Genomic DNA, 144179 nt, shown 5'->3' with positions numbered 1-144179 from the left:
TGTTCTCGCCCTCTAGCTATCCCAATGTCGTCCGTACCTCAACCTCGATGTCTCTCACTGTAAGATGAACTATTGCACCATAGATTGATGCACTGGGTTGTAAACAAATAAACCTGATAAGCTCTATTAGCTCGTATGAGTAAACCATAAACTAATACAACACTAACATATACCACAATTTAGGATGTCACCACTAAAAACAACTTAACAATAAGCAACATAACTTCAAAACAATGCAATAGAGGAGAGTTAACGCTCTTCTTTTCATTCTTGTATCCATGGGTTCGCTAACACTAAGTCCTCCCCCATGCAATACCACATACTCAATGCACTTGTATGAGTTCACCAATACTAAATCATCCCTCATGACGCACCCAACACAGTAGAGCTATACTAATCATTTCCACTAATCCAGTCAAATTCTATAACTGGTTCAACACCACAACGACACGGGTCCAAAACCCGACTCACACTCCACACAAATTCATCTACTTCTCTTAAGATGAACCTATCCATCAACAAATACTTCACCAATGATAGTTAACCAATATAATAACAATCTCAATTAAACTCTCATCAATGTTATGTAAACATATCACCATATAGTATAACAACTATATATGCATATTATTATTACCATTGAATACACGTATAGAATAAGGTATAATATATTAATGACATATAAACATATCACGATATAGCATAGCCACTTATGTAAGCATATTGCTATTACCATTAATATACCTATATACGTAACTATATTATATCAACCACTTTAATGACTAACTTAAAATTTCCACAATATTATCATATACTCTAATCACGATATATGATAATCATACTTGTAAAATCAACATTACCATTAAATTTACGTATGCAAATCAACCATATTATACCAAACAAAACCAAGTGACCCTCACAACAAAAAGATATGCACATGTCATATCCGTAAACCAATTTATCGGAAGTTACATTTTATTCCCTTCCGCCACAATAACAACCATTCTCATCAAACCAATTTACCAAGATGTGAATGCCGAAAGATGTTTACATATTTGAAATCACCTAATTTTTGTCACTAATCGTGTGTGGTCGCAACAAGGAAACCCATTTGGCAAAGCCCCGGTCAATAAGATTTTATTATGTCAAAATGCTTCTTTTTTGGTTGACTGTAGATACGGATGGTCAAACCATGTTCAAAACGGACGAAATTTTTACAGTGTCCCTAAATATATATATCGATCACATCTATCGGTATCGATCGACATATTTCGAAATTAGAATTTATTTGTGACTTTTATTTCAAGAATGTGTTCTAATAATTATTTTATTGTTCCAAACCCTTAAATAAAAATATTATGTTTTTTTTCTAATACATGCCCACAAGGCCCGGTCCGGCCCGTAAAAGTCCTCAAGGCCTGTTTTAGGTGGGTGGCTTAGATCTTCATATTTGTGAAAATACTCGGCCCATCACTTATTTAAAATTTATTAAAACCTGGCCCGGCCCGGGCCCGCCACTCATGGGTCGGGCGCCGTTGACGAGCTCTATCACATTTACCATTAAACATACATAGATAAATCATTATATTATGTTAATAACCAAAATTTGACAATAACAACGTGAGATTTACTGACATCTTATTCCCGCTGCGTCTTCTACTACACCAAGTGAGGCTCACTCTCTTGCTTCTTCCACACCTAAGTGACAAAACATAGCCTTCACTTAGTATAAACAACCAATGTAAAATTATCTTAACCCAGAACTCACAAACTAACCTAAGGAGCTTGGTGCCCTCTCACTTTTAGCACCAATACCCATAATAATAGCTATCGTACGTCATAAGGTCTCGATAATGGGATCTCACCCCAAATTACAACCCCTTCATGCTCTACTCACAACAACCTATTTCGAACTCACCAATAAATAAAACACTTACTAGCATCAAATAGTACAACAATACAAGGTACTAATCTACTCCTGGACACCCTTCCACGCGCCGTCCTAGGCGGCTGCGCATGGGCCCCACACTTTGAGACTCAAACTCAATAAAATTCTCTGATTCCAATACAAGAATTGCATATCAGAAGGAGGAGGTTATTTTCGTACCTGTAATAGGCTCCAACTCAGCGGAAAATGATCAGAATTGCCACCGCAAGAATGCGAAGTGGCAGTTGAAGATCAGAGGTGTAGTAGGGGGAGGAGGGAAGGCCAGTGACGGTGTCCTTGTGACCTAGTCTCGCCGGCGACAGAGAATACAGCAACGATGGAAATCTGCATAATCTTCCATGCTCTGGTGCAGCTATGATGCGGCGCGGGCTGGTGTGCCACCACCACAGATTGATGCGGCCCGACCGTGCGGTTCCAAATAGACCGGCGGCGATGAACGAGGCGGTCGGAGGAAAAACATATCTGAGGCGATTTTGGGATAAGGTGAACAGTCACTCGATCGATTTGGGTTTTCTGATTTTTATGAAATTGGATTTGCAAAATATCCCTTTTATACTCTTTCTAAAATCGGAAACTAAACTTCCGCTGCTAACGACTTCCACATACGATGTCCAATTTAAGCATGTTTCATGTCTACGAACTCATATAGACAAGTTCTACTATTTTCGTGAACAAAGTTTTCAGAGATGAGTGACGGATTAAAAATAAACTCTTAAACCCTTGAAAACTTAAATGTTTTTTAGCTTTTCAATTCCGAAATCACTTCCATTTCGCAAGGACAACTAATGAGAAAGCGTAGAATGTGAATTTACTCAAATCACCATTTTAATAATTTCAGAGAAATTACAAGAAAAATGAAGCGAAAATCTGGGTTATTACATGTCTTTTACCCTGAGACTGATCAGTTGAGGTTGTATCTCTGGGATATAACAAATACTCTTTACAGAGATTTTCTCCATCATTAATATCTTCAGCTTTTCACACAGACTTTTGTTCCCATCCTCCTGGTTTAATTTTGTCATAGGCCATAGACGGGTTGATTCGGTTTTTCCATAGGACAATGAATTGGTAACCTGGTCCGTCATGTAGAGGTCCAACAGTTCGATCTTCACTTTTGTATCTATCCCAAAGACTATGATTCATATCTCCTACGTCTAGCATTTCATCTTCATCTCTATCTTCTCTTCTTAATATTGTCATCTCTCTTGTAAGGGTGTTGGATAAAAAATTCTTGTTACCTGCAATCATTTCAACATCATGCTTATATTGAGATAAAAACATTTGTCATCTCAATACTCTTCCTTTATCTGCTACATCAGTCATTTTGTAGTTTTTTAAAATTTTAACTCTCTTATTGTGAGTTCTAACTACAAATTTGTTTCCTAAAAATGCATCATTTCTTCTTGGAACTAGTTTTTGGTGAGAGTAAAGCAGTGAGGCTACTAACTTGGGGAATAAAGTCTCTGCGAAATTGACAACACCCGAAAACCTTTGCAAAGATTTTACATTAGGGATTTGATCTAGGAATTGGCTGATCTTCTTGACAATGTGTTCTTGGAGATGAATCTCTCCATCTTTAACATGAATGCCTAAGAATTCGATTTGTCCTTAGACCACATGTATCTTCTTTCGTCCTGAAATGATTCTTTTTTGAATAATGAGCTTGCACACCTGCTCCAAATGCTTGAGATGTTCATTCATAGTTCTTGAGAAGACTGAGATGTCATCTATACAAACTATGCAGAAATCTGAATTGGGCTTGAAGATGTTGTCCATCTTCTTTTGAAAAATTGACGGAGCTTGCTGAAGACCAAACGACATAACTAGCCATTTGTAATATCCTTGTGGTGTTCCAAAAGCTGTTAAGGCTATGGAATTTGGGTGCATTTTAACTTGCCAAAATCCCGATTTTGCGTCAAACTTGGAAATGTTTTTAGCTCATTTGAGTCGATTTATGAGGACTCTCACTTGAACTATCTGATAACCATCTTTAACGGTTTTCTTGTTAACGTCCTTGTAGTCAATTACCATTCTAGCCTTTGATCTTACCTTTTCTGCATATTTTCTTACTAGGAAAGTTGAAACATGATGTAGACTATTTAAAGGTCTGATTAACCTTTTCTCAAGTAGTTCCTGAATCTGATTTTCTACTTTTTTCTTATCTTCTTCCATGTAATGAAGGATGACCTTGACATGGCAGATGACATTAGCATCGTGCATTTTGAGCTAACAATATACCGGGTCTCTGTCCAAGTATAGTTGAGGGTCTTCAATAATTACTGGTCTTAGCAAATTCTCTATTTCTACAATGGTCGACATCTTTTTATGCTCAGCTTTGTTAGCATACACATTCAAGTTATGCTCTCTGATATATTCCTCTTCTTCATCTGGGCTTTCTTGATCTAATGAATCTGAATCAGATCCATCAAAGGCATATTCTTCCCCTGACTCAGAGTTTTCTGATTCTATATCTCGCATTATTTCAATGTGATCATTCAAATGATCTTTTAGCAGCAAAATGGGTTATAAAATTGGCTTGTAATCACCACTTTTCGTTGATGATCTCTGATATTGTTCCGTAAATCCTTTTCCAGTGACACTCACTGCTTTTGTAAGGCGAGATTCCCAGAAGAACTTACGGCTTCTCAAATATAATCATTTGTGGATTTTGAATCACGGTTTGTTGGAGAAGGAAATCGTTTCCTATCAATACTTTAGCTCCTTTACTTACACATTGCCAAATGCCTTGCATGTAAAGTTTTCTCCGCCTAGGGATATTAACATTGCGAGTCATAGTATCCATGATTATCTCATGTTCTCCTATAACAACTCCAGTGATCGATATTGGAGCTTTTCCCAATATTCAGCGGGGATGGCATATCATTTTGCAAGAGTATACCCTGAGCCACTGTCGACAAATGCATACAAGTGGTATTTCTTGTATTTGGGAAACTTCAATCCTATGGTAATGTAGTTGCATAATCTTCTAGTCTGAACTTGCTTAATTTGTTCTTCTTTTATTTGTGCAACCTGCAACTCCATGAAATAATTGACTATTTCAATGATAGGATTCTGATGAGATGATCTATTGTACCTCCGACAATATTAACAGACTCTATTAATTCCTTTTTCTGACTTAATGAAGTTACCAACCTCATCTTTTTTAAGTCTTTTTCAAATCTGACCTTTTTCAACTCATATTCTTGTTAATTGAATCATATAACTCTTTTATATTCCTGTTCTACAAGAATATGGGTTTCGTTTTCTTCTGTTCTACGTCTTAATTCTGCTATGAAGCATTCTAGATGATACGTTTCTCTTCTATCTTTATAAATAATTGAAACTAACTCATTTTCTCCACATTTATAGAAGTCACATGTGAATTTTCTTGGATTTGGGCAGAAACTACTTATAATATCAATATTATCCTTTTTCCAATTAAGAAGTTGCAACACAAATATAGGACGTTGTCCTATATCGTTGTTTCCATGTTTCTGGTAATTTCCAGTAGTAGGTCATCACCAGATCTTTATTATCTTTGTCTCCAATAGGGTAGTAGTAATTTTTGAATTCCTTGTATTCTTCAAAATACCTCATGTTACAGATATTGAGTTTTTGAATATTTTTCTTGGCTCTTTCCTTTGACTGCTCGCTATGTCCCATAACATCTCTGCAAAATTGTGCGTAAATAGGACATGCAAAATCTAGAAGATTGTTGGTTTGAGCTAATTTAGCTGCCCAATCAGACCATTGAGTGCTCCTATCAAAGGACTAATACTACTTATGGACTATTAGGTCAGGATCGACTCGTAATAGGCATAAGCTTCATGATATTCATATTTTGACAAAACTAGAGCTTTGGTTAGCCTTAAGCTAGCCGCCTAATTATATATGGCTTTAAATTCATCTACGACTTGATTGGGTCTAGATATACTCATTTTTCAGATACCGACTGTCCCCATTTGGGTTCAGGAAGAATGAACTTTTGAGAACCCTTTTCTCTTGGTTTTCCTATAGGAACTAATCCTTTGGAAAATTTGATTCTATTTTCTCTGATGATCTTCGTGGGGTAGTTTGTGATATTCTGAACTACAGTATTTCCTTGAGGAGTGTCTATTCTCATGTTACAGGGTTCACCAGACTCTGTCTTTACATCTTGATAAGAAAGAATCTTTCTTTTGGGTTTTATTTAGCCTGAGGAATCTTTTTCATGATTTCTTCTAATTCTTCCACTAACTCATAAGTCTCTGCTCGTGCATATAGTCTCTTTAGTCCTTCATACCTAAGCATATTCGTAGGTCTCTTTGTATCTTCTTCCTCAAATGATTTTTCGAGGAATGTAGATGACTTGGTTCCCGAAGTACTTCCATATTCATCACATGAAAATGACTGTCTATGGAACTGTAGGCTTATGTTTCCTCCCATGTCTTCATAGCTTGAAGCATTAATATTCTATACTTGCTTAACTGGAGGTGTCAGATTTCATTCTCGTGGAAATGCCAGTTCATTCCATTTTGTGACATGCTTCTGCTCTGTATGATTTCTTGGATTTGTGAGGATGAATTTAGTGATCCCGGGATTGTTAAGAAACTTAGTATTCGGGGCTACATTCGAGCTCATAAGCTTATAATAGATTTTGTAATCTATGGCAAGCTCCATCATTCCTCTTTTCATAGAAATTCCATCTGTCTTGATTCTCAACCGAAGACAGTGTGGTGCATATCTAAGGTGAGTGGTGAAGTTTGGAAAAACATTGAAATATGCTACTTGAATCGCATAGGGAGGCTTCCATTGTTCCTAACAGATTTTTCTTGAAGTTTGTTATCATGTCATCTTGCAGGACACATAGGATAGAGCAGTCTATCCCATCTCTGGCTAGGAGTTTTATTCATACTTGTACTGCTCCAATATGCATGTATGAATAACTCTTTTGAACTGCTTCACCAACTTCCTTATGAGTTATCAGCCTGATATCTATTTATCCACCTGTTGTCGGGACAGTTAGTTCAGGAATCTTTAATTTGTGAGAATTTAAAAGGAAATAACCTTTTTTATAGATCTTATTGAGTCTGAATTTAGAAACGGATTCTTCCTGTAGGCTTGATTCTATCTCATTATATTCAAATTCTTGAGCATTGACGAGTTGTACATGAATTGTGCTTCTTTTGCTGAATACTCTACTTAACATTTTCATGTTCATTTTTTCAGTGGAACTGGAGGATTTTCAAATAAGAAGCTTAGGTTCACTAAACTTAAGCTTGTTTTCTTCTTTTGGAGAAGATGATATGATTAGTTTACTAGCTAGTTGTTCCTTATCGATTTATTCTGTATTAGTTTCAACTTTATCTTTTCTACACTTTTTTTTGTAGATGTGAGAGTTTAAGGTTTAGCCTTTTGAATTGTCCTTCAAGTTCCATACATATCTTATGGAGATAAGTAATATTATAATTCTGCTGGTGAATAACAACTTTTAAATTTTTAATAAGAGCTTTTGAAGTAAGGAGATAAAAACTTTTAGCTTCTTTATCCCTTTCCTTGATAATTACCTCAACCTGTGGTTCATCCTATTCGGATGATTAGAGCTTCTAAATGTTATTTTAGGGTTTTTTGAGTTTTTCTTAGTTTGAACCTTGCTCTTGAATATTGTTGGCAAGAGTTTCTGTTTGGACTAATTTCTTTTCAATATCTTGTAGATATTGTTTTTCTATGAGGTAATCAAGTTTTATTTTCAAGCCTTCCAATTGAATTTATCACTTCAAGTTGGTTGACCTTGAGATGAAATCTCTCAAGTTGTTCAAGCAGCTTTTCTGCAGTCTTGTTCCTGAATAGATGATTTACGAATTTTACCAAACTTGGCCGTGATGGGTCAAGTTTCTTGACTCCTATTTCTCGTTGAAGATGAGAAACTTCGTCGTAGGGTGTATTTAGTACTTTACACACGTACTCTATCATGTATTGGTCTTCTTAAATATGCCTTGAATGAAAACACTTTTGCCACCTATCAGAATCTTTTGTAATACAAAATGATTGATAGTTTTGAAGTTTGGATTCCCTCTTATTAGTTAACAGGAGCTAACTTTGTGGCATAAGCCTTTTCGCCTATCTGCTCTTGAGTAGGCTCTGATACTAGCTAGAGCGGTTATAACTGATGCTCAAAATGTTTAGGGGTTTCTAATCTTCTTTGAAAACTTCTTTGAGGACTTTGATATTTTCTCTAGTATCGTAGATTATACGTTGGACTCTATAGATAATATCTCAATAATTTTTTTGTTTTTCAAGGAAGGTTATCTATGTATTTTATTAGTTTTTTTTATATTTTTCTTTTTCTTCTTAGAGCTATTTTAAAGAATTTTTTTAAAAGCTAAAAGTTCAAGTCTAGAAGCAATTAAGTTTACAATAATGAATAAAAAATGAACTGTTTACCTTCGAGCATATGAAGAATTTATATGTTTGTAATAAGTTAAATACACAAATTCAGAATTCAAGACCCACCATGCTTCGTCAATTTTTTGGGATTTTACCTAAATAATACTTAAGGTAAAATACATAGGTGAATAGTGTAAATAGTGGACGCTCTATTGTATGGAATGCTCTATTATAGACGAATCCGGTTATTTAAGGCTTTAAGCTAGTTATATAGATTTTTGTTGAATGCAATTGAATTCACTTACGGGCCCAATGGGCTACCTCTTTTTCTTTCCCTTTCTTTTTTCTTTTTTTTTTTTTGTAATTTTTTTTTGTTTTTTTGTTTTAAATAATGATGTTAAAATTTGAGAAGTTCTTGCGAGGGAACCCCACCACGTGGCGGTGGGGGTGTCCAGTAAGGGACTTAACAGGGGGTGTTTTGTGTGTGATGGTCATTTACGTGGGGGCAAAATCAGAATAATGATATAATTTTCAGACATTTGATTTTTTTTCCTCCATAGCCACCTGGTGGGACTGTCCCATCTAAGAATTTTTTTTCTTCAAATTTATATAGTTTAAATCTAAAAATAGCAAAATACATAAATTATTTGGTACCGAACCAAATCAATCAATAATCATTCAATAGCCAAAGTCATTGTTTCCAAAATAATTTCCTTTCCTACAAATAATTTTCATGGATCTGAATGCAGTGTCGACATGGTTTGGATATGCTAGCTGTAAGGACTTGATTCTTTGGATGGCAGCTGGGGCACAATGCCGACAATGGGACAAGCCAGAACCAGTGGCTAAGGGTGAAGGAAGCCAAAGCCAACAAGGCTTAGATCTTTGGGCTTGGAGCATACCGGAACTCAGCTTTTGGGCTCTGCCCCAGGTTCACTTTTTATTATTTTTTTAATGATTCCTTACCTTATTATGGTATGGAAATGTGGGCTCTATTAGGTCTTATTATTTAGCCCGTGGATCTGAAAAGCCCGCGGAGGCCCGTAACTCCGATGGGCTTTTACCCGGCCTGATTCATGAGAAAGCTCGTCAAAACCCGCTTCCGTAGGTAGAGAGCCGAGCTTAGATTAGAGGTGTGAAACCTGGCCCGTGGGCCCACAAAAAAGCCCACAAGGCCCGGTCCGTAAAAGTCCGCCAAATAATAAAATATTATACATACATATTTTATTAGATTTAGAATAAAACTATCGCATTATGAAGCAACTATATGAAGGCAACTTCGTGGGATCAATCGACACCAGTCGATATGATCGGTATATATATTTAGTGACACTGTAAAAATTTCATCAAATTCAGACCTTGTTTAACTGTTGAAATTTCCAGTAAACCGAAAACAACCCTAATATGTCATGAAGAAAGACTCATTACCAAAATGCGAACACTGAAAACCGTTTGCATATCTAAAATCACCTAATTTTTGCCACCTATTGTGTGCAGTCGCACCAAGGAAACCCATTTAGCAAAGCCCTGGTCAATGAGGATTTTAATATGTCAAAACGCCTCTTTTTTGGTTGACCGGAGGTACGGACGGTCAAACAATATCCAAAACGGACGAAATTTTTACCGGTTCCCTAAATATATATATACTGATCACATCTGCTGGTGTCGATCGACCATATTTCGAACTAGTGTTATCGATCGCCAAAGTGTCCACTAATGTATCATAACCTTTATATTAGGTTTATAATAAAACTATCCCATTATGAAGCGACTATATGAATGAAACTTCTCGGGGTCGATCGACACTAGCCGATGTGATCGGTATATATATTTAGTGACCCTATAAAAATTTCATCTAATTCGTACCTCGTTTGACCGTCGGAATTTCCGGCAAACCGAAAACACCACTAATATGTCCTAAGAGAGGACTCATTACAAAGATGCGAACGCCGAAAGCCGTTTGCATATCTGAAATCATCTAATTTTTGTTTATCTATCATGCACGGTCACACAGAGGAAACCTATTTAGCAAAGCCCCGGTCAATGGGGTTTCAATATCAAAACGCCTCTTTTTTTATTGACCTTAGGTACCAAAGGTCAAACCATGTCCAAAACGGACGAAACTTTTATGAGGTCCCTAAATATATATACCAATTACATCTACTGGTGTCGATCAACCATATTTCGAACTAGAGTTGGTGATCACCTAAGTGTCAACTAATGTATTATAACCTTTATATTAGGTTTAGAATAAAACTATCGCATTATGAAGCGACTATATGAAGGAAACTTCTCGGGATCAATCGACACTAGCCGATGTGATCGGTATATATATTTAGTGACCCTATAAAAATTTCATCCAATTCGGACCTCGTTTGACTGTCGGAATTTTCGGTAAATCAAAACACTAATATGCCCTAAGGGATGACCTATTACAAATACAAATACCGAAAGCCGTTTGCATATCTGAAATCACCTAATTTTTGTTATTTAGCGCGGTTGCACTGAAGAAATCTATTTAGCAAAGCCCCGGTCAATTGTGTTTCAATATGTCAAAACACCTATTTTTTACCAACGGTCAAACCATGTCCAAAACGGACGAAATGTTTATGGGTTCCCTAAATATATATACTGATCACATCTACTGGTGTCGATCGATCATATTTCGAACTGGAGTTGTCGATGGCCGAAGTGTCCACTAATGTATCATAACTTTTATATTAGGTTTATAATAAAACTATCACATTATGAAGCGACTATATGAAGGAAACTTCTCGTACTCGATCGACACTATCAAATATGATCAGTATATATATTTAGTGACCATTTTAAAATTTCATCCAATTTGGACCTCGTTTGACCGTCGGAATATCCGGTAAATCAAAAACAACACTAATATGCCCTAAGGGGGGGACCCATTACCAAGATGCGAATGCGGAAAGCTGTTTACATATTTGATATCATCTAATTTTTGTCACTGATCGTGCGTGGACCAGCCTCAGGCTCTGCCCTGTAGTTGCACTCAATGTGCTATGTATGCTGTAATGAGGCAACGAATTCCTTATTTTGTCAAATGGTCGCAACCTCTTAGTAGCAAGATGAAACTTGAACATAACTGGAAAACAAATAGACATAGTAAATTATGGCTCGCTATGAGCATTGTCTTTCCGTTATGTCGCCATATTTTATATAAAGCAAATAGAGTAATCAATGATCCTCTCTTTGCTGAATGATTTTTGCTAGAATGCATTAGTTATGCAAGGTCTCTTGAAATTGTCTTAGGTTTGTTTTACATTATGAGGTTTAAGTTTAATGTCTCCCCTTGTATTATGTAGTTTCATTAAGAGTAATGGCCAGCATGATGAGGGTTGCTTTTGGGCTTTCATCTTCAAAAAAAAAACCATATAATTTTCATTCACATGAATTTGGTCATTGACAAGGCATTCGTTGTTTTCTCATACAAATTCTATCACTTTTTCATTTCATATTTTTGCTCAATGTTACTTTCCTTCGAGTCCCCCGTTTGATTAATAGCACTTGAGACACAACCCAAATAGTCAACCACGAAGTAAAATACTCGCGCGTTGGAGAGGAGTTTCGTTTTGTGGTCTCATCAAACTAATGATGAACTCGAACAATCTAATGAAGAATGCTGAATGAAGACCCTTTAGGCTTTAGTCATAGAATTTCACCAAGTTCCACAAATTATAACTCAAAAATTAAACAATACCAGCACATAATTTAAGGGCCAGATAATTGTGTTCAAAACCCAACATGCAAATAGATTAACAAGAAAGTTCAGCATCAGTTTTGAGTAAACTCTTTCATACATTCTCTCAGTTACGATAGAAAAGAAAAAGTTAGATATAACATATTCAAGAAACTGCCCTGCAGATCGAGTATCCCCCCTCGATCAAAATAAAAAACTGATTCCAATAGATTCATATACAAAACCTTGTGGGTCTTGGCCTGAAATTTCTCCGTCGTTGAAGATTCTGGCTGGAAGGCCTGATGATCTGCATGAGGAAAGCCTTGAGAAGGTCGGTTTTGGAGCTCGACTTGGTCATCATCTTCATGGACTGATTGGCATGGACTATACGACTCGATTTTCGACCTAAGGCTCTATGAAAGCTGCATCTGAATGAGCCAGGATGCGTAGTGGGAGAGCAGAGACATGTACGAGAAGGAGGAGAAGAGGAAGAGCTTTGGTTTGCCATTGTTGTGTGTGTCCGCTCGATCAGTACGTTGTGGTTTTTTTAAGTGTGTCACTGCTTCGCTATTAAGCTAACTCACTATTAATTGGCAAAGGAATATGATGCATGCAAACGCCTTTACACATATTCAATAGAGTTTTGTAGGTGATAAATATTCTTTAAGTTAAAAAATGACGAAGAACATATAACTGTAGTAAAATCATCTAAAATGATAGTTGAATAACCAGCATCCTCCTATAGAATTTTACCCTAAATCCTATAAGTAGAGTAGAAACCAGCAAGCATCCTCCCAGTCATTTTCGATCGATGTGTATGTTGTCAAGCACAAAATGCACAAAAAGGAGAAGAAATTAGGCAAGTCGATCGTTTCCTGTACGTGATGACTAGAGATCAAAAGCAAAATAAAGCATGAATGTCGATAAATAAATTGAACAAAAGGTATGCTCTAGAACACTTTTGCGATGGTGATGAGTCATAGCATGTTTGTTTTCTGGTGTACTTTTCTCAGATTGGAGTTGTTCATTGTGGTCTCTTTAATTTGTCACTTACATAAGCACAAGGCCAACCGAACCAATTCTGTGAATCAAATTCCCTGCATATCTTCTCTAACTTATAATAAGCAAAAAACATGAAAAAAAACCGGCTTGCAATTGTGTGACTACTTGGAAGGTTGAAGTGCAAGCATCTTTTGTAAACAGAGAATATTTTACGGTCGCAGGTACCTGCGTGTTCGGGCTGAATATCAGTAACACTTCACTAACACCTTGAAATTTAATTTAACACAGATTAATTGCTATTGAACTTCATGTAGCTCTTTATACGTATTTCTTGTTCTACGTACAAAAATTTCTTTAAAGGGGAACCGAAATACAGGGCCGGCCCTAAGATTTACGGGCTCGAAGCGACGAGAAAAATTGGCGCCCCTTGTTACAAAAAAAAATTTGAAACAATATAATTTTTGAAACAAGAAAACATAGCAATAAAACTTTCAATAATAATAAAATGCTATGTTTGAAACAAAAATATAACAGTTACAAATATCAGTACATTTTTATTCAAAAATTACACTTCTTGCTTGAACCTTCTTTAGTGCCTCCCTACTCTGAATCTCTCTTCTTTTTTTAGACCCAGAAGGATACTTCCTGATTGAAGCCATATAGCACCCTGCAAAATATAACAAAATTGTTGTCATAATCTGATAAAACCATAGAAAACAGATAATAATGTTCAATTTGTATCATAAACATGACCTCGCCACCATGTTTTTCATTCCAAAAACTAGGAAGTACATACAATATAAATTTCTTGACGGCCATAAAGCACAATATGGTATACAAAAGAAGAGATGCAATATGAATAACATGGAAAGGCTACCATAACTAACAACTACACTATGTAAACAAAACAGCCAATTAAAACTAAGTTTCATCAAGCCAAGCACGCAATAATCTCCTGCAAATTCGTTTTCCTTAAAATCCATTCAATCATTTAGAGTTCTAGACATTTCTACATCCTATATGAATCAAAGATTGGCGAATTCTTTTCCATTCACCGGAAGATTGCTTCGGAAAAAACCAAATGAGCAAGAAATCCAAACACTGATGGAATCTATCAATCTAATATCTAAGCTCAGATCTGTATCGAAAAGCACACATACATATTCAACTTTACCAAACACCACAGATTCCCAATCTTTTTTCATACTTTCTCCAAACAAAAGAATATACAAAATTGAAAAGAATTGAAAAGGGAGACCAGTAACGTATCGGAGAGAGATTGGCCAAAGGGCCGGCGGTGTTGAAAATCTTCGAGAAGTCCCGGAGCTGTGATGACAATTTTTTTTTACAGAGGAGAGAATCAGAGACAGAGAGGAAGAGAGAAAGTCAGAAAAACTGAAAAGGATAGAAGAACGTGACATCCTTCTTTCACGACCCAGTTTTTTTTTTACTATGTATATATGATTAATTTTGGGGGCCCTTAAAATTGGGGGCCCAAAGCAAGTGCTTTAGTGGCTTTAGCCCAAGGCCGGGCCTGCTGAAATAGTTTCAATGATGCAAATCATACCAGGTTATAAAGAGATAATTAGCAGTACTCGGGTACAAACACTACTCAATTTGCTGAAGACTGAGAAAATCAAAAAGAAAAATGCTGAACTAAAATCCCAAAGGAAAGTGAAACAAAAAAATGAAATCTAAAACTACACCTTAAGAATGAAATCTGACCTTAAAGAATCTGTTTTGACGAGCTTGAGTCCACTGACCTAGCTTGTGCATGCAGCTCTCAACTAGTCAATTTAGTAAGAGTTAATTTCGCCATCAGTACCCAAACTATTGTGGCAAGGTCAATGTAGTACCCCAACTCTGAGTTGTACCAATGTAGTACCCAAACTTGTAATTCGCTATCAACGAAGGGTCCGAGCCCAATTTCCGTTACGGCTTCGTTATCTCGGTCACGTGTCCCGCACGTGACCACAAAAAAAATTTCAACATGGGTACTCAAACTCTTGTGGCAAGATCAATGTAGTACCCCAACTTTGAGTTGTACCAATGTAGTATCCAAACTCGTTTTTCTCTATCAATGAGGGGTCTGAAGCCAATTTCTATCACAACTCCATCTTCTGGGTCACGTGTCATAACTTCTTGTATTTTCTCCTTTTCTTCTTATTCTCATTCACTCTCAGAAATTTCACACTATATTTATGAGCTCAGATTTCGAGGTAAAGCAACACTATGGGTTGTGTTTCTTCCAAACTCTTCAATCACGATGACGACCTCTACCAGCTTGGCAGCTCCGCCTTGAGCCACAACATCATCTCCCTCACATCCTCCACCTATGACCTTCTCTCCCTCCTACCTACGACATTTGAGACATGTAAAGCGGTGCGGACGGCGTTCGAGAATCTCAGAGTGAAGGTCTGTGATCATGACGTGTCAATGGATCAGGGGTTCCAAGGAGAGGTGAAGGAGCTCGAAGATGGTGTTGATACTGAAAGAGGAGGCGGTGGGGATGAGAGGAGGTGGAGCTCCTCGATGCCACATTGTGGTGGTGAGTAGTCCAGAGCATAATGAGAATGAGTTGGTGTTTTGCCCAATTTGTAAGTTCTTTCTTAATTCTATATATTTACTCTAAGAGTTTCTTATTTAGGACTTTAGAACCCACATAGAGTTATTTAGGTAAATACCATTTTTATTTTGATTCATAAGACGAAACTGTGACGTAAATTGGCCTCAGACCCCTCATTGATAGCGAACACCGAGTTTGGGTACTACATTGGTACAACTCAGAGTTTAGGTATTATGTTGACCTTGCCACAAGAGTTTGGGTACCGCTGTTGAATTTTTTGTGTGGTCACGTGCAGGACACGTGACCGAGATAACGGAACCGTAACAGAAATTGGGCTCAGACCCTTCGTTGATAGCGAATTACAAGTTTGGGTACTACATTGGTACAACTCAGAGTTGGGGTACTACATTGACCTTGCCACAATAGTTTGGGTACCGATGGTGAACTTTTTTCATTTAGTAATAGCTTAAGAGTTAAAAGTAGTGCAAGCCTTACCCAGCGAGGCCCCATGGGAGAGAGGCTGTAACTCCGCATGCACACCTTTATCAGACTTGAGTTCAATCAGACGTATGTGTCACTGTCAGTGGCGGACTGAGATAGGAGGATATTCACCTGGTGACTTTTCTACTACAGTGTACTATATCATGTGATTGTTACCATTATAGACTTACCATAACATTCACGCCCCCAATAGCCCCATATTTACTAATATATATACAATTTATTTCACTATTAGTACCTGAATTTTGGTGTTAAGGTCAATGTAGTACTTAGACTCACAAAACTATCAATGTGATATCCAGACTCTTATTTTGCTATCAACGACGTACTTCCGTCAATTTTTTTTACGGCTCCGTTAAAAAAGTAACGTGACACACCTTGTCGGAATAAAAAATGTCATCTTTTTCACCATCAGTACCTGAACTCTAGTGGCAGGGTCAATGTGATACCCAAACTCACAAAACTATAAATGTGATACCCAGACTCTTATTTTGCTATCAACGACATATTTCCGTCAAATTTCTTTGACGATTTTGTTAAAAAAGTGACGTGGCACACCTGGTGGGAATAAAAAATTCTCTTTTTTAATTAACCACTAACTTAAATTAATTCTTTTCTTTTTATCCTTTTATTTCTTTATTTCTCTTTCATCTCCTCATTCTATTTCACCCCCAATTTCCCACTTGCATTAATCTCTCCGGTGACTTCCTCTCTCTTCCAAACGTCACCGTTTTGGCCTCGAATCACAATCTGGTTTCTCATGACCGAAATGATGACGTCACTCGACGGCGCTTCGCGAGAGCCCAGTGCTCTCCTGAATCTCGAAGAACCATCAACCAAGACTCGGTATTTCGCAAACCATCAACCAAGGTATTTTTCATTTCCTTCAAATCAAATCTCCGGCCAAGATAGCCGACGTTATGATCCAATTGTAGAACACGAGAAACAACGGGTACTTGAAAAGGCATGGTCTTCTCCATAAGGCACTCTCCTGATCTTCTCCTGCATTCAAAAATTACCAAAAATTGTTGGGCTCTCGCGGAGCGCCGTTGAGTGATAACATCGGTCATGGGAAACTATATTGTGATTCGAAGCCAAAACGGTGACGTTTGGAAGGGAGAGGAAGTCACCGGAGATATTAATGCAGGTGGGGAATTGGGGGTGAAATAAAGAGAGTGAAATAGAATGAGGAGATCAAAGAGAAATAAAGAAAAGAATTAATTTAGGTCGGTGGTTAATTAAAGAGGGACTTTTTTATTCCCACTAGGTGACCTATGTCACTTCTTTAACAGAGTCATCAAAGAAATTTGACGAAAGCACATCGTTGATAGCAAAATAAGAATCTGGGTATCACATTGATAGTTTTGTGAGTTTGGGTACCACATTGATCTTGCCACTAGAGTTCAGGTACTGATAGTGAAAAAAAAAGTGCATTTTTATTCCCACAAGGTGTGCCATGTCACTTTTTTAACGGATTCATCAAAGAAATTTGACGGAAGTACGTCGTTGATAGCAAAATAAGAGTATGGGTATCTCATTGATAGTTTTGTGAGTCTGGGTACCACACTGACCTTGCCACCAGAATTCAGGTATTGATGATGAATTTATTTCATATATATATATATAAAAGTAGATTGTATTAGCCCAAGAGACCAAGACGTGTAAGTCTTTAAGACTAACTAATTTTTTTTTGGACCATGTGCTATTTCTTTTGGCATGTGTTATTAAATTACAAATGAATAAAAAACTTTAATAAAAAAGTAGAGTTTAAGAGGTTTAATTGTTTGATCATATTTTTTTACTAAGTTTTTCGATATATAATATATTATAACTATTTACTTGATAAATATTATTGAAATGATATTGAATATTTCAAAGAAATAATAATTGTCTCTAATTTTAATGTTTACGTTCTTGGGTCTGCCATTGGTCACTGTGCCAGGTCTTCCTCCAAGATAAGCAGCAGTGACTTAGGCTTCCCTATTTTGAGTTAACCAGCTTAGGTGTCGCCGGACTTAAGCTTGTTTCTCCAACCGTAGGGCGACCTTTGTTCTTAGGTTCCTTTCAAGCCGAGGGAATGGAAATCTAAGCAATCCCTCACTTTTATAAACATCGTGACACAATAGAAAATTATGTGATGTTATTATGTGATGTAATGGACGGATCTCAACTATGGGGATACATTTTCAGCTTTGGGTCCTCTACTTACTTGACTAGATCCAATTGTTAAACCCCAATGTAACTTGATAGTTGACAAAGTAAAAGCCACTAAAGCATAATCAGGTTGTGTGAGAGCATGAAATACATTCTCCTCCCCACTACGACATAAGTTTATCACTACAATATGAATTGAGAGCTAAAGAAGCAACACTTATATATTCAAAAACTTGGAGATACGGAGGGTCATCTAATGATGCATAGGAGTCACCAAATGAAGCATGGGAGGTGATCACCGAACGATCATTGGTAACAACGGTAATGAGTGTCAATCCAATTTAATTTAGTTAAGTCTGCTTAGATCGATATTGAATTTGGCGTCAAAGTGTCTTTTTGTTTTGCAGGTACCTCTCCTCTAAACTCTATCATGATAGTTGTGTCTAGGGTTTCTCAAAAATCAAAGGAGTGAGATTCTTGTTGGATGATCTCACTCTTGAAAATTTTATCCTCCAACATCAAGCATAATGCAATGGCGTCAAATTTTGTTATTTAATTAATTTATATAATTTTTTAAAGATAGTTTTCTGAAAAATTGCTTCGAATTCGCGAACACAATCACCAAATTACAATATCATAGTTGAGGGTTCTTTAGAAACATAAAGGCCACTTTGAAGATTACGGTCTCCTGACTCTCTTCATAACAAGATTAGGCCTAAATCGTGCTCAAGTGATTTAGATCTCCGAAACAAAACAAGATGGGATCAACACCAGACCAATGCTATTCATATATGATAAATTATTGAAAAGGGTTATTTGAAAGTAGAAATGATAAAAAAACAATATTCTTGTATTATCATTTACAACTAATAAATGGGACTTTATTAAAGTGTGTACGTGATAAAATAGGCCTTTTTTTAGAAATGATAAAAATGAGTTATTTACATTTTTTTCTCTGACCTTGATACCCTTTTTCCTAAAAAAAAAAAATCTCTCTTGAAGAAGTCCACTCCCTCCACCGCTCGGCCGCGGTGATGCGGTCCGCGTCGTTCACTGCAGGCGCTCAGATCTCCTAGTTGGAGCCGGTCTTCATGTCAATATGACAAGATCTCATCGTTAGTGCTCGGTGGATCTCGTTGACGGCAACGGCTCGACCTCGGCCTTGGCGAAGGAGCCTTTTGAGGTAATAGTATTACGTTCTGAATTTCGATTATAAAGAATTATGGATACAGAAGTCTACTACCAATCAATTGTCATTTTGTGGAGGCTAGCTAGCTGGGTTGGATGACATCGTTCTTATACGCAGCTCCTAGCTCAATATGAGTATATGATTGTTATCTCTTCTTCTTCTTTTTGCTTGTGGTGGTGATCGATCAGCTTGGGGATGCAGTGGTTCTTTAAACAAGGTTAGAGAAGGACGGATTAGCCCGTGAGAATTGAAAGGATTATGATGAATAATAGGATGACTGCTTGTTTATGATTAGCCTCCTAGTTAGATTCCAGGTTTTTCAAAGCACATACGAGATCGTAATGCAAATATCAAATTATGAGTTATGACTAAGATGTGTTTGAAATATTGGAAGTCTGCAATGCTTGGATCTTCTTCATGCTTGCTATACAATGTAAAAAGAAGTCATTAACAAACCAAATCCAATGCTTTTGAACTTGATGTGCTTGTTGGGTGCAAAAGGTTTTTGATATGTACTTTAAAATGGGTAAAGTGGTGAATGCCCGAAAGGTGTTTGATAGAATGCGCATGAGAAAATCTGTTTCATGGGCTACCACGGTAACTATGTACTATCATTATAATTCCACTTGCAACTCACGTAACTATCATCGTAACTATCATTATATATTAGTACAATACGAGTTATCATTGCATGATAGTTACAAAATTGATAGGTTAAAAATGTGTACAAACGAGCAAGGTTCTTGTTGAGGTTATAAGTCTGGTTATTCATGAATCATGATTCTTCCGGTTACACGACTAGTATATGATACCACATTACTTTGCCAATTTACATGATTAGTTTCAAGTCATTTGCAAGACTGCCGGTTACATATAGCGAATTACACTACTAGTTACATGATGGTTACATAATGAATTATGAACTAGTAACAAGCTGCCGTGTTTATGGTCAAATTAGTAGTAATTTGCAACATAACTACTGGCAAGCTAACTAATTGAATTGATATAGCCAATAACTTCAATTTTCAGTTACATTAACAATCATACTGCCAGTTACATTAGCAATCACAGTGACGTACGAGCTAGTTATATGGCTAGTTACAAATTAGTTACGCATATAGGCACGTGGCTAGTTATGTGACCATTTACACGGTCAGACTCATATTGTTTTGATGCTTTGGCACACTACAAATATCTAGTTACATAATCAGTTACTACAGTAGTTACATGTTCAGTTACATAAGTTGTTACTTGAGTAGTGACATGATCAATAACAGAAAGTCAAGTTGCATCATTAACCAATTACTTTATTAACTCCACGACTAGTTATATGAGTAGTTAACAAATAATTGAGTAGTTACATTGCCAATTAACGAAATATGTTACTTGAGTAGTTTCTTGAAAACTTATTGCTCAGGTAACTGCTTAAGTAACTGTCACCTGATCAAAATGAGTTATTAGTTTAGCAGTTAAACTTTGTATGGATATGGAGACAATTGGATATACATTTATTTAATGCCAATAGTTCTTTCTCGCCAAGCTTGATGATTCCAATGACTTGATGATTCCAATGATAAAGTTTACAATCTAATTCATGTATATGTTTAATGCTTGTGGCTCTCTCTCGATTAAAAATCGATCATATTTGGTGGAGAAAAGTAGAAGATAGAAATACGGTGAATATTAATAGTTAAACAAAAATTACATTGATGATTACAAATAAAGTTATATAGACAGTTACAAGTCTAGTTATATGGCTAGTTATATGATTAGTTACTTACATAGCTACATGATCATTTACATGTTGTGTAGCGACACACTGTGTATAATAAGTTATGACTGGTAACTTTGGTTGTTACATGAATAGTTACATGAGTAGTTACTTCATCAGTTAACGGAGTAGTGAAGTTACATCATTGACCTACTGCTTGATTAGTTATAGGGCAGTTAGCTGAATAGTTACCTAATCATTGAGTCGTTATATAACTAGTTACCTAAGTACAAGATAGTTAATTAGGTTCATTTTACATAGTATCAGAGTAGTTACAGGGTTAGTTATATATTTAGTTACTTGGTCAATTCATGGCCTAATGATATGGTTGAGGCACACTATTGTTGTGGGGCTTGAGTAATTAGAAGACTACTTATACCCTACAAATAATTAGTTACATGAGTAATAATCTTACATTTACAAGACCAGCTAAATACGTGCGTAGTACCTAATGACTTAAGTAGTTACACAAAAAGTTACTCGTTGGAGTGGTCTAGTTACATTAGTAGTTACTTGACCAGTTGGGTAGTTACATGGTCAGTTAAATGATTAATTGTCATATAACTTATATGTAGTTCGCAAACTAGCCACTTTAAGTAATAGTACGATCAAGAACCTAAAAACATATACATGTAACTAGTGGGTAATTGTTAAAATTATTTATACTTTGAGTATGGTTTTTTTCAAGGACATCACGTCAAAATAGTTTGCCTGGGCATAATGTAGACGTTTCCTCCACTTTGTTGTATCTCCCAATATATCACACCTACACAAAAGCAATATCTATACAGTTACCTAATAGCAACTTAATAAAAACAAAATAACCAATATGTAAGGCTGGGCACGGTCCTAAACCGGCCATTTTTTTTCACAGGACTGGGACCGAACCGAATAGTTATATTTTGGTCAGGTTTTTTGTCTTAAAATTCAAGGACCGGTTAGAGTCAGGTTTTTTCTTAAGGACTGGTTAGGGACCAGACTTGCAAGAACCAGGACCAGACTGGCAGAAACCGGCTGGAAAAAAGAATTTTATCCTTTTAGGGTTATTTTTTCACTATAATCTCCTACACCCAATTTTAAAATAAGCTTGTACAACTAAAGTATAATCAAATTAGATATAAACACGTATATGTTCAGGATTTCGGTTTTTTTTAACCTCAAAATCAATGGGACCAAAGACCGGACATGCCAAGTCAAGAACCGGACTGAACCGCTAAAATGGTTAAAAATAGCAACAAAGACCGAACCGGCCGAGTCAGATCAGTTTGACCGATTTTATTTCGGTCCTCGGGTTTTATGCCCACCCTTACCAATATGGTTACATATACATTTACCAATACAGTTACTAAGACAAATACTCAATACCAACAAAGTTATTAACACAACTACAAATAGTCGGTTACATGACCAGTTACCTGCATAGTTACACGGTTGGTTATAAACTGCACGAGAAGTTAGATAAACAGTTACTTGATTGCATAACTAGTTGCATGTATGGTGATAGGAGCACTTTGTGCTACGTTCTTAATATGTTTTTACCTCTATTTGTACTTTGCTTAACCCTTATTGTTGTAATATCGAGTCATTGAGTCACAATAGGAGTCTAGGACGGTTATGGATGTGTATTTGTGCTTAAACGAGCTAAAAACGAAGAATTGCTCTAGAGTCCTAGTTTGAGTAGGAATCCTTATAGGACTAGGAAACCTAGTTGAATTAGGAGTCTTCATCTTTCTACGTTTTGGTTGCATTGACGATATCTTGAGAGTCATGTTTGCATTAGGAATCCTTGTTAGACTAGGAAACGTACCACTTTGGAAAGTCCTACTTGAACTCAAACTCTTATTACGAAACTTTCCTAAATGAACTTTCTTGTTCTAGTAACTTACTTATTCTAGTAAGTTTCCTTTTTGCAAATAAGAAACTTTCCTAATCTAGCTAAGCTCATCTATTACATGTGTCTTTTTAAGACAACAATTGTCTAGATTAAGACATAAGTTTCGAAATAGATTATCTCTTCTTATTAATTTCGGTTTTTATTTTTCAGATTTGAAGAGATAATTCAAGGAAGAAAGAAGACCAATGTCGTGAATACCATTCATGATTTTAAAGGGATTAATTTCGGATTTTGATGAGATAATACAAAGCTTGAGGAAAAGAAGGAAGTTGTGTGCAACAAGGAAGCTTTGTTGCCGTCCAAATTCATCAAGGAAGAGAAGATGCCGTGCCTTACCCTTTCGGCCTTGGAGAAGAAATTCTTGCAATGCTTATTAAATCAGCCCATGAGAAGGAGAGTCCAGCCCATGCTAACCCTAGAGAAACAAGGACATAAGAGCTTGTTCTACAAAGAAAAGAAGGGCAGCCATTAGATCTAATTAAAGAGAAAAGATCCTAGCCGTGCATACATGGATCAGCCCATCAAAAACCGTAGCAGCCCCTCCTCTCCTCCTTCCTCTATATAAGGCATGGCCTCCCCTCATAAAAAAGCATGACCATTCTCTCATAAACACAGACGAAATTCTGCCAAAATCCATCCAGGAAATTCAAGCCAAAAACCTTCATCCTTCATCCTTCACCACAAAACCGTGCTCATCTTCCTCCTCTTCCAAATCGAATTCATTCTTGCCGAATCCTAGAAGGTTTCTAAAGTGTGATTCATCCATGGCTTGTAATTTATCTTTTGGTTTTCTGAAATTTTCGAATTCATTGAATGATTTATTGGATGTGATTTTCGGTTTCATATATATAGAATATAATTTCAAACTTCTTCGGTTTTATGTTTTGATTGTATGAACTCTTGAGATTTGTATGTTTGCCGTGTATAATGACTTAGGGCAGTAGGTTTCCGAATTGTTTTTAGATTTTATTTCAATTTATTCCTTGAACTTGTACATCTAAATCAATGCTTGAGGAAGCCAAGGCCATGGTTCCCATAGGGTTGCGATTTCATTCACCAAAGTGTTCATTGATTGAATATGCGCTTCGTGTTTCAATTATTGATACTTGTTTAGGGTTGTGATAGTTCTAGGAATTTGCATGCTTAATCAAGATGAGTGACGCCGTGCTTGCTTACATGTCTCCAATTCGACTTAATGTGCTTATGTGCTACTTTGTTGTTTAACTAGTACGCTTCGTTATGTTGAACTCTCTTTAGCATATGTTTAGGATTGAACGCTTCGTTGATTCTAAATAACTAAGAAGTCCTAACGATTAGATGAACCGCTTCGGACTCTAATTAGAATTAGAATTGAAATGGACTTAGAAATAATCGAAATAATTTGCTGCCTATATGTTGTTCTATACGTGTGATACATGTTTCTTGAGTGAAATTCGTGTTTTGGTTATGTGATGAATGATTGATCAATTGTATATAAGTAATTTAGGATTTATTTTTAGTAGTTTTAGAATCCAAATCAAATCCCCCAATAACACGATAAGTGTTGAGGCCCGTTTGATTCCCCGGACTGAACGATCCCTGCTTATTCTATACTAACGATGATGTTTTTCAGGGTATTTTATAGACGTTCTAACAAAACGTTCTATCATTTTGGCACCGTTGCCGGGGAATTGATTAATTCTCAATGCTTTGAAGTGTTAATTTTGTGTTATATTGTGAATTGTATTATTGTATTTTAGTTAATATGCTTCTATGAACAGTAATCGTAAATAGTGATAGAGTTTGTGATAGAGTTTGTGTTGTTATTTGTTATATTGTTATAGTAGTATGCATATAGGATACTTGTTACACTTAGTTATATTTTTAAGGAAGCTAAATGTTTATTTATGCTTAGTTTATTGTAAATTATAAGGTGAACGGAATATGTAAAGTCTATTTTGTTAATATTAGCCTTAACCCTCCATTTGTACTTTGCAAAAGTCACTTGTGGTTGAGGACGGCTTTTATTAACACTTTGGGGCCAGTCTAACACACAAAGTTATTCCGAGCTGAGTAAGGGGCTTGCTATTTTCATTACTCTGGTTCAAGGTTTACAAAATTGGATCTCAGAGGCCCATAGACTGACATACATCTCGGTGATGGAGTCGATTGGGAAAGCATCCTTTCGAGGTTGTGGCCCCCGTGGTGTCCAACAAATGAGTCATGCCTTGTGACTATGTCTGATTCTAGCTATCCAGCCTTCTGAAACAAAGGAATGAGTTTGTGTCTAGACGACGTACTTAGGCCGCACGTCCACCTTGCTTTATAACTTACAAAATAACTTTGTATAAATAAGTATATATAACTTCAAAAGAAAATAATATTCTAATTTTTAAGGTATATCGGATAAAGCAAGACCCTTACCTTAAGCTGTTTTAGTCCATTGCACAGTTATCTCCTCTGCTCCACGTACCTTAAAAGTTAGGAATGTGTGTGAATAAAATCAATTAGACTTAGTATTACTCATACACTTGTAGATTTCGAAAAAAAGAAAAAAAATTGTCTTTAAGTTTAACTATATTTGTATTCAATTGCTAACATTTCTTTTATTTCATCTTATACTTAATCGCTAACATTTTGTGTGTCTTTGTATACCTTAGTTGCCAGATAGGGATTTTAAGAAAGAGTTGGAGAATTCTATTGTTAACAGTTGATTGAAGCTCTCAATGACTTGGGAAGGACGACAAGTGTTGCAAGAAGCAGAGTTCCACCACACTCTAACTTTTGATTCATGATTTGCAATTAATTTAACTCATTTTAACTTTAGCTTAATCATTAACACTATACTAACTTATTCTTTGAGTTTTGATGTTCACTCTTCTAATGTTCTTTTTCTTATGCGATACAGTTTAAGAGTGGAGTGAACATGATTGAGTTTTGATAGTCAAAGAGGCACAAATTTGGAGGTGTACAACTCCAAGTGGCGCCGCCTACAACTTAAAAGGAAGTGCAGAGTCTAGGCTAAAGGACTATAAAAGTTAAGCGTTGCATGGGAGGCAACCCATTTCAACCGTATCTGTGGAGGAGTCGTCTACGAGAGTTTGCATTTTCTAATCCCTTCACTCTTATGGTTGAATTGTATATGTGTTGATGTGTAATCTTAGTCTATACTTATGAATTACATTCTGATTATTGAGCTTACATTGAGGACAATGTAATTTTCTAAGTGTGGGGTAGGGTTGCATGATCATTGTTTGCTGATTTTTGCTTTGATTTCATGATATAAACGAAAAAAGAAAGAAAAAAAATCAAAAAAAACTATTTGTGCACTTAGTTGTTAAATGAGGTTTTCCTTTTGTTATTCACAAAGTGCTTTCATTTGTTGAAATATGCAAACTATTTGATGCTTTATTATCCTTTCTCTTGCATATATTTGTGTGTGAATTATAACCATGAATCTGAGTGAAAAGAAGAGAGTATGCCTTGTGAGGAGGATTGAATTGACTAAACATGTTATGTGCCTATTGTCTCATTTCTTACTTATTCATACTATGAAGCATGTTTATGAAACTTGGAATTTATGTGCTTACATGGAAATGCTTAAACTTGAAAGCTATGTATTTTGAGATTCTGAGACAATCATTTAGGGGCAATAGTGTTTTGTGTAGTTTTGTTTTGTTTTGCCAAGGGACTAGCAAAAGCTAAGTGTGAGGTAGTTGATAGGAGCACTTTGTGCTACGTTCTTAATATGTTTTTACCTCCATTTGTACTTTGCTTAACCCTTATTGTTGTAATATCGAGTCATTGAGTCACAATAGGAGTCTAGGACGGTTATGGATATGTATTTGTGCTTAAACGAGCTAAAAACGAAGAATTGCTCTAGAGTCCTAGTTTGAGTAGGAATCCTTATAGGACTAGGAAACCTAGTTGAATTAGGAGTCTTCATCTTTCTACGTTTTGGTCGCATTGACGATATCTTGAGAGTCATGTTTGCATTAGGAATCCTTGTTAGACTAGGAAACGTACCACTTTGGAAAGTCCTACTTGAACTTAAACTCTTATTACGAAACTTTCCTAAATGAACTTTCTTGTTCTAGTAACTTACTTATTCTAGTAAGTTTCCTTTTTGCAAATAAGAAACTTTCCTAATCTAGCTAAGCTCATCTATTACATGTGTCTTTTTAAGACAACAATTGTCTAGATTAAGACATAAGTTTCGAAATAGATTATCTCTTCTTATTAATTTCGGTTTTTATTTTTCAGATTTGAAGAGATAATTCAAGGAAGAAAGAAGACCAATGTCGTGAATACCATTCATGATTTTAAAGGGATTAATTTCGGATTTTGATGAGATAATACAAAGCTTGAGGAAAAGAAGGAAGTTGTGTGCAACAAGGAAGCTTTGTTGCCGTCCAAATTCATCAAGGAAGAGAAGATGCCGTGCCTTACCCTTTCGGCCTTGGAGAAGAAATTCTTGCAATGCTTATTAAATCAGCCCATGAGAAGGAGAGTCCAGCCCATGCTAACCCTAGAGAAACAAGGACATAAGAGCTTGTTCTACAAGGAAAAGAAGGGCAGCCATTAGATCCAATTAAAGAGAAAAGATCCTAGCCGTGCATACATGGATCAGCCCATCAAAAGTCGTAGCAGCCCCTCCTCTCCTCCTTCCTCTATATAAGGCATGGCCTCCCCTCATAAAAAAGCATGACCATTCTCTCATAAACACAGCCGAAATTCTGCCAAAATCCATCCAGGAAATTCAAGCCAAAAACCTTCATCCTTCACCACAAAACCGTGCTCATCTTCCTCCTCTTCCAAATCGAATTCATTCTTGCCGAATCCTAGAAGGTTTCTAAAGTGTGATTCATCCATGGTTTGTAATTTATCTTTTGGTTTTCTGAAATTTTCGAATTCATTGAATGATTTATTGGATGTGATTTTCGGTTTCATATATATAGAATATAATTTCAGACTTCTTCGGTTTTATGTTTTGATTGTATGAACTCTTGAGATTTGTATGTTTGCCGTGTATAATGACTTAGGGCAGTAGGTTTCCGAATTGTTTTTAGATTTTATTTCAATTTATTCCTTGAACTTGTACATCTAAATCAATGCTTGAGGAAGCCAATGTCATGGTTCTCATAGGGTTGCGATTTCATTCACCAAAGTGTTCATTGATTGAATATGCGCTTCGTGTTTCAATTATTGATACTTGTTTAGGGTTGTGATAGTTCTAGGAATTTGCATGCTTAATCAAGATGAGTGACGCCATGCTTGCTTACATGTCTCCAATTCGACTTAATGTGCTTATGTGCTACTTTGTTGTTTAACTAGTACGCTTCGTTATGTTGAACTCTCTTTAGCATATGTTTAGGATTGAACGTTTCGTTGATTCTAAATAACTAAGAAGTCCTAACGATTAGATGAACCGCTTCGGGCTCTAATTAGAATTAGAATTGAAATGGACTTAGAAATAATCGAAATAATTTGCTGCCTATATGTTGTTCTATACGTGTGATACATGTGTCTTGAGTAGAATTCATGTTTTGGTTATGTGATGAATGGTTGATCAATTGTATATAAGTAATTTAGGATTTATTTTAAGTAGTAGTTATAGAATCCAAATTAAATCCCCCAATAACATGATAAGTGTTGAGGCCCTTTTGATTCCCCGGACTGAACGATGATGTTTTTCAGGGTATTTTATAAACGTTCTAACAAAACGCTCTATCATATAGTTACTTGACCAAAAGTAGACAATTACATGTCCGGCCACATAAATAATATACAAACTAAGCTCATAAAAATGCAAAATCAACTAGGTAATAAGAGAAAATCAACTCTCATTGTCATATTACAACACCACCGACACTAATAACATACCAAAATAAGAGAGATTTTATATAGCCACAACCTGATTGATGACTTTTATCAAACATCTTATATGCATTACTTTTTTACATTAAAATTAAGCAATAACAATTGAATAAGGCCAGTAATAAATGAGCTATGGTTGAATTGCAACAATCATAGCATTATATCTATTCAAATTCATAACTAAACAATCAAATTTAAGGTAAATAAACTTTGCATCGACCCGAAGAAGCTTCGTTTCTTGCAAAACCCGACCCAAAATGATGATGACTACAAGTTTAATTAAGCAATGAGAGAGAGAGAGAGAGAGAGAGAGAGAGAGAGGGCAAAAAACCTTATGGAGGTGATTAGATATGAAGGAGAGGAGCTTGGAGACCCAACTGGTTGAGCACATTGGTGAACCACGACTCAACCTTGTGGACATCACTGTCTCTGACATGGTTTTGTTGAAGAAGCGGAATTGACGAAGCCTTGATGACGATAGATCTAACGGCGACGTCATTGAGGTGTGGTCAAACTCCTCCACCATGTCGTCAAGATCTTTGTAAGTGATGAAAGAGGATGTGGCGGATTAGAGAGAGAGAGAGAGAGAGATGATGATGATATGAACTTAATCAGGTAATTAGAAGTGCATGAGAGAGAAATGATGACATGCCATAATTTGTAACTGATTTTAAGTTGAGGGATAATTTTGGAACATTTGTATTATGATGCCCTAAATTATCATCAGACTAGACATGATGCCCTTATTATCATAATAGGTCTTCAAAAGACCCTTTTTATCAAAAGCCCTAATAAATATTGGAACCAGCTAGTTCTGAGTCACTTCTAATTTTACAATAAAAAAGAAAAAAAAGAATGAATGCTAAAATAAATCAATACATTGCAGATGGGTGGTTTAAGGAATTAGTTTAGTGTTCAACCCTAGTTTCATACTTGGCGTTATGCGATTCTTTTGGAAGCAACACAAAAGAGAATTGAACTGCAAGACATGCATCCCACAAGTCATAGTTGTTTCAGGGACGACGGAGTCTACTTGTATCAGTTGTATGAATGTATATAGCTTACAGAAGGATCTGAACGACCTGGATCGATCAGTTTTAAATTCAAAAGGATAAATATCTTTCATTTGCGCAAGTGGTACCGTTTTGATATCTTAAATATGATATATATGACGATTCTGAGCTCTGCTTAATTCTTTGCCAGTTCTCTGTGTTGTGCGGAAGCGGCCAACAATCTCACACACACGGGTCCAATAATGTCGATACTCTCCCCACTTTAGCCACCCGGTGGAGTTCAGGTATGAGGTTTTCCACAAAAGGCATCGATATTAGTGTGTGTGGTATTAATCCTTATAACCCAATGATGACTCTTCATTTTTTTCAATGTGGGATTCCAAATAGCTCAAATCTAAGCCAATCAATTTTCAACAATCTCCACCTTGGCATGATTCGAGTCATCACTAATTGTCTCACGATCCGAATAGCTCTACCTCGACCACAAGCATCAATCCAAGTTCAAATCTTGTGACCCCAATTCAAATGAGAGCTCCACCAAATTCGATCGTATGAGACACCAAGTCCCAAACGTAACTTGGGCTCTGATACCAATTGTTGTGCGGAAGCAGCCAACAGTCTCACACACACGGGTCTAATAATGCCGATACTCCCCCCACTTTAGCCACCCGGTAGAGTTCAGGTATGGGGTTTTCCACAAAAGGCCTCGACATTAGTGTGTGTGGAATCAATCCTTATAACCCAATGATGACTCTTCATCTTTTCCAATGTGGGATTCCAAATGGCTCAAATCTAAGCCAATCAATTTCTAACAATCTCCACCTTGGCGTGATTTGAGTCATCACTAATTGTCTCACGATCCGAATAGCTCTACCTCGACCACAAGCATCAATCTAAGTTCAAATCTTGTGACCCCAATTCAAATGAAAGCTCCACCAAATTCGATCGTATGAGATACCAAGTCTCAAAAGTAACTTGGCTCTGATACCAATTGTTGTGCGGGAAGCCACCAACAATCCCACACACACGGGTCCAATAATGCCGATACTCTCCCCACTTTAGCCATCCGATAGAGTTCAGGTATGAAGTTTTCCACAAAAGGCCTCGACATTAATGTTTGTGGAATCAATCTTTATAACCCAATGATGACTCTTCATCTTTTCCAATGTGTGATTCTAAATGACTCAATTTTCAACACTCTGTTAGCTGGTTTCTAGCTTCTTATGCATTATATATATTGTTCGATCTTGTGTTGGTACACTAGTTTATTTCTCAATTGCATGCAAATCCAGCACACTTGTAATTAATCAAATCAAGGTACACGTGTACCAGCAAGGAGTACAGATTTCAAATTTGTCTACACTACTTACACCAAATTATCAGTACAATCCAAAGCAGCCTTTGCTTTAGTATATATGAAGAATCTCACGAATATCTGAACAACTTGTAATTTACATATATTTTCTATTATCATATACATTATATCAAAGCAGTGGGTAGAATATACTAATAATTTATGTGCCCATGTTCTTCTCTTCTCAACTTGATAATTAGTTTTAATTTCTTGAATTTTCAATGAACTTAAACCTGATGTTTTTGTCATAGTCAGTGATCTAGGATGAAGTTGATGTCCGGGCTAATTTTTACGAAAAAAAAAGAAATTATAAGATAGGGTATTTATGATATATAATTCTTATATATAGAGTGTATAATTTAAAGTTGAAGCCAATAAACATTGGAAAGTGTCAAGCATTTGAAGCCTAAGATAGCAGGTAACAACTTATTTTAGTTAATCAGAGATACAACCTAATTCTAAATAAAAAATAACAATAAAATTATTACTAGACTTTAACAGTCAAGATAAACTTGACTAAATGCCAAATATAGTTTAACAACTGGACTCTTACAAACAAAATAAGTTTAAGTAAATGTCATTATGCCATAGTTATTTAGACGAGAGGGGACTGGAAAAGAAAAAAAAACAAAATCAACTACTATTTGGGGGTGGGGGGAATTGAAAACCACCACCTTGGGGATAAGCACCACATTCCAAACCACTACACTAACATTGCAATTATGTCAGTTATGTAGTTAATTTAGTACAAAAATGTTGCAAGGGCTTAAGCCCATTCATGACCAAACTAGATCTGCCACCGGTCATAGTTGGCTATGTGCCCAAGGCATGGCCCTCTATTTATTATAGGGCCAATTTGGCACCGAGGTGATTTTTCTGAATCTATATTTGCAGATTCTGTTAGCAACTGTTTTTAAAAATTTTATTTTACAACTTTTATAATCTACTTAAAAGTTGTATTGGAGTTTGTAAACTTAGGAAATAAGCTGATTCACCAAACACTCTAACCAACTTAAATTAAGAAATAAGCCCTTAATCTATAAAAAAAAATGCAGGGCCAAACTCAGCCGTATATAGTTGGTGAATATCATTGTTGTGTGTTTTTTGTACCGATTGCATACAATGATACAAATGAAGACCAAATATTTGCTCACTGATTAATAAGGAAGTACTGATGGGACCAAGATTGTGCTCTTAATTTACTGACTACTATTTATGTATAAATGGGACCAAAATTTGAAATTCGGCGAATCATCGATCAGTTCCAGTAATGTTAGAGAAACATTTGACTTGGGAACCAACATTTTAAGTTTGTTGATGGTATTAAGTTCGAATTATCATAAACAAACAACAGCCAAGAACTCGAAGAAAATCAAGATGAAATGGAAGCTCAATCCGTCAATGAATCATATTTCATAAGCCACACGATGTACACAGTCAAGTTTTGATGCCCTTTGTCATCATTACGATCACTAGTTTAACTGGATGCAAAGGACATGGATATATATATATATATATATATATATATATATAGTCTCTATCAAGAGTGAAGCTTCATTCTTCACTCTGAAATTACAGACTGAAGCTCTAATTTTGGCATACTTTTCGGTCAACTTTTTTCACCATAAGCGATTCAATATTTAAGTATATTATTCAAGATCATCTCTACAAAATTTCATCCAATTTGACAATGATTTGAGCTTTCAAAATTGAGATTTACACGAACGGTTCACGTTGAACAGTTTTAATTCATTCATTGATCTGATCTAATTTCAATACCTTAACGATGTCCGAATTATATAAAATTTTGTAGAGATTATCTTCAATAGCATACCTAAATATTGAATTGTTTATGGTGAAAAAAGTTGACCGAAAAGTGTGTCAAAATTGGAACTTCACTCTGTAATCTCAGAGTGAAACTTTACTCTGAATAGAGACTGATAATATATATATATATATATATATATATATATATATAACCTACAATCCTATGTCATGCATTCTAAATGGTATGCACAAATTGTAGGTTATTGATAAATGGTTTGCTATAAGGCAGCTAATCCTCTGCCCCAGTTTTCTATTCCCTTGCCTATACCCTGATCAATTATTGACGCGTGTTATGTCACCTAAGCAATTTAACTGCTATATGCGCCTCCTGGCTAGCTTGTTATGAAAAAAAGAAAACACACTTTGAAACATCTCAATCCTCAAATCAAATTAATCTAATCTCATATGGAATTCTGATTAATCAAATTAAGCAATCTAACTGCTAAATGACGCCTCCATCACCAAAAAAAACTTTGAAGCCCTAGTGAGTTTTCGATTTTCCTCATAGTAAAAGAGTCATGAAAGTACAATCATGTGATTATATATTTCCAAATTGTCTTTCCCTAATCCTTTAGGTTATTTGGAGTTCGCTTGAAATCAAGCATGTTCCTTAGTTTTGTCCTCCTCCTTCATGAAAACCCAGATCATTCTTAAAGAGAAAAAGAAAAACAGAGGAAGATTGAAGACCCAGACCAATAGGTTTAGCAAGAATTAGATAGTGATGTAATCGAAAAAAAGAATTAGATGGTGAAGTATTTATGCCTGCGAGTTGATTGATCTAGAAGCTAGATATCACAATCATTTTATCTGTTGCCAGCATCACAATTCTGATCCATAATTCAAACGATGCCTACATGGAAGAATAAGGCCATAGAGAAAGGGTTTATCTAAATTCTAACCACGGAAAATGGAAGAGTAGAATTTTGCATCTTGTCAGATTAATTAAGAGTTAGACCCATCTCCATCGTTGACATACTGGAAAATTAGGTGGGATCTATGTAGCACGGACATGCCCTTAGAGTGTTGTATCGTGTGTCTGACACGGACACGCTCAGACACACGAACTGGAATTAGACACGGCTCAGATACGTAAGGGACACGAGCGTGTCCACATTGGACACGGAGCTTGAGGACACTAGTCTGGTGAAATCTTGATTCCAAGCTTCGATCATCGATGCAGATCTTCGAAGAGGAGAAGAATCACCGAATCACTTGGTTCTGCAGTAGGAAACCAAAGCGAGACTAAATCTTGAAGATCCCAAAGCAAGACCAAACCGAAGATCGAAGAAGATAACCGACTTAAATCGCCAAAGATCGAAGAAGATCGAATTCATACACAGCTCCAAACTACATGAATAAGCTGCCAAACAAATTTGAAAAGAAACAAAATTTGTAATCAAAATCTCATTAGTCACTACCCAACGAAAGCAAAAACCAAAGCGTAAAGGTCAAAACTGTAGTACCTCTTTTGTGAAGCCATGAATATGCATCAATGCCCACCTGCAATATTAGACCGAGAGTTTGGAATTTGATGTCGGAGTACGGCGATGAAGAAAAGCAGTGAAATAGGAATTGGGTTAGGCTCCGATTTAGAAAATTGAGAAAGAAATCTAATAAGGAACAAAAGATTGAAGCTGGGCTTACCAAAAACAGAAATAACACAGCCTAGTGGTGGTTTCGTAGTTTGGGTCAACCGGTCGGCGGCGGTGCTCGGCCAAGGAGCTGTGTTGGTCTTCGGTGGGAAGGAAGAAGAGAGAATGAGGTGTTGCAGAAGAGAAGAAGAAAAATGAGGGAGAGAGGATGAGTTGAGTCAGTTGGCTAAGTTAAAAGGTATGAGAATTGGGCTCGGGTCTTGGGCTCAAGTTTTTTGGGTAGGAGAAATGAGTTTGGGCTTTTTCTTTAAAGTCTAAGAACAACACCCAAAATTAAATATTAATTTTATTTAAATAATATTTAATTAACGTTTCTAAAACGTGTCCGTTTCTAACAAAAATTTCATTTAACGTATCCGCGTATTATGTTGTGTCTAATACGGATACTAATGTCCGTGTCCGTGCTACCTAAAGTGGGATCATGAAACAGCCCGGAGAGACGAGAACTTTGATAAAGAAGATTGATGAAACACAGGATTTTTTTTTTTGGAATAGACACAATCATTTCTTTGAATGATAATTTGTCTTAGGTGGCATAACACATGTCAAAAATTAATTAGGGTATAGGGAGAGGAATAGAAAAACTGGGATAGAGAATCAGTTGCCCATGTATAAGAGAGAAAGAATCGAACAATTAAGAACCTATAATTTGATCATTGCAATCCCCCACCCCCCTGAAGATAAAAAATAATAATAGCGAAAGTAATTAAGAAAGTAAACCAAACCAAGCTTTTCTATCCCCAGCACAAAATTTTAAGAAGGGCCAATGAGCAAGATGACAACGAAAATAATGAGGCTAACACTATGTAGTGGTCGTGTTGATATGAAATATGCGACTGCAGGAGTATACCGAGCAAAATGATTGCAATGTCATCAAGAGCAAGAGCAAAATGGCAGCGAGCAACGCCAGAATCGGCCAGGAACCAAACACATAAGTCTTCATAGACTTCCTCAACTTCACCTTCCATCTCCCATTGTAATACTTGTTGGCATCTTCGATTGCCTTATCCAAGAATGGAACTTTAGTCAATCTAATGGACTTGCTCATGCCATTGTACAGGTTTGCCACTTCTTTATCACTCTTCAAACGGTTCAGGATGATGCCTTTCTCTCTAAGCAACTTGGCGTCCTCCTCGGTGTCTATGATCCCATTCATCAACTCGGTGTAGCGAGTAAAAACCAATGGCCCCGATGCAGTTGATGCTTCGTAGGCCACCAAGTTTCTCAAGATCACTTCTGTGTTTCCATCTAAGCTAGTAGTTGGGAGGTAAAATGAGTAAGTCTTAGCTTCAAAAGAGATGCTCGAAATGCTACTTGCGGGCATGAACTTGACACCAGATTTTGATAGATCAGAGACAGATGGAATGGTGATCTCCTCGATCAACGGTGGTTTACTAATGCCATTGCTCGAATTTTCCTCGTCGGGTTTCACTGCTTCTTTGTCTTCGGAGGATAATAAGGACTCAAGAGGTTGTTTCAATATAGCAAATCCAGGAAGGCTAGACAGGATAGTCCAAGGCAGTTTGAATAACACTTTGACAGGTCCAGATATCAGAATTTTCTTTAGAAGACGTATCGGACCTTTGTTCAACTTCGATAGCAACTTCCAGACCTCCGTTAGAAATTCTTTGACGAAATTCGGGTTATTTGATGATTTTCCGTTGAGTGGTGTGGCCTTGCTATCTTCTTCTTCTTCTGCTTTGATTTCCGACGGTCCGGCCTCTAACTTGGGGGTGATCATTTGGTACAAAAAATCTAACAAATGACAGCAACTGGAGAGTTGAATCTTTGGCATGTCTTCATCTTTCATCTTGAACGGGGAGAGCTCTTTGCACAACCCCATGAGCATGGAAAGAAGAAGCATATCGTCACTGCATTCCAACGTGGGGAACTGAAATTCCATCACTTTCCTCAACACAAACATTGGAATTTGATTCTCAAGCATCACTAAATCCCTAAGGATTGTATGATGAGCTGACTTCCTTCCGGCATAATCAACCAAATGCGCCATCCTTGAAGAAACTCTCATCAGAGTCTTCCCTTCTTGCACCGCATAGACTTGAAGGATTTCCAGAAAAAACGAAGCATCAATGGCCATCATCCACCCCAAAGTCTCGCCGTTAAACTCCAAGTACTTATGGTAACAAGCACGAATCCTCGGTTCGAACCTCGCCAGTTGGTCAGCAAGGTGGTGGAACTTGAGGGTATGGACTTGATTTTGGGTTTTCTTCGCCGCAGCCACTTTGTACCTCTCCATCTCATACAGCTCCGGACGCCAATAATGGTAAGGACCGATCGCAACCAGTTGAGGGGTGTAGGATTCCGGATCAGTAGCCAAGAGGGATTTGGGGACGTTGAAAATGGAGACAGGTATATCAATATCATCCTCGAGCTCATCCTCTAGGGTTTTTCTGATTTGGATAACCCATTGAAGCTCGTTGAAGTTGGAACTCGTTTTGGAAGAGAATGTTGGTTGGAGAGAAGACATGTTTAGGCTTGGGATGAACTATCTTGGATCGGTTGCTGATGAGCATTGAGGTGTGAGGACGTTTAATCAAGTGGATAGTCCATATATAAATACTGTGATTAATGACTTTAATCGAGTGCAAGACCTATTAAACTAATGGGATGCGTTTTCCTCATGGCTTAAATTTTCTTTTGTATGAAAACTGCATTTCACGTGGCTCATTACCCACTCCGACATTTGTTATCACCAAAAGACGTGATGATCGAGAATACATGAGTGTGTTTTGTTCAACCGGTACAATCCAAAGATGATAATTTGATTTATTTCGTTGTTTGCTTTATAAGTTACGTTTTGCTAAGAGGAGTCTGTGGATGAAAGCTCCATGCAACAATGTATTTTCCATGAGGTAATTAGGTCAACGACTAAGGTTGAGGAATTCAAAAACGACAGTTAAAAGAACCTACCTAATTACTTTGGGTGGCCGGCCATTTACTTCTCTCTCTTTTTTTAAGGTTAATTGCTTAATTTTCAGAAAACAACTTTCTACTCATTTTTATAAGTTTGCACGCAGTAAGTATACATGGAAATTTTAATCAATACTTTTGCAGTTGAGACATCATAGATGTGATCAACGCTCTTAGTCAAACTGAGATGTCATGATACCTATAAATTCATTTTTGGATCAGGGGTTAATCTGACCTTATTTCGTCTCACTTATTTTTCTAAATTCACAAATTGTTCAGAATAAGCAATAGCCAAGTATATAAGCATAAACAAAATAGAAGTCTTTGATCTCATCACGAAATGGTGCAAAGCAAAACAGAAGTTGGCAAAAAGGAAAGCCAAAGTTAAAATAAACTTAAAAAAAAGGAAAAGCCAATGTAACAAAAATGAAATATGTCAGTGACAATGTGACATATCATAGAAGCCCTCTTACTTATTTCTAAACTAAGAAAGACACTGTTCTTATCACATATTGTCTTCAAGCTATCACTCCATCTAACATCATGTTTCTCCTAAATAAAGATTTAAGAGCATTCCCACTACTCTCACACATCATGTTTTAAAAAGCTAACTACTTTATTACTAATGCCTTCGCTAATTAATTGGGTTTATATGTCGGGTTCTAGGAATGACAATATTACCCATCGGGTAGGGTATTCACGGGTATTCGACCCTAATTGAGCTGTGTAATGAGTAAAAATGAGGAACGGGTATAGAGATCCCCTATATTCGAAATATGGAATCGGGTAACGGGCGGAGATGGTATTTTGATCTTCATCCCCATCCCCACCCACTAAGAATAAAATATAAATTATATGTTTCAATATTAATTAATTAATTAATATTTATGTAAATAAAAACTTTTTTTATAGTTATTCTTTTATTTTGAACTAGACTTATATTGGTTTAAGTTTGATTAATGTAAAAAAAGAAGAAGCTAATTTCATCATGATATTTAATTTTCATTTTAGATTTTTACGTTTTTCTATACTTCATATGAATTTTTATATAATATAACAAAATATCATTAACGGGTATTAGGGCGGGTATGTGAAACGGATCCCCAACGGGTATGAGGATGAGGAATACCCATTACTTTTTAACGGAGATTGGGACGGTATGGGGATGTAATTGAAATTTGGTATGTGCATGGTATTTCGATCCCCTGACCCTACCCTGCCCATTGCCATCCATATCGGGTTCATTTCCACTTGTTATATTTTGACACGTGAATTTATTACACTAAAATTATAATTTTATATATTTTTATTATTTGTGAAATGACCATCATGTGTAATAATAATTTTGAACTGTGATTTCAGATTTACAGTTTAGGGTTTAGGGTTAAGATATTAGAATGTAGGTTTTAGGGTATTAGAGGATATGATGTAGGGTTTTATAAAGAAATTCAAAATAATCTTTAATAAAATAGCTTCTATATGATTTTTTTTTCTAAATCTTATGTGTCAACTTATAATTGAAATGAAGTACCACTGCATATTGCCACGTAATTCTCCTGAAAAATTATTCGGTTTCTAGAGTCTTAATTTTTGACGTTGTAAACCTTTTTCAATGTACCTTTTTCCATAGAGAATAAAAGAACGGCAATTAACAGAAGATAGGGCTCCATGTTCAAAACAAAAGGTCTGTGACATTATCCACGATTCACGAACAGTATTTTCTAATTAGGGTCCAAAAGCAATTTTTGACTACCATCTATTCATGACATGCTTCATATTGAAGGGTATGATTTATTACAGACAAAAACGACTGATAATTCCTGTTTAATTACTTGTTCAACCTGGGAGATATATGTGCCTGCAATGGATTCTTCATCACCCAGGTAGCCTCTTGCTTCTCTGTCAAATCAACACCAACTCCATCCACAGCTTCCCACTCGTACTTCCAAATCAAATTTGCCACCAAATACTCCAAAAGAATCAAGGACAGACTCCACCCCGGACATATCCTCCTCCCAGCCCCGAACGGGATCATCTTAATCTCTTTACTCCCTGTAATGTCGCACTGCACATTATCTCCATCACTCATAAACCTCTCAGGCTTAAATTCCAGGGCTTCATCCCAAACATTCGGGTCCCTTCCCATTTCTGCAACCATGAAATTCACCATACAGTTCTTTTGCAGCAGATAACGTCCATCCAGAACAATATCCTCACGAACTGAATGTGGAACCAAAAAGTGGCCTGGTGGGTGAAGCCTTAGAGCCTCCGTCACCACCGCTTTCAAGTAGTGCATCTTCGGAAGATCCTCCTCTTTCACCTCTTCGTTGCCAACCCCCACAACCCGTTTAATCTCTTCAACAAGCCTCTTCTGAACACATGGATACTTCACTACATTCGCCATAGTCCACTGCAATGTTACTGACATGGTGTCCGTGCCAGAGTTCACAATCTCCGAGCATTGATCCACTAGTTCTCCATCATTGAAGGCTCTGTTCTCTCGGGGGTCTTCCAAATCCATTAACGTATCAACATAAGGTATCATGGAACCATCGTTTTTCTTATCTACCGTTTCTTGTTTAACCTGTTAAATGGGAGATGATCGATAGTAGACTTAGCGACAGATACATTAATTTCTTTATACATTAAGTGTACGTAGCTAGCTAGTCATATACACAATACATATATATATATAAACATATATGAATGGTGCACAAAATTAATTGTAAACTTTGCCGTCTATGCATTTCATGCTTATATATCATCACTAGCTACAAAACAGTATATGGCTATATGCAGTTGTACGCAATCAATTAATGAACAATTGACACAAGTGAAAATGACAAATATGCAAAACAAACGATATAAACTAGCTTTGACTCCTTTGAGGTAGAAAATTGGATGCAATATATTGCGTTGTATTCAAATGAACAATTGACACAAGTGAAATGAAAAATATGCAAAACAAACTATATAAACTAGCTTTGAGGTAGAAAATTAGATGCAATATATTGCGTTGCAATCAAATGAACATTTGACACAAGTGAAAATGACAAATATGGAAAATAAACGATATAAACCTAGCTTTGAGGTAGAAAATTAGATCAAGTTCAGTTTTATGCTTAAAGCTTGACCTTGCATACTTCGTCTTTTTAAAGAGCATTTATACATAGTAGAAAAATAATTCGAATAAAAAAATAGAAACATAATATATTGGAAAATCTTTGAGCCAATGCATGAAAGGCAGCTAGCTAGAGTTAGGGGTCACTACGCCAGATCCACTCTTGAGTGACGACATCTGACGACATTGGACAACGTCCGTCGCCCAAAACACTTTAAGCGACAGATAACTTAGTTCGTCACTTAAGGAAGCTCTGGAGCGACGGACAGTGAACACTGCCGTCGCTTAAACTCTCTAGAGACGAACATTGATTTATTCCGTCGCTTTAACGTTTTTAAATCTATTTAGGCAGTTGGCCTTAAAGACAAACAGAAACTGGATCTGAAATTGAAAAATGATGCTGCAGCTGCGATTTTGAAGAGATTTGGGAGAAAATTTGAAGTAAGTGGTGTAAACCTTCTTCTAGCTCTCTTCCCATTGATTTGTGAGGTTAGCATGAACTCTATATCATTTCTTCATCTTTTTTTACCATATTTTGTGTTTATTTGAGCATGAATTTAGTGTTTTATAGTTTAGTTTTAATGTACTCATGCAATTGGAGGTTTATTGTAGAGTTTAGTGTTAGGATATTACCCAATTTTAGACCTTGAATTTGGTGTTTTAGAGCTTGAATTAGGATTTTAGAGCTTGAATTTGGTTCATTTTAGAGCTTCAATTTAGTGTTTAAGAGTTTAGTATTAATTTACTCAATTTATGATAAAATCAGTACTTTATTCATCACTTGATTTTGGTTTTGTCCAAGTTATATGTATAGATTAATTTAGTGCATAATAGTTTTTGCATATAGACTTAGTGAATGTGAAAATCAAATATATGCTTTATTCATGAATTTTTTTATTTTAATTTATTTACTAAGTATGTGTTTATTATCCTGTTGAATGTGTGTAAGAGTGAACTCTTGCAATAATTCACCGGTTGCTTTTAACTTAGAATTCCCGTTCGAGAATCACTTGTACGGCATTTGATTCTTGAATTGTCCCATTTTTGGACAGTTTGGGAGAACGTGACTTTGTTGAGCGACCTTGCACTTCATGTGATTTCATTTTTAGTTTTGGATATTGATTTCGACAGGATCTCCCTATATTGTTCCTCAAGTGCAAACTAGGTTTAGATATTTGTGCACTTGGGGAACTGTAGGGAGATGCTGCTGAAATTTTTCCAAAACCAAAATTGAAACTCATGAAAGCAAGAAGCTTAACAAAGGAAGTGTTCTCCTAAATGGGATAGGACCCTAACCGAAGGCATAAGGCGAAGAAGAGCAATAAGAATAAGTATATTACATGCATGTATTGTATATTTTTACTAACTTAATGAACATTTACTATTTCAGTTATGACAGATATTCCAGACAAGAGTTGGATGCAATACCATAGAAGTGATAACAGATACCTTGATGGGATATATCTTTTTGTGAACTGGGCTCGTAAGAACAATAATGGGAATGTCTACTACCGTTGCCCGTGCGTAGATTGTTGTAACCACAAAACGGTGACAGAACACAACTTGTATGCACACTTGTCTTGTAGGGGTATAATGAGCACTTATACAGTATGAGACCATCACGGTGAAGTTTCAAATGAAGCAAGCATGAGTGAGCTTCGAAGGCGATACATTCAGCAAAGGGCATCTTCTAGTGGTGATGTCGGTCCTTCCATGAACCCAATCACAGAGCTTATTCATGATTCTTTCCCGTATTACCCCGGATATGATCCTCATGCAGTAGATGACCCGACTACTGATGGTGAGCCTACGTTTAGTGATGTTGTAGATGATGATTATGAAAAGTATGATAGGCTTTTACAGGAAGCCCAGACCCCATTGTATGATGGCAGCACTGAGACAGTTTTGAGTGCCGTCTTAAAAGCAATGCAATTGAAAGTAGATAATGGATTGTCTGACAAAAGTATTAACGACATATGTACTTATATCAAAGACTTGCTTCCTCCTGGACACATTTTTCCCCTTAATATGCAAAGGATTAAAAAGATCTTGAAAGATATCGGTTTGGGTTATGAAACAATTGATGCATGTGAGTATAATTGTGTGTTGTTTTACAAAGATAACAAAAGTCTTCATTATTGTCCTAAATGCCTAACTCCAAGATGGATGCCACATGAAGAAGGTAGGAAGAACACTAAAATTGCCCGGAAAGTGATCCGTTACTTCCCTCTGACCAAAAGGTTGAAGCGTTTGTACATGTCACCGCACACTGCAAAGGCAATGAGGTGGCATGGAGAGAGGCGTGTAGATGATGATGACTCTCTCAAACACCCGGCAGATGGAGAGGCATGGCAACATTTTGATAGATCATTTCCTGGTTTTGCCCACGACACTCGAAATGTGCGTCTTGGACTTGCAACAGACGGTTTCAATCCTTTTGGAACAATGGGAACCTTGCATAGCACGTGGCCTGTTGTTGTGATACCGTATAATTTGCCTCCATCAATGTGTATGAAGAAGGAATTTAATATGCTGGCTTTGTTGATTCCAGGTCCTAAGTCTCCAGGAAAATGTCTTAGTGTGTTTATGGAGCCATTGATCGACGAGCTCATAACATTATTCACGCATGGAGTCCATACTTTTGATCGGTATGACGGATCCACTTTTATGATGAAAGCAGCAGTTTTGTGGACAATCAGTGACTTTCCAGGTTTAGGAATGTTGGCAGGCTCATGTACCCATGGGTATAAGGCGTGTCCTATTTGTTTGGATGATGTTTGCTCAGAACACATATGTGGGAGGATGGTATATGAGGGTCACCGCAGATCTTACTGCAATGGTCTGATTTCCACCAGGGCCCCCATTCAAAGGAAAACTGCAGCTTGTTGTCGAGGGACATCGGCAGTTGTGTCTGGTCCAATGTGCCGATGAAGAAGCATTCATATTTTCATCTGGACGATGTAGACAGGGCTGTAGTGCCTCATTTTCTGGAGGTAAGTGATTTTTCCCCAATCGTGTTTTTATTCTGTGTTTTGATCCAAAAAATCAGCCAGTACTAATGTTACAAAATTTGTTTTTGTAGACAAACTATGAATTACCGAAAGACGAATTACAAATGTTGGAGTGGATTGACACTGAGGCGGGAGCAATATTCAAAGATTGGAAGTATGACTGCCAGAAACACTTCTTGGCTAACAAAGAGCACTATTTGGACAAGGGACCTGATGTTGTTCCTCTTGAGTTTTTGCAACGGCCAGAGCAGTGGCAGTGGTTGGTAAAAGAGTGGCAAAGGCCAGCATATGTTGTAAGTCATCTCACCTTATTGCTTTAAACTGTTCTATATTCTGATGTATTAACATTGTCAACTAGTGACTAACTCTTTGTTTTTCTTGTTTTGAGGCCGTGTGTGAGCGCAACAAAGCCAATCGAAACAACAAGGCGGATCCTATCAATCACCACTCCGGTTCACGGGCTATAAGCTACAGAGCTGAGGAGCATCTCAAGAAAGGGCATCTGGCGCCCTTTTGTGCTGCTGTGATGGACGTGTATGGACCAGAACCAAATGCAAGGGAAGCGTTGGTGAGCTTCTTCAACAGAATACTGCTAGTTGGTTGTATCATTGACTACTTGACTTGTTGAATTAATATTTTTGTTGCTTCAATATTAATCAATGTGCATGTATGGCAGGAAAAAATGAAAACAAAGTTTGACGAGAAAAAGAGAAAGCGAGATGAGTCAAACCCGGGAGCAGTGGAACCCATGTCACATCCAGACGAGATTGAAATCATTGAGGAGGGTTTCGGACAGAGGAGGGGCACGGCAGTAATAGGTGAATTCCTATCTTATAAATGTCTATGAGATTATTATTAAACTGCTTCTGTATTTTGTAAAAGTCAATTTGCAGTTTTGTGCCATTACTTACTGCTAGGCTGCTATCTATATAATGATTAATATATTGCAAATATGTTTGTCAATCTTGTTATTAGTAATACTCATTGGGTTTGTGCCTAATGGTTGTTTCTTATTTGCACTTTGTTGTTCATTTAGGCTAATATAGGAGCAGTGGAAATGATAGGTAAATGCAGAATATGTACCTATTGCTTTAAGGTTTCGCATTGTTTAAACTTGTTCTTGTTTACAGTTACTTGTATTGCCCAAATTAATTTACTGCATTGTTTACAATCTATTATTGTGTTGTTTTAATGACATGTGCGGGAAGAGCCCTTAGAAGGCCTGCAAAGAAGAGTGGAGGACCACGCCAGTTTGGAAGCTACAATCAAGATACGCTGGAGGAATTGAGGATTGTAAGAGAGGAGTCTCAGGGCCACAAAGAAAGAGCCGATCGTCTATTTGCAGAATTGGCGGAGTGTAAGGCAACATTTGAAGCGCGTTTTGCACTCTTGGAGGCATTTTTGCCTGCTACACAAGCGCCGGGTATGGTAGGTAGTACTTCATAGGTTCTAGACTGTTGTGTTTAGGGTGTCAAAGTACATATTTTTTGAACAAATGTGTATGGTTGTTAGTTTGTGGAAGTAAAGTACATATTTTGCACACTTGCGCTAGTTTTGTACTTCAAGCTTTGAACAAATGTGTTGAAATTCATGGTTCTATTTTCTTATTAAATTCATGCACACTTGGTAAATTGGTTGTGTAGACAGGGCTGCTGGGGCTGGGCACACTTGGTTGGTCAATTTTTTTTTATATAACAAAAAATGCTAAAGCGACGGAGTAACAACTTAGCCTCAATCCCAACTAAGCGACGGCCTTAGTACAGAAAAGGTCTGTCGCCTAAACACTCTACCGACACAGGGTCGTCGCCTAAACAAGGCAAGGGTCTCGTGGCCTAAAAGTTTCGCGCCATGAAATGTCGTCGCCTAGGATAGATATATTCGTCATGAGAACAAATGTGCGACGGATACTGGTGGCGTCGCCTGTGTCTATTAGGGCGACGAACATTGGTCATGTCGTCGCTTTAGATATGGAAGGACGGACTTTAGGCGACGGTCTTTAGGCGACGACGATGGCGTCGCTGTAAGAGTCTAGCGACGCATATCGACTATAGGCGACGTCAATTGATCGTCACTTAAACGTATTATGGGCGTAGTGGGTTAACCTACAAGTAGCAGTTTAGGGAACTAGAGCGGTAATGAATTTCAAACATTATATATAGCCCTAAGTGAACAAATAGAAAAGAGCAAATTAACTTATCCCAGAGTAATTTTCACCATCACCTTCTTTCGTGCTTGTATGAAAGGGAGCAGGAGGAGCTTTTGTTGCTTTCGAATTTCATAGAACTGATTCCAACCCTTGCGGAACAAAATCTTGTTCAACCATCTCGGTCCCAAGTTTAGGGTTTGGAAACCTCTAACCAAGCCGAAGATATAGCGACGCTGAACATGGATGATCTCTTTCATCTTCGCCTCATCCTCCACCTTCACACCAAAAGCCATATACACCAACAAAGAAGTAAAGGAGATCCGGAAGTGTTCTAAAACTTCCACGACCCCTCCGTTTAATGATACTGACTGATCGAGACGGTTGAGGAGGATGTCTAAAGCCCATTTCCGGGAAGAAGCGGAGGACTTGAGCCGAGAGGTGTTTAGAACCTCGGACATGAGGTTTCGACGGAGGAGACGCCATGTTGCGCCGTAGCCGCTGCTGAAGATGACACGGTTGTCATTAGTGATGAGCTTGGTGATAGGCTGGGGAGGAGGACGGTCCGCACAGACGGCGCCGTTTTGAACCAAAGCTTGGTGGGCGAGTGAGTGGTCGTTGATGAAAACGGCGGGGTGAGAGCTGAAGGGGATGGGGATGGGGATGGAGACAACAGGGCCATACTTGGCGTGGAGGCCAGCAAGTATGGGTTCGATTCCAGAAGCTAGTTTGTGGAGCCATATGAAATTTCCGATTATGGGAATCGAGGTAGGTCCTGGCGGTAAAATAGGTTCGTCGAGTTTGGTGTAGGGTTTAGAGGGAGACAGAAGGGATTTGAACAAGAAAGTGAGGAAGAGGGAGAGGATGAAGATGGGAAACCACATAATTTCCATGGTTCTGTTACTTCTCTGTACGTAAATCAAGTGCTTAAGGTAGGTGTATATATAACGTATAGAAACTATAAAAAGTACACATGCAACAGTACGAAGGAGCAGATGCCATTTCCATTCGGCAAATCATGATTCATGTGCTAATTATATGTAAGCTTTTATTAGCTTCTCTAGGTCAAATAATAGGGGCGTTGCATCAGGTCTGATACCAAGCTTCAAGTTAACATAATAAAATTGCATTTTCTGCTCAAAATAGTCAAGCAATAATGCCAAAGAAGTATGGACAAAATTAACAGAAGTGACCATCTATAGTGTCTCTCAACTAAATTTTTTCACTATCTAACAGAATGGATAACTGTGAACTCCAAGCGTGCCAAATATTGTACTACAAGGATTTAGATGATATATATGTTTGCAAAGGCCTTAAATTGGTCACTTTAAGTAGAATGTTGGCGGCTATAGAAATGGGAAAACTCTGAGGTCCTGGTGGAAGAGCTAAGGCAGAAAGGCTTCATGAAGAACATTGACGTGATGATCGATGTCGTACTTAAAGCTAGCAGAGGTCTGGGGTTGTTTACTGGCCTCCAAATAGCTAGCTGTTGGGACTTGGGATTGATATATCAAGCATTTGACAGTGAAGATTGATTCGCCTGTGTTGATTAACCTCCTACAAATTAAGTACTGATATTGAGCTTCATCAACCTTGTAACTTTACAAAAGAGATGATTATGACCCTGATAATTTAGCTAAAAGAATATTGATCAAGATCCGGGAACTAACAGCTTCAATATCAATCAAGTCGAGCTATATATCTTAGATGAGATTGATGGCCGGCGTAGGCCTAGTGATGTATTTTTTTTCCTTTTGTAATATCTTTGGCTGTGTCATTAATTCTTAGTTTTTAGTTTTCTTTTGTTCGGACTTCAGGCCCCGTGTAACTAAAAAAAACAAAGATAAGTCGAGAAGAGCAACATTTCAACTGCCATCACAATGACAACATTGATGCCGGTGGCTGCCATATATATATATATATATATATTTCAGTCAAACATCAGATTCTTAGGATTTAATATCCACCATTTACAGATCCAACCCATTAACTGAGTTATCCAATTTGCAGACAAATTTCCAGATGTCATACTAGACAAGACCCAATTACAAAGATATCTTGGATCATTAAATTACATAGCGGATTTTTATCAAAATCTCCGAAAGAAATGCAAACCCTTATTTGACAGATTAAATAAAAATCCTCCTCCATGGACTCTTACTCATACATCTATAGTCAGAGAAATCAAGAATCATGTTAAAACATTACCTTGTTTAGGAATTCCTCTTCTAGATGCTTTTAAAATAGTTGAAACTGACGCTTCAGACATAGGATACGGTGGTATACTTAAACAAAGAATGTCTCCTACCCATCCTGAACAAATTGACTGTCTTGGTTGACTTGGAGCTGCTTCACTGTGGGCTTCTGATGATGAGGAGCAATTATCTTCATTATCTTCGGCTTCATTATTTTCTGAAAGATTAGCAGCCTGTTGTGATAGAGTGACTGCTTGTTGAATGAGTTTGTCAGCCATTTTTTGTAGCTCTGATGCTGTGGTGGAGGTTGACTTTGAAGATGTAGACCTTTTTGACTTATTTTTCTGACTAGAGGAGGATGGTGCTTAGGCCGTGTTGGGCTGGACTAGGCTTATCGCAAACGGCTGGTGGGCCAAAATGACTTCTGAAGGGGATGATTTGATTGTGACCTGACCATGTGTTGACTGGAGCTGTCTTAACTGTAACTTGACTGAGAGGATTGTCTGCAAATTCTTTTTCAAATTGGGTGAGAATTCTATCGGTGTTTAACTTGTCCCACCATTTAACTAGATAGTTTCTAGAAATACAAATTTCATTGTGAAAGTCGTAATTCCATTTTAAGATCCAAGGAATTTTGTATTTGGATATGAACATGAGTGTTGGCTCAAAATTGTCTTCGTAAGTAGTATGGGGAATTGAAGCTTCAAATTTTTTTACTGCTGATTGAAGGGCAGGAGGAAGAATATCATAAGAAGCACCAGGGTACTCCCACCATTCTCCGAACCATAAAGGGAACTGGCGAATGAATTTACTGTCAAAATTGATAAACCAGGAATGACTGAAATCTTGTTTTTGATGGAGGAAAATTTTATTCCAAGCATCAATATAATCATGATAGGTACATTCAAAGATTGGGTGTTTGGAAAAAGCATCAAAACCCCAATCAGATAATGGGATAACTTTTTTAATATAAAGGGAATGATACAAAATTTTCTTTGTTGGATCTTGATTTTCATAGATGGCTTTAATTGAGATTGACTCAGAAGTAGTGAGACAATTGTGATAGAAAGATAATAGTTTACCAGGAGGATAATGGTTGATTGGACCATAGAAAAGTTTTGCCATAGCAATTGGTGATTTTAACTGTATTAGGGACGGCTCAGCAAAGAAACAAAATTCTCTAGCCCTGAACTAATAAGGTGATGATTTTGGATGATAGACAAACGATGGGGGAGGTGGAGTTATCTGGATTTTGAAAGGATCATATTCATTGACTAATGCTGACTGGTAATTGGGTCTAGGTTGACTCAGAGTAGTTCCTAGTGGAATGTATCTATTTGTGACTGGCAGAAGAGTATGACTTGTATGAGGAACAAGACTAAGAGATGAGGATGATTTAGGGTTTTCATCTTTTATTTCATTTTTTACTGGGGAGACTTTTTGTGGTGATGGTGACTCAAGGTTTACTATTTCTTTTTCGGCCATGTGGAAGCCGGGAGAGTTGAACCGTCACATGATGAACCCATCAAAATTCTCGGGTTAGAAAGTCAGGGTTATGATAATCACTCCCTTTGATGAATGCAATCTCAAAATCAAAAATACTTAAAATTCCTTGCCATTTGGCAAAAATCTGTTTACTAGCAATATTTTGAACATCTTTTTCTAACACATCTTTCGCGCTTTTACAATCAACTCTGCCTAAGAATTTTTTATTTAATAAATCATTTTGAAATTTACTGATACATAAGACGATAGATAAAATTTCTTTTTTTATTTTACTGTAATTAGACTAGGCCGGGTTCCAAGCTCCAGAATGAAAACAGACAATTTGTTCAGGATGGGTAGGAGAAATTCGTTGTTTAAGTATACCACCGTATCCTATGTCTGAAGCGTCAGTTTCAACTATTTTAAAAGCATTTGGAAGAGGAATTCCTAAACAAGGTAATGTTTTACCATGACTCTGGATTTCTCTGACTATAGATGTATGCGTAAGAGTCCATGGAGGAGGATTTTTATTTAATCTGTCACATAAGGGTTTGCATTTCTTTTGGAGGTTTTGATAAAAATATGCTATGTAATTTAATGATCCAAGAAATCTTTGTAATTGGGTCTTGTCTAGTATGACATCTGAAAATTTGTCTGCAAATTGGATAACTCGGTTAATGAGTTGGATCTGTAAATGGTGGATATTAAATCCTAGGAATCTGATGTTTGACTGAAATAGTTTTATTTTTGAAGCGGATACCACTAAACCGTTGTTTTTTATAATAGAAAAGAATTGGTGAAGATGTTTCCAATGTTGATCAATAGACTGAGAGAAGATTAGGACATCATCGATGTACACATAGGAAAAGTGACTGTAAGGATTAAAAATGTCATTTATAATATTTTGGAATTCACTGGGAGCGTTCTTAAGACCAAATGACATCACATTCCATTCATAATGGCCGAAAGGAGTAACAAATGCAGTTTTATATTTATCAGCTTCATTGATTAGATTTGCCAAAAACCTGATTTCATGTCAAATTTACTATAAACTGCTGATTTATTTAGCCTGTTGATTAAATCTCTTTTGTTGGGAATAGGGTATCTGATCCATTCTAGGACTATATTTAATGGTTTATAGTTAATGATCAAACGAGGAGTACCCCTTTCAAGCTCAGCACTTTTTTGAACATAAAAGGCAGCACAGGACCAAGGAGATTTACTAGGTCGAATTATTCTTTTTCTGAGTAATTCATTAATTTCTTTTTGCAAAATTCCATGATTTCATGATTTATCTGTATTGGTCGGGCTTTGGTAGTGATATTACTTTCGTTGAATTCTCTTATATATGGTAATGAAACGATATGTTTTTTCCTATGCCAAAAAGCCGTAGGAAGATCAGAACATAGTTCTTTAATTATTTTTTCTTCAAAATTTTTAATTTTACTTTGAAGAGTGGCATCTTGAAGTTGGTTGTCAATTCTTTTAAAATTAATTTCTTCTTTGAGAAAACTAATTTGTTTAGTTTTTGTGTGAATATAATTGATAGTTTTTGTAACTGAATTTTCTTGTAATGCTTTTAGAGTATGAATTTCAGGATTTGAAAGAAAATTAAATTTGACTGGTTTGTCAAAATAATAAGTAATGATTCCATCATAATTAACAAGGAAATGATAAATTAAGGTAATAAATGGTAGACCTAAGATGAGCCTATCAGTTAGGTTTTTTACTAGGACAAATGATGTTTTTTAACAAACTGTACTCTGGCAAATATGTGCTCTAGGGATTTCATATTTGATATTCATTTTTGAACCATTTGCTGAACTGAGAGATTCTTTAGATTTTTCAAAATATTTTGAAGGTATTAAACCTTCTTGGATACAATTAAGGTCGGCTCCAGAATCTACAAGGGCTATTGTCGTGAGTTCAAAATCTTTGATTCTGAGTTGGATAGTGGTATACCATTTTTTTTAGTTGAATATGATTAATAACACTAAGAATATTTTGTTCAGATACTTCTTCATCATTTGGGATTTTATTTTCTTCATCTAATATTTCATTAACTGGAGGGTTCTCTAGGTTAGAAAATGCATCATTTGTTTTAATAATGTTTAATTCTTGTTTGATATTTATATTATCATCTATAAGCTTAGAATGAGATTGTTGTAAAACATGAATTTCTATTTTAATGTTCTTAATTTCTTGTTGTAAATCTTGGATGGTAATTTCTTTTTTACTTTTGTTAAACTTATAAAATATTGAGGTAAGGCTGACTTTTGGTGGGGGAGTTTTATTAACATCTTCTTGGGTAATTAATTTTTTTAATTTTTTGAGGTACTCAGTTTTGAAGTCAGGATTATCAATTCTAACGATTAAATCAATTAATAACTCTTGTTGTTATTCTTGTTTAGAAAGAACCTTAATTGTTTTGCGACAAGCATCATTGCAGCCAAAAGTGATTTTTTGGGAGGGGGAAGATCCTTCTTCTGATTCGAAAAAAAGAGAATCATGATAAGGATCTAATATCTTCACTTATGTCATTCTCTGAATCTGTATTTCTTAATTCTAATACTTTGATTAGATTCTCTTTTTCAACTGATGTAAGTGTTAATTGATTTATTATAGTTTTAACCTGACATTCATTTGCAAAGTGACCAGTTTTATGACATTTAAAGCATTTCGTTTTACTTTTGTCAAAAGATCTTTTCTTTGAGTAAGATTTCGGTTTTTTGTTCCGGTGTTTCTTTGGCTTATTTTTTGAATAAAATTTGTCTGGTTCAAAATTTTCTCTTTTGTTAAAATATGGTTTGTGACGACTAGATCTTGAATGATGAATAAATTTATTAGATGACTTTCTTCGTCTAGAGGGAAGTAATGATGGTAAGCCATATTGTTCACAAAAATTTCCTAACTCATACTTGACTAATTTCTTTTCTGATTTTAGTTGGGAAGTTAGTTTCATATCAATACACATTTTGATGTATTCTTTCTGTATAACTGTAATTATATTTCCATAGGTCAAAGAGTCATTAATTAATAAATCATGTTTCATTACTGAGGACTTGTCTAATTTTATGTGCAAAAAGTTTGGGAAGACCATTTATGAATTTTTCTTTCCAAAATGGTTGGTTACTGTCATTTCGAAGCATTACTCTAGATATGAAAACATCTTTGTACCATTTAAAATCACTTTAAGGTTGGACATTTTAAGTTACTAAGTTGATCATGAATTCGAGAAGTGATATGACTCGGAGTACCTATAAAATGTTGAATGATTGTATAAAATAAGGTGTTTATTGCATCTGAAATACCCATATTACAACATTCATCAAAGATTGGGGTTCCATCCGGTTCACATTGTATTGCATGTTTAATATCAGACCTTGCATCAGGAGTGAGATGTTTTTCCCACCAAGAATGCTGCATTCCAGTGAACCCAGAGGATAGAATATCAATAATTTCGGGTTGTGTGAAGTTGTGATTCGTGATGTAACTATTTTCTGCCATGGACATGTGATGTAGTTTATTTAATATTTCTTTTTCTGATAAATTATCAATGTTCCATTCATATGTTTTGTCAAAAGAAACGGCAAATTGTATATTTGAATGAGTGCTTGGTTGAATATCTATTGGAAGTGGTCTTGCAGTCCAATTTCTAGAATGTTGTTTCTTTGACCGCATTATTCAATCAATATTCAAAGTTTGGAATGTCTTGTCTAATTGGGAAATTATGGTTGAATCGCTATCAGAAGTAGAATCAAGAGTTTGTTTCGTATTGAGTACAAAGATTGTATTAGATGATCTTGGTTCATTTTTTAGATTTTTTAACTCTTTTACTATTTTTGAATTGAATTTGTAGGCGTGATAGTCAGTTTACTGTTGAAGTGAATTATAGGAGATTCTGCTTTAGGGTTAGGTAGAATGTGAACCTTAGATGTAACATGATCAAGTGTTGTTTCTATTTTGTCTAATTGTTCTCCAATGGTAACTAAGTAATTATTTGTGTAATTATTTTGTTCAATGATTTTCTTAGCATCTGGGTAAAGTTCTTTAACTTTTGGATCTTCAGAAGGATTTTTAAAAGGCGATGCTAAGACTGGGCTTGATTTGTGATTAAAGACTATAGTTTCTGAAGGAGGATGACTAGAAGAAATAGTGTTAGTTTGAGTTGAATTAGGGATGACAGTTTGCCATTTTGTTTTTGTTAAAGTTTGAATATTTTTATGTTCATTTAATTGGTCTAGGAAATCAAGAAAGAATATTTCAGTTTTTGTTTTTTGCATTAAGTTTTGCCAATCTTTAAATAATTGTTTTATTTGATTTTCAAAAGGAAATTTCATCCTAAAGAGATTTCTTCTAAGGATGTTTTCTCTTGCATTCAAATGAGTATCTAATTTAGAATAATCGATTTTGAATAGTTGACTAAGCATATTTATATGAGGATTTTCTGGATGAGCTACAATAAAATCTGAAGTTGTTGGAGATGTTGGAGAGTTTGCCTGTCTTCAACAGTTGTGTTATTATGATTTTCAGTCTCAGTATAATTTGGGTAGCTGACTTGTTCATTTGTTCTTATACTGTGAATTCTTAAATTCTGAACTTGTTCTTCTAATTCTTTTATTCGAATTTATCTGATGACATTATCGAGTTCTATGTCACGATCACGGCGAGATATTGAAGCTGCAGTGGTTGAGCCAGCAAATGATTGCTTGGCAGTTGTAAAAGAATGCCTAGAGGAACTTCCAATTTCTTGAATTCTTGGTGTTTTGCTAATTCTTGAATTTCGAAAGTTAATTCTTATAGTTCCATAGTTGTATTGATGAATAGAATCTAAATCAAAAAGATTACATTGAGTATTTGTTGGTTGATATTCATTGGTAAGAGACCATTCAGTTGGAAGATGGACATCCGACCATCTGATAGTTTGTGGAACAGTGATATTTGCATTATTTTGACTGCTTTGAATTAACAGGGTTTGGCTCTTAGGACTTCTATTAATGGCTTGAAAATTCATATTTGTGCTAGTAACTTTGTAATAGATTCGGTAGATTAAAACAAGAGGTTGGGTCCCTTCAAGGATATTGTATCCTGAGGTCTTAATGTTTAAAGAATGTCTTTAAAATATGAGGATCACTTAGGCTGATTGAAAAATCTGGGAAATAATTAAAGTGAACTGGTCCATTAAAAAGACTTGATTCGATTAAACCAAGGGTACTGTCAGTGAAGTTGGTAAACCTTGCGTCTCTTAAGCATAAGAGAATGGAGGCATTAAGACCAAGTCTTGTTAAAGGCTTAATACCAATTTGAACTAAGCCGATATGAAGGAAATGGTGACCATTTTTCTGATGGTTTTTAATTGAATCTGGACTGAGAAGTTGGCAGGTTTCATGTTGTTTACTTAAGGCATATACTTGTTCTACTAATTTAATGTGGTGTTTTCCTTTAAAGGCGGCAAGATTCTATTTCTTTCTATAAATTTCACTTGTAGGTACTCTAGGTATGTTCCAATCATTAGGGTCAATATTATCATTTGACTGGTATTCGATCTGTTCTTCATTAACAATGTCTGGAATCCTATTTAAGGAGAAACTAGACCCTCGAGAGGAGACTGAATTGGATTTGAAAAGTCTGCTCATTGTGCTAGATGAAATGGATCTGGTACTAGACTTAAAATGATAGAAAACTGACTTCAAAATACTTAGACCTAAGAGTAACACTCTTCTCTGCTCCGCTCATGCCTCACTCGGGACTTAATGTTTGGACCTGGAAAACTTCCTGTTTGGTTGGAGAAGAAGGAAACCCAGAACCTAGTAAATAGAAGTAAATTCCTAAAGTTTTAATAATAGAAACAGAAATACAAATAAGTAGCACAATAAATAGAGGATTTAAAGATTCAACTCAAGGACCACTCTAGGAGGCTAGGCCTACCAATTAGGGATTGAGGAGTGTTAATAAATAGATCGACTTAGGATCCAAACTTAGGAAGCAGAGCCTCCACCGGGGGACTAAGAGGTTTAAAAAGCAGAGATTAATTACTTATAACTCTTACGGCTCTGATACCAGAGACCACGGAAGCATGTATAATAAATTTTATTGATAATTACTTGATGACAGTAATATTACAAAATGAAAGCTAAATTAATTTTAAAGGTACTAGAGCAGACGAACTGATTGCCTATATATAGGGCCATTCCACTAAGGAATCCTTTTTTTTTCCTGTGAAAGAGATAGCTCATTAACTAATTTTTCGACTACATTTTAACATCTCTACCGTTCAACTTTTAGGGTCTAATGTGTAAATCACTCCTGTAATATTTCAGCCAAAATGGTGATCGTTAAATTATGAAACTTGGCGAAAGCAATGGGCGCACCAAATTTGTCAAACATGAACCGTTCATTTAAATCACGGTTTTGAATGTCTTAAACACCTCCATTTTGGCTAAAATTTTACATATGTGATTTACACATTATACTTGAAATGTTGAACGGTGGAGATGCTAAAATGTGACGAAAAGTTGGTCAAGTGACTTATCCATTTTTTAGACCCCAAAAAGGGATCCCTTAGTGGAAGAGTCTTATATATATATATATATATATATATATATATATATATATATATATATATATATAGTCTCTATCCAGAGTGAAGCTTCACTCTGAAATTACAGAGTGAAGTTCCAATTTTTTTGGCACACTTTTCGGTCAAATATTTTCACCAAAAGCGATTCAATATTTAGGTATGCTATTCAAGATCATCTCTACAAAGTTTCATCCAATTTGACAATGGTTTGAGCTTTCAAAATTGAGATTTACACGAACGGTTGACGTTGAATAGTTTTAATTCATTCATTGATTTGATCTAATTTCAATACCTTAACGATGTCTGAATTAGATGAAATTTTGTAGAGATGATCTTGAATAACATACCTAAATATTGAATTGTTTATGGTGAAAATATTTGACCGAAAAATGTGCCAAAATTGAAACTTCACTCTGTAATTTCAGAGTGAAACTTCACTCTGTAATTTCAGAGTGAAACTTCACTCTGTAATTTCAGAGTGAAACTTCACTCTGGATAGAGACTATATATATATATATATATATATTTAAGTTTATTTTAAAAAAAACCTGTCAGCTTGGTTTCTGCATTATATGTTTGATCTGAAAATGACGACGTTTCTCATTACAACGTATAGACAATTCACGACCTTGACTTTCACCTAAATAGTGTTTATATGTTACGTACCCTAATTTTTTGGTTCTGAACATTTGTTACCATAGCTTTGTAAAACTTGCCAATTTTCTACCTTATGGTTTTTGTTTGTCTATTTGGCTAGACATAAGTCAAATTTTTTATATACTCTACACATTTCAAGATTAAGCAATCTATTTATTATTTTATTTGAAGTTTCAAATTTTGTTATTTGCTACAGAGAACTTATATATATTAGTATCATGAGGTGGTAGCGAATTGACAATTTTAAAAATGAGGTAGTAAATTTGCAAAATAAAAATTAAGGTGGTAAATTGACAGAAATAAAAGTAGAGTAAAGAATTAGTATAATTAAAAGTTAAGATAGTAAGTTGACTCTTAGGTAGAACCGTAAAAGTTAGGGTAGCAAATATTGCAATGAAGCTGGAACATATATATATCACAAGCTAAACCAAAATGTTTGACAGTCTAAGCTCTTAGATTCAGTATTTTAAAAACCATGTACGTAATATATGTTCTCGCAATATTTATACTCTTATAACTCAAATTATTTTATTTTTACTATAATGTCACTGAAAGATTAAAAAACTTAATGAACAAATTATCCCTATGATTTAATTCAAACAATTGTAAATTATTTTAATTATAAAAATAAAATAAGTCATCCCATGAACCCATATCTTTTCTTCCATTATGTAATAATTAACCAACTTCTTAAAAAAACATGGTTGGCTATTTGTTTTCTTTTATTTTATTTTAATAAAAAATTATTTGTTTGCACATGCAAAGCATGCGTGAGAGTGACTAATTTTTTTAATGATAAGAGAAAAACAATCAGACTCGAAAGCTTTCAAAGATCATTAACATTAAAACTTGCAAGCCGGCGTTTTATACACTTGCCTCTTACCTGTGAGTGTCTTATATACAGGAGTTGCTGGTGAATTTTCTTTTGAAAATGTTTCTTTTTCTTATTGCATTGGACCTGAAACTTTTTGAGCAAGTTTTAATAATAGGAAGTGTCAAATAATTTGGCATTTCAAAACTTCCAAATTTAGTTAGCACTTACTAATAATAGTAGAGATAACATGTTAAACTTGTTGCTGAAATCAATTAAACGATACGGGATGAGTGATTGTGACTCACTACTTGAATCAGTGGTCCTTGTGATGAAGTAGTAGTTTTGATTTGTTCGTGAAGTAACTTTTTTCAAATGCCTCTTCTTGTTTGGAAAGCATGCAGGCAATTTGAAGTTTTTTAACGAGAGTTAACATGAAGAAGATCGAGCAAGATCGTCTTACACAGAGAAAATAAAATCAAAGTGGCTCAATTCCTAACACGTATCAATAGCTCAACCAACAAAAGAATTGACAGAGCAATCAAAGGAACTTGATAAGTTATGCAAAGCAGCATCAATGTATACAACGCGCAAATATGCAGAGTTGTTAAGCGGCCACCTAGACCAAAGTTGATTGGCAGTAGCGTCTGCAGTAATCGCGCTTGGGTCTCCGGCTGGCCACCGGTGGCTCTGCTCCGGGCCTATCGCATGAAGACCACACCTCTCAAATTCGTGTATCCTCGTCAATGTGAGTCTCTTTCCGCAGATTTTGGTTCTGGGTTTGATTGAATGATTAGTCCAAGATTGAAACTTTCCCTGAATGTACGTACATAAAGTTTGTAACTTTATTTGTGATCTTGATCGTTTTTGTTTTTGGGTGTGCAATCGTTGCAGTGTGAAATTTCCCATAATGTGAAGAGGCGATGATTGATGAAGATAGTAATGGTATAGTTATCTAGTTGATGTGCCGTGGGCTTAACTTAATGGTTGTGAAAGAGGTCAGTGCTTGAGCTTACATTTCTCTATCAAATCATGCATGTCAAATTATTGTACATATTGTTGAGGACTTGAGGCATCTATGATTTTGTGAAAGAGGAGGCTATACTGTTTCTGTGAAGTCAAAGCCTTTCAGACAATTTGTGGGGTTCAAAGTCGACAAAGCAACCATTGAGATAACAAGCCCTTATCGAGGAAGAGTTGCTCAGATTAAGTACATTGAGAAGGTGAGAAAATGTCTGCACCTTAGTTTCCTCTTTCAACTGTCGGTCGGAGGCGAGAGCTTATTCCATACACAGCCCGTGTATAAACACGGGTCAAAAAACTGACGTGGCAGTTAAATTAGAGAGAAACGGTCAACATCTTATCGTTAGTCAATAGATCAAATTTCGGTTAATTTGCTTTTACCATGAGCACGCCAAACTCACCTGGAGCTCTAATACATATTCTATATTTCCCCAGATCTCCATCAGCCGCAATATCTTGACTCAACCTCCTCAGATTTATTTCTCTAAGCCTAATGACTGATCTATTGCTTCAACCGAGGGCTTGCATGTGCCACCAACAACGAACCGCTCGAAAAGGGCCTTCGTTCCCTTCGGCGAGATGATCGAATCGAAGATCATCAACGACCGCGAGACCGGGAGGCAAGGAGTTCGGAGTCGTCACCTTTAGCGACGACAAGGCCATGAGGGAACCAATCGGCGAGGGTTTTTACAGATCAGTCATCGTTGTTCTGGTTTTTAGTATTGGGTTTGTAAGAGTTGAAACAAATGCCATGGAGTATGGTGGTGGTGCCGTGGAGGCAAGATGTCGGAGATGTCGCCGCTTCGACCATGCCAGGATGTCGAGGACAATGAAATCATAGCCTGAAAGTCTGGGCATCACGGTGAGGGAGAAGTTGATGAGGAGATCGACGGAGGGTGGTGTCGGTGCTTGAGTAGACAGAGGTGATGCTAGTTCCAAAAGAGGGCGGCGGGTTTGATTTGGAAAATAGACAACTTAATCATAGAAGATGACGAAGAGAAAATATATTATTAGGGTTTATGTTTTGATAATTGTTTTTTTTTAATTATAAAGTTTAGAGTATAATTCTTTAATTATTGAATACATTGTTTTTCTTTAAAAACTGTTTCAGATAATTTAAAAATAACTAAAAGTCTATGAAAGGACACGTGACACATCTGTAATCACCCCCACCTCATTTTGTGTTTTATTTTTCAATTCATTTCACACAATTAAAAACTCTTTAAAAAAACTTCCATGAAAATTACTATGCGCTCTCAATAACGCACTATATCTACTCATGTAAAATTTTGCGGATAATTAAATTCGGCTAAGATGGCTTTTTCGGAATAATTGAGAAATAAAGAGTTAATTGTGTGGATCGAGACCCAAACATTAGCAAAAACTGATAAATTTTATACCATAAATATAGAATACTATTGTGATGATATCCTACCGTTCATTTTTCCAAATTTTATTTCGGCAGTGTATTAGTTTGTAAATATATACATTTTCACAAAACAAACTATAAAGGTTATGCAACATTAGTCGCCCATTATGATTCCCATGATTAAAAGTCAGAAATGAATCTTTGACCGTTAGATGTGATCGTCACACTGAAATATGGTTATCGTACGAAATTCACCGCTTTTCATTTTATTTCAGTTTTTGATCTATGCGGTCAACCTAAATTAACACAATATCTTCCTAAAGGGAGCCGTATGCACGGTTGAAACTATTTTCAAATTTTTACATGCGTCAATAAAGCGGCGTATCACAAAAATGTTATAATTTTTGGAGAATAGTTTGAGCTTTTGTGCTATTTTTTATGATTATACGAAGACTTCAGATCATTTGAAAATAATTGAAAGTCAAAGAAAAGACAAGTGGCGCATCTGTGGCCACCCATTTGTCCACCTCATTTTGTATTTGATTTTTCAATTAATTTCTCAACATTAAAAACTCTTTAAAAATAGCTCAGCTGCCTAGAAAATTCCACAAAAATTACTACACACTGTAAGTGATGTGCTCTATCTACCCATATTAAATTTTGGGTATAATAATATACGGTTAACACATCCTTCCTTAAGAATAAATGAAAAATAAAAAGCTAATCGGGTGGATCGAGACCCACACGTTAGCAAAAAATGATGAATTTTCTACCACAGCTATAGTAAACTATGGCAATGATATCCTACGGTTGATTTTTCCAAATTTTATTTTGGTAGTGTGGTTAGTTTGTAAACATATACATTTTCACAAAACAAACTATAAACGTTATGCAACATTAGTCACCACGTTGTGATTCCCATGATTAAAAGTTGGAAAATAAAAACTTCGACCGTTAGATGTGATCGTCACACTGAAAATATGGTTACTATACAAAATTCACCGATTTTCGTCTTAGTCAGTTCTTGATCTACGCGGTCAACCTTAATTAACACAATACCTTCCTAAAGGGAGCCATGTGCACCGTTGAAACTATTTAAAATTTTCACATGCATCAATAGAGCGGCTTATCACGAGACCATGATAATTTTCGGAAAATTGTTTGAGCTTCGAAGCTATTTTATATGATTATAAGAAGACTTAAGATCATTTGAAAATAGTTAAAAATCAAAGAAATGACACGTGGCACGTATGTAGTTACCCATTTGTCTACCTCATTTTGTGTTTAATTTTTCAATTGATTTCGCGACTTTAAACACTCTTTAAAAATAGCACAGGTGCCCGAAAAATTCTGCCAAAATTAATACGCACTCTGAGTGACGTGTTATCTATTTATATTAAATTTTGTGGATAATTATATTCAGGTACACAACCGCCCTAGGAAGAAATGAGAAATAAAGAGCTAATCATGTAGATCAATACCCAAACATTAGCGAAAATTGATGAATTTTGTACCATGGCTATAGTATACTGTGATAACGATATCCTACGGTTGTTTTTTGCAAATTTTATTTCGATTTTATTGTTAGTTTGTAAGCATGTACATTTGCACAAAACAAACTATAAATGTTATACCATATTTCACGAGACTAAAATTCACAAAATGAAACTTTGACCGTTGGATATAATTGGCACAATAAAGTATGGCTACAGCACGAAATTCACCAATTATCGTTTTCTTTCGGGTTTCGATCTACGATGAACATACTACCTCTATAAAAGGAGCCGTGTGCACAATTAAAACTATTAAAAAAATTTATATGTGTCAATAGAACGGGTAATCATGAGATAGTGATAATTTTTGTAGAATATTATAAGCATCGAATCTATTTTTTATGATTATAAGAAAATTTCATATTATTTAAAAAAATAAAAGTCAAACAATGAACACATGGCGCGTCTAAAGCCACATATATGTCCACCTCATTTTTTGTTTGTTTTTTCAATTAATTTCGCAAGAATCACAACTTTAAAAACTTTTTAAAAATAGCTCAGGTGCCCAAAAAAATCCATAAAAATTACCATGCGCTCTCAGTGACACGTTCTATCTGCTAATGTTAAATTTTGTGGATAGTTATTTTCGAGTAATACAACCGTCCTTATTAAAAATAAAAAATCTCAAGAAATAAATAGTTAATCGTGTGAATCAAGACTCAAATATTAACGAAACTGATGAATTTTCTAACACGATTTTACTATGATGGCGATATCTTGCGGTTAAATTTTCCAAAGTTTATTTCGATGTAAATATATAAAATGACTTGTTTTAGTTATTTTTTAGAAAGGGATTTAATCATAGGATTTTACAACCTTTATTTTCTTTTGACAAACCTTTTTTATTTTATTTTTATACTTTTTCTAGTAATTAATTTTTTATTTACCAAATAGACCGAGAATCAAAAAAAATGTGTGCCTCCACTTTCAAAAAACACCCATTAAAATGAAAAAAAAAGTTTTTTTTTATGTAGGAAAAAAGACATTAAAAACACCATAAATTTAAAGAGCTCAACAATTGAATTCATAGATAGAATTTAATAGTAAAGCTATGACACATTTGCCAGCTCCGTTTGTTCTTGATGCGCTTTTTAAGCTTGACACCTTTGATAGTCAACAAGCATATCCGTAGTCAGAATTTAACCTCATCTTTATTGATTTCTATTGGTTTCATTGCCAACTCAAAACCAACTAAATTTTAAACGTGTAACCAGAAACCCTTTCATTTTCTCTATATTTCTTCCTCCTCTGTTCCTCTCTAACACGCTTATGACAAAAATCCATTCTGAATTTCTATGACCTGCTCCAACAAATATTAATTGAAATTTACAAACTTTACTACAAGTCAAATTAATAACATAAAATAGAAATGGACCGAAAATGTGGTTCATGAGTTTATTGGCACTACCAGTTCTCTGCTGCCAATTGTTTCTGCTTCCTCTGCCACTCTGCACATGATCAGCAGACTCATCTAATCTGCATACACATGTATATATGTTTATGACACCATGAACATCAAGATTACTGCTGTATATATTTTTTATGTATGAATTGAATTCAGTGAGGCAGTGCCACACTGCCAGGGTGCTCCAAACAAAGACCATAATACAATATTTCATGAGATTATTGTATTACTGATAAGGGAAATAAAATTTTTGATTGGTTTTTGACAGAGCATGAGCTTATACTGTATGTGTGATAGACCATGATACAATATTTCATGAGATTATTGTTCATAAGATAAGGGTAATAAGTTTTTCAAATTTAAAACACACCTCACTACATCCTTTTCGTAGCTTCTAAAGACAGTGCAGCATCTTTGAGACGAGGTGCTGGCCAACCTGCGTTCCCTGCAATCAAGATCACTCTTATCGATCTTTACATTCTCAAAAAAGAAAGAACTACAAGAAAGGAAGAGGTTAATTACAAGACAAAGGTGGAGTGGTTGACAATTGACTCAAGTAGCACATGCGGCACCGAAACAATACTTGCTCATGAAGTAAGTAGAATATGCCTATGAATTCCATGACCAGGGCATGATCTTTTATAACAACTGCAGTTTGGCAATTGATTCCATTTTTCACCGACCTGTACACGGTACACATTAACCAACCCATATTATAATCAATTACTTGGAATGACAACCTATTGTGTATGTCATATATGATTTATTAAGAAATTATTGGCTTACCGGTCCAGATTCCTCTTTTCTTTCTCAGCCCATACCTTCAACATATCCCTGGTATTGTGTTTTGCAGTATCCCTTTTTGTATCGGCGGTCTCCTTGTTATCACCATATCCCTGGAAATGCAGGTACGTCTCGATGCTTCGCCCCGGATGACCAAGGCTAAGCAAAGCCAGTTCTCAAAAATCAAAATATGAAACAAATGCATTTTTTGTTGAATTTCAACCAAGATTTGATACAACTTTCAATATTTCAATATTGGGGATAGGTGGAAAACCCAACTCAAGCACCGGATAGGAAAATCTTCAGAATTTCGTAAGAAAAGATTTATAAACACAGCCAATTGACATGCTACCGATATCGATTATTAGTTAAATAAACGAAACACCTACTTGCATCTGGGAGTGCGACTTCAATCTGCTTGCAAATCGATTGGATCCCAAGTTCTCAACCCAGATCACAGTCGCGAAAGTCACCTCCACCGAGTTCAACTCACTGCGTTGAGACCAGATTAGGCTGCGAAAGGATAAATCTCACCTAACCCACTTCTCTTCAATTCAGATTTCACCCAGAAGAGATATAATCTCGTTTCTCTTTTTCTCTGGTTAACGCCGTCGACTGGGGTTTACAAAAAAGTAAAACAACAATCTACTGTTTTTGTCCAGGCAGCAGTTTCAACGGTCACGATGCCCTGTGTATAAACACGGCCCGTGTACCGAATAAGTTTCGGTCGGAGGCTTGTACATGAACTGACTTTTGTTTACTTCATGGTCATAGACATATCAGTTGTAGGTATTGCCTAAAGATATTATTACTATCTGTTATTTGAGAGACAGAAGGAAGAGAACACTGGCTGAGATGTTCTCTCTAGTGTTAATATGCATGTCTTAACTTTGTCAAGAGTATATATTGTCCGTACCTAGTTTAACAGCTCAAGGTTTTAGAATAAAAAAACTCAGCATGATGCTAGAGCAGAAGATGTTAAGTTTGAGAATTCGTGATGGCAAACAAGCTATTTTAATTTGCGCAACATTCTCGAGTCTTTTGGATATAGAGAATATGCAGGTGTGCCACATCTTAATTACAAGATAAACTTATCAAACTAGACTCGCTTATCACGGCAGAGTCAAAATTATAGCCTTATAGGCTACTGGGATGTCTTGAGAGGTTGGCATAGGGCTAATAGCTTTGCTGATTGACTAACTTTATGTGCATAATGGAACTCTTTCCTTTTTCTTTTCTTTTTTTTCTGAATAATGGATGGAACTCTTTCTAACAACCTGTACTTTTCGTCTTTGTTTCTAATTGCTTGATCTGTTTATTCAACTAACGGAGAATTAGATATAGATAAATATTTTTTGTTACTTTTACTGGAAATTGGGAATATATGGAATTTCTATAGTACCATCTTATTGACAGGATTTATCATAACTTTAGCTACTTTAGTGGCTTGGCCTTTTCGAGAGATTCATGTCCATTCCATTTCCTAATGTTGGCAATGTAGTATAGTGGCCAAATAGGACTATTTTCTTCTCAAGACCAATTACTGTTTTTCATCATGTGGGAGTTAGAATCATTTCTCGTATATGTCCTTTCTGGATTTTGCATATGTTGTAAATATGGACCTGCAGCAGCAATTACTGTTTAGAAATTTGAAGGTGTAACAGCATGGCATCTATGTCATTAAGCAGATGATGGAAGTGCACAGTATCCTGTGGCAATTATGTCCTTGAGCATAAGATGCATGGTTGTTTCAAATAAAATTAAATTGTTCTTTCACAACACATTTTTTAAATGTTATCGGGACTTTTCCTTTCCTTAAAGCTAACAAGCCACGCAGCAAGGCATTTCTTCGGCCGCGAAAGAAGGATATGCTGCTCATGTGCCTAACCCATCTATAAGATCTTCAGACCTATCCGATCCCTCTTCGTCTGACTCTCATTACTTGTTCCGCACACCGGGCTTGAAAAGCATGTGTGCCAGTGAGCTTACTCAATTTGCTGAAGAAGCAGGAGAAGAAGGCCATGATTAATAAATGGGATTGTGTTGCCTATTAGACTTTCGAATGAATCATTCAGCTTCAGAATTGAATGAGTGAAATATCTGTAATGTTGGAACGTGAGGCTTTCCTGTCTAATCTGACAATTATTTTCTTAATTCTTGTCAGGTTGATATATGCACACGGATCATAGAGTGCTGGTGGAGGAGCTGTTGCTGAATTTTGTAATGAGTGGAAACAATTGATAGAGAATCCAGAGCTGCTCATGTTGCATACGACATAGATGGTCAGTTCACAAATATGCTCTTTTTCTTATTGGTTATCTGCACATCTACACCCGATACCCTATCTAGACTAAATGCATCGGTGCAAACTGAAATTTAATTACAGAGATAAGGGACAAAATACACAGGGAATACCAGTTGTCGTTGTTGCCATTCTCTCTTCCAGTAAGCAGCAGGTAACCCTTGAATAGTGACCAACTAAGCATGAAGTCCAAACTCTCTGTCTAGAAAATCAAGCTCATTCTCCATTTCAGTCTGATTTATCATATCAGAACATACCTGGTTATCCGGTGATTCAACATTATTCTGAACCAAGCCATCATTGGGATCAACCTTAATCTGCATGGTCGAATTCTCAACTCCAACATTATGTCCGATAGTTGTATTTTCCCAACTGAACTGGTCAAACATAGACAAATTGATCCTGCCGCAAGCTGCATCATTTTGGTTCAAGCCCACTAAGCCGGAATCTACAACATGATTGCCAGAAACGATGGAAGGAAGGTTCCAGTTGTTGTAATCTTGCTTATCATCTTCCCGCCATATATTAGGTATTGAAAGTGCACCGATAGAAGAGAAATCATCTGGAGTGTTCCTAACCTGAGGTGTATTTGAAGAAGTTCCCAACTTGTTAGCAGGCAATAGCCCAAAATCGGAATCCTCACTCCTGAGCAACGCAGGTGATGGAAGTTGGTACAACTGACCACAACCCTGCATACCACCCTGACAACTGTCAGAGTATCTACTGGTAGACGATCTACAAAGGGCATTGTCAAACAATTCTGGATTCAATGAGTTCACTCCGAGAGCAGATTGATCACCCATGGAGCTACCAAGCATGCTATTATAGGGGAAGGTGGTTGTGTAACCATTATTATTGAGGGTCGACTGCCCAATGTCAACTGTAGTATCTTTCTGCTGCAATTGAAAGAGCCCTACTGGTGTGTGTGATACTGGAAAACAGTTCCGGCTTTGGTTTGTAACCACACTTGGCTGGAGGTTTGCTGTCTCTGAATAATGGCTGCACAACGTTTGGGATTGACCAGGTCGCAATAGATGCGAAGGAGCTATTCTTTGCATAACACTAGAGCGAGTGTTTGATCTAGATACCATCTGAGAAGGCATGTATGAGGGTAAAGGAGCAGCATTTAAGAGTCTCCCTCCAGATTTATCGATTAAATCTGTGCGTGGCATGTAAGAAGAATTTCTCCCCCGATCAACGACCATGCTAGCTCTCTGCCTGTCCTGATTAATGCTGCCCTTTTTCATGTGTTCCCTAAATTTCTGCAGAAACAAAGTGAGGGGGTAAGAATGGATGCCGCATTGGCCATTGCATCGTTAAGAAGTCGAACTTGTTTCCATGAAGTAAAAGTTCAAGATGATACACATGCTTGTTCATAAGTAAAGGAGAGGAAAGATAAGTACCTGTAAATGACTGGCTACATTACCCCTCGAGAGACCTTCAACATTCATCAACTCAAGGATTTTCTTAGGTACAGCCTCTGCATATACAAGTTAAAAGAGGAAGACATTAGTAAACATAAACATTATCTAAAATGTACAAAAATGACAAATTGAACTATTTCTTTAAAATATTATACTCACTTTCTGGTCCCAGATAATAATAGACGTCATTAAACTTTTTCTTCAGCTCTTCAGTCCAAACTACCCGACGCTTCTTTGGCGTTGATGGTTTCTCATCCCAATCTTCATCATCTTCGCCTTCTTCATCATCTTCATTTTCGTTCTTCCTTTTGTTTTTGTATTTTCCATTATGATCTGAACTACTTGATGCTGAAATCCATTCTTCACCTTCTTCTATTCCCTTACGTAAATTATGATCAGAAGACTTGCGTTGGTCTTTCGAGCTCAAACTCTTCCTCCGAAAGGCGTGTTGCCATATAGTCTTGAACACTTCAATATTAACAGGTTTCACCAAATAGCAACAAGCACCATGCGAGATTCCCTTCTTAATAAACTCATTATCACCATTGCATGACACCACTGCAACCATCATTTTAATACGAACAAGTGTTTAGAGTTGGTGTTCATTACTGAAATCAAAGAAAATTTTATAACAAGACTAGAATGTTATATAGTAGGATTTTAAACAAAATCAAGTTTAAGTGGATGCTTACTGATTACAGGTAGGTCCATTTCATCTCCTAATTGCTTGAGTAGCTGAAAGCCATCCATGTCTGGCATATGTACATCACTGATTACCAGGTCAAAATTATTTCGGTTTTCCCTCAGAATTTGGAGTGCCTGGTATGCATCATTGGCGGTAGTTACTGCATAGTAAAAAGAATAAAAATAACATTAAGTAAGAAACAACGTCCAAATGTCCAATATGTAGTCCTCGATATAAAAAATACAGAGTTCTTCACAAGTTACTCTTAAGCATCTAAACCCTCTCCATACATTGTCAACGTAAATCATATTCAAGCATTCAATTCAAGCAGACGCTATTTGAACTAACAAACTTCGGATCAGTGAGAGGGAACTGTCTATAAGGGAGCATCAACCAAAAATTTGAATAAAGAAATTAAGGTCCGAATTTAGGGTTTAAGGAGTTGGCCGGCATGCACTCTAAATCACTAATAGGCCTGAACCTAAACTTAACATACAATATTCAACTTCACCATGAACCATTTTAGAATTAGATTGAATAGAGAAGGGGCCAAATTTAGGGTTCAAGTAGTTGGCACTCACAATCACTATAAGGCCTAAACCCTAAACGGCTAAACCAAACAGGCAATAATCAACTTTAGCATGAACCATATTAGAATTAGATTGAATAGAGAAACTGAGAAAGAGCCGAATTTAGGGTTAAGGAGTTGGCACTCTCAATCAACTTCACTACATATGCAATTATAAACTTCAGCATGAACCATTTTAGAAATAGATTGTTGCCGCCACTAGCTAAGCTACTTGCGACTGAATCAAGAATTTTAAGGCCTCACTAAAAGCCCTAACAAAGAAGACGATTTATGCGATCAATTAAGAGCATAGTATAACAAGTGCAATATAGAGGGGAAAAGAAGAGGAGAAGAGAACAAACATACCCTCATAATTGCATTTACGCAAGGTAGCCTCCAAGATTTTCAGATAAGTTAGGTCATCATCAACAGCCAGAACACGCATACCATCTGGAAATCGATCCAAATCCCCATTCTGATCACCAGTAGAACCTCTGAGCTGTTCTTTCGCATCCATGACAACTAAAGCAACTAATCACGATAAACTAACTTGTAGAGAAGAAGTTAGTATTTATATTCTACATAATCAGGCTTTTATGCACAATCTAGGAAAGAATGTTTTGAAGCCTAAAAGATTTAGGAGCAACTAAATCTTAACCTCTTAGCAGGGACAAAGTAATCACATGGACCAACTAAGCTAAGTCCAATAGAGAAAACGAATAGGAAAGAGACTAAATTAATCCTAAAGTTTACTAAATCGAAGAGAAGAATTAGGGATCTACATAGAGGTGTAAGTCTTTCATTGATATACTTCAAAGGAAGTATGAGGACGGGTCTTTTCTCCATGAACTCTTGCTCTCTTTTTGTTTAAGGGACCAAATGAACTCTCTGGTTCAATTATCACCTTCTCTTTACAACTCATACAATTTTGGAGCTAAATTTGACTGACAAGATTCAGTTTTGAAATTAGATTTTATCTTTTTGAAATTCTATGATATTATCCAGTATTGAATTTTGAAACGAAAAACTTCAGTGCAAGCATCTAACAAACTGAGGTTGATCATTAAGTATAACTGAAACTCCAAGTAAATTTAAGGAAAAAGTATAACCGGAAAAATACCTACCGAATTTGCATATTGTCACATTGTTTACTATCTTACTACTATTTCATGGTCATCACTCATGAGTGTACTGAAATCCAGATTCCACCGGTGTTTAATGTTTATCAGAAAAAAAAAACAAAATTATATGTTTTTCATCTATTCCTCAATTTCTTTACCTTGCACTAGTCAGATGTAAGAACTGTAACACTTCCCATTACCACGCCTCATTCCCGTGAAACAAAGGGCATCAGAGACAAACCAACCATGAGATAGTTTACCAAAAGGTATCAAAGGTATGAGTTGCACCAATTTTATAAAGGTTATTTTACCAAATTGTAACGAAATTACAGGATAGTCTAAAGCTCGGGTGTATGGTGTATCTGTACAATATCCAAATAACCACACATCAGCCATTAAGGTCCCCTATTCAGTATCCTTGTGTGTCCATAAACCAACCCCATAGCTTTCAAATGTTACTGTATGCATACCGAGCTGAATATGAGCAAATCCCATCAGCGGCCCTTACCATAAAAACATGGTACAAGAGCAATGTTGCATCCTTCAAACTCGGTTTTCTTCCATCTGAGTATGGATAGTGGCATACTTCGTATCATTTGATGTTTGATGGCTGGGACCAGTTGATCGATACCGGCAAGACCATACCATCTTTTGTTTCATTTAAGGACTACAGTATTCCCTGTATCGAGGTACAGCATTAGATTTCTAAGCTGCATAAAGGTGCAAATTTAACAACGTAAATCATGCTAGCATAAAACTTAACCTGAGGTGAGTATCATACTAACCACAGACCAAAGCTTGACCTCACAAACTTGTCTACATTAAAAATCCCTTTTGTTTTAGTCAATATAAAAAGAAAAAGTTTAAATCAGAAACATAAATTATCTGCTCCTCTAAGTTGCTTATTTTATCTTCCTTTAGTTTCAAAGCCTTTCTCTCTCTGTAAATACAAATATATGTCCAGTTAGGCAATAACAATAACAAACCATTAACTAGGCAAAACAGCTAAAGACATTTCAAAGCCAGAATTGATAACCTGATACATTAACGGACAAGTTTTGGACCACATCTTAAAAGAATAAACTAAGATCAAATAAGAGGGAGAACTAATACCTCTCTTCAACTTCAAGTATCTTTGCTTTCCAAACGTCCCGGTTCTTCTTAAGGTTATCATCAAGCTACATGGAGAAGCACAAAAAGTTAAAAACAGTTACTCGATGGTGCAAGCGGAAGCTGGATAGGTGCTATGTGATACATGCAACATTGAAAATCCCAATCACAAGCACAAGAGTCAGCACTTACATCATCCAGAAATCTCTTTATTTACACATTTGTCCAGCTTGTCTTGCATTTTCTTCACTGGCACAGCTTTTTCTACACCTTTAGAAATTTCTTTCTCAGTTTCTTGTTTAACTTCTTGAAGTAACGATTCAAAATACTGAAATCAGAATGTGGGCAATCAATCTAGTGATACACAATTTTAAAATTAAACCCGCAGCATCTACTAACTATTACAATGCACTGTGAAACTAAAAAAATTTAAAGAGAAACCAGGAAGCATGATTACCAGTTTTTGGTTCTCAAGTTGAGTAGCAAGCAATTCGCTGTACTCGTTTACAATCTGCAAATAATGAGATAAAAGATGTGAAAATGCAGACCTACTAAAAATAATGATACAGGTAACAATGGACATAAAGTATAAAATCATTACAGCATCTACTCTACTGTTCAAAAGAGCCCCACTGAATCCAGAATCTACACACTCGCACTTCTTTTGAATCATTCGCATTCCGACAGTGTGAATTTAATTCAACCACTTTTCCATCAGATTTAGATTGAATTAGGCGGTGAACATAATTGTCTCCTGCGTAATCCCACACACGCTGTGTTTCCACTTCAAGGGAATAGCAATGTTGAATCTTTCCAATGTCTTATGGCATGGCCTTCTTTATACCTACACCAGCATTGTCAGGATTATGGAACAGCATTATCAGAGAGAGAGGTTCTACATGATTAACAAAAATAATTTTTACAGTAAAATCTTACCTCCCACAACCAACAAAGCCACAGATTATACACATCCAAAGATTTTCAGAAGTTTGACAAATGAAGCAGTAAGACTGTTCAGGCTGCTGCTGACAATATCGACATACCTAACATAAAATATGGTAGCCAAGTTAATATTTATGCAGCATCAACTTTCAAAGTCAATTCACAACTCTATAAACTTGACTGAGCTGAAGCTAGTGAGAGAATGCAAAAACAGTTTGTGATAGAAACTGCAGCCAAACTACAGACTGCATCGTAACAATGGTGTGACCCGATATGAACTGATAATGTAGGTAGTCCACCTCTTCAGCATCCAGAACTTCAATGTATACACTAAAATTAATTCTACGAATTTGTAGATCTGCTCCTTTTACTAATCATGAGTAACAACATCAATATTATGTATACTTCAATGGAAAGTGAAACAGTTCAAAATAAAGAGCAAAATTTAAAACTCTCGTAGCATATGAGAGTTTTTTTATGCGTATTACTTTTGGGCTTTTAACTTTTCTGGGAAGACAAGAATTTCCACATTAGCATATCCCACATACCTACTAATGATGTGAAGGGGAAAATATGATATTAAATATCTTTCGAAGGAAAATAATGAAATTTTCTCCAAGAATAAGAAAAAATTGGCGTGCATAGCACCACATGTGCTGGATACTTCTCCAGAATCTTGATAAACTCAACTTCCAACAATTACAGTCCTTTCAAAGAACCTACTAACCTAGCCGTGTGTTCCAGATATCATGGAGGACAATCAGAAAAGTAACAACCATCAATTTCATCTGTCCATTTCCATGAACCAGACATAATGCTTAAACTTAACAGCACAAGACTTTTATAATGGTGCCAGAACGATGGTTGCACACACTGGCTGAAACTTTAGGGGACATAATCTCCTCCTAGAGTTCCTTATCAGACTACATATTCATAACGCAACAAGATGATAGTGGCAAGACTACCAACTTATCATCTATGGACTACGAAACAAATGTTCTTTGATCTCACTGTACCGAGCCTACTACTAACAAGCAAGTGGCATTGCTATGCTAGGGAGGAAGGAAAAAAAATGTCCAATTTATTTCGTGGCATAACTTTTAACATGGCACTATACATATATATAATAAATAAACAGTGTTGAGCTACAGGGGTTTTCCTGCTGCTCGGTTGAGCTACAGGGGTTTTCCTGTGCATGTTCTATTGAACCAGTGTACTGAACATCTACCGTGAAAAGTATCCTACAGACCTCCACCTACATTAATTGAAGACGTTATATTGGCTGATGAAAACAGAAATTTGTCCAACAGATAGGTGCATCTGACCTCTAGTGATGAGAACCGGCTGCGATTGAAGTGCTTTTAAAATTGACCAGTGGAGTCCTGACTATCAAACCTATTCAAAACGCTATAACGATCCTCCATCCCATCCGTCCTCCAACACAAACATGAAATTAAAATCACAACACAACAAAAGTAAATTCACAGCCAAAACTCTCCGAAGTCCAACCTGACGATCCACATCTCCAATATATGCTGAATGAAGAGCCACAGAACCTACAGAAGTCGGCACATGTCATGTGATTCGGCACTCCGAGCACGCAAACTAGCGGCTTCCTTTCAACCTACACACAAATCCAGTATCTACATCAATCTACATCCTCTTTCATTGTGCACTTGACCACATCTTTGTGCATTTATGATTACACAAACAATAATAACAAAACTAAAGAACAACCTAGCAATCAAGAATTCAACACAATCATGAACAATATAATACCTTCTCTAATAGATTAGGAGCTTCTCTAATACTCATATCAATTACTCAGACTAGTTAGAAGACAAACGAAATGAAAATAGAGGAGGCAAATTGAGGTTACCGGAAGATTGGAGGGTGGAGAAGGAGACGGTGGCGTCGTCGTCGCGGTAGAGGAGCATGATGCCGCGGGTGTCTTCAATTCTAGGGTTTCCAGAAGAGAAAGGAAAGGCCTGCGTGATGTTTGAGATGGAGGACGAGGAGTATGAGAAGTCGCTGGGCTCGCCGGGAGTTATCGAAGGCGGTGATCGGAAGGACTCGACCGGCGGCGGGGCGTGCTGTGCTCGAGCTCGGTGACATGATGACCGATTTTAAGTTTCGCGGGAGGAATTGAACTCTCTTTGTATTCCGTGAATAAAAAACGGCGATGGTGATGGAGAGTTGTAATGCTTCTATGTGCTCACTCATAGAAGGCCTGACGTCACAATTACAGGAAAAATAGTACAATGACGTCATACAAGGCGCTTATTGGATACCCACGTTATTGTTGTTGTCGTGGCAGAGACTAGAGGGGATTTGAAGTTTTGAACACTCCCAAACAGATACACCCAATAATTGAATTTCGATGAATCAATCTTCCTCAATCTCCAGATATCTTATGTTTTCATATCTGGACATCTCATCCCTCGCCACCCTTCTCTTACCAGGTTAAACACCATTTCAGATTCTCTCTGTTGCATCTATTTTCTTCAGTGCCTCATCCCAGGTTGACCTATGTTGTTTCAATTAACTTCGCTTTTCTGGGTCGGAAACTCATTTAATTGGTATGTTCACGAATTCGATACGTATCCTCTTAGTTTGTGGAGATTGTGTGTGTTGTTGGAATTGATAATTGTCCAATTTGCTGGTTGTGGTTGAATCAAGTAGTGGAATTTGGAAGTTAAAGTGAAATTGTTTGTGTATATATGCTTTACGTGAATTATAGGACGTGACTTATTTGAATGTCATTAGGGTGATTATCCATTTCTTGGTTGTATGTGATTCTTCAATCTTTGCTAGATGCCTGCCATATCTCATGGAGAATAGTTTTTCTTTGTGTTGGGATTTATCTCAATAAAATCATTAGTTTCATGTTCATCGGTGCTCGGTGATTGATAATCAGGGTGTTTTGGATGAGCAACTTCATATCGTCTTCTCGGCATTATCTAGCTTTCTGTTGCTGATGTTTTTGAATGGATTTTACTTTTACTTCATATTGGACTAAGCCACTAAGGTTTTCGATTCTGGTTGTTCTTCTGATCCAGGTTGGTTTTGATAATGCATAATTAAAGATTTTGATGGATTATTTACCTGATCACTTAGTTTGGGAGATCTTGAGCAGGATCAAGAAAACCACGGATAGAAACTCTGTCTCTTTAACATGTAAACGCCTGCACGGATTGGATAATGAACAGAGAAAATCTCTTAGAGTTGGTTGTGGATTAGACCCCGCGAATGAAGCTTTGACTTCGCTCTGCAGTAGGTTTCTCAACTTGACAAAGGTAGAGATAACTTATGCTGGTTGGATGTCCAAACTAGGAAAGCAGTTGGATGATCAAGGGCTTCTAATTGTTTCAATTTACTGTCCTTATATGATTGATCTATCCTTAAGCTACTGCACATTCATCACTGATGTCGGCCTTGGGTACTTGTCTTCTTGCTCAAAGCTTTCATCTTTGAAGTTGAATTTCACCCCAAGAATAACTGGCTGTGGCATTTTATCTCTTGTTGTTGGCTGCAAAAGTCTTACTGTTCTACACCTCATCCGATGTCTAAATGTTAGCAGCGTCGAGTGGCTTGAGTATCTTGGCAGGCTTGAAACACTTGAAGATCTCACAATCAAGAATTGTAGAGCTATTGGGGAGGGCGATTTGATCAAACTAGGTGCTAGTTGGAAAAACCTAAAACGCTTGCAATTTGAGGTGGATTCTAACTACAGATATATGAAAGTTTATGATCGTCTAGCTGTTGACCGATGGCAAAAGCAGTGGGTTCCTTGTGAGAATATGGTGGAACTTAGCTTGATAAATTGCATAATCAGCCCAGGGAGGGGGCTTGCTTGTGTGATGGGGAAGTGCAAAAAATTGGAGAAGATTCACTTGGACATGTGTGTTGGAATACGGGACTGTGACATAATAGGCCTAGCCCAAAATTCAAGTAAACTTCGCTCCATTTACCTCCGAGTCCCATCAGATTTCACTTCCTCTTCTGATGAATAACCCTTTGAGATTAACCGATGAATGCCTAAATGCTTTGTCTAGTAACTGTTCAATGCTTGAGTCCGTCAGGATATGTTACTCTGATGGAGAATTCCCATCATTTTCCTCATTTACGTTACATGGAATTATTACTCTGATCCAGAAGTGCCCCGTGCGGGAACTTGCTTTTGACCAAGTGTACTCCTTCAACGATAATGGGATGGAAGCCCTTTGCTTTGCTCAGCATCTTGAAACATTGGAGCTTGTCAGGTGCCAAGAGATAAGTGACGAAGGGCTGCAACTCGCAGTCCAATTTCCTCGATTATCTGTTTTGCGTTTAATCAAATGTTTGGGAGTTTCTGATGAAGGCTTAAGGCCACTAGTTGGTTCAGACAAACTGGAAACATTGGCTGTCGAAGATTGCCACCAAGTTTCTGAAAGAGGAGTATTTGGGGCTGCAAGATCTGTTTCTTTCAGACAAGACCTATCATGGATGTACTGAACTAGCTGCTGGAGCCAGGTAAATACTATCGAAGCATATTTGGTTTATGCAGCATTCAGTATTCCTCTAGCTGTAATTATTATAAACTGCTTAATGTGTGAAGAGTTGTGTTGGTGAATGTAATGGTATGGTTGTTTGTAATTAAACCTCATGATTTATTTAAATAAATAAGGTGTTCATGATTCATCTGCTGTCATGGATAACTGCTTTATGAGTTGTAGAATTTTTAGTTTGAGACTTAGGCTTGTCTTGGCCCTGCATACTTGGTGATGATATAGTAGAGGCTGCCTACTAGTAAAAGTAGCTACTGCGCACCATACAAGAGGCAGGCAATACAAACAGCTTGTCATTAGTTCTGCACATTTCATTTTGGCAATTTAAAAGCATGAGTATATTTTTTTTCCTTGACAAAGGAGGGTGTCGATGCATTAAAAGATATAGAGCTTGCATATAAAAATAGCTCACCCTAAAGAGGGCTAAGAAACAATTACCCATCTGAGTGTCGTACTTAGTTCTTCATCACATTGCAAGGGTTAAACAGGACACCCCAAAATGTAACCAAATCACAAGGTGAAGACGACGGAAACCCAGTTGTGGTCTCCTGATGTTATCAGGGAAGCGAAAACATTGCAGACTAAACAACACACCCTAAAATGTAAGAAAATCATGAAGACGAAAGAATCCCACTATTGAATGAAAGTCATGAGTTGGGTTTTATTAATTTTATGAGTTTTTCTTTTCGATACAAATTAATTTCATGAGGGGAGTTTTCTGGTTAAACTGTGCCATTCATTGCTCGTTTATAAGAGATATTTTTGGTTCAAGGAATTGTTCTTGGAAACGTACACGTATGAAAGAACTCAACCATGACACTGACACTTAGGTACGTAACCCGAATGCGACTCGTTCTTTTCAGTTGTTTAATCTAATCTCAATCCCACTATCCCATTTCCATTCTCTCTTTGCATCATTTCATGATTTTCATCCCAACTCAAATTTCATGATACAGATGCTTGCAACTTCAGACTTGATCAAAGTTCTCAACTGCTTAAACCCTAGGCTCCCATATTCGACCTCGTTCTTCTCCCACATCCAAACACATCAAATCAAATTTCGTTCCTCACTCACAAATCATCATTTCCTCGATCATAACCTTCCCATATTACCCAAATCTCTAACAAGAAACACAAACACTATGATCAGTATGATGGCTTCTCTCCAGCTCCTAAACCCCATAATGTTCGCGGGAAAACGAAGCGCCCGCGCGTGGACTAGAAGGGCGCCTCCACGTGCGTGCCTTAAAGTGGACGTGCGCGCACTCGTTCAAAGGAAGCCGCCGCCGCCGACGGCGGGGAGGAGTCAGGAGGTGATGGAGGCGGAGAAGAAGGTTATGGTAGGGACATACAAAAGACCACCGGTGGTGATCGCGAGTGGCAAAGGGTGTAAATTGTACGATCCTGAAGGGCGAGAGTATTTAGACATGATGTCCGGGATTGCTGTTAATGCTCTTGGACATGGTGATCCGGATTGGATACGGGCCGTTACAGAACAAGCCCATGTTCTCACTCATGTTAGCAATATCTACTATTCCATCCCTCAGGTTATAGCTTCTTCCTCCCATTCTAATTTCTTTGATTTTCACTGATTTAATCTAGACACACTTGTTATTGTAATATGTTAGTATGCCCTTCATGTTCTTCTTATGTTAGTTTGTTACTAAGAAGTAGTGAATAGTGTTGGTGATTAATGAGTAATGGTTTGGGTGATTGTTAACTTATTGACCAGTTCAGTGCTGCACAAATCTCATGCCTGCAGGCATGGTGCATCACTGGTGAAAATTTTGGCAGAGATGTATATTTAGCAGTAAAATTCTTTACAATTTTTGTGGTCTGTCTATGTTTGTCACAAGTTTGTGCTTAAAATGGCTCTGCTGTGAGTGAAGAACATATTGGGATATAGTGAAATATGGTGATGCTAAATGCTAATTGCTGAACCACATATGTCTCATCACATCTATACATTGAATGTTATTATTACAATTTATTTTGTGTCCAAAAAATGGCTCAGAACAATGAAGGTTGTTGCTGCAGGTGGAGTTGGCAAAACGGCTGGTGGCGAGCTCCTTTGCTGATCGTGTCTTTTTCTCAAACTCTGGAACTGAAGCGAATGAAGCTGCCATCAAATTTTCCAGGAAGTTCCAAAGATTTTCATACCCTGAGAAGAAAACGCCTGCAACAGAATTCATTTCTTTCACTAACAGCTTTCATGGGAGGACGATGGGGTCTGTCTCTTTGACGAGTAAGGAGCATTATCGAACACCATTTGAGCCTCTCATGCCTGGAGTCACTTTCTTAGAGTATGGAGATGTACAAGCTGCCAGAAAGCTTATTAGCTCTGGAAAAATAGCTGCTGTGTTTGTTGAACCTATCCAGGGTGAAGGTGGGATAAATAGTGCAACTAAAGAATTTTTGCAAGCCTTGCGTGGTGCTTGTGATGATTCGGGGTCTCTTCTCGTCTTTGATGAGGTAAAGAACTCTTTCAGAAAAACATTTGTCTGTCTACACTCTAATTCTTTCGGTCAAATTTGTCTTCATTGCATGAACTTTTTCTTCTCATAAGAAAGAAATAATTGGTGTCTTTAAGGAAAGTCTTGATTTATTAAGCTAGGTGGTTTGTTTTATGAAATCTCAAGATTCATATGGAAAAAAACTATGGCTTTGAAGGAACCAATATCATATGTATGAAGTTTTATTTCTGCCTTTCTGCCTCCTCGAGTTATTTCTTATGATTGCCCTGTTCAAGTTTGCATAAACTAAATGAGTTTATGAGCAAGTGAGTAACTTGCTCGTATGATCATCTAGTTTTACTTGGTCGATTGTGGAATTGTCTAACCAAGGTGAAAATATGAACACTGGAATTTGTAAATCTTTTGCATGGCAGAGAGAATTATTTCCGTGCATAACTACATATAGAATAGTATCTGCAATATGTATATATTGTGATATTCATCTGTTAAGCTTTGACAAATTGTATTTTTCTTGTTTGAACCTAGGTTCAATGTGGTTTGGGTCGAACTGGTTATCTCTGGGCGCATGAAGCTTATGGTATATTCCCAGATATAATGACCCTGGCCAAGCCTCTAGCAGGAGGACTTCCCATAGGAGCTGTATTAGTGACTGAGAAGGTTGCTGCTTCAATAAAGTATGGAGAGCATGGAAGCACTTTTGCAGGGGGACCCCTCATATGCAATGCCGCCCTTGCCGTCTTGGACAAAATTTCCAAGCCTGGCTTTCTCAGAAGCGTCTCGGACAAAGGTCAGTACTTCAAAGAAGTGCTGACAAAGAAGCTCGGCAAAAATCCGCATTTTAGAGAAGTACGTGGTTTGGGGCTCATTGTTGGGTTAGAGCTGGACGTATCTGCTTCACCGCTTGTGGATGCTTGTCGGAATTCTGGTTTGCTAATTATAACAGCCGGAAAAGGAAATGTCATCAGGCTTGTGCCACCATTGATCATCTCTAAGCCAGAGTTGGAACAGGCAGCTGAGATTATACTTGAATGTTTGCCTGCCCTTGATGGCTCTACTTGAAATTGGTGTTGAAGTAAGTAGTTAACTCGAGTTAATTTACATATTGCAACAGTTAGTTGTTGAGATTTATCTGAACCGATGTATTTTACTACAAGGTAGTTTATGATGTCTTTTGTCCAGTTCTCGATTTTACAGAATCATGGTATGAGGATAAGGTTATTAGGTCCATATATATAACGAGTGCTAACTTTTGCTTGATATTGATCCCTTCACCTAAACGCATATGGCTTGGGCTAGCTAGCTAGCCTGATGATCCTGGTCAGTATACAACAAGTTGAAAACTTTTTTGTACGTTAAGTTGAATTCATAACTTTCATTTACAAAAAAAATAGCATTATGCCGGAGTACTTGGGAGTTGCCACTAGAACAAATTGCACACTTCACTCATTCTTGCAAACGCTTAATTCATTGCTAATTTGCTTGATGGATAGATGGAAGTAATAAAATCGAAACCTTACTTCAAATATAGTTTACTGGTTTGCATATACAGAGGAACATGGGCTATCAGGTAGCTACGGATATTGATAGCTAGCACGTACAGCAGTTCCAAGCAAAGTCGACTATTTTTTTACCGCTATTAATTTTCAAATCCTTTTTTAAGCACCTTCATACGCGGTCCTTACGATATAAGGTGAAAAATGAAAACATTGCAAGATATACGTAGTGGTCTTAAATAATTGCTCCCGGTGGGCTAACCTATCTGTTTGATGCCTTGATGGGGATTGAATATTTTTGATGAATATGAGTTTGGTGTTATTCTGATAAGAAACCTTTTTTTTTATGGTAAACTAGAAACAACGGATTATTACATATGTAATTATGATGAGCCAAAAAGATGATTGAAATCTCTGCATACAGAGCTGGGAAAAGCACAAGCTTCGAGTTGGTAGTCACTCTAACAACTAACTCGATCGCAACCCATACAATACTTTGGGTTGTTGGGATAAGTTTATGATGTGGGAAGCGTGGACACGATAGTATAGGGCTCTGTCAAGCGTCAAAAGTTATGTGAGATAGATTATAATCCACTAACCATTACGATAAAGTCGTAAAAAAATAATAGAGAAACTTCTCTGATAAAAAAGTTTTTAGTGATATGAAAAATCATCCTAATACATAGAATGATCAATGTTTATATAGGCATCAAAACCTAAACAAAATCAAAAATCTAATTGAATACAAAATCTTAAGAATTCAAATTAGAAAATAAACAAATAACCCTAGATAGAAGAATCCTAAAATGAAAATAATATTATTCTAAATAAAATCAAAACTCAAATCTAATAATTAAAACGATATATTTTTGACATATTATAGCATCAAATCTCATTCTACATCAGTTTACGTGTGGTTGAATTGAAATTGCACCAGTTTTATAAATGATTTTTTTTAACAATCAGCCTTATGAATGATTAGGATGAAGACGATGAAGATCTGGGTTGCAAGGTCTGTGGAATGGGTGAGAGAAGACGAAGACGTTGAGCGAAGAATTTGAACAGATTGGGGTTGGGTAACATTTTCTAATATTGAACAAAGCATAGTTTCGATCATTGTGAATAAAAACCCTTTTGGTAATCATACACATCCAAACAATTAACTTAAAACTTACCAAATACTTAAATTAATAATAGTTAAAACTTTTTCAATTTACCAAAAATCATTTTGCTCACTACAGGCCCTAGGGCAAGAGCAAGTAGGCTCAACCTAAAGCCCTACATTTAAGGGGGCCTCAAATAAGAAAAATAATAAAGAAAAAAGAGTTAAAAATTAATTACTATTAAATATAATGAAAAATTATTATTATATTAACTAAACAAATTAAATGAGATTATAATAAAAAGAAAGTCTAACTTTACATTCATTTTTAAGTTTTTTCTTATAGCATGTAAGAGATTATAATATAATTGTAATTTGTTTAAATTTAAACTCGTGACTTATAAATAGCTCACATATAGAAAATAAATTTATTTTATTTTTATATTTACGGTTTTTTTAACATTTATTTTGGAGCCTCGAAATATTTTTCGTCTTAAGCCTTCATAGACACAGTATCAGCCCTGATTTTGCTCAAAACATATTTAAAAGCAATTTTTCTCACAATAAATTCAAAAGCGATTATCTTTACAACACATTTAAAAACAATTCACCTCACATTAAAGCAATGCTAAACTAAGCCTTAATTCAATTTGTGATTTGCTTGAAAATTTCACAAATGAACTTAGTGTCCTTGAAAGGGATCGGAAGACGTACTCCTTGTTTTTGGATGAACAAGTTTCAACTGTCACATTTCCCGGTTGCGATACTGAAACGTCTGAAGTGTTGATTTGTCCGTCAAGGCGTCAACGATAACATATTTGTATCCGTCCGACATAAGAATATGGTTCTTCCCTATTAGTGACTCACTTATCTGTCAGAGAATATGAAAAAAAAATGACATCATCATTCTACAAGTATGGTTCACTTATCTGTCATAGGAATTGATTATAATTTATAAACAAAAGCGAGGTTCATGCTTGAATTGTTACGTACGGTTATGGGCGAAAAAAGAAAATGTCGATGAAATTGATCACGTAATTAAGGTCCATACCAGCACATCAATACTAACTAATTAATAAATCAAATCAATACATCTGCCATGCATGCAAAGGTGTTCATAACAATGGCAAATACATGAATCAATCTAATACAGAAAAAGAAGAATGCGGACATGGATCGACCCCTATGAAATTATGAATGATACTTAGCCAAAAGCGTAAACCTGTATGTGGTTAAGATGCATTTTAGAAAGTTCGATCTACATATTAATTTCGTGTGGCTGGTTGAGTTTATCACGATAGGTCACAGGTGTAAAGTCTCTTAGTTACAAGTAATGATGCACAAACACGCCTCCGGAATGCCGTATCGCGTGTCCGACATGGACACGAACACACGTCAATACGTTCAGACACGCGATCTGAAATTGCACACGGCTCAGACATGCCTCGGACATGTAAGGGACACGAGTTTCCACATTAGACACGCAATTAAGGCTGGACACGAGGGGCATTTTCATCCGCAAACGGAAATTAGACCTATAGACCGATCCAGCGATCCTCGTCTCACTAGCCGCTACGCAGCCAAGTGAGCCAACATAACTCCAACCTTGAACCCTCCGACCACTTCGTCCCCACCACCGTCGTCACCAAATCTCTTCCTTCTATCGCCACCACTGCAACAGCGATCTTTTCGGCAAGATATCTCCTCTTTCTTCTTCTTCGTCTTCTGTTAAATGAAGTAAGAACTTAAAATTTTCTATTTGTGATGATTTGTGGAATCTATTATGGATTTATGATAAAGGTATATGAGATCTCTCCTAGATTTCTCTTTCTCTTTCCCCCTTGTTTATTTATTGGTTCCTTGTTGATCTGTTGTCTTTCTTTCTGTCATGCCTCTTTGATTTCTTGCCTTTCCTTCCCCGTTGCTTCAATCAACAGAACATTCTGATGGTATTAATTAAATTGTACATACTTCCTTGTCCTCTTTATGAGATATAGTGCACATTATCCTTTGGTTTATGGTAAAGAGGGAGAGCATTCTTGCATACCTAATACTGTCTTTATCCCAGTAATTTGACCCTCTTCATTCTGTATTTGACACTAATTGTAAATGGTTCCTTCTTATGCTCGAGTAAATGAGGGAAGCAATTACACTTGTTTTCATTGTTAAACGTATGTCAGTCTTAATGAACAACAGAGATAACAATTCAGCGTTTGATATACAAGCATTCTGGAAATCTTTGAGACTTTGGAATTAGGGAATATGAGACTTTGGAATGAATATATACACAGGTACAGCCCTGGTGAAATCCATTCAAGCTCTGAATGTTCATTATCACACACATGTGCGCCTATGCTTTTAGTTATGTTACTCTGTCTTCAGTCTTTCCTTAGTTTGTCATCTGATGTCTACATGGTTACCTCTACTTGATTCATACAGTCATAGTTTGATTTATTTTGATTCAAATATAGGTTATTAGGTTTTGAGATATGTGGGTGAGTCAAGATTATATATTTACCATTTAAAGTTTGACTTATTTTGATGGGTATTTTTGATTTACACCAATTTTGGTTTTCTTGTGCATTTAACATTTGTCGGTTTATGATGTGAAATTTAGTTATGGGTATTTTTGAGATGATGTTATTTAAGAAACTATATTACTTATTTTTTATTAGATATATATATTTAAAAATAATATTAAATTAACGTGTACGTGTCTAACATAAATTTCATTTGGCGTGTCCAATACGGAAATGAATATTAGAACTTATTGATTATAACATTACGAAACTAGTGGTTACTAACTTATCGAATGAAGTTGAAGTCACGACATGGACTCCGACTAATTAGCAATCCCAAACAAACATATCAACGTTGGTTGTTGATTATAGGATGCATCAGCCACATATATAACAGAGGGCCTTACTATTAATTGACTTCACAGCGGGCCTCAAACATATATTATATATGGAGTCGCTGCACAAATGGTTGGATTCGGAAAGGAGCAACACTGCAACACAATGGGATGGCTTTATATATCTTAGTACGTACGTATTCATTACTCAATTCTGTTGGCAGGAAATGCTAAACCAGGCATCTACGTACGTACATAGAGGTGGACTGTATAGTCGTGTATATATATATATATATATATATATATATATATATATATATATATATATAAATTCTTCGTAATGCAACCAAGATTAGGTTGTGTTTGGCACAGCTGTGACTTATAAGAAAATCTAACTTATACTTATTTCTGGGAATAAGTTTTTAATAAGTTAAGTAACTCACTTTTTGGTAAACTGACTTATTTTAAGTGACTTTTTGTGACATAAGCTATGTAGAGTGTTTGGTAAACTTAAGCTGATTTATATTTTTGGACATCAAATGACAATTTTAGACATTAAATAATTTCAAGTATTTTTTTATCTTTTCCAATAATATATTTTCTTTCTTGATTCTTTGCAAATACAATATAATTTTTTTATTTCATCTTTTTTTCTATCAGTCCCTTTTTTATTAGTATTTTTAACTTTTACTTCTCATTGACTTCAAGTAAGATTAATAAATATTTTATGTTTTTCGATACTTAATAACAAAATATATTTTTCATTGACACAAATAATATCAAAAATATCATAACACATTCAACTAAATCAATTAAAAATTTAGACTTGGTTGGAAAACAATTTGCTAGAATCAGGGTCACTTGCCTCGGCATTTCTCAGGAAGACATCAAGGTTAACAAAATTTGAATCCAAATAAGTTCCATATTCTGCTCAAATCTATTCATGGATTTTGAAAGTTAATGCATATGTAATCAAATTGTAGAGATATCTAGTAAGACTGCAATTATGCACTTTACATTTGGTGTGTCAACCAATTGCACCTTACAGTGTTCACTTGGACTCGATCATCAAGCAACCACAAGAAAAATTATACAAACATGATGGTACTAAAATACTAGCTACATACTCATCATCCTCTTGTCTTCTTCATAATTTTCAACCAAGAGAATTTTGTCTAGTGTGTTACTCTTCTTTCCTCTAAACTCCCAACCAGATTTTCAATTAGGTGCTGCAATAGATACATTTCCAGATGTAAATTGCAATTTCAACTAACAAGCAAAATAGAATGCATTTCAATTTTCAAAATATGCAATACATGGACTGAAAAACAAACAAAATGACATAGATTAAAAGAATATCAATCCACCTTCTCAGCAGGAACAAATGTAATTACATTAAAATGAAAGCAAAGCAATTAGAATCATTAGAAAGTAAGCACTGGGGAGTTCCCTTTCCTAGAGTAATAAAGAAAGTTACTAGTACTAATCCTGCATTTTTTCCATAATGTATGTTGGTTGTTATAGTTCTTGAGATAATTCAACTCATATATGTAATTAATCAAATGCCTTTCCAGCTCGATTATCATGATGAACTAGATCTAATTTCTTGTACCCATGATTCTACCTCCAAATTTATTAGTCTGCAACACACTTCTTCCCATCCATCATCTGGATTAATCCATGTCCTAATGTTGGTCCTCAATTGTTAATTTACAAAGCAATCTTCTAACAATAACATCCAGGCAATGTCTCCCTCACATATGGAGTAGAGTTGAGGTTATTCTATTTTGTAATTTATTATGCTAGGGAAGAATAAAAAACATCTAAATAGCGAAGTTTATATCAATGAGAATTCCCCACTGAGAAGAGAATTTCATAAGATACTCCTCTCAACTAAAAAAAAACCCTAAAATTCACGATCTCAAATTCTCAATTCCTCAACTCACCAGAAACAACCCATTTGTCAAAAAATCAGAAAAAAGAAAGAAAGAAGGAAACACCCGAACATTAATGGCTTTAATGCTACAAAGGATCATACCAACAGAAGCAAAGGATCACACGACCAAATTTTCTGGAAATCACAATCTTTACCACTCAAATCTCGAATACCTACAACTAGGGGTGGACAAACTGATCCGAAACCGAAAAAAACCGGACCCGAACTCAAACCGAACCCGAAAAAACCGAAACCCGAATAAAACCAAACTGAAAATAAAAAAACCGAACCGAACCGATTCTGTTTGGGTTGGGTTTTGGGTTCAGTCCCTTAGAAACCGAACCGACCCGAAAAACCCGAAGTCAATAGTCAACGTTACAAAACGACATCATTTTGTCATATTTATAATTTTACATTATTATTATTTTTAAAATAAAATAAATAGTGTAGTCGGTCTTACAACCGCACCTAATTTCTAACTTAATTGACCTAATGTATAAGAGGCGCATTATTTAGCCGTCTTGCTTCCTTCATATAGTCTCTTCATAATGCGATAGTTTTATTTTAAACCTAATATAAAGGTTATGATACATTAGTTGACACTTAGGCAATCGCCAACTCTAATTCGAAATATGGTCGATCAACACCAGCAGATGTGATCGATATATATATCTAGGGACCACGTAAAAATTTCATCCATTTTGGACATGGTTTGACCATTCGTACCTACGGTTAACTAAAAAAAAGACGTTTTGACATATTGAAACCCCATTGACCGGGGTTTTGCCATTTAGATTTCTTCAGTACGACCGCGCACGAAAGATAACAAAAATTAGGTGATTTCAGATATGCAAACGGCTTTCAGCGTTTGCATATTTGTAATAGGTCCTCCCTTAGGGCATAATAGTGGTGTTTTCGATTTACCGAAAATTCCGACGGTCAAATGAGGTCTGAATTGGATGAAATTTTTATAGGGTCAATAAATATATATACCGATCACATCAGCTGGTGTCGATCGATCCCTAGAAGTTTTCTTCATATAGTCGCTTCATAATGCGATAGTTTTATTTTAAATCTAATATAAAGGTTATGATACATTAGTTGATACTTAGGTGATCGTCAACTCTAATTCAAAATATGGTCGATCGACACCAGCAGATATGATTGGTATATATATTTAGGGACCCCGTAAAAATTTCGTCCGTTTTGGACATGGTTTGACCGTTCGTACCTACGGTCAACAACAAAAAGAGGCGTTTTCACATAATAAAATCTCATTGACCGGGGTTTTGCCAAATAGATTTCTTTAGTGTAACCGCGCATGATAGGTAACAAAAATTAGGTGACTTCAGATATGCAAACGGCTTTCGGCGTTCGCATCTTTGTAATGGATCCTCCCTTAGGGGCATAATAGTGGTGTCTTCAATTTACCGAAAATTCCGACGGTCAAATGAGGTCTGAATTGGATGATATTTTTATAAGGTCACTAAATATATATACTGATCACATCGGCTGCTGTCGATCGATCCTTAGAAGTTTTTTTCATATAGTCGCTTCATAATGCGATAGTTTTATTTTAAATCTAATATAAAAGTTATGATACATTAGTTGACACTTAGGTGATCATCAACTCTAATTCGAAATATGGTCGATCGACACCAGCAGATGTGATTGGTATATATATTTAGGGACCCCGTAAAAATTTCGTCCGTTTTGAACATAGTTTGACCGTTCGTACTTACGGTCAACAACAAAAAGAGGCGTTTTCACATAATAAAATTTCATTGACCGGGGTTTTTCCAAATAGATTTCTTCAGTGCAACCGCGCATGATAGGTAACAAAAATTAGGTGACTTCAGATATGCAAACGGCTTTCGGCGTTCGCATCTTTGTAATAGGTCCTCCCTTAGGAGATAATAGTGGTGTTTTCAATTTACCGAAAATTCTGACGGTCAAATGAGGTCTGAATTGGATGAAATTTTATAGGGTCACTAAATATATATACCGATCACATCGGCTGGTGTCGATCGATCCCTAGAAGTTTTCTTCATATCGTCGCTTCATAATGCAATAGTTTTATTTTAAATCTAATATAAAGGTTATAATACATTAGTTGACACTTAGGTGATCGTCAACTCTAATTCGAAATATGGTCGATCAACACCAGCATATGTGATTGGTATATATATTTAGGGATCCCGTAAAAATTTCATCCATTTTGGACATGGTTTGACCGTTCGTACCTACGGTCAATAACAAAAAGATGTGTTTTCACATAATAAAACCTCATTGACCAGGGTGTTGCCAAAGATTTCTTCAGTGCGACCGCGCATGATAAGTAACAAAAATTAGGTGACTTCATATATGCAAACGGTTTTCGGCGTTCGCATCTTTGTAATAGGTCATCCCTTAGGGCATAATAGTGGTGTTTTCGATTTACCAAAAATTCCAACGGTCAATGAGGCCTGAATTGGGTGCAATTTTTATAGGGTCACTAAATATATATACCAATGATATCGAATGGTATCGATTGATCCCGAGAAGTTTCCATCATATAGTCGCTTCATAATGCGATAGTTTTATTATAAATCTAATATAAAGGTATGATACATTAGTGGACACTTCGGCGATCGATAACTCTAGTTCGAAATATGGTCAATCGACACCAGCAGATGTGATCAGTATATATATTTAGGAAACCCGTAAAAATTTTGTCCGTTTTGGATATTGATTAACAGTACGTACCTATGGTCAACAAAAAAAATGCGTTTTGACATATTAAAATCCTCATTGACCTAGGCTTTCCCAAATGGGTTTTTTTTTGTGCGACTGCACACAATCGGTGACAAAAATTAGGTGATTTCATATATGCAAACGGCTTTTAGTGTTCATATTTTGGTAATATGTCTTCTCTTATGACATATTAGTGTTGTTTTCGGGTAAAAACCCATAGGGCTTGCGGGACTCGGCGAGCTTTTCAGATCCACAGGCTAAATGATGAGGCATAAGTCAATTAGGTATGGAATAATCATTAGACTATTAGTTTTTCATCTTTATGTTAAATTTTGTACTTTTAAAATTAATATATAATATTACGTATTTTACATACGGGTAAAACCGGAAAAAAAAACGAACCGAACCGAACCGTACGGGTTGGGTTGGGTTGTGGGTCACAGTCTCTAAAATAGAAAAACCGAACCGAACCGAATTTAAAATTTGGGTTGGGTTATGGATTTTGTCCAAAACCGAACCGAATGGACTCGTGTCCACCCCTACCTACAACACAATTAATCTCCAATGTTCATAAAAAAGAATAGATTCAATAAACTAACCCTGAATCAAATAATATATGCAATCATACAACGAGGAGAATAAATTCGAAACAGATCGAACTTTGACGGTTTAGAGAACTTACAGTATTGAAGATCTAGAGAGCTTTTGCGGCTTGACTAATCAAATAGGAGAAACTCAGATTGAGGTCGCAGAGAGAGGGAGATTATGTTTCCTTGTAATTTTCTTGTGTTTTGAAGGGTACCCATTGTCATTTTGAAAATATCATTTATTTGCATACGGTTCTTCTACTTATTTTCCAAATGAATGGAATACCAACTTCCACTTATCCCTTCAAAATGGCTATGATTTTTAAGAAAAAGAGGTATTCCATGTGTTTACCAAACACTGATTTCTCCTTAATTTATGAGATAAGCCCCCAATAAGCCGCGTCAAACGCAACGTTAGACACGCACAACCAAAATCTTACTACAACAAAACCAGATTGACCACTCTTCATATGTAATATAAAGAAACAAAACTACGAGGGGATATTCAGTAGTTCCTCTGCAAAGTCGCCCAAGAAACTTGCACAAGTTCATGAGCCAAGAAATTTTGCGTAATGAACATAAAAGTTTTTGCACACAAGTTCACGAGCCATTTGAATTAGAACACTCCTAAAAAGATATCATAATAGCACACTATCTTTTTCCCGACTCTTGATTAAACCAAACATCATGCTGGTTTGCTTCAAAAGCTGGTGCTGCAAGTCTCTAGAAGGGAGTGCGTTGTTTGCAGCCCTCCACACACAGATTTGGACGCCTTCGCCAGGTACTTCATTTCCAAGTACGTACGGTTTCAAGAAGATGTAAATGAGTCGCCATTAGAAGTGGCAGCTAGCTAACACACTACTTAGAACTCATGTCGTGCAACCCTATAGGCCTATAGGCAGTCTTCAGAGTGAAGTCCCTGACTGACCTCTCCGCAGGGGTCACAGTGCAGAAAGGTTGCAATTTTACCTATTAGAAGCCTAAAAGCCTTTAAAAGCACTCTTCGGTAAAAGCTACTATCACTTCAATGGAAGAGAGGGCAGTTAAGGAAGATGGCAAAGGAAAAGAACTCAGTTACTCAGAGATGATGGATGGTCACTATATTGCACAAGAGCACAGTACTACTTGCAACTTGAGTAACCAAAATGAACAATGTAAATTCAACTCTCCCAAGACTAGTTACTAGAATTCTAAATAATTGATGTCACAGAAAGAAAATTAACAATATATAATCATCTTTAGACTCCACTGGGGAAAGAGTATGCCGTCTGAAGTAAGAATCAGAAAGGTATTAATAACACCAATTAGCTATGGAGCAGTGCCACAATATCATAGACACAAATAATGAAAATAAGAAAGGAATGAGTGTTCCTTAAAAAACTAGATAACATTAAAAAAAGAAAAATATTAAACTGTAAACTAAGGGGTTGGGATCTCTAAACTATCCTCGGTGCCGCTTTTACTTCAATAATCGGTCAAGGTAACTGATTTCCATACTTACATTTTAGTTTGTCAACCTAAAAACTTTATATTATTAAGCTAAATTCTGCTGCTAAACTTGATGCCGCATGATTAGAGGAAAAAACGGATATTAGTGTACTTTCAATCTTCTTAGCTGATTCAACATAAAGCCTCGGGGTTGTGATTGTCTTCAAACGGAAGATTTAGATCGGGTAGTGGAAAGGCAGCTTCTCGGCAGTTCCCACCTTCGTGTACTATGTTAGACATGTTGGATGGAAAGGGACTCTTTGAAACGCCAAGATCAATAACTTTAGTAAGTTCACCAACTGCATTTACTTGTGCAGGTTGATACCAAATGGCTTCACCCGATGCAGAAGACGATGCAACTTTCATCAGCGTTTGCTGCAGCTGTTAAAAACACATGAAGGTAACACATACAAAGTTAGTTACTCATCACCTCACTAGTGTGCAAACGGAAAATTTTACTGTATACCATTATGGAAATAAAGAATGAACGAAGCAAAAGAAAAAATGTATTGCCTTTACACTACAATGTTCAAATTTTAGATTCTAATACTTATAATGAATTTGTAGGCTGAGTCATCTTCCCAAGATGAATACTACAAATTAGAATTTATATTGTGTTGTGCAAGCCAAGGTACAACTAGTTCAATGCAAACGAAGCATTAAGTCATGCAGCTGAAGCAACCAACAGACACACAAACACAACGTCCTAAGAATACCAACAAACTTGTTCTTAGGTACAATTTAAGAAAGTGCTGATGAGAGGAAGTAAATTTTACTTCATTTGTATCACTGTAACACATCTAAGCAGAGGCAACCAGATGTCTACCTTACGATTTCAACACCTAACATCTATGACCTTAGAAGTAGGTAGCAACAAAGGCCCAAAAGAATTATAGGCGCTAACCACTTTTCGAAAGCTTCATTTTAATTAAGTTTCTAAGGATTCTGCATAAAGTTTCTAGTCTCAGAATAATGCAAACTTATGAGTCCAAACATTCAACAACTCAGGTCAGCTGACATTAGCTGATGAGTGATGACTGTTGGGCATTCTTCAAGGAATCAACTTGTTAGACTATACGCAAGTCCAATAACACATAATTCTGACTAGTGTTCAATATTCAGTCAATAATGAGTGTTTTATGAAACATGCAAAACCAATTAGTTATGAGCAATATGCCATGTCATGTCCAATATCAGATGTCACCCTGGTACAGTGTAAACCCAATTTAGGACAACAGTCATATATTTGCATACCAAATGAACTAGTTGTGAGGTTTCTAAACTTTTAATTGAAATTCAATACTTGCCCAGGGGTGATAGTAGCCTGTTTACCTTTATTCTCTTCAAGTTTTCATTTGTGGCCCTCTGCTTCTCGACATTGAGGCGTAGTGTTAGTAGTTCCTGCAGAGTGATGAATTATAATAAGTCAGTAGGTATCTCCATGTAGACATAATAGAATAACAACTAACAAAACAGATACGAAAGTATGTATATTTTCTCAGGATAATACCTTTTTCAGATTGCGTCTTTCCTTCAACAGAAGACTCTCTTCCTCTTTAAGTTGAACTAATGTCTGCAAACAAGCATGAGAACAATTTAGTACGGTATGAGATATAATGGGAAGGGGATGAAAAGGGGAATGCGAGACCTCGCCTAAACTATTCCTCAAGAAATGGCAAGATGATGGCTGTATACATATTGTGGAGCAGAAATGCATAGAATTAAATTACAACTTTTTCACTGCATTCAAATAATGCAAACTCAACACAAGTAGTCATCTATGATTCTGTGCTAGCGATTTCTCACCCCATGCTGGAAATGTTATAGGGTAAATTCCTCCTATGGTACTTGATGTTTGGCTACTTGGACAATTTGGTACCTGATGTATGAAAGCGGACAATTTGGTACCTAAAGTTATCAATTTTAGGCCATTTTGGTACCTCTATCAATTTTGACCATATTTTCAGGGTTATTTCCGTCATTCTAGTCCTAAATTCATCAAATTCACATTTTTCTTCCTATAATTGCCTCTCTTTAGAGATAATTAAATTGATATATCTACTACACTTAGCATATACTTCGCATATATCGAAAATAAATTTTTTTTCTTAATATACTTATTGTATCCTAATTATTTTCTGCAAAGGAAATAAATTGCCTTTATGCAATTGTAATTTTTATCAAAATATTTTTTTAATTACTTATAATTAAAATTAATTTAGATTGATAGCTACATTATGAAAACTTATATGCGTAAATCATCACAGATACTAAGTGGATGAGTTATCAAATTTTTAGTGATAACTTAGAGGCAATTTGGAGGTATTATAAAAAAATGAAGTAAAGTTGAGATAAGATGACGGAAATAACCCTGAAAATATGGTCAAAATTGACATAAGTACCAAAATGACCTAAATTTGAGAACTTTAGGTACCAAATTGTCCGCTTTCATACATCAGGTACCAAATTGTCCAAGTAGCCAAACATCAGGTACCATAGAAGGAATTTACCCAAATGTTATAATGTCTACACTCACATGAAGAGCATAAATCAACTGGAGATTCAATGCCTATCTGATTCTATGGGAAAAAATACACTGATTGTCTAATCCAAAAAAATAGACCTATCATAGGAAATTCTGAAATGACGTGGCGACAAAAAGTAACTGCAACAACTAAGTCGTTTATCAAACCAAGGGTCCTTTCCATAGTTGGTACATGAAGCAAATGAAACAATCCATGTAGCAGCTGCATCAAGCTTACGTATTCATGAGACATTTAACAATTTAAGAAACAAAATATGTCAAATATGCAAGGTTCATCACCCATATCCATGATTGATATATTTACCTTCCTCTTTCTTGGCCTCTTGGAGATGGTTGTGCAACTTGTAACAGTAACCTACAGAAACCCAACAACCAAATCAGTCAGCATAAGGCAATCCCAGCAACTTGTACTGTAAGAAAAACCAAGTACTATAAAAGCAAAGGCGCAAAGCAAATCCCTTCATCCACCCAAGTACAGATACGAGTGTAGAGTACGTGGATACCACTCCAATGGCCCACCCCCTCAACTCAACCCCATAAATTCTCACCGCTACAAGTGACCCTCCAATAGGGCTCCCTCCCTACACCCTCATGACTTTCCCCGTGACAATTTGGCGCTTCAATCATGTTTTATGCACATTGTAAAATTTGTGACCACTTCATATGGGCAGCCAAGACATTATTGCAGTGTGCACCCTCCCTCATTTTTGCTCTGTTGGGCCAACCTGGCTCTCTCATTTCCCAACCGCACTGGCCCCAAAATTTAATTCCTAAAAAAAAAGAATGTACCTTGAAAACCCTAATGGCCTAATGGCAAGGGTTTTGAGTTTGGTGGTCACTACGAAGTAGGAACAAGTAGACCTTTCAACAATGTGTGTGACAAATGTTAGTCTTCCTACACCTACAGTACCACTTCCACCATTTTCAAGCCACCTAAAACAAAAGCAATCTCTCCCATTTTTTTAATATCTCTCAAAATTCCATCTCTCTCACTCCCCATGGACCCCACAAAACAACATTAGCAAAAGACTAACATGACAGGCTGTGACTTAAGATAAAAACAACAGCCTAATCCCTAATCAGACCCACTTTAAGCTTTTACTGATTTGACTCTTTCCATTGGATCCAAGCCTGACCTCGTCTTTTGTATAAAAATTAAAAAGAAACCAACAAGCCTGAGGTTTTCTCTTTTGTCTTATTTTAATCTTCCTCCTCTGACCCCTCTCTCGCGTGCGAACGACGCCGTTTGGAGCACACGCTAGAGTGGAGCCGACCTCACCCGATCATTACCCCCCCTCCCCACTGCACAACCACTACGTCGCACCACACCCAACCACACGTAAGACCTATATTGCCACGAAAACACGCCACCGAGAAAGCAGGTGACGATGTCCTTCCCTTTTTACCAAAACGCCCCCGCACATTCTCGCGTAAGATTTGACTTTAACGAGGAGAGTTACATCATTTTGGGGGGAAACTTTACCTGCCAGATCTGTGTGTTGACTCCGACACTACTGTTGGGGACACATTTTCTGGGGTTGGCTGAGACTTTGGAGAAAGGGCGTTTTGGTCTTTTTGTGTAATGCAAATGTGACAGGGGGCGCCGGAACGGCAATAAAACGTGAAAGTGTGTAATCGAGTCTGTATGGCTCTGAATGGAAGTCATCGATTTTTTTTCCTCTGAGGGAATAAATTAAAATCTTTTTATAAATGGAAAATGGAAGGTCATTTATTTGAAATGACGAGGGCGTTTTGGTCCGGGGAAATATGTTTGACGAATGATAAAACGACAACGGCCAGTCCAGCCAACCGGCGAGTATGGACCGGTTTGCTATAGGAATTGACCTCGGCGGCGACGAGAAAATCCCATGCATGCGGGGGTAATAAAGGGAAGCAGTTGGAAGAAGCGATCTGAGAGCTTTCAAAGAGGTCAGAAAATCTGAGAGATTGAAATATACGCACCATTTTCACGTAAATATAAGAGGTTTCAGAGGGGCGTTTTGGTCCATTAAAAAATGAAGAAAAAGGGAAGAGAGAGAACGAATCTAAACCCGACCCGCTTGAGTGAGTCAGAAGCAAAAAAGAAAGCGAGAATGAGTAGGACAAAGACAACACACCTTAGATCTCGCGGCGTAGGTCGGCTTAGCCGGCTTGCAGGACTCCTCGGAGGCGCCGCCGCTGACGGAAGTGGCGCCGCTAAAGGAGAGCGGCGTGGTGGGGCTGGCTCTCGTCAACTCCTCCTCCTCCTCCACCTTCTTATTCTTCTTCTTCTTTCTAACATCACCAACGTCGCTCTGCGTCCGCGGCACGTGCTTCGACCTCCTCTGCCGCACGCTCCACTCGAGCTTCAGTGCCCGAGGAGCGCCACGGAACAGCGGCGGGGGCGGCTCCGAGTGTCTGATGTCGAGGAGAACGCTGACTACTGCCACGTCGTCGTTCATGGCATGTTTAACCCAATCGTCCGCGTCCTCGGCGGGTGGCGCTGCAGCCATCATAGTGTCCGTGTTTTTTCAGTGAAGAGAGAGAGAGAGAGAGAGAGAGAGAGAGAGTTCGTGTAGAAGAAGAAAGAGGAGGAAGAAGAATATATAGATGTAATGAGGGGGTGGCTTTTATATGTGGCTGCTGCTTCTTTTCTTGTGTTTCTCACACAACGACTCACACAGCCCTTCCACTTCTTCCTCTTTCTCTGGATTTTTCTCTCTCTTCTTCTCTGGTGGCCCACGCGCTGGGAACGTGGCAGTGTTGGACCGAGCTCGCGTGGCTTTTCTTGGCTTTTTATTTTGCTAGACAATTTCGTTTTTATTATTATTATTTTATCTCTATTATTATAAATTCAGTTTCCAAATACTACTAAATTATGAATTATCAAAAATATTATTTCACATCTCACGTACAAATAAACATATACTTCATAGTTAAACATAAATATTTTTAAAACATTACATCTTCACAGCGCATATTTTTACACATCCTACGTTGTGTAGTTTATACTTTATAGTGCGAGGGAAAAAGTAAGAGAGGTAGGGTTTGTGGGTTTGGATTGGTTGGGGGAGAGTGAGGTGGACGCGCGGGAGAGGGAGGGTGGGGAGGGTGGGGAGGGTGGGGCAGATAGGGGAGATGGTGATGTTTGTTAGTTAATGAGGCAGCACGTTTCGCTTTTGATGTGGGCATTTGATCAGAACCCTTCCTTCATGTCATTGAATCATTTGACGCCGACCTGCCCTTTTTATCCTTCGTATCACCGTATGTATCAAATTTCAGCAGTATAACAAATTTAACAGAAATTGCCTAAGATTTTTAATTTCAATCAATAATGAGAACATTTTTCTGAATGTATGAGATAAAGTACAGAAGTTGTTAGATATCTTCTATTGAATATATAGAAGGAAATAAAGAAGTGAATCTGAATAAATTTAAAAGAAATAAACATATAAAACACATTTTCATAGAGTGCTACTAAATATACATAAATTTCTTAGGGAGTGTATTGTATATGGATTTAGTGAGAGTTCTAAAGAAATTTATGAAATTCAAAAGTTTAGGTGTATTCAATACAAATTTTTAATTATTCATACAAGCCTATGTGTATTCAATTATGATTTTTAAAAGTCATTATGGAATCCATAAAAGTCTGAAGGTATTTAATCAGAACTTTTTAAAATGAGTAGAAGTCTGTGCGTATTTAAAATATCATTCATACTTATGAAATTATAAACCAATGGACTTTTTGGTGTTAATTATACACACCACAATCCAAAAATTATCTAACTTTTAGACCAAAGATTTTTATGTACTTTCTCATTATAGTTTGTTTTCTCCAGCATTTTTTTATTTTCTTTTTGTCTTTTTTTTACCAATTATTTTTCCTAGAACCGACATGTTTATGTAATCTATGATTTCATGATTGTTTTTTCTTTATGTTATGTTCTTACCTTTTATCTTTATTCAAATTAAAACCTCATTCTTATATGTGGACACATGTCTAGTGCTAATAATAAAAACAATAACGATGAAAGAAGTACATAAAAAGACATGAGAATAATAATCATATCAATATTTTATGAACACCCATTTCTTTAGCTTAAAACTTCCCAAAACATTTATTTATTTCTATTTTTTTGGTACCTAATGGTCGATATATTAAATTTGAAGAATTTTTTTATTTTCTTATAAAATAATCGAGATTTTCTAATTTCTTTGTAAAAGATACATGTTATACAACTAATAAATTTGCTTAGAATAAAAATTGTTCCATATAAAAATTTTCTTACCATGCATTAAATTCTTGTTCAATAGCATCCATGAGGTGTCAGAGAACCATAAAACAACCTAAATACTTAAGGCGCAACAAGGAGTGAAACAAATTATCACGAAACCGTGGGCTTATAGTTGAGAGACATGGTATGCACATACATCATGAATATTGAGAAATCTATATAAATCAATCAATATGAATTATGTGGAATTCATGAATCAATAAAAGTTTGTAAAATCATCCAAAAGTCTATAGTTGAAATCAGTAATTTTAACAAGTCTATAAAAGTCTGTGGACATTTCAAAAAGTCTGTCAATTAAAATAAATCAACACAAATCTATATCCAATACACCCCTTAATAGACCACGCAAACTTTATACAACCATACAATTTTGATAAATTTCCCATTTTTCTCCGCCGCTCAAACAGTTCTAATTATTATTTGTTGTACCCAGCAAAATGAAATTGCAGAGGCACCGAATGGCTTTGATTTTCAGCCTCGTCCAGGCAAGCCAATGGCAATCTGGCACCAAGCACTTGGCAAGTCTGCATTTCAGATTCAAGTAACCCGATTCCCAATCCCATTCCGTGGTAATTCAACACAAAGGATCACACTCCGTACCCAATTGATATATGATGCCAGCAGAGATTATCCAACAACATCATCCAACATACGAAGTGTCGGATCCACGCGTGAGCGGGTCTAGGCAACTTCCTAGGCTAGGTTTTTGCTGCCGGGCGTCGAGGATGAAGTTTTCGTACAGAAATGTCATATGAAAATGGCAATTTCCGGTGAGGATGGAGGAAGAAGACGACATGCAGAGGAAATAGAGGCTTATATTTTTTTAATAGTCTGGTTTAAGATCAAACGACGTCGTTTTAGGGTGGTTTATTAATTATTGATCAAATACCAACTTTTGCGTTAATTCACCCAGGGACCCAGACCAATTCTCAAAAGACAAATGTCACAAAAAGCATCAAAGTTGAGTTGTCTCCTCCATGAACCCAAACGGAAGTGAAAAGTAAAAACTATTAACCTAAAGTTTAAAATTGAACTCTTTCAAGTAAATGCTTGTTCCTTGATCTAAAGTCTAAACTTAAATTCTTAAACTTTTTTTTTCTCATTTTTCAATCCGTTTGTTATTTGAATGTTTATGATGTAAATTTGTTGCTTGAGATTGAATGCTTTAGGGGATGCTTTGTTAGTTTGCTAACTTTGATTGAATTTATCAAATTATATTATAGTTTAGATGTGCAAAAAGTAAATCCTAAATTGCTATTATAGCAGCTGTTTTGATGGTGTGCTTGTTTATATTAAGAAAACAATTGAAATATCATTGGTATTGATGTAATGCTATATTTCAAAATATGAAATCGTGTCACGGACAATTACCGTGCATTGTTTGATCGAAAAGTTCTATTCTTAAGAATTTGATTTTTATTTCAAGTGACAAAAAAAATTCTTACCTTGGATGAGGAACTTTCCTAGATCCACCACTGAATATACCAATATTTAATTTGAATATTAGTTCTTGATTATGCGATGAATCAATTTTATGAGTTGAAGGCTTACTAACTATTAGGAGTGAAACATGTGCAGGTCGTAATGGAATTGTCTTCACTTTTGAAAGATTATGTTGTTTTAATTTAAAATTAACTTAATTATAATATTTATCCAGTTAAGTATACATATTTGTAAACAAAGCAGTGAAAGCATTTAGCATTATAGAATTTCTCCACTTACCATTACTACTAGAACATGTATCTCCGAACCCAAAATTGAGTTTCTAACCGACGTGAGGCGGAGAAAGAGAAGATGCTACTGGGTTTGGGCACAGCCGTACGGGGTGTATTTTGCTTAGCAATATAAGAGAAGGGTACTATAGGAAAATTGATGGGTGTAGTTAGTAATTTTATAGGTGTAGAAAGTCTGATGAGTCTATTAAGAGATTTACTAAGTACATTTAGCAACGCCATTTTCATAAATAGACCATTAGTTTTCTTGCAATGATGAGAAATTGGTTATAAATCTTTATGCTTTTTGGAAGCATTCTCAAAATAAACAAAAATACAAAATAATACACAACTAGAGTAAATAAGATTAAATTGTCCAGATGAGTCATTGAAAAATTGAATTGGACGCCTATGAATTTAATACATACTAGGTAGTTGGGCTGCGCTTTGCTCCGCCGTACGGCATTGTGATTTAAAATTAAAGACTTTTGAGGAATAAATTTTCTTTTTGTGATGGAAGTATTTTTGAGGAATAAATTTGAGGGTACTGAAGATGGTGAATGAGGAGTTTTTGCATACCAAGAGGAGTAATGTTGAAGATGTCCTACTTCTCAGTTTATATTATCCGTGGTAGAACTTATCCGAGGTACAAAGAGCGACATTGTAAGATCATAGCATTTCTACGCATATGTTACGCTCGTACGTACCTTACATTTCAAAAGATAAAAGTGAAGCACTACTACTGGAGGTCATATCTAGAAAGAAGATTACTTATAGTCCAGATCTACAATGTCATTCACAGTAAGTTCGTAATGCCGGACATAGTTGATGATGAAGTTTGTTGTTGTTTCAATCCTTCTTTTTGTTGTTCATGCAAACTGCAGTTCCTCTAGTCAGCGTACTCCAGCAAAACTTCTATATATGCACATAAACAGGCTGAGTATTACAAACTCATCGATCCGATCACATGTTTCACTTTTATCTTTATTGAGCTTCTGCGTTTTTGCACTGTCGAGGTTGAATCTTTGCTTCTCCTCCCTGCTACCTGTAAAATCCAAAAGAAACTAAAATAGAAATAAGGATTTAACAATACGGACCAAGAACAACCAAACGAAGCTCATCATGCCATAAACGAAAAACATGAAGAGCAGCTTCAAGAATAGAATTGCTGGAAAGAAATATAAGAACAGAACAGAAATATATATAGGAAACAAAGTTGGATAAGAAAGCTACACCTGGATATATGATCAATATCACTTGATCTGGCTCGGAGGGTTTGAGGAAAAATAGGTGAACATTTTACATTTACAGTTTTACCTCATCGGCCCAAAAACAATAAAACCCCCCTACACTCTCCTCCTCTTGTTCTTCTACTCCGCCATTTCAAAACCTACGCCTTCATCAATTTCAGCCGATGATGGCTCTCCGTCTCAGACCCATCCCCCGCACCCTGACCACCACCCCACCATCTCTCACCCGCCTCTCCTCCTCCTCCTCAGACCCATCCGACCCATCCTCCTCCTCCATCTCCGATTACTTCAGCGACGTCAAATCCAGCCTCCGCCACCGCTCCCAATCCCCACCCACTCCTTCTCCTCCTCCTCCCTCCCGCGCCCCCAACTCCGCCTCCCTCGCCGAAATCCGCAAGAATCTCTCCCAGTTCCGCCTCCGCAACCCCACCGACTCCCCAACCTCCTCCGCGACACCGCCGCCGGCCCAGATTTCGTTCCAGGAGCTTTACAAGAACCGCGTCAGCAGCGGCAAGGCAGCGGACATCAAGTCCATCCGGGACAGCCTCAAGGTGATCAGGACCGAGCAGAGCGAGAAGAGATTGGCGTCCATTTCAAAGTTCGGTGACATCTTTGGCGGCTCCAAGGAGAGCGGCGGCGGCGACAGGGGAGGGCTGCCGGGGCTGTTTGATAGGGAGAGGAACAGGGAGAAGGGGGATGAGAAGGAGAGGAGATTGAGGACGGAGTTTGTGAGGAGTTATAGCTACGAGGAAATGGGGCAGAAGCTGATGATGCTGAGGCCTGAGGAGGAGGAGGAAGGCGGCGAGTTTTCAGTTGAGGAGCTGAGTGAGAGGTTGGTGAAGCTGAGGGAGATGGAGAAGAATGAGACCAGGAATCGGGGGCCGGTGAATATTGATGACATTAGGGAGAGCTTGGTGGTCTTGAAGGATTCCGATGAGGAGAAGCTTAAGAAACATAATAGTGAGTATACCCATTTTGTTTTGTCATGTTTTTGATTTGCTGTTCTTAAGTTTAACAGTCTGTTTAATTTTTATATAATTAGAAATCACATATTTTGTTTTGTGAGGCTTTAAATACTGTAGATGATCAGTTATAGAGAAGATGCAGAGTAATTGTCTGATGTTTTCTGTTTCATTAATTTAAGTGAAGTTCTCAATATAACAGTATATACACCCAAAATAGTTATGAGAAGGTGAAGTTGTATACTAAGATTGCTGTTTTGTTACTTGCTATACAGGATGCGTCTCTAATTACTCAATGAGAAAATTTTAATTATTGTTTGACTGCTTGATATGTGATCTTATATTCTTACCTAGTTTTGAAAATGTAGTAATCGGTGTGACAATGAGAGCTTAGTCAGCTAGCGTTTACTAATTTGTTCGCTTACATCATTGAGTAAAACTTTCAAGCTAAAATTTTAGCTTGCTTTTATTTCACAGAAATGTAATACATGTGTATTAGCAAAAACATAATTATTCTTATGCCCAATCTGGTTAATATTGAAACTATGTCCTAGGTCTCAATGAAAACGGCTCCTGTTCTAAGCTCTAGGATCATGTCCTGCCCTTTTTTCTTAGCTTTTGTATTCCCATATTACAGAAAAGTCCTGGCTTATAGGTATGTAGAGTGAGAGTAGTTGACAAATTGGAGCTTGTGTTTGTACTTTTAATATACAATTATAGCTGGAACAAATATTTCAATATTTGCTTTATTTATTCTTAGTTTGGGGTCCTCTGCAAGCCATTGATTTTTTTTTTCTTTTTGTTTCAGCACACAGGCTTTCTATGATAGATATAGGTAAAGTTCCCGAGTATGTGTCAAAACCGCCGAAGGAAGGTTTGGTTGAGAAGGCAAGTATAACACTCTTAACGTTTGCATCATTCGTGACTTTTTCACACAATTCATAAATTCAATTTATCTTGAGGAAATTGCTCTCATTTACAAATTAAATTTAGAATATGTTTTATAAGTCAACGAAGGACATTTACTGAATTTTATGGCATCTTGCTTTCTATTTTTGATGATATTGGGATTTTGATAAATTGCCAATGGAATGATTTCCAATGTGCTCTTTCTTAAGGTCATGAGTACTATCCTGATTATATGGTTAGTCATTGATATTTGTATATATTCACAGTAGAAGATGCAACTCAACCGGTCTTTGTATTGTTGGTTATATATTTAAGTGGGACACATTTATAGTGGTATCCATTGGAAGGTGTCTGTTTGTAGAGAGTTTGATGTGCATTTGTATTGTTATAGTTCTCACATGAGGTAAAATTGTCAATGATGATCTATATTCAGAAGTATGGTTCCTAAATGTGCGATCCTATATTGAATGCAGTACTTCCATCCAGATAATATGTCTTCTGCAGAAAAGCTGAAAATTCAGCTTGCCGAAGTTAGAGATGAATTTAAAATGTCAGAGTCAGATTGTGGTTCTGCACGAGTACAAGGTACATGTTTTGATATATATATATATATATATATATATATTATGGTCATACAAGAACGCATAATTTGTACTCGCTTTCTATACAAGTCCAACTAGCTCATATACTTTCATACTTTAGGACAGACAACCTAATGGCTTATCCTATGAAGAAAGATGTCTCAGACCTTATATCTGGTGGACCACTGTTTTTTTATAGGACAGAATGAGTCTGGCTAGGTTTATTTTTTTAGATAGAATTGGGTGCTCGCTTGGGGGGGGGGGGGGGGGGGGGGGGTTTCATGGTCAAGGACTCCCTTGTGTTTATATGGTGCAGAAGAAACAATTTATCGTTTGATTATGATCCCACTTAGGGGATTTAAGTGCTACACACATTCTTTTTTCTTGTTTTTGATTACAGAAACCTCTGTCGATTCACAACACCCTTACACTGTAGGTTTGGAGGACTTTAAGTGTTGTGCCTCCTTTGAGGTTTTTCTTTCTTTGGCTGTGATTGCTTATCAGAAAGCGCAAGAAGCAAACAATGTGGAAAATTGATACTTAGTTTATTGATGGAAACTGGTTAGAATTCAAGAATTGGTGTGTTTCGGAGATTAGCTACAGCATGGATATGTTATTAGTATGTAGGAATTTGTGGCCGGGAAAGGCTAAAAGTATGCTGTTCTTGTTCATGTAACTAGAGGGTGGGGTTTTGAACTGCAACTGACTCAATGTTGAAGGGTTTGCTTGAGCATCAAACCTTTAATACAGGAACTTAGTGTTCATAGGCTTGTGGATTACCGCTATATTATTCATTCGGATGGCTATCGGTAGTTCTTTTATCTATAATTTGAAAGTAATATGAACTTTCTGGGTATCAATTATATATAAAATTGCTGAGGAGCTCTATACAAATTTGTCCTATTAAGTTTTTTATGGATAACAGAGTTCATATTCTTTTCCTAGCCGGATAAACAAAAGATTTTGACTTTTGATGTAATAAGTAAGCAATGGTATGATTCAGGATTTTGGATTTTTGCTAACAATTTTTCTTCACTGTGCAGTGGCACAACTCACAACTAAGATTAAACATCTTTCTTCGGTTTTACACAAGAAGGTAACAATCATTTATTTGTGCTTTTCAATTTTGTTTCCTTCTTAAAGAAAAGATGCTTAACATATAGTTCAATTACAAGTTTCTGTCTCCAAGTAATGACTCTTATTTCTTCTGTAGGATAAGCATTCACTCAAGGGTCTTCAAGCAATGGTGCAGAGGAGGAAGAAGCTATTGAAGTATCTCCGAAGAACTGACTGGGACTCTTACTGCCTTGTTCTCTCCAAACTTGGTCTCCGGGACACGCCAGATGTCAAACAAGAGTACAAGAAACATTACAAGAATTAGAGCATTTTTATAGGTTTTCTCTATTCAGTAATGTACTGTGTCTGGTTAACCATGCATTCATAATTTTGTATGGATAGAATGAAATAGATAGTTCATGTTGGTTTCTTCTCCTTTTCTTTTCACTCCTTTTCAGTTTTTTTTTTGGCAAGGCATAATTGTATTTCACATTTCTTATCCGATTGATTGATAGTTCGAAATAAGGCCCCTAGATCAGTTCCACCTCTTACATAACCTCCTACTGGCCTGCATAATCTGGTTTTTTAGTTCTACTGTAACGCAATTCCTTTTTTCTGGTTGTAGTGCCAAATTGTTGCTAAAATTTGCATGTCAGGTAACTCATGTAACGTTCCCTTGAGACAATGGCTTTTCCTGGTAGAGTCTGAGCACATATATTTCACACTTTCATCTCATGTGGCTAACCACCCGAACCGATATGGACAAGTACATATTCTGCAGCAGTTGAAGACAAATAGCTTTCTAAATAAGCTTCCCCGGAGATTAACACAATGATGGCTCATATTGAATTCTCTAGTCAAATAAGAACTTAAAAAAGGCAAGAATGCATCAGTTTTACAGCTTTACTGAATGAACTTGAACATATCAGTAGACTAGAGACTATATGGATCCATGTAAGCCATGGTAAAGCTTTGATTTGATTTTCATTTTTACTACATATATTTTGACTTTCGTATAACCATTGACCAAAAAAAAAGTGCTTTCATCTACCAAGTTTGCATTCAAGAACTGTTGCATCCGGAACTGCATGCCAAAGGTAAAGTAGTTACTACTCGGATAGATATGTCTATACTTGACCACATTCATAGTAACTACGATAAGTACTCCATTTGAGAATCTTCAAGCATTTTAATTGCTTACCTAGCTTAAGTTACCCTTCCATGTGAGAGTCACCTATAAATACCAACCTACCCAAGTAACCCAACGTTTCATCCTTTTTACTGTCTTCTTGTATGAACATTGCATCAAAATACTCTTCTTTTTAGAGAAACACACACACACACACATATCTTCAGCATAATATGTTTTAAGTGCTTATAACAAGTTCAGCAAACTTCGTTGTAGATAGAGACTGCGTGCATTCTAACTGAACAAATTTTAGGCCGGCCATTTCACCCTTTCACAAGAGTAAGCATCTTTGCAAGACATTTTAACCAGAAACTGTTTTTTTGTTTGTTTTTGGGTCTGTCAACAACCGAACTAATCAAGTTATAGACTTCTTCCGACTTTTTTTTCTTCAGATTTAAGTTAATACATTCTTGTGGTTATTAGGCTATCTGCATATAAGTTAATTAGCCACAGGACACAAGAGGACAGAGATAATAAGGGTTTAGCAAGACAAGTGTCAAATTAGAACAGTAGTCATATTACCTATATATTAATCTTACAGCAAGTTCATATCAGAGCATTTCCTGGGGCAAGGAGTATGGACATGCCAAACCGCATTTCGGGGCACGGAGGTAATATACAAAGGCCATCATCTTGTGTATATAAACTATGTGACTAGTCCTAGCATTTCACTACACCTCCTCACATTCAACAACAACGTTCAAATTCTAGCTTGCAATGGAGTTCACCAACCAGAGAAAATATATCTGCTTGGCCTTAGTTCTGATCATATTGGGGGCTTGGTCTTCAGAAGCCACTTCTCGCAGTCTCCAAGATGCATTAGCTTATGGGAGGTTTGAGCAATGGATAGCTCGCAATGGACGTGTGTATAATGAAATCAATGAGGAGGATCGCTTCAAGATATTCAAGGAGAACGAGGCATATGTAGAATCTTCCAACAAAGATGGAAACAAACTTTACAAATTGAGTCTGAACCAATTTGCAGACCTTACAAATGAAGAGTTCACTGCTTCAAGAAACCGATTCTTGGGGCATGAATGTTCCACAAAAACCACAACTTTCAAGTATGAAAATGCTACTGTGCCGGCGACAATGGACTGGAGAAAGAAGGGAGCTGTCACTCCAGTCAAGGACCAAGGCCAATGTGGTATGTATCATAGCATTCTCTCTGTTTCTGGTTTGGTCATAAGATCATTTTCCATTTTGCAAAAGAACAAAAAATGTACATGATCAATGCTACTAATTCTAAATGCTACATATGTGCAATAAAAATGTATACAGGAAGTTGTTGGGCATTCTCGGCAGTGGGAGCCATGGAAGGGATCACTCAACTTACAACTGGAAAACTGATCTCTTTGTCTGAGCAAGAGCTGGTAGACTGTGACGTCAAAGGTGTCGACCAAGGTTGTTCAGGTGGCCTTATGGACGATGCCTTCCAGTTCGTTATTCAAAATCACGGTATCAATACAGAGGCTAATTATCCCTACACCGCTACTGATGGTACATGCAATGCCAAGGCAGAAGCAGGCCATGCAGCCACGATAACCGGCCACGAAGATGTGCCTGCAAACAGTGAAAGCGCTCTCCTTAAGGCCGTGGCTAACCAACCAATTTCTGTTGCCATTGATGCTAGTGGATATGACTTCCAGTTATACTCAAGTGGTGTTTTCACAGGAACATGTGGAACAGAACTAGACCATGGTGTTACCGCTGTTGGCTACGGCGTGAGTGCTGATGGGACCAAATTCTGGCTAGTAAAGAATTCATGGGGTGCACAGTGGGGTGAAGAAGGTTACATAAGAATGCAAAGAGATGTTGCTGCACCTGAAGGCCTTTGTGGCATTGCCATGGAAGCCTCTTACCCCACTGCGTAATGTACCAATTCAATCCAAAACCAAAGCCTACTACCATGGTGGGAATATATATAGTTATCACGATATGTATATGAACTTGCGTGTGTAATACTATGAAAACAGATCAGTAGGAAATCTGTAAGTTTCATGAAGTAGAAAAACTATAGTCTGGCCAATATATGAAATCATCACTATATGAATAGAAATTATACATATTTGCTATCTACAAAACAATGGCTCTGGCTCTTGCATAAGTGTTAGAACAATGGCTTTGTTTATTAGACTAGACAAGTCAAACCTCCTTCAACTCAAAAAAGTCTCAGAAGGGAGAAATGTTGTCCTTGGTTTTGGACATTCTCTAAAGTACTGGAATCCATTTTATAGAGTTTAGATGCAGTGAATAATTGAGATGAACAAAAGAAATCTTGTCCTTAGTTTTGATTCTATGCAAGGTCCACTATATTCTCATGAAGAGACAATGAGACATTATATACAAAGATAAATGCAGCATACATTAGATGCAAAGAAAATTTTGTGATAGTCTCTTGTAACTGAACAAAATTCAAGTGGGAATATCCAAACTAAAAATGTATACCAACATCTGAAACATCATCGATAAATTCCCACAGCCAGTATTTTGTGGTTAAACAAATTGAGCTTACCTTATAAGATGAACAAGATCATATCTTCAATCTCAAATTCTCAATAGACCTGAAAAATAAAAATAAAACTATTTGAAAGGAATACTATAAACTGTAACCATGACGCAAGAAATGGTTTCTCTGACTCCCAGTAGGAACAGAAGCACCACTAGGTTGTATAATCCTCTTGAGTGACGGCCTTGAAAACACCATCCAAGGAATAATATAAAGACCGACCTTATAGCACGAACTCAAATTTATATCCCTTAATTCTTTGCAGCCATCCACCACTTCCTTCACCCCGTTTGCTGTCACAAACAGGCAGCCCGAGAGGTCCAATTTATGTAGCCTGGAACATCTATTACCAATTATAGCCAATCCATAATCATTAATTCTCAATCCTCCTGCACACAAGACCTCCAACTGGGGAACTTCAAAATCTAAGGAAAGATTCTCCATCAAACCACATGTGCTTATGTCCAAGTGCCTAATCCTAGAGCACCTTTTCAGAATATCTACAATGCCGTCTTCTGTTATGTTTATACAATAGCTCAAATCAAGCATTTCCAAATTGGGGCAAAAGCAAACATAATTTGCAATAAACCGATCTCCCATCGAAATATTCTTACAGAAGTTTAGAGATTTGATCCCAAGGTTTGGCACGATATCGGTTTCCAACTCTTCATCCCCAACATTCGTTCCTACCATTGTAATTCCATTTAAAACCCGACAGTTTCTTGCGAGGGTGTACAAGGCAGCACCGGAGATTCGACTGCAATAACTAAGGTTTATATAAGTGATACTACCAAGGGACATGGATAGCTCAAAGATTTCATTATCTGTGAGAAAATCAGCTCCTTCAAGATCCAAGTACTCGAGCAAGGGGTAATGCCTCACTAAGAAACAAAGCCCAGCAAATGTATAACCTGTACAATTAGAAAGAACTAACTTCTTCATAGGAAAACATGCTTCTGCTACTGAACAAAGCAGTTCATCCGAAACCACCGAGTCTGAAAAATCAATAACACACAAAGCCTCGGAGCTTTTCCGTGCACATTCTAATAATCCTAATCCTAAGCTTAACGAGGAAACCCCAATTCCACAAGCCAAAACACTATTCAAGCTACCACATGCACGTATCAATCTAGCCACACCATTATGTGTTATGAAATCACATCCATGAATAACAACTTGGGTCAGCAACACGCAATGCTTTGCTAAATGCACAAGGGACACATCAGTAATGAAGTGATTACCAGAGAGGTTGATCCTCCTCAGACTTTTGAGATTCACTGTCAGCGAATATATACCCGAATCCGATATGGGTTGTTTCCAACCCGATGTCACAGTGGCGGGTCCGAATTCTGGGTAGCTGATGTCGAGCTCTTGGAGCAGAGGAAACGACTCTGCAATCAAAGTTAGATCACTGTCGTGTAAGAATCTGACTTTGGAGCAATCCAAGGACTTCAAGTTGACCATTCTGGAGGAGAACATTCTTAATCCGTTGACTGGTAAACTTGTTTGGTTGGAGATGTTGAGTGATACGAGGTTTAACCCGGATAGGGAGATACGATGAAGAAGTGGGTTCGTGTCGCCTTTGAAGGCAGTGAGGTCTAGTTGTTTGAGGGATTGGAATCTGTGGAGGAGACGAGGGAGAATGGAGAGGGGTGGTGGAGTGGAGAGTTTGAGAGTGTGTAAGAGGCGATTGGTGATGTGGAGGAATTGCTTGGAGACGAGAGAGAGGGGGGCCAAGTGAGAGGAGTGGTCGAGGAGATTGAAGATGTGTTCCCAGCATTCTCGTGGCAAATCTGATGAGGGTTCTGTCATGGGTTTTGAGTATGGATCAGGATTTGAGAGAGAGAGAGAGAGGAATCAAATGGGAGAAAGATGGGATAGAAGGTGGGTGAGGTGGGGATCCATCATGAACTGTATGATGATGAGAGTCCTGAAAATGGAGAGGCAACTTGGCCAAGAGGACGTCTGGTTTTATCTCTCTTTTTTTCTTTTTTTTTTAAATAAACATTTTCACCAAAATTAAATTAGATGGAGGACATCAATTAACAACAAGGAAACATAATTTACAAAAGAAAAAAGTTCACCATCAGTACTTAAACTATTGTGACAATGTCAATTTAGTAACTCAACTCTGAGTTGTACCAATGTAGTACCCAAACTTGTAATTCGCTATCAACGAATGGTCTGAGCCTAATTTCCGTTACGGCTCCATTATCTCGGTCACGTGTCTTGCACGTGACCACACAAAAAATTCAACAACGGTACCCAAACTCTTGTGACAAGGTCAATGTAGTACCCAAATTCTGAGTTGTACCAATGTAGTACCCAAACTCGTTTTTCGCTATCAATAAGGGGTGTGAGGCCAATTTACGTCACGGTTTACCTAAATAACTCTATGTGGGTTCTAAGGCCCTAAATAAGAAACTCTTACATTAAATATCTAGAATTAAGAAACAACTTACAAAATTGGGCAAAACACTAACTCATTCTCATTATGCTCCGGACACCTCACCACCACAGTGTGGCATAGAGGAGCTCCACCTCTCATCCCCACCGTCTCCTCCTTCACCACCAACACCATCTTCGAGTTCCTCTACCTCTCCTTGGAATCCCCGATCAATCGACACGTCATGATCGCAGACCTTCACTCTGAGATTCTCGACCGCCGATCGCACCGTTTTACATGCCTCGAATGTCGTAGGTGGAGGGAGAAAAGGTCGTAGGTGGAGGATGTGAGGGAGACGATGTTGTGGCTCAAGGCGGAGCTGCCGAGCTGGGAGAAGTTGTCATCGTGATTGAAGAGTTTGGAAGAAACACAACCCGTAGTGTTACTTTGCCTCGAAATCTGAGCTCAGAAATACAGTGTGGAAGGAGTGAGAGTGAAGGAGAATGAGAAAAGACAATAGGTTATGACACGTGACCCAGAAGATGGAGTTATGATAGAAATTGGCTTTAGACCTCTCGTTGATAGAGAAAAACGAGTTTGGGTACTGCATTGGTACAACTCAAAGTTGGGGTACTACATTGATCTTGCCACAAGAGTTTGGGTACTAATGTTGAAATTTTGTGTGTGGTCACGTGCGGGACACGTGACCGAGATAACGAAGCCGTAACGGAAATTGGGCTCGAACCCTTTGTTAATAGCGAATTACAAGTTTGGGTACTACATTTGTACAACTCAGAGTTGGGGTACTACATTGACCTTGCCACAATAGTTTGGGTACCAATGACGAAATTAACTCTTTACAAAATGTTTTACTCACTTTTCAAACATCACCAAGAACCTAGGGTTTTTTGGCGATGTCACTCTTTCATCAAGAACGTAGATCGTATTGGAGGGTCGGTGGTTTGAATTGGGCAATCTGCCTCTGAGCATTCGAGGTAAACTTCTCAGGGCGCTATTTTGTGCCACTGTCGAAGGATTGCTTCGCTTTTTAAAGGTGGCCGGAGGGGTCGGCGTCAACTGATCTAGGCTTGAGGATGTCGGCCTTGCTTGCTAACATGAAGCAAGTTATTTTCTCGATCAGTCTCTATGGTCCGGTGATTCTGGGCTCTAGGAGGTGATGTGCTCGACTGATTGGTTGCGGGAACAAGGTCTGGTCAGCTGCGAATGGAGCCGTGCTGCTATTTGGCGGCATTGCTTAGCAGAAGCAAATATGGGAGGTGCCTAGGCCTTCAGGCCTGAGTCTAAGTATGTACCTCATGGCCAGTGAAACTTTTTGGAGATTGGGCTTGGGCCTATACCCAAGCTCTCTTTTATTTTTATTTTTCATTTTTTCGTTTTGTTACTCTAGTTTTGTTTTGTTTTGTTGGTTGTTCTCCCATTGTGTTACATAGTTATGTTTGCTTGATACTTCATCACTTAGCTAGATAGGTGGCATATTATGAATCCCTTTTGTACGTTACCATAAATCCTTGTCTACCATGAAAAGATGTTAGCGGTGGACGTGTAGGGGCATTTCTTGACTTTTATTTGCAATTTGAATTAAAGAATTCATCATCTTAAAAAAAAACATCCATTAACATTTAACAACGTCGAATACAAGAGGCCTCACAAGGCACTATTTTCCTAGCACATACTTTTGCCTTGGAAGTTTATATCTACAAAAGGACAACGGCAGAGGCCGCCGAGCCACTCGAACTATATTGTCATGTAATAGAGATGGTTTGGTTTCGTTGGCAACTTCTTTTTCTTGATTCGGTATGTTTGCGGTGTCGAGTTATATAACTTGCCGCTAGTACTTCATATACTCAATCTTTTATATAAGAGTTTTTTTCACCAACAGTCCCTTAACTCTGGTGTACCTACCAATGTGATACCTCAACTCTTAATCGTACCAATGTGATACCCAGACTCTAGTATTGCTATCATTGAAGTACTTCCGTTAGTTTTTTTAAACTTTTCCGTTATCTTGGTGACGTGGCAGGTACGTGAGGCCCACAAAGAGGGTTAAAAGATAAAATTAACCTCATCTGAGAGGAGCAATGTTTTTCCCGCCCTTTACCTTGAGAAAGACACCCAACAATTCCAATTTTGGCGCCAATTTTCCCTCTCTACTCCTTAATTTGTGTCTCTTATCTAAACTAAAAAACTACCGCCAACCAGTCGACCACAATCTGATAAAACCTAGATCAATTTCATTTTCTATTTTTACCCTAGCACTTGTTAAACTAACAGAATAAATATATAAATTTATATGGAACATCTCATTTCCACAATCTCATAAGAATATAAAAACACATAACTTAACGAAATTCAAATACATGTTTAAGTACCATTAGTTGCCACCTTTTATGTTGATGTGCCATGATTTTTGCTTGTAAGAACTAATGGTACATGTAGTTGAATTTCGTTAAGTTATGTGTTTCTATATTCTTATGAGATTGTGGAAATGAGATATTTCATATAAATTTATATATTTATTCTGTTAGTTTAACAAGTGCTAGGGTAAAAATAGAAAATGAGATTGATCTAGGTTTTATCAGATTGTGGTCGACTGGTTGGCGGTAGTTCTTTAGTTTAGATATTAGACACAAATTAAGGAGTATGGAGTGAAAATTGGCGCCAAAATTGGAATTGTTGGGTGTCTTTCTCATGATAAAGGGCGGGAAAAACATTGCTCCTCTCAGATGAGGTTAATTTTGTCTTTTAACTCTCTTTGTGGGCCTCACGTACCTGCCACGTCACCAAGATAACGGAAAAGTTTAAAAAAACTAACGGAAGTACTTCAATGATAGCAATACTAGAGTCTGGGTATCACATTGGTACGATTAAGAGTTGAGGTATCACATTGGTAGGTACACCAGAGTTGAGGGACTGTTGGTGAAAAAAACTCTTTATATAATTACATACACATGACTCTAGCTTCTAGTGAGCGATCTTGTAAAGAGATATATACGACTATAGTCTCTACACAGTTAGATATGTTATTTAATGACCTTAGATGGTAGAGATTAGATCATATCATAAAAAAAAAATTAAAATTTTGTTTGCCTCACGATCATCAATTTTAATGAAAATTTTATAAAATTACTCAACTTATATAGACATAAAATCTAAAATTTTGGGATGTAAATTAGTGATCGAAAATGTTGTCAAATCCTCTACACCTTATAAAGTACCTAAAAAGAGATCTCTCCCTAGAAAGGCCTTGGGTATATATACATATAGTATGTTCACGGATCAATTTATGCATGTGGCAACAAACTTGTCATCTTAGTGTTACATTTTCCATGTAACCTTGATTTTATTAGAGGCCATTACTTGACTTGCACCTTTATTACAAACTTATAAACAAATTAATTTGTTTTTATTTTATCAGAAATGAAACTTAGGGAAATTACATCATATCCCAAGGATTTACTGTGGTCTCGTTAAAATCCCTATTAGGGAAGCATATAGAAAAGAGTGCCACACCCCTAAAATCACTTAAACATACCGTCAAAAACTATAGAGAAACTATATCATGTATCCGAGGACCAACTTCTTGACCAAATTGCACACCAATTATGTGAAGGCCTTATTGAGCTGCCTTGTACAATGCAACTTCTGGAAAATCTTGCACCAATTGATTTTATCAAATGTGTGCATGCCTTTCTTCTCTAGAAATTATCTTTAACATTTCCGCACCAGAAATTAGAGATTTCGGATTGAAAAGAGTAATAGACTCGTTTGGGAAGCTTGAACACACTCAATTTCTATGTGATAAATAATAGCATGTGCAACTACTTTCACATGAACCATATTTCCGGCCTTCTACATAAACTTACCCTTTCAACTATCCATATGATCATCCAGACGCTTAATTATGATTCTTTTAAACATCTGCTTCGATTCTTCCTCTTCCTAATTGAAGCGCCGTTTAATTATCCTTCGTGAACAGGGACACATGATACTCCAAGAAATTCTTGTATTTCTTCTTTTAACTCAGTACTCACACCCAGTTCCAGGTAATAAGTTCTTACAAGATTTGTGGCAAGAAAAAAAAAACAAAGAAACAAAATAGGGATCGTATAAGAGGGAGGCAAAATATTACGGGAGTGTGGGCTCCAATGGCTGCTGCAGTGGCTCCTACATAGGTATATCTGGTGCTGGGGGAATAGTCTCAAACGGAAGTACTGGTGAATCCTGTGGATTCTGGGGAATTTCAGGAATTGGAGGTGGCAGAAATACTGGTGTTTGAGGAGGTGGATCAACAGATGGTGGTTGATCAATTACACCACCAACAGCACCATTACCGGTGTCTGGTGTAGTTGGAAATGGTAAGATAGGTGGGGTGTTAAACGAAAATGGATTCTGAGGTGGTAGTAATATTGGAGAAGGTTCATCCACAAATACTGGTGCTGGAAATGTTGATATTGGAGAAGGCTCATCAGGTATAGGTATTGGTGGTGGTAATGCAAATGTGGGTGGTAGGATTGGAGTAGGCTCATCTATTGGAACCAGTGGTGCTGTTGGAGTACTAGACTGATCTCCAGATGGTGGCAAGTCTAATGCAGGTGGAGGAAGGCCAATATCTGGTACTAACGGTGGAGCTGGAACGAAAGTTGGTGGTGTATCGGGGAAGGTGTCAGGAGGTGACAGCCATGGAGTTGTGGGTGGTTGTATGTATACATCTGGTGGTGGTGGATAGACGAATGGTATTGGTGGGGGCAGGAATTCTGGTGGTGGTGGATAGACGAATGGTATTGGTGGGGGCAGGAATTCTGGTGGTGGTGGAGACGGGGGAGGTGGCGATGGAACCAAAGGCGGTGGAGGTGGAGAAGGTGGTGGTGGTGAGGGCGAAGGTGGTGGCGATGATGGAGGTGGTGCTGAGGGAGGAGGTGTGGAGGGTGGTGGTACTGATGGTGGCGGTGCAGAAGGAGGCGAAGGAATTGGTGGGGGTGGTAAAGGTGGTGAAGATGGTACCTGTGGCGGTGGAGACGGGATTACGGGAGGGAAGGGGCGTAAAGGAGTAGGTGGAACTCGCGGCGGCCGAGGAGAGGGTCTTGGCGTCGGGGCAAAAGGGTTGTTTGGGGAAGGATTGGTAGGAAAAGGCCATTGGCCACAGGTTCCAAACAGATACTGGAATAATGGATCGCAGTTTGATCTTGTTCTTGACCTTGATCCACCAGTACTGCTACCTCCTCTTCTACTTCTGCTTCTGCTTCTGCTTCTGCTACTTCTACCGCTTCTGGTTCTCTTTTCTTCAGCTACGATTCCTTCTTCCGCATTCTGCAGGTATTCAGCTTCTGCGATTGTTTGGTTGATCAGTAGCAGCGCCAAACAGAGAATAGCAATGAATACTATGCATGCTTTCATTTCTGCTGTAGATTCGAGTTTGATGGTTCTCTAGGGTTCAAATTTATAAAAACCTCATTAATTGCACGAACAATTTGAGAGTAGTCAAACGAAGCAGCTAGGTTTATGTCAAACACTCAACCATGTCCGCATTGGGCGCCCTATGAGGTGATCAACTGCAAAAACTGCGCTGCATTTGTGTTGTTACAATCACTATGCATGCATAGAGATAAGCCTTTAGCTGAAAGCCAGCTAAAATGGTTCCGAATTTCAAGATACAGATCGGTATGGACTGTGAATTAAGGGACTGCGTTGTTTGAAGTGCCAATGTTGACAACATGCATGATGCATGTAAAACTAATAAATAGATGTTGCTAGTTCAGAATCCCCATGCGTAATCGTCGATCTGTATTGATAAAACATGACTACGATACATAAACTACTGAGTACTGACAATGTTTGCTACATGCATGGTGCTACGTACACTGCTACGTAAGTAAGTATTCCCACATTTAGAACATTAATTTCTTCTCATCTCATGATGTCAAACTTCTCCTCCTCTTGACGTCGTTTGTACCGAAAAATGTCTTGCCTTAGTACGTCCTAGACATATATAACAAGCAATATAGAAAATGGCTTGATTGCTATAATGTTGAGTTAGCATTCACCTACATTGACCATATAAATATATATCAGAATCGGACTCTGGCCAGTCTTGCATGGGTTTTTGGCCAAAATTATTCCAATGCATTCGTGTCATTTAGGTTCCATGGAACTCGATCGCACGCATTACCATACTCATGCGAAATTATTCTGCTGTCCAGGCGTGCACATATATTGCTGAGATGGCGTTCACTACTAGAAAAACATGGTTGCACACAGATTTTAATCCTTGTGGAATAAGGGTATTTCACACGGATCTTAGTATGGACACGCCATTAGGCACAGTGTAACTGTGGAATATTTTTGTGCGGTTTTGGAGGAGGGGCTAATGCTCTATATACACGGATTATAAAAGTCTGCGAATTGTTGATATGGGTCTTATCATTATTCAAACGGAGCTTATATTCATATTTCATAAATTAACATCTACACTTCTTTATTGAGTGGACCTCCAATTTACTTTTACAATATAATAAAATGATATTTAGGCCTCCAATTTTTTTTCCAAAATGCCCATAATTCAGTTGAATCAATAAAATGTTATTCATACCTCCAAAATTATTGATTATGTTCCGAAATAATTATTATTATATCATTCTGTGTGTCTTAGCCTATTCAAGTTTCCTTATTAGAGTAGATTATGTCTTAATGTAAGATATATGAATCCCTGAATCTTCAGGGTACTCTGTATATAATGGCTATATATATGCCTCATTATCTATTAATAAAGAGTTCGGCAATGTTCCATCACGTTATTATTATTCTCGTTTTATTATCTTGTAACACGTTATTATGCATTTTTTTCTACACTGTTTGAGCGACGAGGCCACCAGAAAAAGATAAACCCTAACCCTGAATTTCTTTTTCCCGACACCCTTTTTTCCGCTTGGCATCGTCGGAAAATTTGAAGAACCGACAAATTGTTCTCCTCCGGACAAACCAGCCGGTTGACGTCGTCCCCGTCCCCCTAGCCTTGCGGGCCTCTTCTAGTCGCCATCCAATGTCGCCTCAGACCCAGATTTCTGAGACCCAGACTCGTTGACGTCGCCATTGCAACCCTATTCTGACGCCTTGTTTTGGGGATCCAACATCTCTGGACCCGTTCTTTCAAGACTCGTCGCTGCCGCTACATAGTCTTCACGGGGCCTCCCCAACATCGAAAATTTTTGGGCATCGTACATGCGTCTTTCCTCAGTCCATTCGCTCCGTCAAAAGGTCATCCTTGACGATCAACATATCTCTTCTCGCCATCCCGACGAGAACCTGACTTCTCTCTAGATCGGCGTCTTCCGACCTCAACGTTGAACCGTGCCTCTCCGACGACCCTTCCAGAACGGCGACGAAATTAATAAATTTGATTACTCGACATCAATATTAACCTTATAAGCATCGTTAGTAGTATAAAGCAAGAGGATATTGTTCACAAACCGGGGATCTAGCCAGAGCAAGAAACACAAACATTTAACAACGAACTCACAAATATATTTAAGGTCTTGATAGTTTTGATTAAGATATGAAAACAGAAAATAAATCATAAACTAACATCTACAAGTGATCAACCAACCAACCAACACACAAGTAATCACCAAACAGAAAACATAAAGCAATGAACGAAATCTTATTCACATCTTATGCATGCTGAGCCTTAGGGGTCAATTAGAGTTCAAACAACACAACTCAAGATCGAATTAAATAGCTTAGGGCATCTCTAACCCGAGACATGTTCAAGTAATCCTAGCTTAGGGCATCAAAATTACAAGGTTACATGCACTCTCAATCCTACCACTTCATTGATCTATCCCTTTTCGAAATACTTAGGGCATCTTTGAATCGAAACAGACCTTGGTTATCATCTAATGATTACTAACAAGTCAAGCATGTCACTTACTTTAACAAGTTAATAAGATCATTAGAAAATCATATATGCAAAACTAACTTAGGGCCTTTAATCACATATAGTTTAAAACACAAGAAAGATAATCATTGAATTATGGCATCATAAACTCACGACATACATAGAAAATCATTGAATAAGAAATCGCAACTACTTCATAAAATCTGATAAATCATTCATTACATAACAGGCTAAGAACTAACCAGAAACATAAAATCATTACAACAAGAACCAAGCAAATCACAAACATTGTAAAGAGAAGAAACGAGTTACACTTTATCAATCTTCCTTAGGGTCTTTAAGAAAAAGAGCACAACTTCTAATTGAATGGAAATCCTAAACTTAGGGCTTAGGGCTGAATAGAGATGAACATGATGGTGTTTACGGCTTGAATGACTTTGTAGTAACAAGGATGTGTTTGTGGGCAGAGCTTTGGCTTTCTTTGGTGCAAGGATTGATGATGATTTATGATGTAGAATCGTACCTCTATATATAGGAAAAACAAGGCCCCAACTTTCTTTCATACCCCTTGGATCAAAAGCAAATCAATGGCTGAGATAATTCTGCCGAGCCCACTAGACTTCCAAGTAAAGATTCGATCATATCTTCTATTTAGGAATAAGATATTGATGCGATTTTAAATCCTACAAAAGCTAGACTCGTAGAGCTTTCCATCCATATATGGCATGTCTTTAACTCGTTTTGAGCTGTCCAGAGGAGTCCGTCGAAGTTGGACTACAAATCTTGTTAGATTTCTGATTCTTGCATGAATTGGGCTTTCAAGTGCATATCTTCTTCTCCTTGATAATTCTGACTTATATGCACGAAAATATCTTCATATACACCTTAGAAATCCATCTCCAACATGGTTTGAAATCCAACTCCAAATAGGAAACCAAATCCAAATGGGAGACAAACAAGGGTTGCATGGCAGCTATCCTTCTTGGGCTAGGAAATGGCTAGGCCGACATCTCTTTAATCCTTATCCAACTCGGACATGATCTCCTTGTCCAACTAGGAATGTATCACAGCTCCACTACTCCTAGTCCATATATGATTTGTCTTTCTTGAAAAGAATCGACAAGTTAAAGAATGAAAATAGGAATGTAGAATCCTAGTCGAGTAGGGAATCATAGCTCAATAAAGATTTCTAATGCTTAGCACAATTTCATCATCAATTCACTCATAATCGATATTAGATCTACCTAAACATACAAATGACAAATATGAACCTAAAACAACTAAATAAGAAGTAACAAAGAACAAGAATATGACATATATACATTAAGAACGTCACACTTTGTGCTCCTATAAGAAACCTAGAAACGCCCGGCTTTGACGTCATCAAATCCCCCCGACCCGGCCATTTGGCAACAAAGCTTAGAAGCCGCCGGATTTGTCGATGTTAACTCGGTTGTGTAGATCTATAACCTGACCCGGTTTCTCAAACCCGACACGACTAGAACATATCAGCCCAACCATGATTTTGGGCCTATGGCCGTGCCGAGCCCAATAGAAAAATAATCAATCATCGTACCATTGTGATAACATGCATGCCCGAGATGGATATTACTCATGAGCTTTTTATGCCATCCATACAAAGATCGAAAAGGAATTCATTAAACAGCCTTTTGCATGAAGATAAATTTGAAGAATATCTCAAATTAATGTTATTTATTTGACAGACCACCAAGTAAGCTTTTCTTAAAGTTACTGCTTTTGAATCCGGCCATTCTGACAGCGCCGATGAGACCAAAGAGGGATTTGAATCCCCTCTTGGTCGACGTTTTCATGTGACGGTCTTAGGAGAGTCATGATTATATTGAAAAGGAAGCTAATCGATTTCGTGCGGTCGCCTGAGTGCACTGTTATTTTAGGTGCGATTATGAGAATCGTTGTTTTATATCGATTATTTTGTGACTATAAACATCACAACCCTTCTAATTTCGAGCACATACTTGAATAGTTTCGTTCATTCGAAACCTATACAATCCTCGTTTCTTTTGGAGACGTCGTCATCGCGCATGTTACTTGAATTTTTGAGTTTCTTTAACTCATGTCTATGGACGTTAATCTCAAATTCTTTGTACTCATTTTTTTGAGTTGAAATTTATACTACTCTGAAGCAGCACTATTTGCTGACAAAAGATCCCAAAATTATATGACACTTAAAGTGATTTAATAAACGTCTATGACATTGTTTTACCAGAGTTGATCTTGATACATTCTTCACATCTAAGAAACACAAGCTATTTTTTTGCACTTGTTTCTATTGAGGGTATATTTGAGATGGAAATTAACATCGTTCCAATCTCCAGATAGCAGATTTTTGAGTCACATGCTAAGCTCCGCCCCATCTGATATGCAAGATTTTATTGCTACAGACTTTTGATTAGTCAATCTATTTTGACTATATTTTCTGCTTAATATTTTTCAAGTATGATGTTGGCATTGCAATGTTTCTTATTCGACTTTAGCTCAAGTCGTTTAGTGAAATTGGAAGTTTGTTTGTGACGTTTTAAAAATTGATATTCAATAAAATTTCTCGTATTCCTTGTGTACAAGTTGATCTATTGAGAATTTTATTTACCTAAAACCTAGCATGTATAGTCAACGTTTGCACCTCATGTGGTTTTTAAATTGCACGCTTTTGGGTTACATGGAACCCCAATAGCAATACATTATGAATATGACACTTCAAAATTGGAAAACGGAACTTGGAACGTCAAAATTTGGCGTTGCTATGCCTTTGCCGTATCCGGCAATGTTTCCAGCGTATCCGGCCTTTTTTCGGTCAAGTTCCGGCCTCTGGCCACCGTCTGCCAGTTTTTTGGTGCCGTCAATTTTCCGGCGATCTTTTGCCGTTTTCTTGTTGTTTTTTTCCGCATGTTTCCAACATTGTTTTTTGAAGCGTTTTCCCGCCAAAATTTCATTCGCTTTTGAGCATATTTGACATGGTTTTCCGGTTATCTTTTCCGGTTTTCTCCAAGTCGTTTTTCATAGCCCAACTGACCTTATTATTGGTGATCACCCACACCATTTCAATGGCTTCTTTCTAACATTCGTTTCCAACGTGTAATTTGAAGAATGTAGTATTATGCCATGTGATACACGATAAGATTGCACTTTGTTCTGATCCCCCTCTTACAATATCCTAAGACGTATTGTCTAGAGAAGTTCATCGTGTCGTTTATTCTCTTAATTTTATTTTGAGAATGTCCCGCAATGAAATCAAGTGTTATGTTAATTGTGCAACTACCCACACTAGCATACGACACATGTAGTTATTTTACAGATCTCGTGCGGAGATTGTGTTCTGTATATCTTCGTGTTTTGCTAAGTTTTACAAGGCCATACATGCCAATCAATTTTCATCTAGATATTTATGTTGAGAATGAAGAGGAATATCTTTGTCAGAAATTCTAAAATTGATTGTACACAGCCTTGCTGCCATCCCCGGAGCTGCCCTGCACTGCCCCCGCAAGCCCCCTGCACGGCCTCATGACAAAACTTGCTTAATTGATGACTCTTATTGTCAACCTTTTTATGTGAAGGCCCCACTTGAGCATATTCCATTCTTACAACATATTCAAGATGACATTTGTGGACCTATTCAACGAAGAATGCAGACTTTCTAAATTTTTCGCTGAGTTCATCAAACTAAGGGCTCACCACCCTTACCATCCTATCAAATCTATTCGATTGGATAACGTTGGAGAGTTCACCTCCAAGGCATTTAATGATAATGCATGTCTACTGGGATCGTCGTTGAACATTTTGTTCCTCATGTTCATTCACAGAACGATCTAGTAGAGGCTCGGGCTTGATTATGGGTACTAACATGTCAGTCTTTGCATGGAGATATGTAATGATGTTGCATGCAGCGACACTTATTCGTTTCAGACCCACAACTTACTAAGTGTTTAGTGCGTAGCAGATGGTTACTGGGTACGATCCCAACGTTCTTTTCACTAGCCCATATTTGGTTAAGTTGTTTATGTACCTCTATTTTAGTATCTCAATGGGTCTATTTGAAATAGGGTGGGCACGGGACGGGATGGGACGGGACGAGACAAATCTCATCTTCCTATGAAGTTAAATAAAAACCTATATTTTTACTTTTTCATTAACAAAGTAACATTAAATAATGAAATTTTAACAAAAAAAATGCATATTATGTTCAAAATATTATAATTTACCATTATTATTTGAGTTGATATAATTTTGGAGTTATTAAGAACATAAATTAGTTTCATTTTGATATAAATATATAAGAATTTTTAAGTTTTCATTAAAGGTGGGACAGGACGGGACGAAGTGGGATATAAATTATTCGTCCCACGTCCCATCTCACTATTATGAAACGGGACGGGATCGGGACGGGACAGACGTTTTTAGACCTCCGTCCCGTCCCGTCCCGTCCCTATGAATTTCGAGACAGAATCAGGACGGGATCGGGATTTCATTTTTTATGCCCACCCCTAATTTGAAATGCTTAAGTAGTTTTGTTGGTTGTGAATCACCAACACTTATCCGTTATTTCTAATCTACAACTATTAATCTCTTTACGGTCACTTTGATGAGACATACTTCCCGTTTTTAGGGGGAGATATGGAATGCTCCTATTTCGATTTCAACACTAGGAATTGACGTGGTATGACACTATGTCTCATTAAGATCCCGCACTGCTCTAAGTAGAAAAGAAGTGCAACGCATTATCAACCTCCAGAGAGTCAAAGATTCAATTCTCAATAACTTTACCGATATTGTGAAAGTGACGACATCGTACATAGATGCTGTGATGTGTCGGTAAGGTTGGAACTCTCAAAATATGAGAGAATTTCATATGACTTGGTCTTAGCACCGTTAGCATCATCCCTTTCAGTGGGAAGGAAGTTGATGACGACACCATCGTATGATGTGGTGTTGTCAGTGCCCGTGGTATTGCACCACAAAACAAGGGCGGCAAACGCAAAGATGGACTAGTAAGCGTTATAGCTTCGGTCTTGGCTCCTACCCGGAAGAAGGGATACTATCAAATTCTTTGGAATCAAAAACCAGAGAGAAGCGAAGTGTAAAGGGACAAATATTCCGCCCATCATCAAGAGATATTCTCTGAACATGTCTATCAACTAAGTTTCTGTGGGACGCTACAAACTCCTTTTGTTGATGTTAGATAACAAAAGAACTCTTTCAGTTGATCGTATAAGCGCACACATGTGTTAATGGATTGATCTCCCATGATTGGTGATGTATTCGCTTATGCTCTTATTCCGTTGTATAATATCAACGATGAGCAGCTTGACCAAAGTGGAAAGAATCAATACAAACTGAACTTGACTTGTTATGTTAGTCTTTATTCATAAGTGTAATGAGAAATGATGAAGACATGCCATATTTGCAGGACTTATGATGTAAAGATTGTCTCATTATCCTAGTATTGACTACGATGAGTTATATTTTCTCGATTTCCGCTACTTGATCAGTAGTAGTGTCAATGCAAACTGATTTGCAGTATATGATAGTGGTTATAGCATATACGTAAAGGGATCTTGACGCAGATATGAAAGTATCCGAGGGACCTTAATTGATCAATTAAATTCCTCCAGACTACGAAAAGCTTATACAGTCAGATTGCGACGTTCGAGAGAATGTAGTACAATCGGTTGCAAGAACTCATGCCCATATGTGTTCATATAAAAGCTAATTCTTGATTCTCTATTCCATCTAAGTATAGATGATGAAGAGATTCAATGAGCTATAAATTCATATATGTAAGTGTTGTTGGGACATTATTGCTTTCATTATGATGTGATTAACTATGCGCCTATGCATCGTCATTAGAGTTAAATTGTTCTTTTGACATGGTTAGTTCTACAATTAGTGAACCAACACAAATCATATCCACACCAACGTTGCCAGCAGCTCACTCCCACCAACGTATGTCTTGGTGTTGCAGATGATACTGGCAGCATAATGGATGCGTGTAAGTTCCATCTCAGACCAAAATCAGTCATGCATTGGTCCATTCCCCCATTCCAATATGAAAGAAACATTGCATGTGACAAATTAGAATCTGTCCAGTTTCGTAGGTCAACTTCAACGCGACTTACATGATTGCTCACTCAATGAAAAATGATGAATTTGATACCGTCGAAAAAGTCTATGTGTCTACTTTCCGGGGACACCAACCATTTAATCATATCTATTGCATTGAGTGAGTTATGACCGTTTTAGCAAAGTAGGACAGTTCTGTCCGAGAATTTGCACATCAGTCAACTTCGACAGAGTACTGTGAACTGCTCCGGTCGAATTAGGTTGAGAACTTTATGTCACTATAAAGTGCGAGTGTCTATTTTCCAGAACATTTTACGGTTCATTCATACCTATTAGAACGAAGAAGTTATGGTCATCTAAGTGCGTAAAGGTCATTCCGCGCGAGAATTTGATTTTCATTGTAAACTCTTGTTTTAAGTTGTTATGCAATCTTATTTCCTAAGATCTAAGTTTTGCTAAGTATAGCATGTATGATCTTAGGATGTGTGATGAGATTAATAATTAATCAGTAGCCCAAGACTATTTTTGAGAAGCATACAAGAATGTTGTATACGTTGTTAATTATCTATATTTCATGATTATGACACTAATCAGGAGGAGTTGATTCGTACACTTCAGTATGAGTCTACCTCACATGATTCTGTCAAATGTAAATAGTATGTTGTGCTCTTTTTCTCCTTCAATCGAGCTTTTGTTTTTTACTCAAGAAGTTTTTATTTTGCTTGACAAGGTTTTTACCGAGACAACGTTATGTGCAATATGCAACCTACGCATGCGATACAATGGGGAGTGTTCCGGGATAATTATTTTTCTACCCTTATGTGTGTCTTAGCCTATTCAAGTTTCCTTATTATAGTAGATTATGCATTAATGTAAGAGATATGAATCCCTCAATCTTCTGGATATTATGTATGTAATGCTTATATATAGACCCATTATCAATCAATAAAGAGTTTGAGAATGTTTCATCACATTGTTATTATTCTCGTTTCATTATCCTGTAACAAATTAGATCTCTTTTAATTTTGAACATTTGACAATGAAATTGTTTATTGAATAGGTCTTTAACTTTTGTTGAGATTCAAAGTCTGTTTGTTTAAATTACAGTACATCATCAAATATATTTATCTCCAAGTTCTTTGATCTCATGAAAAATGTGGTGGAACCGAAAAATAAACTCATTATAATTAGAGGCTAAAAACCATAAAAATATAATTCAACCGAGTGCACGAGAACCATATTTCAGAAAATACATCAGTTACTGACTTACTGCCTACAAATTATATTACAGTCAAAACAAAGAAGTTTCTGGCATCAAAATTATGGTCGATGTTATGAGATTTAAGATTACAAGTTGGTTGTAATTAGATCGTAAACCCTAAATATTAGAACTCAAAAAATATTATGAACCCTAGAAACACATAATACGTACTATATCAATTTATGGAGATAATAGAATTACGGAATAACAAATTCATACCTTGTACGAAGCCTATAAAAAGATGTTTTGCTCAACTATAGGATCTTCACTTTCTTCCATGTTGTGTTGGGAAAATATTTTCGCCTCTTTAAGACTTGTGTTGTGGAATTAATGACTCATTTTATTTTATTTATTTTCATTTATATTTAAACTTTTAATGTTTTTTTAGTCATTTCACATGTGTTAATTCAACGTTGGTATGAAAAAAAAAAAAAGGAAGTGTGGGTGTCAATTTAGGATGTATGAATATAAACTCATTTATTCAAATATCTGAAAGTTATTTAACAGTGTGAACACATTATAATTTTGTTTTTGGTTTGAAGTGAATGCATTATAAAGTTATACACATTTTTTTGTCCAATATTAACTCTTTCACACGGAAATCAGTTAGGAGTGATAAAATTCATTAAAAAAAATTGTCATCATGGCTTACCATGCTATCATCAAACACCATCATCTTGTAGATCATCATATATACATCATGGATTAGTGGATGTGGCTCCACATCATACACCACCATGCACCATCGAATAACAGAAAGTAGATCTATCCAACCCAATATGTCCAGATTTTCAACCCTTTGCTGCAATCTGAAAGCTATTAAATGCTAACTTGTACGACCCTAGTACTACTATATATATACAAGAGAAGAGGACCACAAACAACCTACACATGTATAACAGCTCTAGGGCATTATAGAATCCGCACTCATAAATTGCATTTGCTCAAGCAAATGATAGGGCCACAAGCAAATTTTGCTTCAAGCAAATCGATTTCATATTTTGCTCAAGCAAATCAATTTTTTCACACACCCATTTACAATTTGTTTGAGCAATTCAATTTTTTCTTATTGTGAAATAATTATTTTTTTTACCAGATATATTTACAACCAATAATAATGTGTCACGTGTCATTATTGACTCGATATTATCCAAAATTTCCGATAAGATTTTCGACTAATAGATAATTGACAGGTGTCACTGCCACGTGTCATTGTCGCTAAAATAATTGGAGCAGATTTCCGATAAGATTTTCGACTAGTAGAGTATTGACACGTGTCACTGTCAGCAAAATAATTGGACCAAATTTCTGATAAGATTTTCGACCAATTTGCTATAAAAACGTCTAATATCACTCATTATAACTCATCTTTCAATCTAAACACTTAGCAACATTTCCTTATTGATCACTCTGATGAATCCTTTCAGCTTCCACAATTTTTTCAGGCTGAGACAACGTCAACGAGAAGAGGATGACGATATGGAGCAATCATTCGTGAATCAGGTGGTCATGGCGGAAGCACAACACGATGATGAATCAACACGACCAAGTGGTTCACGTCGCGGTAAAAAACCGAATAAGCCACGTCAAAGGCTATTTAGGGGACACAATCTCATGGAAGATTACTTCATCGAACGTCCAATTTTCGACGCTCAAGACTTTCGTCGGAGGTACAGGATGAGCAGAGACCGATTCAACATCATCATGACGGACCTCTGCAACCACGACATGTCTTGGCATCAAAGAGAAGACGCCACTGGTTTGCTAGGGCTACTTCCCCAACAAAAGATGACTGGGACTCTACGAATGCTAGCGTACGGGTCAGCCGCAGATCAGTGTACTGAAATTACAAGGATGGGGGAATCGACTACCCTGAAATGTATGAAGGAGTTTTGCAGCCAAGTTGTTCATCTCTATGGTCCAAGATACCTCCGCAATCCAACACCGGCAGACCTCACGCGACTACTAGCTAAAGCAGAAGGCCGAGGTTTTCTAGGTATGATTGGAAGCATCGACTGCATGCATTGGGAGTGGAAGAACTGCCCAACCGCCTATCAAGGGGCATACTCGGGCCGAAAGGGTCGCCCAATGGTTATCCTAGAGGTAGTGGCCTCGTATGATACGTGGATATGACACAGTTTTTTTGGCTGTCCTGGAGCTAAAAATGACATTAATGTGCTCCACCTATCGAATGTGTTCTCAGAGATCCTTGCCGGAAGAGGCCCAACTGTCGTCTACGAAGTCCACGGACAGAGGTACACCACAACTTATTATCTGGCTGACGGAATATATCCAAGGTACTCTACATTTGTCAAAACAATTTCCAATCCCCAGACGCCGCAAGATAAGCTCTTCGCAAAGAAACAAGAGGCATACCAGAAAGATGTGGAGATGGCATTTGTCATCTTGCAATCTCGATGGGCAATTATACGTCATAGTTGTACATTGCACCACAAATCGGTAATGACTACCATCATGTTAGCTTGCATTATATTGCATAACATGATTGTTGAGGAAGAGTATGTGGATGATGAGGATGATGATGAGGAAGAAGAAAAAGACTTGCAAAACCCATCGAGGGCTTTCCGGGTTTATGATGGGCCGGTGAATGCACAAGGGAATCGAGTTCTTTTTGAGCCAATCAGTAGAGATGGAGCTAATATACAACGGTTTCACGACCGTGTTGCCGATCTCGAATCCGCTTACATCCATCGAGAGCTCCAGAAAGACTTGGTGAAACACATTTGGAGAGTGGAAACCGGTGAAATACTTTAAATATGTTTTATTGTGTGTTTTCATGATGTTTGTGTTTAATTATTAAGCTTGTGTTTAATTTCAGTATGTGTTTTAATTTAATGTGTATTTCAATTTCAACTTAATAAATAAATTGCATTTTATTTCTCAAAAAATTTAAATTACATAAAATGACGAGCCAAGCCCAGATTTATTCTTAGTACAATACTATAACTACTATGGAAAAAGCACGCGATTTGGGTGATAACAATCCGAATATGTTTCATCGGTAGGTTGATCTTGACTAGCTTCTCCTTCATTAAGGATTGCTAGTTTCCTCTTGGTAAAATACCTTTTCGAGATTGGGGTCATAGCCTCCAAATCCATTGTCATGATCCTTGTGTCATTCTCTTGTTTCTTCAATCGTAACTCTTCTTCCGCCCTTGCTTCTTTCCGCTTTTGAATGTCTATGTACTCCGCATAATAATTAAGCTCACTTTCATTATGGGCTAGCCTCTTGGTATGCCATGATGCTTGGTCACTTGCAATGGTATGCAAAACCTTCACCCGTTGCTCAATATGAGTCTTACCCTGTTTCTTTTGGCGCCTAGCTTCCTTTGCCGCCTTGGTTCCCATTGGTCTAGGTGGACTCGATGGAGCTGCTGTGTTGCTTTGAGGTGTCTCATTCAATTGGTCGTCATCCAAATTGATGGTTGGAGATGATTCAGTTGTGGAAGGAGTACCGTGGTAACTACTTGCATATGGAGATAGAGTAGTAGGTAGCACCGCAACGAAAGATGGATGATCTTTAACCACTTCCCAACATTCAAAGTGTGTAAACTTTTTCTTCTTGACATTATAGTAACATGATTGAGCTTGTCGTTCATGATGTAAAAAACTTATATTAGGTATTTATTTAATTACATAATTTAAATAAATTAGATAAAACAAATAATGTAACAAATTAAATATATTAAAACAAATAATATAAACAATGCTACATATTTAAACAAATTAAATAAAACAAATAATGTAAACAAAATTAGATATATTAAAATAATTAAATATGTAAACAATGCTACATATTTAAACAAATTAGATATAAATTACATAATTAATTCATATAATCAATTAAAAATTATAATATATGATAAAACAATGTACTTACTTCGTCCATCAGCGAAGTGCCGCTAGCTATACGTTGTCGTGATGCTGCCAAACATTCGCCCCATTTTTGCAAGAGTAGCTTGAACTTGTTGTAGTGAGAAGCGAGCGCGATTCGGGTCCTTGGCTCCTTCGGAGGTTTCTCACCTGGTGCTAGCACCCAATTTTGCATATAATCGCCATGAATTGTCTCCCACAATTTGTCCCTCTTTTGTTTGTTACCGTCATATTCATCAATGCTATGACGGACAAAAGAAATGCACATTTGTAAATCTTCGGAAGGAAGCCAATGAGTGCCCATTGTTTTGGAAAAAAATGCTAAACGAAAAGAGAGAGGAGATGGAGGAAGATGTGAAATTTGTTGTGCACAAATTGGTGTGAGTTCATAACAAATTGAAGTAGTATTTATAGGCAATTTTTTGGGAGAATTTTGAAATTTTGGGGATTTTTTTACAATTTTTTGGGTTTATTTCCGTTATGATCAAATAGTAGCCGTTGCCAATTAATTCTGGCCGTTGGATCGAAATTTCTGATTCAAAATGGAAGGCCCAGATCAATTGGACCGTTGGCCAATCAGTGAGACACGTGGCAGCCATTCATTGGCTCGCTGTTTTTTTTGGCGTGTGCAACGCACGCGCCTAACATAAAAAAAATTCGCCCGTGCCTAACGTCACCCACGGGCGGTGGGCTCCGCCAGGCGAACGAGCAAACGCCGGAGCAAAATTTGCTCGAGCGATCGGACGAGCACCGCGGCTGGGTTGACTGGGCGAGCAGCTCGCCTCCTCCTGCTCGCCGGTGCGAGCCTCCCTTTCTCCTGCTCGAGCTCCTCCGGCTGGTCCCTCCTCCTGCTCGAGCACGCCGGCATATTTGCTCGCTGGTGTGGATGCTCTTGGCTCTTAGTACATGCACCAAGACAATACAGCTAATTATGAAAACTAACGACAAGATTAAGAGCTAATCTTAATTAGAGCAGGAAAAAAGGGATTAAAGACACTGTTACAGATCTAATCTTCTTTACACAATCTACAACATAAGACGAAAGACCAAATCAAATCAAATCAAATCAAATCATCAAAGTTCATAAATTCACATTTCAAGGAGTTTGAGCAGATACACCACACACTTAACCAAATCAATTGATCAGAAAGTTACCCTTGAAGGAAAAAACGAAGGACTTATGAATGAAAAACCACAAGTTTTGATTCTCATGGCTGGAGATGTTGATTCTAATCTCAGTAGAAACTAAAACTACGACGGAGGCGTGAGTCGCAGTCCATGAGCGTCGATTGGAAACAAGAAGTAATTGCTAAGATATTTGGCTTGATCTGAACTCATTGATGGCCAACAGAGACGTGAAGAAGTTTGTGAGGATGAGAGGGAGAGAGATATAAAATTTGCCAAACAAGGTTAGCGGTGGGTATCAAAGGAAGATGACACCAATATCGGCAATATGATATATATTAGGGTTTAATTGGAGGGTTTGTGTGATATCTATGTATTGATACTGTAATCAGTGTGAAATACACTTTCAACTCTAATAGAAATCCTTGTCAAGTAAATTGAGTTTGAACTTGCCCTTGAAGATGTACACGGATGTTTGTGTGTATTCTCTATTGGTACATAAATCTGTATAAAATAGCCATAATCACAGAAGTAAAAATATCTTTAAATAAACTAACATGTAATGGCTACTAAAATCAGTATGAAATATGATTCCCATGGATAACCGTATAAAGTGTTTTACTTTTTACACAAAATTTTGTGTCTATAGTTTTTATATACAAATTTTGTTGGTTATTGTTACTGTTTAAATTTTTGTGAACCCCAACATACATATCTCACACAGTTTTTTTTTTGTTTGTATTAGCGTTATAAATGGATATTTGTGGCTTGGGCGAATAAAATCAGTGTGAGTAAGTTTTTTGTGTGGGGAACCCCATTCCATAATTGTGTGTTGTTAACCTCAAGAGGAATCAAAACATGTGGGTCCCATAATACAACTCGGATGTTCTATTTTTATGGAAAGGGTTGGTATTCATTTTGATTCAGTAGTGAAACATTAACTATTCCCAAACTAACTTTTTGATTAAACAAATCTAATACTACTCGTTCCAAATTCATCCTAATTAGACCTCTTTTTTTACCCATCTCAAATTATTTTTTTAAATCAATCATGATTCTACTTCTCATTTCGAAGAACAAGTCAATAAGATGAGCTCCTTCTCTCTCACTTATTCCTTCTCTTTCCCATTCGTTAATTCCTCCTTAATCCATTCAAGTTTAGTAAATGTGCAGTAATGTTCATGCGAGCTACCCGAATATTGTGGTCCTTGAACTTAAATTTTATATTAAACTAATTAGTGACGTTTATGTATTTTGGTCTTAACTCTGTTATGTATGGTATCAGAACATGTCATCACTTTCAACCCCTTAAAAAGGGCATATTGTGGCACTGACTAGCAAGTTATCAGACATGTAAGTCATGAATATAATCCCACATCTCTTGAGAAAGAATATAAGCTCTGCTTATATGTGTAATGTCAACTTTCTATAATGAGATGATTTTAGGGTGAAACTTTAAGAACAAAAACGTGTGGGTCAGTACGCCCAAAGAGAACAATATTTCAACTATAAGGACTGCATTGTTGATGTGGTCGTGGTGATCACACATCGTTTCAATTTGATCTCAGATTGAAACTAAAATTTGGGCAGTGCGGCCAACAAAGCCACTTACCAGCAAAGGATTGATGAAGCGACAAGACCTATTAGAGTCCAAGGTGCAGTAGGATTCTGTCAGCAACTCAGCATTGGTGGTGTGTTGCCCCAGACAATATCCTTGGTAGTAATGTGAACTTTTTGGGCCGGTCCTTGTCTACTAGGTTTTCTCCAGTGGGTCGAATTTTATTTTGTTTGCAAAATAAGTGGGTCAGAGCTAATGCTTTGGGCCTGTATTTTTTTTATATGCATGTTATTAAATTACAAGCTAGTCTTCTTCCACCCGTCTGTGCATGCGAAAGGACCGTGCTCGTGCATCAAATTATTTTTTTGCCTATTTAGTTGTATATGAACTCGCTATTTCACTTTCTTTTCTAGTGCATATTGTTTATCTGTGGAAAGAACAATTTTTTTGGGTTGTATGAATTTGTTTTGATAACTTGACAAAAAAAAGTTTTATTTTTCTTTTTGTTTGTTTTTTACCAGATTGTCCGTGTAATATGTTGCTTTTTATAAAAGCAGCTTTTTTAAAGAAAGGTGATTATAGTTAATGGCAGTTTTTTTTTGCCAATATAGTTAATGACAGTTTCATATGCCAAATTGCCTTAATTAATAGAGATAGTTCTATGCTGACATTAAGCCACTCCTGTCTTTTGGTATGGTAACGGGGGGCTGGATCGAACTGCATTTCCTATGTGCCTTGAGCTCCTTACGTCGTAAATGATCGTAATCTCCAGTGTGGCCGGATAAGATTTAATGCCATTAGTTGGTTTCTATGTGAAAGCTGATAATAATAGTAACCAATGGCTCCGTATGGGTAAAATGTTTCTAATGTGTCAACACAATTGTGTATTGAATAGAGTAGCTAAAATTGCACTCTTCATATTTGCTTGTTAGAATATATTAGTTTTGTTAAGAGACTCATTGTTATCTTGAGATATTTTCTGTGCTTATTGTAATTTGGGATCCATGCGTGTATTATGTCCCCACCCCAATGTATTTGAGGACAGCCGTACAAGTTTCCATTTTTTTAAAACACCCCTCCCCTAGGGCTCGTCAACGGGCCGGCTCATAAGTAACGGGCTCGGATCGGGTCTGGTTTTAATAAATTTAAATAAGTGGCGGGCCGGGCCGGTTCAGATATTTTCACAAATACGAATATTCAAGTCCGCCCACTTAAAGCGGGCCTTGCGGGCTTGTATTAGAAAAAAATATAATATTTTAATTTAAAGGTTTGAAACAATAAAAGAATTATTAAAAAAAAGCATTCTTAAAAAATTCACAAATAAATTATAGTTTCGAAATATTGTCGATCGACACTAATTGATGTAATCGATATATATATTTAGGGATCCTGTAAAAATTTCATCCAATTCGGACTTCGTTTAACCGTCGGAATTTTCGGTAAACAAAAAAAATAGGCGTTTTCACATAATAAAACCTCATTGACCGGGGCTTTGCCAAATGGTTTTTCTCGTTGTGACCACGCACGATCGGTGACAAAAATTAGGTGATTTCAAATATGTAAACAACTTTCTGCATTCGCATCTTGGTAATTGGTCCCCCCTTAGGGCATATTAGTGTTGTTTTTGGTTTACCGGAAATTCTGATGGTCAAACAAGGTATGAATTGGATGAAATTTTAAAATAATTATTAAATATATATACTGATCACATCGGATGGTGTCGATCAATTCCAATAAGTTTTTCATATAGTCGCTTCATAATGTGATAGTTTTATTATAAACCTAATATAAATGTTATAATACATTAGTGGACACTTCGGCGATCGACAACTCTAATTCAAAATATGGTCGATCGACACCAGTAGATGTGATTGGTATATATATTTAGGGAACCCGTAAAAATTTAGTCCGTTTTGGACATGATTTGACCGTTCGTACCAACGGTCAACTAAAAACGAGACGTTTTGATATATTTAAACCTCATTGACCGGGGTTTTGCCAAATAAATTTTTTGAATTCAACCGCGCACGATAGGTAACAAAAATCAGGTGATTTCATATATGCAAACGGCTTTCGGCATTAGCATATTTGTAATAGGTCATCCTTTAGGGCATATTAGTGGTGTTTTCGATTTACCAAAAATTCTGACGGTCAAACGAAGTCCGAATTGGATGAAATTTTTATAGGGTCACTGAATATATATACCAATCACATCGGCTGGTGCCGATCAATTCCAATAAGTTTCCTTCATATAGTCGTTTCATAATGTGATAGTTTTATTATAAGCCTAATATAAATGTTACAATACATTAGTTGACACTTCGGCGATCGACAACTCTAATTCGAAATAGGATCGATCGACACTAGTAGATGTGATCGGTATATATATTTAGGGAACCTGTAAAAATTTCGTCCGTTTTGGACATAGTTTGACCGTTCGTACCAACGGTAAACTAAAAAAGAGGCGTTTTGACATATTGAAACCTCATTGATCGGGGCTTTATCAAATAGATTTCTTCAGTTCGACCGCGCACGATAGGTAACAAAAATTAGGTGATTTCATATATACAAACGGCTTTCGGCATTCACATATTTATAATAGGCCCTCCCTCAGGGCATATTAGTGGTGTTTTTGATTTACTGAAAATCCTGACGGTCAAACGAAGTCCGAATTTGATGAAATTTTTACAGAATCACTAAATATATATACCAATCACATCGGATGGTGTCGATTGATCCCGACAAGTTTCTTTCATATAGTCGCTTCATAATGCGATAGTTTTAGTATAAACCTAATATAAATGTTATGATACATTAGTGGACGTTTCGGTGATCAATAACTCTAGTTTGAAATATGGTCGATCGACACCTGTAGATGTGATCGGTATATATATTTAGGGAACCCATAAAAATTTCGTCCGTTTTGGATATTGTTTGACCGTCCGTACCTACGGTCAACAGAAAAAATGGCGTTTTGACATATTAAAATCCTCATTGACTGGGGCTTTGACAAATGAGTTTCCTTGGTGCGACCGCACACAATCGGTGACAAAAACTAGGTGATTTCAGATATGCAAACGAATTTCGGTGTTCGCATTTTGGTAATGGGTCTTCTCTTATGACATATTAGTGTTCTTTTCGGTTTACCGGAAATTCCGACGGTCCAACGAGTTCCGAATTGGATGAAATTTTTACAGGGTCACTAAATATATATACCGATCATATCGACTAGAGTCGATCAATCCCGAGAAATTTCCTTCACATAGTTATTTCATGATGTAATAGTTTTATTCTAAACCTAATAAAATATGTATGTATAATATTTTATTATTTGACGTGCTTTTACGGGCTAGGCCTTACGGGTTTTTGGCGGGCCGGGCTGGGTTTCACACCTCTAATTTAAGCCCGACCCTCTACCGACGGAAGCGGGCTTTCTCGAGGGCCGGGCCAGGTAAAAGCCCGTCGGGCTTGTGGGGCTCCACGGATTTTTCAGATCTGCGGGCTAAATGATGAGGCCTACTCCCCCTACGACCTCAATTTTAAAGAACAAACATGTGAGGTTTTTCTTAGAAAGTTTTACACATTGTGCGACTCAGCACATGACTATTGATAATGCCGACCATGGGGCAAGACCAAGTACGCTCAAGTCTAGGATCCTACATTTTAAGGAGCTTCAATTAAAGAAAAAGAAGAGAGTTAAATTGATTAATTACTATTTTTAGTAATGAAAAGTTAGCATTATCCACTAAACATCATGATATTAAAATAGAAAATTACTAAAAATAGACCGCATTTTGAATTAATTAAAAACTCACTTTTCATATTTCTTTTACAAATTAAGACATAAGTTTAAACCCAAATAATAAGTAAAATAAAATTGATTAATTAATTAATGTAATAATATCAAAAATACATTTATTTTTGTGAAAGTTATCAAATGTCACTCATACAAATTTTTATCCCCTCATTGTTTAGTTTTTTCCGGCAAATTTAAGTTTTCCGGCCAAACCACCGACAATTTGGAGGTGATCCGATATATAAAGTTGTTCATTATGTCATGAGCTTTCATTTAAGTACCATATTGCATATGTTTTGAGAAATTTTGAAATTTCAAATTTTGCTCACCAAAAATCACAGTAGCAATTAGTTTCTCAGTCAACAATAGCAACTAGATTTATAATCGACAGTAGCATATACCTTCCAAGTCGACAGTAGCAGTTAGATTCATAGTCGAGAGTAGCATGTACATTCCAAGTCGACAATTGCATATGTCTTCTAAGTCGACAGTATCAGCTAGTAGCAGTTAGTTTTTATAGTTGATAGTAGCAGTTAGTTTTTATAATCGACAGTAGCATATAACCTTTTTATTGATAGAAGCAAACACTATGGGTCAAAAAGAGGAGTAAAAAAGTAAATTATATTAAGACATGTGACAACTTGTCATCATTTGGTGCTATTTGTAAATTTTAGTTCTTATTTGCTTTGACAAATTAAGTAGTGTGTAAACTAAATTTTTGTCTGGTACTTTTGAGTAGTTTGTTAAAATAAAAATAGTCTAACCTTTTATTAAATTAGTTTGTTTCTATATTAAGCCTAACAAATTACCATAATTCATTCATAATTTTTTTCTAAAGCATGTAAGACATCATAAAATAATCGTAATTTGTTGAAATTTAAACTTATGAGCTATTAATATGTAGTAGATGATTTTTTAAAAAGGATTTTCTTAAGCATCCATTTAAGGGCCTCAACATATTTTTCCGCCTTAAGCCTCCTTAGACACAGGGCCGACCCTGACTATTGGCAACAAAAATCAAACTTGAATTTGGCCTTAACCACAAACAAGCCTACAGAGAAGTTCACACGATCAATATTTGACCAAGAAATTTATGCTAAACTACTCTTGAATATAAATAAGATAGTGGAGAGAATTATTTTAAAATAGAGTTGTTTTTTTAACCATTGAATGTAAATCTCAAGCTAGTTGAGCATGGATCAAGAGTGACCGTATAAAAACTGCTCAAAAGTGAAAATTACAGGTAAAAATAAATGTGGCGGTCAGTGGTTGGTTTAGTTAAAATCAGTAAAAATTAAAGAGAAACCGCCTGCGTGTGGGATTGATAGTTTGCAGTCTCCTTTTCGTTATTCCATGGTTGGTTGGTTTAGTCTAACAACACAATTAGTACATATTTGAGATTCCTATTTTAGAGGAAGTTTAGACTACGACGAATTTGGAGATCATCAGTGTTCTCAAACCCTTCTAAAGTTTGTCGTTCTGGTCTGGCAACGAAGCCATGGTCCTTGCAACAACTTGATTTTTCAACATCCTCTGATAGCGTCACCACCACCGCTCCCAACCTAAAAGAGGGGAAAATTTTAGGGTGTGTTGCGTGTTGTTTGTAAGAAAATAAAGCTTGCAAAACACGCGATGTAAATTACCCCATGCAGGCTCCACTATTGTGGAAATCATTGGTTGTAAGAGCTTAATTCATATGTGAGATCGCTCCAAGATCGAGGAGTGTGGGAGCATATGTGTGTTGCCCTCCGGAGTTCAGGCAGGTCGACCGGGTTAAATTTGGAAAGTTTGTCGATAATCAATGACTTAGCGCTGAAGAAGGGATTAGGCCATCCCTACACAAAATGATCGGGGTCTGGAGCTGATCCCTCATGAGCCCAAGACAAGGCTAAACTAGTGCATTGCCATGTTCGATAAGGCTGGCTCCTAGGTGATGGAGTGCCACATAGACCAAATGTGGCAGCTAAATGGCTAGGTCTGTGATAAAATGGTATCAGAGCTCAACACGCTTGTACCAATTGAAGGCAATATATTTATCGTTTAGAGAAATTAGACTTGTATTTTTAATGAGCTCAATGCAAGACGAAACCAGTACATTCCCTTGTTAGATAAAACTGACTCTTAGGTGATGGAGTGCCGCATAAACCAAGTGTGACAACTAAATAACTAGGCCCGTGACAAATGGTATCAGAGCTTAACCCGCTTATACCAATTGTAAGGCAATAGCATTTACCGTTTAGACAAATTAGACTTGTCTTTTCTTCAGGTAACTTGTCTCCGACTATTTTTTTACTAAACATCTAAAACCCAAAGGACATAAAGCTTTGTTCTCTGCATTTGGGTAGGGGATGAAGAATAAGTCTTGATATGATATTTTGGGTAAAGCATGAAAGCCTTTCAATTGAAGAGGGTCGTGACATACTCACGAGGAAACCATCCCCTGTCCACTATCAACATCATCATCCCCAACCCCATAACTTTCCAAGAAATTTCATCCTTTTGATAGATAACTACCACCCGATTTCATACCACCTATAACATATTGGCCTTTGGTTTCATACAAATCACGTAATAAAGCGCTTTCTTGGTTTCCCTGCAACACACTCCACTTTATGTTTTTTGTCTCCTCCTCCAAACATATATGTGTGTAGAGATAAAGATTCAAACTTTGAATACTTTCACTACAGAAGAAGAACTGAAGAAGTTCCTCCAAACTCCAAACCCCTCATTTTCATTGGTCTGTGGAAATGGGGGATATGAGTTTCGCTGCTGTGTTAACATCCATGTGGGTCTTAACCACCGCTTTGATTGTGACCATAACTGAGGCTAGGCCAGACCCAACAGATTCCACTCCATCTGGCCACATTATGCTACTTGAGGAACATCCCATTACTCACTTTTTTGCTAAAATGGAAGCTCAATCTCCAGGTATTTCAGCTCTCTAGAGTCTCCTTCTGTTTTAGCTTTTAAGTTGGTTTCTATCCTTTACTTCAGTTCTGGGTCTATTCATTCTGCCACTGAAACTCCAGTTTCATAAATGGGGTTCTGATTGTTTCAAATTGTTCATGTCAGAAGCATTCATGTTTTTTCCTTTTTTCTTTTTCTGTGGATGCTTTGCTTGATTGCTGAGAAAATATAGGGGGAAAAGAAAGAGTAAATAAATTTGGAAATATCCAATCCAGGTTCTTATGGAAAGTTAAAGCAATTAGAACATTAATACTTTTCATATGCTGTGTAATATGTTTTTGTCTTTGTCCTCTCATGTTATTGTATAGACAATGTGGGGAAGGAAAGAGATTGATTTTGTGGATCTGTATAACGTTAATAATTTTCTGTAACACAAAAAAGCAAAAGGTTCTTGTCGATTGTGACTGTGAGCTATTTGGATTTTTAGATTAAGAAGAAGCTAAATTTCCTTCTGCTTATGCCTAGAATACTAGCTTTTTTATTTACACCTTACCCTGATTCTCTTAAGCTTCGAAGTGCGTGATTTCCCCATTATGGACTTTATATTTGCATTTGTTCATATGCTTATTAGTATCTCGTCTGACTCAGACTCCTGATTTTTGTCTGGAATTTTGGCAAATTTTTGTTGAACAGGAGTTCCTGAGGTTAGAGTGGTTCATCATCAGGATTTGAACAAGAGCATCCTAATAGCACTGATTGTTGCTTCCACACTCCTTGTTGGAATTCTTCTGTTCCTGTCATGTTGTTGGATCTATAGACAGAAAACTTCGAACCACTCCAATGGGAAAAGGCAAAAGACAAATGGTATCCTATGTCTTTCAAATTTAAGTTCCTACTTTATTTTCAAGTCAATAATAATACTCATAACATCTCTTGTTTTCTTTTCTCTTATTTGTATCCATTTAAAGAGGTTCCTACAGGGATGGCATTGAGTTCACTTATGGTTGACTCTAATTCCCTGAGGCTGGGGAGTAAGAAAGGTTCGGTGGTTGTGTTCAGTTATCAATTGCTGGAAGCTGCAACGAACAAGTTCACTGAAAGTAATATCTTGGGTGAGGGTAGTTCCGGACCTGTTTACAGGGCTAGTTTTGATGGCAAATTTATTGCTGCTGTTAAGAAAGTAAACAGCACAAGACAGGATGCCGAAAGAGAATTTGAGGTAATTTCATCCAAAACTAGTTCTGGATTCGTTTTTCCGAATCTGACTCTTGATGAGGTCCCTTTTTTCTTATATATATAGATTGTTTTAATGTGCAGAATGAGGTCAACTGGTTGGGAAAAATCCGTCATCAAAACATCGTCAAACTTCTGGGTTACTGTGTTCACGGAAAGACAAGGTTTCTTGTGTATGAAATGATGCAGAATGGATCATTGAAAACGCAATTGTATGGTATGAACTTTCTACTGTTATCAAGTTATGTAGATGAAATAAAAAAACATGTGCAAATGGTCTCAGTGTCTCATATGTAACATGATTTTTGTCTATCTAATTATGAAGGACCTAGTCATGGATCAGTTTTGACATGGCATCTGCGATTAAAAATAGCTGTTGATGTTGCCAGGTAATTCCATATATCTAATTGTCGACCCCCTCCTTTTTTCTTTTTCATTATGTATATAAACTTTTTATTGCATCACGTATGCTCATTTAGGGGATTGGAATATCTTCATGAGCATTGCAATCCGCCTGCGGTGCATAGAGACCTGAAGTCATCTAACATTCTTCTCGATTCCAATTTTAATGCCAAGGTTAGATCCTTGCATATCTTTGTTTACCACCATCAAATATTTCTCATCCAATGAGAGTTTTCTTTTATTGTAGCTTTCAGATTTTGGTCTTACTGTCAATTCGGGGTTGAAGAGTAAGGAGAACATAAAGCTATCAGGAAATTTGGGCTGTGTGGCACCAGAGTATAATTTGGATGGTATGTGAGATTTAGTATGACTGTCAATAACTTAATATACTTTATTATTGGTTCTCATAGTTACTAATTTAAAACCAGTTATTAGGATTTGAAGCTCGTCGCTCTTGCTTGAGGGGGTGAGTGTGGGATGGGAATGGGTTAAATCCTAACTGCAAATGTGAACAAGAAAATTCAATGAACTTTACCAATATGGTTGATTGTCTATAAAGAAATCTTGCATTTGTATTTTGGCCATGCATGGGTTAGATATGTATGCAAAGTTATGCATACCTTCACATTAATGAATATGAATTTGGTGGTGACGGACTATGAGCATTATTCTAGTACAAATCATCTGAACTTCCATAAAGTCTTGAATAATTGTGTCTGCAGGGATTAGCTTGGTTTGTCATATTTTGTAATAAATAAAAAGTTAATATCTGAAACTACTAATGATGAAGTACTTGTTTTTGTAATGTTTGATTCGTTGGATTCAATTTATATTTTTTTTCCGGCCTATTTTATCAAAATATCTTCCCTCCTGTTATTTGAATTACTCTCCCTTAGGTGAGTAGTCAATGTACTCATCTGCAGACATAATTTGAAAGTTTCTCAATTATGGGCTAACAATCAGACCCACTGTACCTTCTGTGGGTTCAAGAACTGTTGTACTTTTTGTCTTTGCTGTTGGGAATTTGCAATTAGTTTCTGTTTTGTCTCAGCATGTAGTTTTTACATTCCACTTCTTCCAACTTCTAAGGTGAAAAAGTGTGAAGCAAAAAGTCTCCCAATTATCTATAGAAAGGAAGACAAGTATCTATAAACTTAGCGGTTGCTTTCAAATATGGCTGATGAGTCATCTTGGGATTTTAGCAAACTACGTATGTTCCAGAATAAGGAGTTATAATCCATTATTAGTGTACATAACTATATCCTTGGGTTTGCATCTTTATGCCACCTATATGGTTGGTTCAGTGATTGTGATGGTTCCTGTAATCTTTTTTTCAGGTAAGTTAACAGACAAAAGTGATGTCTATGCTTTTGGAGTAGTTCTTCTGGAGCTTTTGATGGGAAGAAAGTTGGTGGAACATAATGCAGCAGATGAATCCCAATCTATTATCACATGGGTAAGGTACTTTGAATCTATATGCTGGCCTACACAAGTAGTTGGAGTATAATGATCCAATTGATTCCTTGACATGCAGGCCATGCCCCAGCTCACTGACAGATCAAGGCTTCCGAACATTGTGGATCGTGTGATAAAAGATACCATGGATTTAAAACACTTGTACCAGGTCCATTTAAAACACTGTTGATACTCTTAGACGTGTTTGTTCTTGTATGAGTTGCTAAGTTGAAGTTATTGCAATATCAACAGGTCGCTGCTGTGGCAGTACTATGTGTCCAACCAGAACCGTGTTATCGACCTTTGATAACAGATGTATTGCACTCGCTAATCCCTCTTGTCCCTATGGATCTTGGAGGGTCGTTGAGAATTGCAGACTGCACACCCGCCAAACCTTCCAACTGATCAACTGTGCGCTGTGACTCGTACATAATCCAGGCGACAGATGGTCACATTTCTTGTTGGTGAACAATGGTGTGATGTGGTGATTATCACTTGTTGTGTTATGCCAATCCTTTTTCTGTATCTTTTACCTCAATGGATCAGATCAAGGAAAGTTTTGCAGTTTTGCTTAAAGAAATTTAAGCCTCAATGTTCCATCTGTTTGTAAATTGAACCAAATTGAATGTAGGCGTTTCATAGAAATGAGAAGTATTTTATTTTTGGGCTACTTGTGACATGCTTTCTTCAATGCAGTAATTCATTGTGAGTGTGATATTTGCTGTGACTAAATGGAGATTCTTTTTGAACTCTTTGCTCGGAGTCTTGGCATGAGTATGGAGGGGTTACAAGGGATCATTTGCTTTCCATCGGTAATGTAGGTGGATCCCGCTTTGGCGGCTGCCGGCCGGCAGTCTGAAATGATGACTTTATACTATATGGAGGTTCATGACTACTGGATCCCTGTTATTTAATTAAATCAGAACCACATTGTGTACTTCCAGTCCTTGTCAGAGTGTCAAACTGAATTTTCTTTACCATTCTCTTGTTGCTTTGTGGGGTTTCTATATGCTCCTCTAAGATTTATTTCATCGCTTGTGGAAATCAGTCTACAGATGAAGCCTTTAACAATGTTAGTAAATTGTAGTATTGCATAACTGGCCTACAGCATGAGACGAACTCTTTTGGTTTTACCAACTGTTCTTATATGGCAAGTACATTCTGTATCTAGGTGTTTTTGTCTCAATCGATTTCTTTAAATGCTTTCTGTCTCCATTCACTTGACTTGAGCCTTTCCAAGCTTCTTGTTGATACTTATGCCCAGAAGAATATGACACGACCAAACATTTGGATCTTAGCCATGTAGGAATCAACAATACAATAACATAAAGTGCATTTCAGGAAGGATAGTAGCATCCGCCAAACTAAGAAGGGGATGAACAATACTATGAGACAGTTAGTTGACACGAATATGCAACAAAGATGTCACGATACTGTCAATGCTTTTTGTAAATTATTACAACAAATTATTTTCGATTAGCACTAAGTAAACAACTTCTACTTAAACTTCCCTCTTTTACTCGATGTTCTTTTGTTCTGTTTGTTCACATATATTTCAGGGAAGCAATGACCTTTTCAAGCTGGCTTTGCACCAAGAGCACCAAGAGCATGCTCGTAAAAATTGTACACCCCGGCGGGCATGTGGAACTTCACGACTGTACGGTTCTTGCAGCAGAGCTCATGCACCGGAACCCGAGATGTTGTGTTGCCTATCCACACGTCTTCAAGCAGCCGTGGGCGATTGTTGCACCGGACACCATGCTACAGCTAGGCCAGAAGTACTATGTCGTGCCCATAAGCACCATCCGGAAGCTGCAACGCCACTCGTTAAAGCACTCGCCTTCTTCGACTCGAGAGCCTGAAAGCAATATCACATCATCATGCAAAGAGGAGGAAGTTGAACATCAAGAAATGGTCAAAACTTGTTGG

At 37.0% G+C, this 144179-nt stretch overlaps 12 protein-coding genes and 1 pseudogene across 16 annotated transcripts; 5 read left to right on the top strand and 8 right to left on the bottom strand.

Annotated features, from left to right (window-relative positions):
* Positions 1-35387: 35387 nt before the first annotated feature.
* On the bottom strand, positions 35388-37304 carry LOC126801187 (putative UPF0481 protein At3g02645). Its single transcript, XM_050528656.1, has one exon. It carries the CDS (start codon positions 37288-37290, stop codon positions 35605-35607), a length of 1686 nt encoding a protein of 561 aa, XP_050384613.1. The 5' UTR covers positions 37291-37304; the 3' UTR covers positions 35388-35604.
* A 2150-nt stretch (positions 37305-39454) lies between these two features.
* LOC126801189 (cytochrome P450 89A2-like) lies at positions 39455-46892 on the bottom strand. The gene is made up of 2 exons (XM_050528658.1): positions 46086-46892; positions 39455-40317 (listed from the first exon to the last, which is right to left on the bottom strand). The coding sequence occupies exons 1-2, from the start codon at positions 46890-46892 to the stop codon at positions 39562-39564; spliced, it is 1563 nt and encodes a 520-aa protein (XP_050384615.1). The 3' UTR covers positions 39455-39561.
* Positions 46893-62868: 15976 nt separating this feature from the next.
* LOC126801192 (uncharacterized) lies at positions 62869-63934 on the bottom strand. 4 transcript variants are annotated; one of them, XR_007672756.1, is made up of 5 exons: positions 63873-63934; positions 63609-63769; positions 63457-63531; positions 63090-63129; positions 62869-62981 (listed from the first exon to the last, which is right to left on the bottom strand). XR_007672756.1 is itself a non-coding variant. In XM_050528660.1 (3 exons), exons 1-3 carry the CDS (start codon positions 63914-63916, stop codon positions 63461-63463), a joined length of 276 nt encoding a protein of 91 aa, XP_050384617.1. In that variant the 5' UTR covers positions 63917-63928; the 3' UTR covers positions 63189-63460. The 4 variants fall into 4 exon arrangements, 2 of the variants coding, with proteins under 2 accessions (XP_050384617.1, XP_050384618.1); XR_007672755.1 differs by having other exon boundaries at positions 62890-63129; XM_050528660.1 differs by lacking the exons at positions 62869-62981; positions 63090-63129 and having other exon boundaries at positions 63189-63531; positions 63873-63928.
* A 2413-nt stretch (positions 63935-66347) lies between these two features.
* Positions 66348-69365, bottom strand: LOC126797071 (two-component response regulator ARR12-like). The gene is made up of 6 exons (XM_050523754.1): positions 69215-69365; positions 68288-68440; positions 67962-68153; positions 67755-67871; positions 67575-67651; positions 66348-67433 (listed from the first exon to the last, which is right to left on the bottom strand). Exons 1-6 carry the CDS (start codon positions 69363-69365, stop codon positions 66348-66350), a joined length of 1776 nt encoding a protein of 591 aa, XP_050379711.1.
* A 1415-nt stretch (positions 69366-70780) lies between these two features.
* On the bottom strand, positions 70781-74136 carry LOC126797070 (BRAP2 RING ZnF UBP domain-containing protein 2-like; annotated as a pseudogene).
* Positions 74137-74479: 343 nt separating this feature from the next.
* Positions 74480-76633, top strand: LOC126801190 (F-box/LRR-repeat protein 14). Its single transcript, XM_050528659.1, is given in 3 exon segments — positions 74480-74600; positions 75081-76015; positions 76017-76633. Coding segments are annotated over 2 exon segments (1401 nt in total). The 5' UTR covers positions 74480-74600; positions 75081-75113; the 3' UTR covers positions 76516-76633.
* An 814-nt stretch (positions 76634-77447) lies between these two features.
* LOC126801188 (acetylornithine aminotransferase, mitochondrial-like) lies at positions 77448-80220 on the top strand. Its single transcript, XM_050528657.1, has 3 exons — positions 77448-78115; positions 78606-79040; positions 79568-80220. Exons 1-3 carry the CDS (start codon positions 77516-77518, stop codon positions 80099-80101), a joined length of 1569 nt encoding a protein of 522 aa, XP_050384614.1. The 5' UTR covers positions 77448-77515; the 3' UTR covers positions 80102-80220.
* Positions 80221-90956: 10736 nt separating this feature from the next.
* On the bottom strand, positions 90957-96343 carry LOC126799010 (uncharacterized). The gene is made up of 5 exons (XM_050526116.1): positions 95898-96343; positions 94085-94135; positions 92746-92808; positions 92568-92636; positions 90957-91616 (listed from the first exon to the last, which is right to left on the bottom strand). The coding sequence occupies exons 1-5, from the start codon at positions 96273-96275 to the stop codon at positions 91368-91370; spliced, it is 810 nt and encodes a 269-aa protein (XP_050382073.1). The 5' UTR covers positions 96276-96343; the 3' UTR covers positions 90957-91367.
* A 4807-nt stretch (positions 96344-101150) lies between these two features.
* LOC126798743 (uncharacterized) lies at positions 101151-104962 on the top strand. Its single transcript, XM_050525786.1, has 5 exons — positions 101151-101979; positions 102790-102869; positions 103364-103475; positions 104515-104567; positions 104685-104962. The coding sequence occupies exons 1-5, from the start codon at positions 101184-101186 to the stop codon at positions 104850-104852; spliced, it is 1209 nt and encodes a 402-aa protein (XP_050381743.1). The 5' UTR covers positions 101151-101183; the 3' UTR covers positions 104853-104962.
* Positions 104963-106307: 1345 nt separating this feature from the next.
* LOC126801029 (senescence-specific cysteine protease SAG39-like) lies at positions 106308-107780 on the top strand. The gene is made up of 2 exons (XM_050528478.1): positions 106308-106863; positions 106998-107780. The coding sequence occupies exons 1-2, from the start codon at positions 106434-106436 to the stop codon at positions 107588-107590; spliced, it is 1023 nt and encodes a 340-aa protein (XP_050384435.1). The 5' UTR covers positions 106308-106433; the 3' UTR covers positions 107591-107780.
* A 389-nt stretch (positions 107781-108169) lies between these two features.
* Positions 108170-110122, bottom strand: LOC126801028 (uncharacterized). The gene has a single exon (XM_050528477.1). The coding sequence runs from the start codon at positions 110035-110037 to the stop codon at positions 108316-108318; it is 1722 nt and encodes a 573-aa protein (XP_050384434.1). The 5' UTR covers positions 110038-110122; the 3' UTR covers positions 108170-108315.
* A 4674-nt stretch (positions 110123-114796) lies between these two features.
* Positions 114797-116026, bottom strand: LOC126797069 (vegetative cell wall protein gp1-like). The gene has a single exon (XM_050523753.1). The coding sequence runs from the start codon at positions 116024-116026 to the stop codon at positions 114797-114799; it is 1230 nt and encodes a 409-aa protein (XP_050379710.1).
* Positions 116027-138944: 22918 nt separating this feature from the next.
* On the top strand, positions 138945-142914 carry LOC126798518 (probable receptor-like protein kinase At1g80640). Of its 2 annotated transcripts, none has more exons than XM_050525518.1 (10): positions 138945-139181; positions 139854-140024; positions 140129-140379; positions 140478-140610; positions 140719-140782; positions 140873-140969; positions 141043-141145; positions 142133-142251; positions 142330-142419; positions 142503-142914. In XM_050525518.1, the coding sequence occupies exons 1-10, from the start codon at positions 139001-139003 to the stop codon at positions 142653-142655; spliced, it is 1362 nt and encodes a 453-aa protein (XP_050381475.1). In that variant the 5' UTR covers positions 138945-139000; the 3' UTR covers positions 142656-142914. The 2 variants fall into 2 exon arrangements, with proteins under 2 accessions (XP_050381475.1, XP_050381476.1); XM_050525519.1 differs by having other exon boundaries at positions 142133-142256; positions 142503-142644.
* Positions 142915-144179: the final 1265 nt, after the last annotated feature.

Source organism: Argentina anserina, chromosome 6 (assembly GCF_933775445.1).
Source record: "Argentina anserina chromosome 6, drPotAnse1.1, whole genome shotgun sequence".
NCBI lineage: Eukaryota > Viridiplantae > Streptophyta > Magnoliopsida > Rosales > Rosaceae > Argentina > Argentina anserina.
The sequence above is the reverse complement of the archived record's forward strand: the minus strand, read 5'-3'. Positions and strand labels throughout refer to the sequence as shown.

Coding starts and splice junctions, on each gene's coding strand:
- LOC126801187 (XM_050528656.1), bottom strand. CDS start 37,290: ATGTCTTCTCTCCAACCAACATTCTCTTCCAAAACGAGTTCCAACTTC.
- LOC126801189 (XM_050528658.1), bottom strand. CDS start 46,892: ATGTGGTTTCCCATCTTCATCCTCTCCCTCTTCCTCACTTTCTTGTTC. Junction 40,318..46,085: donor TCATACAAGCACGAAAGAAG/GTGATGGTGAAA, acceptor CCCATTTAACAG/GTTAAACAAGAAACGGTAGA.
- LOC126801192 (XM_050528660.1), bottom strand. CDS start 63,916: ATGTTGAAGGTATGGGCTGAGAAAGAAAAGAGGAATCTGGACCG. Junction 63,770..63,872: donor GAAAAGAGGAATCTGGACCG/GTAAGCCAATAA, acceptor TACCGTGTACAG/GTCGGTGAAAAATGGAATCA. Junction 63,532..63,608: donor AACCACTCCACCTTTGTCTT/GTAATTAACCTC, acceptor TCTTGATTGCAG/GGAACGCAGGTTGGCCAGCA.
- LOC126797071 (XM_050523754.1), bottom strand. CDS start 69,365: ATGGATGCGAAAGAACAGCTCAGAGGTTCTACTGGTGATCAGAATGGG. Junction 68,441..69,214: donor GCGTAAATGCAATTATGAGG/GTATGTTTGTTC, acceptor TTTACTATGCAG/TAACTACCGCCAATGATGCA. Junction 67,434..67,574: donor ATGTAGCCAGTCATTTACAG/GTACTTATCTTT, acceptor TTGTTTCTGCAG/AAATTTAGGGAACACATGAA.
- LOC126801188 (XM_050528657.1), top strand. CDS start 77,516: ATGATACAGATGCTTGCAACTTCAGACTTGATCAAAGTTCTCAACTGC. Junction 78,116..78,605: donor TCTACTATTCCATCCCTCAG/GTTATAGCTTCT, acceptor TTGTTGCTGCAG/GTGGAGTTGGCAAAACGGCT. Junction 79,041..79,567: donor CTCTTCTCGTCTTTGATGAG/GTAAAGAACTCT, acceptor GTTTGAACCTAG/GTTCAATGTGGTTTGGGTCG.
- LOC126799010 (XM_050526116.1), bottom strand. CDS start 96,275: ATGATGGCTGCAGCGCCACCCGCCGAGGACGCGGACGATTGGGTTAAA. Junction 92,637..92,745: donor AAAGACGCAATCTGAAAAAG/GTATTATCCTGA, acceptor ATCACTCTGCAG/GAACTACTAACACTACGCCT. Junction 91,617..92,567: donor AAAACTTGAAGAGAATAAAG/GTAAACAGGCTA, acceptor TGTTTTTAACAG/CTGCAGCAAACGCTGATGAA.
- LOC126798743 (XM_050525786.1), top strand. CDS start 101,184: ATGATGGCTCTCCGTCTCAGACCCATCCCCCGCACCCTGACCACCACC. Junction 102,870..103,363: donor AGGAAGGTTTGGTTGAGAAG/GCAAGTATAACA, acceptor TATTGAATGCAG/TACTTCCATCCAGATAATAT. Junction 104,568..104,684: donor CTTCGGTTTTACACAAGAAG/GTAACAATCATT, acceptor TTTCTTCTGTAG/GATAAGCATTCACTCAAGGG.
- LOC126801029 (XM_050528478.1), top strand. CDS start 106,434: ATGGAGTTCACCAACCAGAGAAAATATATCTGCTTGGCCTTAGTTCTG. Junction 106,864..106,997: donor CAAGGACCAAGGCCAATGTG/GTATGTATCATA, acceptor AAATGTATACAG/GAAGTTGTTGGGCATTCTCG.
- LOC126801028 (XM_050528477.1), bottom strand. CDS start 110,037: ATGACAGAACCCTCATCAGATTTGCCACGAGAATGCTGGGAACACATC.
- LOC126797069 (XM_050523753.1), bottom strand. CDS start 116,026: ATGAAAGCATGCATAGTATTCATTGCTATTCTCTGTTTGGCGCTGCTA.
- LOC126798518 (XM_050525518.1), top strand. CDS start 139,001: ATGGGGGATATGAGTTTCGCTGCTGTGTTAACATCCATGTGGGTCTTA. Junction 139,182..139,853: donor AATGGAAGCTCAATCTCCAG/GTATTTCAGCTC, acceptor TTTGTTGAACAG/GAGTTCCTGAGGTTAGAGTG. Junction 140,611..140,718: donor ATTGAAAACGCAATTGTATG/GTATGAACTTTC, acceptor CTAATTATGAAG/GACCTAGTCATGGATCAGTT.